This window comes from Callorhinus ursinus, unplaced genomic scaffold (assembly GCF_003265705.2).
Source record: "Callorhinus ursinus isolate GAN/ISIS: 27379988/994484 unplaced genomic scaffold, GSC_fseal_2.0 scaffold1, whole genome shotgun sequence".
Lineage (NCBI taxonomy): Eukaryota > Metazoa > Chordata > Mammalia > Carnivora > Otariidae > Callorhinus > Callorhinus ursinus.
The window spans coordinates 6,070,997-6,202,857 of NW_027397063.1; the positions used below are offsets into that span (position 1 = coordinate 6,070,997).

A 131,861-nucleotide genomic window follows, 5' to 3' on the forward strand; every position below is an offset into this window, starting at 1 on the left:
GGAGGGGCAGAGAGAGAGAGAGAGAATCCTAAGCAGGATCCACACCCAGCATGGAGCCTGATGCAGGACTTGATCTCATAACCCTGAGTTCATGACCTGAGCCAAAATCAAGAGTTGGACACTTAACCGACTGAGCCACCCAGGTGCCCCTGTAGGTGGCATGTTTAATAAGCAAGGAAGCTGACATATGAGGCTTGTCTTGGGGGGCTGCAAGATGAGTAGATGTCAGTACCTGCCTGCCAGATCTTAAATTTATATAGAAGCTTTAATGGGGTTCATTCATGTACACTGTTCAGATGGACTCAACAACACATTATTCTCTCAAGGCTTCATCTTTGAAAAATGGCTCCATCTGTGGGGATGGTGGGCAGAATAAACATTCCAGGACGGGGTGGGGAGGGTGGTGAGGAGCACCTGATTGCCTGTGTCCAGCTCTTGGGTCAACCAGAGGTCATATCCTCTTGATGTCCTCCTTCAATACCTGCTTTGGGAACTTCATAGTTTTGTAATAAGGCTTGAATGTGATGTTAAAGAGTTTAGTCAGCTTTTAGTATGGAGGCTTTGGGCTTTCCAGACCTGGTTTCCAGCAGAGATTGCTGAGAACATTGGAGAGAGGGCAGAGCTGCTAGATGCTTGGTTGATAATGGTTGGGATGGAGGTTCCTGACCTCATGGAACTTACAGACAGACGTGAATCAGAGAATTATTAAAGAAACACAAACACAATTTAAGGTGCCAGGAGAGTATGTGCTGGGAGTGATTGACCTCCCAATACAGGGAGGTCAGACTGATGTTCTCCAGGCCAGAGCTAAGCACTTAGAGTTACATAAAGTCTCACTTAATCAGAAAGGTGGGCTGGGTGGGATGGGGCCCATCTGGTAGAAGGGTGGTATGAGGAGCCTAGGAACATGGCCAAAACTGAGAGGTGAGGGGGGCCCACAAAGCATGAGGCCAGGCAGGTGAGAGGGGAGGGGGAATTTGAGGGACATAAGTGGCCACCTTTTGGCCTGTAGTGTGAATCCTAATGGGCTAAGTTTTCCAGACTGCCTGCTGAGATGCCCTGGGGTGTTGTGATGGATTCACAGGGGTGTTATGTTTTAAAATTTTGAGGGAAACCAGCAACATCTGTTGGACACCATGTGAACTATTCCTCTAACTTATCTGCACTAATTACTTAATAAATGGAACAACTAGGTATTCATTTTGGCCTAGAGGCTCTGGAAAAAAAAATGCTGAGACACAAAGTCACTGTGAGCTGAGCAATTTGGGAATCTGTCCTAAGGGTGATGTGAAGCCATAGAGGGTGACTTGTGTCCTGAAGAGGGTGCCAATCAGATTTGCATATGGAAAAGAGGACTCCGACAAAAGGTGGGGAGTGGCTTAGGGAGAGCTGGTGGGCAGACAGATGTGGAAGCACAAGACAATGAGAGCGGAGAAAGAATGAGGCTGGCCTGGGAGGCCCCGAAAGCCAGGTCAAGGGTACCTGCGGCTCCTCCTCTATGGCCCAACATAGGCCCTAATTGTTATTAGACCTGCACAGAGCACGTGTCCTAATGTTTTTGGTTTTTTAAATGGAAAACTTATCTTGGGCATTTTTTCCCAGATATAATCTGGAGTTGGGTCTAATTTGCCTGAAATATGCTTGCAGGAAGTTCTAACTGAGCTGGTGCAAGTTCTACACCCTACTCACAGTCTTCTTTTACCCACAGGAAGAGGACACGAGGAATACGACATATTTCAGACCAGATCACGTGAACTGAAATTCCAGCTCTGCTACTTACAAACTCTGTCACCCTTGGGATGTCATTATCCTCTCCTGGCCTTATGCACTTCACGGGGCTGTTGCAAAGATTAGAAGACGGCCACACAAATTGCTGAGACCAGAGTCTGGCACACTGTTAGGATTTTGTGAACATTAGCTATTGTCATTGTTATGATCATGCTTACCTCCCCTGCCTCCTTAGGTCTCATAAAAATTCCAGGGACATATAAGGGCGCCTGGGTGGCTCAGTCGGTTAAGCGTCTGACTCTTGATTTCAGCTCAGGTCATGATCTCAGGGTCATGGGATCAAGCTCCACATTGGTCTCCATGCTGGGCATGGAGCCTGATTGGGATTCTCTCTCTCCCTCTCCTTCTACCCCTCCCCACCCCACTCTCTCTCTCTCTTAAAAATTCCAGAGGCATATAATACCATGTACAACCTTATCCGCAAATGAGAAATAAGAGTTGGGATGGGTGTAACAGGTAGGGTTACTGTGTTACGGGTTTTGATGCCAATGGTCTGGGATGCCTTCCTTCTGGTCCAGGTTGGGGCAGATTCTTCCATGGGTTTGTGGTGTCCACAGACCACACTGTGGTAGAGGTGGCCATCAAGATTCCATGTTCACTGCATTGTGGGCTACGGATTTGGGCATTTTCATTTGGGCAGTCAGTTTGTTCAGCTCTGTAAGTATGAGACCATGAAAAATAACATCTGCTGTTGTTTTTTTTTTTTGGAACAAACATATTATTGCTTTGCTTTTGATCTGTGAGATTACAAAGAGTGCTGTAATGTGTTCATGTGGTTAAATTAGGTAATTATGATGAGTGGAAAACACCAGGTTCCTCACATTCCCTATAAGGATGAATGGGGATTCATTTGGATTTTACCCGAGCATCTTTACCTCCATCAATCCTTCCCCCAAACCTCTTTAAATAAAAGAGAAATAACATAAGGTTCCTGATACAAAAAGGAGAGTAAATACACTTTAAGAATAAATCCCTACAATTGTTCCTAATATTTAGATGCGTAAGAGATGTCAGATAAGATGGTCTCAATATATTCCGGTCACAACTGGTGGGTTGAAGACTTGCTTTTCATTGTTTGTTCTTTGTTCATGACCTTGTGGCCAAGATTAAATAGTGTAAGAGTCAGCAAATGCCAAGGGTGACATTTTGAGAGGGTTGGTCTGCCAGTGAAGTGCTGTAGCGCGTCTCTTCACACTGTGCAGCTTCTCTCGGCCCCAGCCAGCTGCTTGGCTGTTAGACGTTTTTCTTGTGAAAAAACCAAACAAACAAGCCTGACCCTTGGAATTGTAAATAGGAACAGGCAATCATTGAAATTGCAGCTAAAAAGAGAAACCATTTGAAAAAATTCCAAAAGAACAAATGGCCTTGGACATATTCTCCTCACATATGGAATGAAGAGAATTATGCTTTTAGAGTAATGGTTCTTAACCCCTGGGGTGCAGGTTAGAATCATCTAGGACTCTTCCAGAGCGCCATAGTGCTATGAAGTCAGGGCTGGGGGTGGGGGAGCAGGAAGAGAACAGGGGCATCAGCCTTTTGTAAAATCTCCCTGGGCCATTTAATGTAACCAGGGTTGGGTGCCTTTCCTAGTACAGGAATATTTATGGAAGTAAGGAAGACATGGTAACAGAGTGTTGAGAATCCCAGGATCTCCAAAATAGAGGAGGAGGAGGCATTGTTTAGCATCCTGGAGTCTAAATCCTTATTCAGCTGATTATTAGCTGAGTTACTTTGGGAAATCACCAACATCTGTTAGCCTCAATTTCCTCCTCCATAGAATGATAATAATTGGCATAAAAATGCCTATTCCAACAGGTTTTTGGAGATTTCCATGAGATGTGGCCAGGGGAGTCTCTGTTCTCCCCTTCATATTCGCCACAAAGCAGGACTCTTGGCATTTTCTGTACTTTGTTGCACACCCCAGAACAAATCTAAAGTCACACATCATTAGCAAGGGGGAAAGATTTTGCTGACAGCTTCACAGGGGGTAAGAATAATGTGGGAAACAAAAGCAAAAGAAAAATTAAATCTCCTTACTACCTACAGCCCACTGACAAGTCCTTGAAATGCAGAGTGACCTTCCTCTAGAAACTCAGCTGCCTCCATGTTAATACTTTGCTAAGGGCAAAAGGCAAGCTTAGCCCAACCCCCAGGATCCTGCAAGTCTACTTTAACATATAAAAATTCCTTTGGAAACATCCTTCCCCAGGATACATGTTGGCAATCATCCCCCAAGCATATGGCCCACCTATATACATCTGAAGGGTCTCATGACTAAGGTTTTATTAGGTGGTAATAAATGACCTTTCCTCAACAATAGCTAGCCCCTCAGGATCCTAGGAACCTTGCTTCCAAATTCCTAGAGACTTACACTATCCCTAACCCCCTCCCAACTTGAAAGTATATAATGGGTCACTCCTCATGACCCCAGTGTAGCTCTTTCTGCCCACTGGTCCTGTCTCCCTCTGCTTTAATAAAACCACTTTTTTTACACCAAAGCCATCTCAAGAATTCTTTCTTGGCCGTCAGCTTCGAACCCTCATGTCTTTCCTACATCAAGAAGATGTGGCTTTCATCTACCTTATGCAGCAAAACTTAATATTAACGCCCATCTGACCTCTCTGACCTCCTCCAAATCTCACAGCAGCCCCACCTCCTTGACTGTCTCTCCTCCAGGTGCTCCCAGTCTGCTTCTGAAGCCTCTCAGTTGTCTGCTCTCTGCCCCGCTCCCCACACTCTGCGTACCTGGGGCTATGTGGGTTTTCAGCCTAGAATAAAAGAAATGTGAGGTACAACACGAGAAAATGGAAGGCTTGGAAGTTTCCTCCTTCTAGTCCTTAAAAATTTGGGAGACAGAGAGGCATGGAGAACACATTTTTCCTATAGGGCGTGGACTCTCAGCAGTGGCACTGTTGACATTTCGGAGTAGATAATTCTTTGTTTTGAGGGGGGGAATGTCCTGTGTATTTGTGTTGGTTTTCTACTGCTCTAGAAAGAGTTACTACAAACCTAGTGGCTTAAAACCAAATCCATTTATTATCTCACAGTTTCTGTGAGTCAGAAGGGCATGTAGCTGGGTGCTCTGCTCAGGGTCTCACAAGGCTGAAATCAAGGTGCTGCTCAGGACGATTCTCATCTGAGTCTCTGTGGCCTCACGGTTGTGGGACGGTGGCCTCCACTTCTTCCTGGCTGTTGGATGGGACTCACTCTCAGCTCCTCAAGGCCACCTGCACTTCCTGCCTCATGGTTTCCTCTGTGGGGAGTTCTCAGTGCGGCTATCGGCTTCTTCAAGACCAGTAAAACCCACGTCCGCTGCTTCTTGTCTCTTAAGCCTCACCTGGTTCGGTGAGGCCCACACAGGATATTTTCCCCTTTGCTTAAGTCAAAGTCAGTTGATTAGGGATCTTAATTATAGATGTAAAAATTCCTTTTGCCATATCAAGAGACACAATCACAGGAGCCATACCCCATCATATTTGCAGGTTTTGCCCCTAGTTAGGTGGAGGGGCTGATGCAGGGCATGTGTACCAGCAGATGGAAGTCTTGGGTGCTGTCCACCACTGCGTTCTAGGATGGTTATCAGCATCCTTAGCCTCTGCTCCCCAGATGTCAGGAGCAACCCTCTCCCCTTTCCAAGCTGTGACAACAAAAGTGTCTCCAGACATTGTCAAATGTCCCCTGGGAAACAAAATCACCCTAGGTTGAGGGCCACTGTCCCAGGATTTTAACCTGTTACATAAGTAAAGGATTCTAAAAATTCTAAAATGAAATTACCTCAAAGATTTCCCCTTCACCAACCCAGGGACAGACTAGCAAGATGACGGCTATGGCTAAGAACGAGATGCAAAGGGATTGAGTTTTTCTGAAGCATTCATAGCAGGTGCAGCACTCAGGATCCCTTGTATGCCCCCACAGGCGATGCTACCAGTCAGCCCGGTGGGGGGGTGGGCGGTGCCACACGACACCTGAGGCCAGACCCTGCCTGGAGGGCGTGGCAGAGACTCAAAGGTCTCATGAGTCTGACAGTTCAAAAGTCCCATAAAGCAGTGGCCAAAGCAAGAGGAATGAGACCTTGGGTCACACCCGCCACCAAATCCAGCCACAGATGTCAGCAGGAGGACAAAGGACATTGGCCCAGAGACCATAGGAGCCAGAAGACTCCTTCACCCCATTGCCAAAAAGTCATATGAGCCACCTATCTTCAGGAAAGCAATGCTGAGAGACAGCGCTATAGTTAAAGACGCCGAGAAATCCAAAAGATGTCATTTAAACCAGCTTTGACAAGGATTGGACCCTGAACAGAAGTAACTGAAAAGAGACAATTTCAACCAGAAAAGACCAAAATGTTGACTGCTGTTTGATCTGTGCCTATGCACACAAACACCATTTAGGAGCATAGGGAATAAAAAGGAATGGGGGCTTTGGGGGAAGAAATACAGATATGCATTTTTTTCTGAAGTTTTATGTGCTCTGTGAGTAACTTGTGACCCTGTAACAGTGTGATAAGTATTGTTAGAAGAAAAGTTCTGTGTAATAAATAATAGAGAGATAACTCTCACTGAGATTTGATAGCATTGCTTGTATTCATCAGGCATCCTTCCAGCTGAAAATAACAGAAAACCCACTAGCAATGGCTTAAATGAGTGGCTTCTAACTTTACTTGCATCAGAATCACCTGGAGGACTTGGTAAAGCATGGATTTCTGGGCCCTATCCTCAGGGTCTCTCATTCAGTAGGACTGGGGTGGTATCCAGAGATTTGCATGCCTAACAAGTTGCTGGTCCAGGTACTCGACTTTCAGAACCATTGGCTTAACTCACAGAATATTTATGGTCTAATTAGCAAGAAGTCTGTAGACAAGTGGTTCTCAGAGTTGGCTTATCAGCTCAGTGACGCATCAGGGACCCAGTTTCTTTCTATGCTTTGAGTCCACCAGGCTTCATGTACTATCTTTTCATGTCACGCATATCCTGTGATGGTTACAAAATAGCTGCTGCTGCACTGGTCATCACACCCCCACCCAGCTTTCAAAGGTAGAAAGAGCGGAAAGGAAATGAGAAAAACCCATAGATATTTTTCAGCCAAGTTCCCTGGATACTGTGTAATTGGAGATGACTAATGAGGCCATTTTGGGACTGGCAAATTATCACACACTGGGCACATTTTCCTTGGCAGAGAGGGTAAAATTGGGTTATTAGCTGATCTATGGTCACGTTGCTTTCACGGAAGCCGCGTTTACCTCCCCTGCTATTGTCTTGGATTTATGAGCTATTGATATCCCTGAAGGGACTGACCCTGTCAATGGCTTCCCATAAGTTGGAGTCTTTGGATCTTTTTAATATAGCCCTGAGAACATCCTTGAAATGTTATTTCTGTCCTTATCTTGAACAGACATTGATTGAATTGGGAAAATAAAACCTCTTTGAGAAAACCTCTTGATACATGTACTAAATTTTATCATCTGCCACATCTTAATATCTCATGTTTTTTAAATCAGAAATAGTCTCTGGCTTGTTTGGTTTTGCTTCTGATTTTTCTTATCAAAACACTGTAAACATTTTTCTCTTAATCTGATCAAAACAGGCTAAGTCTGAAATTATAAATAATTCTTGTTTTTGTATTTTTGGAATGTCATAAAATTGTGCTGTAGGCAGAATGCTGTGGACTGAGAAGATAAATCTGCTTGAGAGGGAAGGGAATATAGGGTCTCTAGACTCTGTCACTTTATGAAAAGACAAACCGACCTGTGCCTTTAAGATTCGGATTAATTCATAGGCTTCTGTTAAAAAATTCCAAGGGGGAAATGTGTCTTTGGGTCTGGTGTTTTGCTTCCTGGTTTGGATTACTGCCAGCTGGAGAAAATGCAGTTCTAGCAGTTTATAGCCACATTGGAAGAGCAGGATCTGTGCACTCTTCTGGGAAAGTGTTATCTTGAAACTTGCGGTAGTTGGTTGTGCATTAAAGCTAAGAGAGGGACAGGAACGAATGGCTGGAACTGGTGTGTGTTTCACTGCTGGTAGAGCCTAGCTAAGCTGGAGCCAAGTAGTGGGTGCTCCTTAGGTGCTTCTGTGGGACCCCTGAGGAATTGGCGGTGGTCTTGTCTGGGGGCCACAGAGGCAGGGACCATGCTTAATCCCAGTGAGATTTCTTTCTGTCCTCACAGGAACCTTGTGGGCAACGTTTCTTTGAAGGACCCACAGCATCTCCGATCTTGGGAGAGGGGAGGCCGCTTCTGAAGACAGACTGGGAACAGGGCTTCTCATTTCTGGTTGAAGTCTTCCTCACTTGGATTCTGCTTCTCAGCTCAGAGATGCAGACTCACAGACAAGTTGTGTCTTCTCTTTTGAGGAAATATGGGTTTATTAGCTCCTGGGGTTAAAGACACTGGATATCGATTGAAACTATAGGGAGGAGGACAAAACCCCCAAACTTACAGACTGGTGGAGAAACAGGAAGGGCAGTGGGGAGACCTCTCTGGGGGAAATCAGGAGGAATGAGCCTAGAGTAGTATCCCTTCTAAACTGTATTTGTGGAATTAGAATCACAGGGGTGCTCCTTTAAAACAAAACAAAACAAAAAGAAACCCACAAAAGATCTTTGACTTCCATCTCAGATTTACTGGATCAAAATGTCGGGGGGGGGTGGAGAGGAGTGTGTTATGGGCTGAATTGTGTCCTCCCACAATTCATATGTTGATACCTTGAGCGCCAGGACCTCAGAATCTGACTGTATTTGGAAATAGGGTCTTCAGAGAGAGCATTAAGTTAAAATGAAACCATTAGGGTGGGCCCTATTCAAAGCAGTCTGGCTTTTGTCCTTACAAGAAGTGATAAGACCGCCTGGGTGGCTCAGTTGGTTGGGCGGCTGCCTTCCGCTCAGGTCATGATCCTGGAGTCCCGGGATCGAGTCCCGCGTCGGGCTCCCCGCTCAGCGGGGAGTCTGCTTCTCCCTCTGGCCCTCCCCCCTCTCATGTGCGCTCTCTCTCTCTCTCTCTCTCTCTCGTTCTCTCTCTCAAATGAATAAATAAAGAATCTTAAAAAAAAAAAAAGAAGTGGTAAGACCACTTGAGGACACCTAGAGAAGGTGGCCATTCACAAGCCAAGGGGAGGGGCCTCAGGAGAGACCAAATCTGCCAATCCTGTGATCTTGGACTTCTAGCCTCAGAACTGGGAGAAAATAAATTTCTATTGTTTAAGCTATCCAGTCTGTGGTGCTTTTTATGATAGCCCTCACAAACTATTACAGGTGGAAATGCATTTTTAAAATGTTACGCAAGTGATTTTTATGCAAACTAAATTTAAAGAATTAGGGGCGCCTGGGTGGCTCAGATGGTTAAGTGTCTGCCTTGGGCTCAGGTCATCATCTCGGGGTCCTGGGATCAAGCCCAGCATCAGGCTCCCTGCTCAGCGGGGAGTCTCCTCCCTCCCTACTCTCGCCCTGTTTGTGCTTTCTCTCTCAGTCCAATAAATAAATCAAATCTTTAAAATAAATAAATAAATAATTTAAAGAATGAACATTTTAGGGTTTAGAAAATGGATTTGAGTTGAGCCCCGTTTGTTTTTTAAATTCACTTGGGCACCTGATTAAAATGATCCAGAAGAATAGAAGGTGAGGAGGAGTGAGGACATTCAAGCCCACAAATCCCTACTGAGTAAGGGCAAAACTGATCCAGGATTGTGTGGGTTTTGTTTGGCCTTCAGTACCAAGAAGAACCAGGAATTCAGCAGACACGAGGCCCTGGCTGAACAGCTTATGAGAGGGAGACTCTGCCACCCTCCTAGACTCGACTGGATACACCTAGCACTACTTCCTTTCTCAGCAGAAATAAACAATTGACAGTGTCATTAAAGGTAAATGGGTGGTTTCATGTCACACCGACCACATCAGGTCCTGGACCAGGATGGGACAACAGGTGACAAGGGCACAAAATTTCAGAGGCAAAGTCGTGCAAATCCCGACCACCTGTGTATACAGCAGAGAGCTTGGGGCATAGAGTATAAGAAGGCATTCTCTTCCAGGGTCCTGCAAGTGCAGGGTGAGCTCTAGTATGACTTTGCCTCCTTAAATTGCAGACTTAGTCACCTGCTTGTCTTATCCTGGTCCAGGCCCTGGCCCTCTGTGACGCAAACTAGTCCACTTCCCTCCAAAGATATTGCCGGCAGTATGTTTATTTTCACAGATCAGGAAGACAATGTGTGGATCTGGTTGAGTGAGTCTCAGAGGGTGGCAGGGACACTGTGTCCCTGGAAGCTGAACCCCCTCAGTGCTGGGTCAGAGCCTGGTGCCTGCTTAATCCCTGGTTCTTCTTGGAACTAAAGACCAAACAAAACTCAGCTTGCTTGTTGACTGTGGTCAGGCTAAGCGAGGGCTTGGGGACAGGTGGGGACAGTCCCTCAGCCATCCTTTCTGCTTTGTCCTGGCAGCATCCTTGCCATCTCTCCTGCTACGTTTAAGAGGGTGCAAATAAATGCTGGCAATGGTTTTGTTGAGTTTCCTGTTGGCGGGGGTGTGTTTCTCCTGCATTCCGTCCAAGGGCCAACCCCAAGGAGACTTCCAAGTTCATCTCGTCGGTTCTCAATACCAGATCTAATAATACGTGATCATGGAAGTTTAAGGGACCTTAAGGATCATTGAGCTGCACCCTTCATTTGGCAGATGAGAAACCTGAGACCTACAGAATAGAATCAAGATACCAGGGCCACATACTGGAAAAAGAGGGGCTAGCAACTACATTTAGACAATTAGGCCAATATTTCCTACACTAGGCTGAGTCAGACCATGCAGACAGCCAGGTGGTTTCTTAAGGGATCTAACTGACTTCTCTACATGTTAAGGCCCAAACAGAAGGGCATACTCAGTCCCTCCTTCCTAGGCCTCAGATCCACACGTCTTTTCACGGGAGGTGCTTCTGAAACACAGTTGAATAAGTTAATATGCTGCTTTCCCTCTCAGTTGTCACCAAATAGGTGATTTCTTCTAAGAATAAGCAAATGTATTATTTCATTAAAAAAGAGTGAAAGAATTGCCCTTGAGTATTGCCCTAAAGTACTGCACCTAGAGATTCACAATTGTCCTAGAGCCAAGGGCTTGTATCCTGCTGGAGGCAAGGAGTCTCTGAGCCTGCTGAGACCTTATGGAGAGTGTTGTGTGTTTTATAGGTTGGGGTTCTGTTGGTAAATCTTAAGCATCAACTTGACTGGACTAAAGAGTGCCCAGACAGCTAGTAAAACATTATTTCTGAGTGTGTTTGCCAGGAAATCTCTGGAAGAGATGAGCATTAGAATCTGCAGACTGATAAAGATGAGGCCTCACCAGTGTGGCAGGGCTCCCCAGTCCATCAAGGGCATGAATAGAATAAAAAGGCAGATGGTGGGATTCTAAGCCTCCATAACTGCATGACTTAATTCCACATAAAGCAAAACAAAACAAAACAAAAAACCCAACCAAACAAAACTTTTGTCCATCTCTCTCTCTCTGTATATATCCTATTAGTTCTGTTTCTCTGGAGAACCCTGATTAATCTAAGTTGTTTCTTCCCATTTCCGTTCTCTTCATCAGCACTGAGCATGCCTTCACAAGACAACACTTCAAAATCATGCCCCAAGTGGTAATTAACAGAAGCAGAGTAGAGGTTTATTTGTCTTGTGGATCCTTCACTCAGGAAGGGGAGTTCCCCCGCTCCCTGCCCATGTGGGGGCTCAAGTAAGTATCCCTGGAGGTGAAATGAGGTGCAAGCAGCCTCCTGTGCCTCAGCCAGGAAGAATGGTACAAGTGGTGCAGCGGAGTAGAAAAAGAAGAAAATTTGACCAGGGGATGAGGGCTTCCTGATGCCCATCCAAGGTGACTTTGCCTCTGATTGTGAAAGACAACCAGTTGGGAAGAGTAAGGAAACTTTTGCACCATTTTCTGAAAGCTGACTGTGTTTGCGACCATCTCTGTCACCAGGGAAAATAGTATGTTATAGTGGTTTCAGAGTGTGGAGCACAGAACTAGATCGATCGGGTCTGAATCCAATTCTGCCACTCACTAGAGAGGTAACTGGGGCAACTTATCTAGCATCTGTGTACCTTTAATTTCTTATCTGTGAAATGATAATAACTCTAATACCCAGATCTCATTTGATTGTTGTGAAGCTTAAGTCAGTGACAACACATAGCCTGGCACATGAGAAGCAAACAAATACCAGCTATTAAATTGCAAGGGACAAAGACATATATGCATCGGTGCTGAGAAGGAAGAACCATCATTAGCTCTATAAAAATACATAGTCTCATTAAGGTTTGCACCTCAAGTTTTTTTTTAAAGATTTTATTTTTAAGTAATCTCTATACCCAACATGGGGCTTGAATTTACAGCCCAGAAATCAAGAGGCGCATGTTACACCGACTGAGCCAGCCCAGTACCCCCCCATGTCACGTTTTCAAGTTAAATTATGTTACTTTGTGCCTCAGTAAGGCAGCTTAGTTTAATGTATTAAAAAATTCTTGTTCTGAGTAGCAAAAAGCATTAGAAAAGAGGCCTGTTGTATTAACCAAATGCATTAGTTTGTCCTCATAACCTGGATTCTCCGAAAAGAGGAAAGTCCGGCGGCAAATTTAAGTGCTTATTTCTAAGATTGCTGAAGGGTTATTTTTCACTCAAGTTCTGGCAGCATTGCCGAAACCACTGAACTCTCCGGGGCAATTCTCTTCATCCTGCTTTTGGCCAGTGGAATGCCCTGTGGGCAGCTGACACAGTAGCTGCCTCCTTAATCCTCCAGAGAACTCCCTTCCTGTCTTCTCTCCCACCTGCAAGCACCAACTGGGATGCAGTTAATTAAGTTTGCCCTTTGGAAAACTCCAGAGGTCAGGGAATTTAACCTGCTCTCTCCCCCTTTTGTTCAGGTATGGGACCCAAGCTGCCAGGTTTTAGAACAATGAAGCATTTCACACCATACCACCTGCTCCTTAAATGTCAAAACCAGCAGCAGTGTTTACAGTTTTATACAACAGATACTTTCTAGCAACCCCGAAAGCAAATTTCAGGGCGTTATGTATCCACTACCAGGTGAGAAGGTTAAAAGACTAAGAACACCGAAAATAAATATTTGGCTCTTTATGTACATAGAACACGAAAATCCTCTTTTCTTCACAGTAGCAGTTTTAAACTAAATTGTTTTCTTAATGCTGATAAAATTAAATGATATATTTCTTCGGTGTTTAGTTTTAAGACCTAGAGAAAGAAAGCTAGCGTTCTGTATGTTGTTTTTATATAACGGTCTTGTTCATTTTCGCCCTTCACTTTAGGCCTGGGCAGAGTCAAGATGGTGCTGAAATTTGAGGAAAAGAATGTCTTTCCCATGCTGCCCCTGGTTTACTGATAACATTTATGTAATGAATAAATTCTCATGCTATTTTGTGTATCTTCCTCTGACCCAGGGAGAACATTCCAATCTTACGTAGTAAGTCTGTACATCATGGGTGCTGCCGAGAAGGAGAACACTTGGGGACAGAAACAGGCCAGATATTCATGCTGCCATCCTTCTGCATGGGTTTTGGGAGCCTGCAGGGAGTTGCCTAGGTCTTCGGCAGCAGGTCTGGTCCTGGGGGTCCAAGGTGAGGTCAGGCACTTACTTTACTTTCTTTCTCCCATGGGGAGGGTGTCTCTGTTCTGGGTTGCCTGGGCGTGGGGTAGGGTGATGATGGGGGATTGTGAATCCATTAGTGAGTCCTTTCTTGTTTCTGTTCTTCATCCTTCACCTGGAAACCTTGGCTCTTGTAAAGGTATTTTTCTTCATGGCTAATTGTTCAAGTTGATATTTCTGGGGCTTGCGGGGGAGTGGGAGGGTGAACACTGGAAATTCCTATGCTGCCATTTTGCTCACATCACCCTCGTACAATAGATTTTTGAGAGAATGTTGGAAGCAGCAGGAACTGATGTAGTCACAGAGGGTTTCATGGCAAAGGTGGGGCTTGAACCAAACCTAGAAGAATAATTAAGACGATTAAGGGAAGGGAGAAAACATTTTGGACTTGAGATCAGCATGAAGAACAATCTGGAAGCAGGAAAGAAGATGAAGTATTTTTGAGGAAGGCTATTGATTAGAGAAGAAATTGTATCATGGGAAACAATGGCTGATGACAGATTATAAATAGCCTTGAACAATCAGGCAGTTGTTGGAGTTGGTACAGATGACAAAAGGTGACATTTTGGGGTTCTTAATGTTTGGAGAGATGTGAGAAATCTTGTATTTTAGAAAGAATACTATGAAAGCACTACTGAGAATATATTTCTAATGGAGGTGGTGGGGGGCGATCTGGGATAGTAGGTAGGGAGATAGGTAACAAGAAAATGAGCATAACACCTGTCTCCCCCGAGCAGCGTTCTCCCCAGCCAACTAATTTGTGTCAGATGGAGGTACTTTGACATCTTATAGGCAAGAAAACTCGGAATCATATTTGCTTCTTCTCTAATCTCTATTTTCTGAGTCACCAAACAGTTTAATGTGGCACCTTGGCACATACATCTCTTTTTGCTCTTTCTTTCCCTTCCCAGTGTCCTGGACCACTTCAAAGTAGTTTAGTTAGGATGAGAAGTTCATTTGAAAGGGAGATGACATCAAGACTGGATATTTAAATGGAGGGGGCCTCCGAACCACGAGAGACGATGGACTCTGAGAAACAAACTGAGGGTTCTAGAGGGGAGGGGGGGAGGGGGACGGGTTAGCCCGGTGATGGGTATTAAAGAGGGCACGTTCTGCGTGGAGCCCTGGGTGTTATGCACAAACAATGAATCATGGAACACTACATCCAAAACTAATGATGTCATGTATGGTGACTAACATAACATAATAAAAATAAATAAATAAATGGAGGGGTCCTCTAAGGAGTTAGAAATGTGAGGTGGAATCGTAAATGGTATTTTCAGACACGAGATGAAGACGTGGAAATCTTCCACACAGCTGCTGCTGGAGGAGTCTATCCATTTACTGGAGGGTGGGTATGAAGGGGTATTTGTGCTGACAGACACCTATACAAAAACCAAACAGAGTCCTGGCAGAAAAGAGAGAAAGGAATATAGAAGAGTTAGAGGAATAGAAGGACCATACAGAGCAAAAAGAAAGGGAAAAATAAATTGGAAATGCATTTGATGCAAATGAAAAGGAAATCTCGAGTAAGAAATTAAGCAAGAGTTGGATGCTTCAGAGAATTGAGGAAAGTGATGATGTGGGAAAGAATACTGGGTTTTAAAACAAATTCGTTTTTGTTCTCCAGCAATGAACAAGGTAATTTGAATTAGACCTCACACTAAGAACAACTAGAAAACCTGGACAAAATGTTTTAAAAAATGGTTTATCTATTTAAAGTCATCACAGAAACAACTGGGTTGACTCATGCTGAAAGGTGAATCTGACATTTAGGGCTATTTTCCCTTAGACACATTTGCTAAATCCGGAAGGGATAATTGAGAAGCTGAGATACTGGGCAGAAATTTTGAAACCATTTGTGATGAGGGACAAGAAAATTAAAGTTTAGGTTGAGAACCCAAATAATTATACCCTGGGAGTCAAGGTGAATTGGAGGTACATCAGTCCGGGAACGGACTGAAGTCATTCTTTGAATGATCTCAGTTCTTGAAATCAAATCAAAGGCAATTCCATATGGAAATTAACTACATGGGAAATCTACAGCTGCAAAATGCGAAGTGAAATATGAAGAGTTAAAATTAGAAACAGGAGAAGAGAGTGTAAACAATACTGCAAAAAAAGAATGAGTTGGAGCCCCTAGAGCAGTGAAGGCAGATAATGGGCCAGAAGCACTCTGCAATATGATCAAATCTGAGGATTTTCTAAAGTTAGCAAAAGATGTTGTCACATATTCAATCATCTTTACAGACCCCAAGCAGGAGAACAACCAACAAACCAACCAACTTAGGTTCCTTAAAATATAACATCTGAAACCACAAATGAAGAAGAAATCACAAAAGCATCCAGAGGCTGGAAAAAGCCAAAGCACTCTCAAGGAAGCAACTATTAGAATGACAAGCTGCCTTCAGTATAGAAACAATCAAGCTCGGAGGTAATGAAATGTTATCTTTAAAATGTTCATGGTAAATAAGTGCTGCTAAGAATTCTGTAGCCAGTGAAAATACCTTCCAAAAATAGATAAATAGGATCTTCAAGACAAGTAAATACTAGGAGAATTTATCACCTGTAATCTACACCAAAGACAGAAAGAACGTTATTCAGGCTCCAAATTTAGGATACAGGAAGAAATAAAATACAGTGAAAATGAGAAACAGATGAACAGATTTAAATGAATAATGATTATGTTAAAAATAATAGTGGAGCCTTATGAGAAAATATGACAATATCATAGAAGAATAAGGGGAATGAATATAATTAAAATCTTGCAAGTTTTTTGCACTGGTCTGGAAGAGAGAAAAAGTACCAAGGAACATCGGACTTTGATAACTCAAGGATGAATATTGTCGTCTTTAGGGAAATCACCAAAAGAAGGGCAGATATTACTACTAAAATAATAGTGAGAAAGAAATGGAATAATAAAAATACTTAATCCAAAAGGAAGAAAGAGAAAAAAAACCATGAGGAACAGGTGAGGCAAATGGAAGGGGCCAAGTCTGACAGCACATGGAAACCCTCAGATGTCACTAATTATATCTACTGTACATGAACTAATGCTCCCCTTCAAACACAAAATTTGTCAAATGAGATAAAACATTAACCAAAAACAGCTTACAAGAGATGCATCAAAAATATAAAACTAAGGTAAAAAGAATGAAGAGAGAGGTTATACCATGCAAACTCCAACCAAAAGAAAGCTTGTGTGTGTGTGTGTGTGTGTGTGTGTGTGTGTGTGTGTACACCCACACATCCACCTGACCATATACATTTTAGAGCAAAAGTATAAATAAAAGATAGAGTGTTCAAAATAATAAAATATTCACTTCGCTAAGAAGATATAAAAATTCTATTTCTGTGTATACCTAATAACAGAGACATATAAAGCAAAAATTGGCAGAAGTGGAAAAATCCCCAGTCATAACAGAGAATTTTATTATTTATTTATTTGGGGGGCTAGGGCTGGGGGGAGAAGCAGAGGGAGAGGGACAAGCAGACTCCATACCGACCACAGAGCCTGACATAGGGCTCAATCTCATGATATCATGACCTGAGCCCAAATCAAGAGTCAGATGCTTAACCGATTGAGCCACCTAGGCACCCCATAACAGAGAATTTTAAAATGCCTCACTCAAAAAGTGTTTGAGAAAGCAGACCAAAAAAAGTAAGTAAATGGAATATTTGAAAAACACGAATAACTACTATACTACCTAATTAGAGATGTAGAAACTATAACCAACAACAACGAAATATACATTATTTTTAAGCACACATGGAAAACTTACATAAATTGATCATCTGTAAAGCCGTAAAGCAAGTTTCAACAAATTTCAAAGGATTGAAATCATATGGAATATGTCATTGCATACAGAGCAATTAAACTATAAAAATCAGTAACACAAAGTTAACTAGAACTTCTCCACTTTTACAAATAAATACACTCCAAATGACCTATGGGTCAAAGAAGATGTCATAATGGAAGATAGTAAATATTTTGAAATGAATAATAATAAAAACACTTATCAAAATTTGTGCAATGCCATTAAAGCTGTGTTTAAAGGATAATATAGAACCTTAAACACACATATGAGATAAAAAGAAAGTTTGAAAGTCAATGACATAACTATTTCCAAAACATGTATCTGACAAAGGGTTTGCATCTAGAATGTACAGTGACTTCTCACAACCCAATAATTAGAAAACAACTTAATGTAAAATGTACAAAAGGCATAAGCAGATACCTCACAAATAAAAATAGCCAATAAGCACATGAACAAAACAATGCTTAATGCTCCTAGTTATCAGGGAAGTGCAAAATGAGATAGTATCACACGTTAGTGGAATGGCTGAAGTTAAAAAGACTGACAATACCAAGTATTGGTGAGGATGAGGGACAATGTAGTAGGCAGGAATGCAAAATTGGTACAAGTACTTGGGAAAACAATATGGCAACATCTTACAAAGTGAAATTTACAATTAATATATGACCGAGTAATCCTATTTCTAGTTAACCAAGAGAAATGGAACATATGTATAAATATTATGTACAAGAATGCCCATAGCAATTATTCATAGAGACCAAAATGTGGAAACAACTCAAATGGCCAAGTGGTGAATGATTAAACAAATAATAAACAAACTGTGGTATTTCTATACTATGGAATACCAGTCAGAAGTAAAAAGTACTAAAATATTAATGCAGAAGAAAAAGTAGTAAAATATTAATGCTTGCAACATGGATAGATCTCAAAAATATTATGTGAATTGAAAGAAGTCAAACACAACTGACTACCTAATCTAGTTATTTCATTTGCTTGAAGCTCTGGGAAAGGCAAGACCCTGGTGATATCAAAATTAAGATATTTAATAACCTAAGAAAACTAGAGTGGCATTAAGAAACTGAAAAACAAGAGTGACAGAAGACATTCGTATGAAAAAAACTGACAAAGGGCTTGTGTCCAGATTACATAAAGAACCACCACAAATCCATAAGGAAAAGAAGATAGCCAATGGCCAATAAACATATAGAAAAGTGCTCTGCTTTATTATTTACCAGGACATTGCAAATTAAAGGAACGATGAGATACAATGTGCACCACAAAATGGCTGAAGCTACAATAACTGACGATACCAAACACTGGAGAGTCCCTGGAACAACAGGAACTTCTGCATGGAAGTAGAAATTCGCACAATTGCTAATTATCTATTAGTGTTAACAGAAGGTCTTGAAATTTTGCTCTTAGTTATCCAACAGTGATGTGTGCACATGTGCATTTTGAATACAAAAAAGAAAGACTGTATAAGAAGGTTCATAGCAACATTATCTATTATAGTCCAAATTAGAAACAACCTGAAAGTACATCCACAGAAATACGGGTAAAAAAAATTGTGGAATAGTCAGTCGTACAGTGCAAATACCTGCACAACTTCTTCTTTACGTGCAGTGCATACAATGGCATGGGTGCATCTCACCGTCAGAATGACATGGACGCATCTCATCATCAGAATGTTGAATGATATGTGCCAGACACAATTCCACAATAAGGCAGACACATGATTCCATTCTTAAAAAGTTGAGAAGCAGGAAAAAATAAGTGCCGTGTTAGCATGGGATAGATATATTTGGGGGGAGAAGGAAGGGATTAGTGACTGAGAGGAGGCATGAAGGAACGCTTTTGGGTTGTTGCACAGCTGTTTTTTTTTTTGTGATAATTATTGATGTTTTTGTTCTATGCATTTTTCTGTTTGTGTTATACTTTACAATAAATAAGGAAAAACTATAAGGCAGTCATTGGTGATCTTCAAGAGAATGATTTCAGCAATATTGTTGGAGACAGGTTCGTGTAAGGGGAAGGCTGGGCAGGACGTAGAAACAACAGTTAAGAGATCACTGGTGTTTGGCTGTGGAAGCAAAGGACAGAAAATAAGATTTGCTGTTTGGCTGTGGAAGCAAAGGACAGAAAATAAGATTTGCTCTCTTCATTATTGTAGAATGTTTTAGTTCTCAGTTAAATCTTTTTTTGTCCGAAAGTGGGAAGACATAAATCTGCCTTTTTTACTTCCTGATACTTTTCCACGAAATCCTAATGGTGTTGCTTCCTTATCTTTTATTTGAATGCTTATTCAAACTGCACTAATATTAGATTTTGGAAGAAACAGATCTTCTGTTATAAAGAGCTATTTTGTGTAATTTTGCTCATTCTATATAACAGCGAGGACTGGTAATTGAGGGAAGGCAGGGGATATCTCAGCTGTACAAAAGAAAGATACTTGGTCAATTTTTTCCATTTTTCCTTTGAGGATTCCTGAAAGGACTCCATGTTCCTAGCATTGCATAAGATTCTCTCTGGGTGAGGAGACTTTGCTATATCCGATGGCCCCTGAAAGCATCTCAACCTAACCAGCTGTCTAGAACAATTCATGTGCTGATAACAAGGGAAATTGAATAGAAGGGTGCCTACTGCCATTAGGGCTCTTATCACAGTGTATTATGTGAATCGCTTCCATATTTAAGTCTCAAAAAAGAAAGGTAACATGAGTGTTAAAATTGGTCACGCAGCAGTTTCTTAGAAAAAGACTTCTCTCCTGGCTTGGAGATAAAAACAAAGTGGATCGAGAAGGAGAAGAGAAACTTCACAGATCACCAGCCAGAACAGAACTGGGCCAGAAATCGGGTAGAATTCTGAGACCTCAATAGAAGAATTGTTTTCTTCAAAGTCCCTTTGGTTGGAAGGAACATCATTACCATGACTTCACTGTTTTGATCGGAGTCAGGAAATATCAGGAGATATGCAAAATCTAATCAACTGTCATTTATTTGTCTCTATGCATCGTGGCTCGACCAGCCAGAACGTCATCTAACCAAACATCCAAATCAGGTGATTAAATTAAGAATTGTGTCAATGATCAAGAAAAGTTATTACTGATTTTATTACAAGAACATCAATATTAAGAATTTGATTTATTCCATCATTTCCTACGATGGAAACACTGATACCATCCCAAGCAATTTGGGCTTCCTATCTCAGCAGATGAAAGTAGGAAATTCACTCTAAATTATAACTCAAAAATTTATTTAACCCCAGATATTTGAGTCATATTCAACTTTTCAGAGATAAAGTTTGATCTTAAATGAATCCATACAACAACTAAGGACCTATAACTAAGTATTCCATGTCAAACATCAAGCACCTGCAAAGAAGGGACAGAATTTGCTTCAAAAGCACTCAGTGCAAATCGAACTATGAGAATCCTTAATGCACTGATCTTCAATCAGTGATGCATTCCTAATCATTATAGTGGGGAAATACATCTTTGATTTCTAATTTACTTTTGCATGACATTATTTAGAATACTGATGACTTTTGCGCTGTACTTTGAAGGGTTGATTTTATGTTATCATTTCAGGGGACCTCACTTTGTTGCTTCCATGTAACTTGTATGTGTCTGCCTCAAAGCACAATCGTGATTTTACTCTCACTCTTGTCTAGGACTGCTGTTTTGTGAGAGAATAATCTTGCATTGCATCAGATTAGGACAAAGATGGATTTATCACAGTCTCATGTGTTGCTGGACTATGAGCTAATTTTGTTTACCTATTGGTAATTCAGTTTCATCTATTTATAATCATAATTATTCAGTGACTCAATTTCAACTGTCTTGGGGGTGAGTTGACCAGATATTTTTGTTTGAGTGGGTAGTTCTAGATTTTGGGCCCTCAATCAGGGATCAGGTGTGTTAAAAATAATCAGCCTACTCAGGATCATGGCTCATACAGTAGAAGAACTGGCATTAAAGGAGTACGATAGACTGATTGCATCAATGGCCCCCATTCTCCATCTCTCTGTGTACTACTCCTTTTGCCTTCTAACTCTCCAGTGCTCTCTGGATTGGGCATTCTATCCCACCCCTTGACTCTGGGCTCGGCATGTGTCTTGCCTTGGACAATGGCATGTTAGCAAATGTGACCCCCCATATGGAGGTCTGAACAAGCACTTGCATACTTTTGCTTGTTCTCTTGCTCCTCTGTAATTGCAGTGACCAGGTGCCTGGCTGGCCTGCTGTAAGATGAGGCATGTGGACCAGAGCCACGTTGTTCCAGACATCCCAGCTTGAGGCCATCCTAGATCAGCCAATAGCCCGCTACCCTGAGACTCGAGAGTCAGCCCAGCTGAGGCCAGAACTGCTCAGTGGAACCCAGCCTCAATCAACAACCCACACACTCTTCAACAAAATAAGTGCCTATTATTTTAAGCCACTGGGAAGTTTGTTATATACCATTATTGTAGGTAGCTGACAAAAGGTAGTACTGTCAACATTTACTTGTTGGTTCCATTGGTGATGTAGCACTTCCTAGACTCATTCATTCTGCTTACCCGATGGCCAGAGAGGGCAAGTAGGGACCTTCAACACAGTGGAAACTCAGTCACTTGGAAGGGCAGGAATGGAAGGCAGAGATTGTTTTGACCCTTCTCAACCTCAGCTTAGTCCTGGGTTTGCAGGAAGGTGGGTGTCAAGTCAGGTGATGAGGGACTCCTCCCCAAAGCTGTAGGCTCTTTTATCAGCCCAGGGGCAAGTCCAGGTTGAAAGTGGTTTTTCTTCCTTTGTGCTCCATGTGCTCCATTCTTCCATTGAGGGCTCAGATACCTCCTCACTTCACAGGAAAAGAAAACCACCAGGAAGCATTTGAAACATGTTCATGTCTTTCCAGTTGCTAAGTAATGATTTCAGCTTGCTCAGCACCTTATGGAGACCCTAGGACCTCATATGTTTTAAGATTTCTGACTTTAAGAAAGATGTTTAATTCCATCTCGATGTTTTTACAGTGTAGTGTGGAACATGGTGCAAATGCATTTCTATAAGTGGATTTTTATTTAATGATAATACTAATACTTATCTTTTTTTTTTAATCTATTAGCACCATAAAGCTCCACATACTCATCTGAGTTAAAGTTATCAGAGAGAAAGGAAAAGCAAAAGCTCAAAATAACCCTGAGAATTGTTGTTTGGGTGATTCTGCTCACAAATCATCTTATTTCACAAGATTTTGGAAAGCATCATCACTCCCTGCTGCAACTGGGCCATTTTGCAGCTTGAAGTTTTGAGGTGACTCACCTGCAAATGGAGCTAACAATAGACTGAATGAGAAGGCTCAGCAAAATGATAGATGTGATGATGTGTGAGACTTACCAAGAGAGAGGCTACGCAAAGTGTTCTTTGTACCTTTCTGTCACTGCTTATCTGTCTACAGGGCTGGTCCACTTGGAGAACTTTGGAATTTCTAGCTCATTAGGTGGTTTAAAATTGTTTATGTTATGACTTTCAGGTAATGACGGCTGTGATCATTTGTACACTATGCCACTTCTATCTTGACTGACAGAGTAACGGAAAAAATATAAAAATATTAGGGATCAGACATCACCGCCAGAAATTATAAAAAGGAAATGCTAAAAAGCTGGGAACATTTCTTTCTATTTAATGCAGATTTTTCAAAAAAATGAAGCAAGGCAAGGAGGATACAGGGTTGAATGAAACTTTCAGAAATATGCCACTGGTGGCCATTTTGGGGGGTGAGCCCTACAGACCATGGGGACATTAGGGAAAGTCAGGTAAGCTCACTGGATTCCTGGTCATGGATGTGGATCCACAGCAGTTGAAAGCACTATAAGAGGGAGACTTTAGAATTCATGCAAGAGTCACATCAAGCAGAAAGCTTCTAGTGAGGTGAAATTTCTTCTGGACACATTTTGTTTTCTTGAAACACAGACTGAAAGAAGAAATAAATGAATCAAGACTTTCAGAATTTTAAGGAAAAAATGTTTGTCCTGATAATTTTATACTTAACTGTGTTTTCATCAAAATGAGAATGCAAAGTACATTTTCAGATATTAATCAGCTAAAAAAATGTATACCGCTAATAATGCACTCATTCTAAGCCACAAGAGAGTTTAAGAAGATAGAAAAAGGAAGGCAAACTCAAATTTAGAATGGGACTATTTTTATAAAAATATAATTAATGGTAAATATTGAAAAAATGGGAAACAGAATGAAATCTAAAGGATTATTGTGCTTATAGGGTAAAATCAATTGAATAGGTCATGAATAGTTATTGAAAGGTGATAAAAATTTTTTAAAGTTAGAAACGAGGTCATACTAACAAAAATAGAAAGTAGGAGATGAGGATGGGGTATAGGTAGAAATAGAAATGTTTTCAAGCTACATGTAGGAGAATACATAGGTCTGTATTTTCTGATATAATTTTTAAAGATAACAGTTATATGTGAGATTTTGTTCATTGTGAGTATAACATTCTATACAGAATTGTGCACACAGTAGATGTGTAGGGTTTGGTGCATAATTATAAAGCAAATACCGGTGTAACCACCAGTCACCGAAGAAAGGGCTTTATCCCAGCCCCCCAGAAACCAGCTTTGTTCTCTGATCACACTTCCATTCCTCCCCACTAACTTCTCCTCATCCAAACTTCTCTTGCTTTCAGATAAAATAGCGTTGCCATCTGAACAACGTGGTGTCCTTTTCCTCCTTTTTAGCCTTATAGAAATAGAATATAAGCATTATATTATATTTGGCTTTTTTGGTTCAACAATTTGTGTCATCCATATTGTTGACCTAGCTCAGTTTGTTTGCTTTTATACTTTAAAGGATTTTATTGTCTATTCAGAAAATTTATTTTTTAAATTTTATTTTATTATGTTATGTTAATCACCATACATTGCATCATTTGTTTTTGATGTAGTGTTCCATGATTCATTGTTTGCGTATAACACCCAGGGCTCCATGCAGAACGTGCCCTCTTTAATACCCACCACCAGGCTAACTCATCCCCCCACCCCTCTACCCTCTAGAACCCGCAGTTTGTTTCACAGAGTCCATAGTCTCTCATGGTTCATCTCCCCCTCCAATTTCCCCCCCTTCATTTTTCCCTTCCTACTATCTTCTTCTTCTTCTACTTCTTCTTCTTTTTTTTAACATACAATGTATTATTTGTTTCAGAGGTACAGGTCTGTGATTCATCAGTCTTACACAATTCACAGTGCTCACCATAGCACATACCCTCCCCAATGGCTATCACCCAGCCACCCCATCCCTCCCACCCCCCACCACTCCAGCAACCCTCAGTTTGTTTCCTAGATTAAGAATTCCTCATATCAGTGAGATCATATGATACATGTCTTTCTCTGATTGACTTATTTTGCTTAGCATAATACCCTCTAGTTCCATCCACGTCATTGCAAATGGCAAGATTTCGTTTTTTTTTTTTGATGGCTGCATAATATTCCATTGTATATACATACCACATCTTCTTTATCCATTCATCTGTTGATGGACATCTTGGCTCTTTCCATACTTTGGCTATTGTGGACACTGCTGCTATAAACCCTGGGGTGCACGTACCCCTTTGGGTCACTACATTTGTATCCTTGGGGTACATAGCCAGTAGTGCAATTGCTGGGTCATACAGTAGCTCTATTTTCAACTTTTTGAGGAACCTCCATACTATTTTCCAGAGTGGCTGCACCAGCTTGCATTCCCACCGACAGTGTAGGAGGGTTCCCCTTTCTCAGCATCCCCGCCAACATCTGTCATTTCCTGACTTGTTAATTTTAGCCATTCTGACTGGTGTGAGATGGTATCTCATTGAGGTTTTGATTTGGATTTCCCTGATGCCGAACGATGTTGAGCACTTTTTCATGTGTCTGTTGGCCATTTGGATGTCTTCTTTGGAAAAATGTCTGTTCGTGTCTTCTGCCCATTTCTTGATTGGATGATTTGTTTTTTGGGGGTTGAGTTTGCTAAGTTCTTTATAGATTTGTGGATACTAGCCCTTTATCTGATATGTCATTTGCAAATATCTTCTCCCATTCTGTCGGTTGTCTTTTGGTTTTGTTGACTGTTTCTTTTGCTGTGCAAAAGCTTTTTATCTTGATGAAGTCCCAATAGTTCATTTTTGGCCTTGCTTCCTTTGCCTTTGGTGATGTTTCTAGGAAGTTGTTGCTACTGAGGTCGAAGAGGTTGCTGCCAGTGTTCTCCTCTAGAATTTTGAGGGACTCCTGTCTCACATTTAGGTCTTTCATCCATTTTGAGTCTATTTTTGTGTGTGGTGTAAGGAAATGGCCTAGTTTCATTCTTCTGCATGTGGCTGTCCAATTTTCCCAACACCATTTGTTGAAGAGACTGTCTTTTTTCCATGGACATTCTTTCCTGCTTTGTTGAAGATTAGTTGACCATAGAGTTGAGAGTCCATTTCTGGGCTCTCTATTCTGTTCCATTGATCTATGTGTCTGTTTTTGTGCCAGTACCATACTGTCTTGATGATGACAGCTTTGTAATAGAGCTGGAAGTCCGGAATTGTGATGCTACCAGCTTTGCTTTTCCTTTTCAACACTCCTCTGGCTAGTCTGGGTCTTTTCTGGTTCCATACAAATTTTAGGATTATTTGTTCCATTTCTTTGAAAATAGTTGTCGGTGTTTTGATAGGGATTGCATTAAATGTGTAGATTGCTCTAGGTGGCACTGACATCTTCACAATATTTGTTCTTCCAATCCATGAGCCTGGAACGTTTTTCCATTTCTTTGTGTCTTCCTCAATTTCTTTCATGAGTGTTTTATAGTTTTCTGAGTACAGATTCTTTGCCTCTTTGGTTAGATTTATTCCTAGGTATCTTATGGTTTTGGGTGCAATTGTAAATGGGATCAACTCCTTAATTTCTCTTTCTTCTGTTTTGTTGTTGTTGTACAGAAATGCAACTGATTTCTGTGCATTGATTTTATATCTTGCCACTTTACTGAATTCCTGTATGAGTTCTAGCAATTTTGGGGTGGAGTCTTTTGGGTTTTCCACATAAAGTATCGTATCATCTGCAAAGAATGAGAGTTTGACTTCTTTGCCGATTCGGATGCCTTTTATTTCTTTTTGCTGTCTGATTGCTATGGCTAGGACTTCTAGTACTATGTTGAATAGTGTGGTGATAGTGGACATCCCTGCCGTGTTCCTGACCTTAGGGGAAAAGCTCTGTTTTTCCCAATTGAGAATGATATTCGCTGTGGGTTTTTCATAGATGGCTTTTATGATATTGAGGTATGTACCCTCTATCCCTACACTCTGAAGAGTTTTAATCAAGAATGGATGCTGTACTTTGTCAAATGCTTTTTCTGCATCTATTGAGAGGATCATATGGTTCTTGTTCTTTCTTTTATTAATGTATTGTATCATGTTGATTGGTTTGCAGATGTTGAACCAACCTTGCAGCCCAGAAATAAATCCCACTTGGTCGTCGTGAATAATCCTTTTAATGTACTGTTGGATCCTATTGGCTAGTATTTTGGTGAGAATTTTTGAATCCATGTTCATCAGCGATATTGGTCTATAATTCTCCTTTTTTATGGGGTCTTTGATTTTTGGGATCAAGGTAATGCTGGCCTCATAAAATGAGTTTGGAAGTTTTCCTTCCATTTCTAGTTTTTGGAACAGTTTTAGAAGAATAGGTATTAATTCTTCTTTAAATGTTTGGTAGAATTCCCCTGGGAAGCCATCTGGCCCTGGGCTCTTGTTTTTTGGGAGATTTTTGATGACTGCTTCAATTTCCTTAGTGGTTATGGGTCTGTTCAGGTTTTCTATTTCTTCCTGGTTTAGTTTTGATAGTTTATACATCTCTAGCAATGCATCCATTTCTTCCAGATTATCAAATGTGCTGGCATATAGTTGCTCATAATATGTTCTTATAATTGTTTGTATTTCTTTGGTGTTGGTTGTGATCTCTCCTCTTTCATTCATGATTTTATTTATTTGGGTCCTTTCTCTTTTCTTTTCGATAAGTCTGGCCAGGGGTTTCTCAATCTTATTAATTCTTTCAAAGAACTAGCTCCTAGTTTCGTTGATCTGTTCTACTGTTCTTTTGGTTTCTATTTCATTGATTTCTGCTCTGATCTTTATTATTTCTCTTCTCCTACTGGGTTTAGGCTTTATTTGCTGTTCTTTCTCCAGCTCCTTTAGGTGTAGGGTTAGGTTGTGTATTTGAGACCTTTTCTTGTTTCTTGAGAAAGGCTTGTATTGCTATATACTTTCCTCTTAGGACACCTTTGCTGCATCCCAAAGATTCTGAACAGTTGTGTTTTCATTTTCATTTGTTTCCATGAATTTTTTAAATTCTTCTTTAATTTCCTGGTTGACCCATTCATTCTTTAGTAGGATGCTCTTTAGCCTCCACATATTTGAGTTCTTTCCAAATTTCCTCTTGTGATTGAGTTCTAGTTTCAAAGCATTGTGGTCCAAAAATATGCAGGGAATGATCCCAATCTTTGGTACTGGTTGAGATCTGATTTGTGACCTAGGATGTGATCTATTCTGGAGAATGTTCCATGGGCACTAGAGAAGAATGTGTATTCTGTTGCTTTGGGATGGAATGTTCTGAAGATATCTGTGAAGTCCATTTGGTCCAGTGTATTATTTAAAGTCTTTATTTCCTTGTTGATCTTTTGCTTAGATGATCTGTCCATTTCAGTGAGGGGGGTGTTTAAATCCCCTACTATTACTGTATTGTTATCAATGTGTTTCTTTGCTTTTGTTATTAATTGGCTTATATAATTAGCTGCTCCCATGTTAGGGGCATAGGTATTTACAATTGTTAGATCTTCTTGTTGTATAGACCCTTTAAGTAGGATATAGTGCCCTTCCTCATCTCTTATTATAGTCTTTGGTTTAAAATCTAATTTGTCTGACATAAGGATTGCCACCTCAGCTTTCTTTTGACATCCATTAGCATGGTAAATGGTTTTTCACCCCCTCATTTTCAATCTGGAGGTGTCTTTGGGTCTAAAATGAGTCTCTTGCCGACAGCATATCGATGGGTCTTGCTTTTTTTATCCAATCTGATACCCTGTGTCTTTTGATTGGGGCATTTAGTCCATTGACATTCAGGGTAATTATTGAAAAATATGAATTTAGTGCCGTTGTATTGCCTGTAAGGTGGCTTTTATTGTATGTTGTCTCTGTTCCATTCTGGTCTATGTTACTTTTAGGCTCTCTCCTTGCTTAGAGGACCCCTTTCAATATTTCTTGTAGGGCTGGTTTTGTGTTTGCAGATTCTTTTAGTTTTTGTTAGTCCTGGGAGTTTTTATCTCTTCTTCTATTTTCAGTGACGGCCTAGCTGGATATAGTATTCTTGGCTGCATATTTTTCTCGTTTAGTGCTCTGAATATATCATGCCCCTCCTTTCTGGCCTGCCAGGTCTCTGTGGATAGGTTTGCTCCCAATCTAATGTTTCTACCATTGTAGGTTACAGATCTTTTGTCCCAAGCTGCTTTCAGGATTTTCTCTTTGTCTCTGAGACTTGTAAGTTTTACTATTAGATGTTGGGGTGTTGACCTATTTTTGTTGATTTTGACGGGGATTCTCTGTGCCTCCTGGATCTTGATGCCTGTTTCCTTTCCCAAATTAGGGAAGTTCTCTGCTATAATTTGCTCCTATATACCTTCTGCCCCTCTCTCTCTTTCTTCTTCTTCTGGGATCCCAAATATCCTAATATTGTTTCATCTTATGGTATCACTTATCTCTCGAATTCTGCCCTTGTGATCCAGTAGTTGTTTATCTCTCTTTTTCTCAGCTTCTTTATTTCCATCATTTGGTCTTCTATATCGTAATTCTCTCTTCTGCCTCATTTATCCTCACAGTTAGAGCCTCCAGTTTTGATTGCACCTCATTAATAGCCTTTTTGATTTCGATTTGGTTAGATTTTAGCTCTTTTATTTCTCCTGAAGGGGTTTCTCTAGTATCTTCCATGGTTTTTTCAAGCCCAGCGAGTATCTTTATAATCGTCATTCTGAACTCTAGTTCCAACATCTACTAATGTCCATATTGATTAGGTCCCTGGCAGTCGGTACTGCCTGTTGTTCTTTTTTTGAGGTGAGTTTTTCTGTCTTGTCATTTTGTCCAGAGGAGAATAGATGCATGAGAGAACAAAATGCTAACAGGGTAACAACGACCCCAGAAAAATATACACTAAACAAATCAGAAGAGATCTGAAACCGGGGGAAAAGAAAGGGAAAGAAAGAAAAAAGAAAAAGAAAAAAAAAAGAAAATGATCAAATATGATCAGGCGGGTGAACAGATCAGTGCCACACACTAGATTTTGGGTGTATTTTCGTCTGTTAGAAGAAACTGTGTCCCAAAATTTTAAAGAAAGAAAAACATATATGCACAAAAATAAGGGTAAATATGATGAAGGGATGGAATATGACTGTAAAGATGAAAATTATAAAAGATTTTAAAAGAGGAATTGATAAGATAAGAAGCTAGTTGAGAAAAGAAAGAAGAGAAACTTAAAAAAAAAAACCAAAAAAAAAAAAAAAAGGAGAGAATGTGATCAGGCAGGAGACTAGAACAAAACCATACACTAGAGATTTAGGGTAAATTTTGGCCTGTTAGAAGAAACTGTATCCCAAAATTTTAAAGAGAGAACAATTTACATACATACCAAAAATGAGGTCAACTACAATGAAGGGCTGACTATGACTCTAAAAATGAAAATAAAAAAGATTTTTAAAAAAGGGATTGATTGATAAGGTGTTGGTTGAAAAAGGGAAAAAGAAAAATTCAAAAAAAAATAGAAAAAGAAAAAAGATAATTAAAAAAATTAACTTTGAAAGTCTAAAGAATCATGGGAAAAAAAGCCATGAATTCTATGTGCATTATTCCCCTAGTGCTGGCGTTCTGTGGTTCTCACTGATGGGTAAACTTGGTCTTGGCTGGCTGTTTTTGCTGATCTTCTGGGGGAGGGGCCTGTTGTAGTGGTCCTCAAATGTCTTTGCCAGAGGCAGAATTTCCCTGCCCTTGCGAGGGGCCAAGCTAAGTAATCTGCTTGGGTTTGCTCTTGGGAGCTTTTGTTTCCTGCAAGCTTTCCGTACAGCTTCAGAGGATGAGAGAGAAAATGGCAGCCTCCCAATCTCCACCCCAGAGGAGCAGAGAGCTTGGGGCCCCACTCCTCAGTGCACCCCCAGAGAAAAGCAGTCAATCACTCCCATCTCCCCGGTCTCTGGCCGCATTCCATGCTCACCTGGCCTGTGACCAAGTATTTCCAACTCTGGCATATGACCCCTTGTGGAGTCTCCAAACCTAGCTGATTCCTGCAGTGCTCTCCCGTGCCACTCCTACTGGGGAAAGAAGGGGAGTCTCCCCAGATCTGCTGCTTGTTGGGTCCCTGCTGGAAGAGCAGTGGCCTGACTGTGCCTCAGATCACAGTTTATGGCAACCCCAAGCTGAGAGCCCACTCCTCGGCTCTGTCTTTGCAGCCTGCTTCCTAGCTCTGATACCTGGGAGCTCTGCTGCCCTCAGGCACCCCTGGTCTTCCTATGACCCCCGAGGGTCCTGAGACCACAGTGTCCCAGTGAGGATTCCACCCCCCACTTAGCCACTGGAGCAACGTCCCTCAGCGGAGCAGACTTCTTAAAAGTTCCGATTTTGTGCTCCGCTGCTCTATCACTTGCCGGTAGCCAGCTGATGCAGGCTCCCTCCCCCTGTGGTCTATCTTCCCATATATCGCCTCAGATTCACATCTCCACATGTCCTACCTTCCAGAAAGTGGTCGCTTTTCTGTTCAGAGAGTTGCTGCTCTTCTTTTCTTCAATCTCCTGTTGAGTTCGTAGGTGTTCAGAATGGTTTGATACCTATCCAGCTGAATTCCTGGGCCCAGATGAAATTTAGTCTCCTACTCTTCCACCATCTTGCTCCCCTCCCTATTCAGACGATTTATTCATTCCTTCTAATGTTGGTGAACTTTTGGCTTATTTTCAGTTCTTGGCTTTTATGAGAGGTAGGCCTTTAAATATTTTAAAAGGTGATGACATAGAGAATTGAAAACAAGATGAATAGTTGAAAAAATGAAACATAATTTATACATCAAAATAATGATGAAGAGAAAACAGCAAGAAAACTTAAAATAGGAGCTATAATATGGGATGACCAAAGTAAATCCAAACACATGGAATAACAGAAAATGTTACCCTTTATTAAAAGGTAAATCCTGGGATTGGGTCAAAACAGTATCTGAATGAGAGCCTCTGATCACAGGTACTCATAAAATGAAACAATTTAGAAAGGCTGAGTGAAAGGTTAGGAAAATCTACATAAGCAAAAAAGCAAAAAAAAAAAACAAAAAAACAAATGGAGTTACTGTAATAATATTAAACAATTAGGATTCACTGTGAAATAATTAAATCGGACAAAGAAGTCCATAACTTTTTAAAAGAGTATAATAAAATTGTATGCTTTGAATTAAAAAAATGCCAAATTACATAAAAACCAAGTTGTTAGAAATTCAAGAATAATTTAAAAATACAATAGAAGTAGAAGATGTTCATATTTTTTCTCAGTACTTGACAGATGAAGTAGGAAATAAATGCCAAAGACATATCTGAATAATAAAATAAATTCAGATAATTTATTAGATATATATTGAGTTATTTTTTCTATAACAAAGGGTAAAAAGAAAAGATACTCAGTATATAACTAAAAAAATTAGGTAAAGAATAACAAAATATAACTTACAAAGGAGAATGGAGAAATTATGCAGATAGCAAAAATTAATGAGGTTAGAAAACATAAAAATAAAATAACTGATGCCTCATTACAAAAGAGAAGGACAGATACTGAGAGATAAAAAATTATAAGCAGACAGTCTCTTCAACAAACAGTGCTGAGAAAATTGGACAGCCACATGCAGAAGAATGAAACTGGACCATTTTCTTACACCATACATAAAAATAAACTCAAAATGGATGAAAGACCTAAATGTGAGACAGGAATCCATCAAAATCCTAGAAGAGAACACAGGCAGCAACCTCTTTGACCTCAGCTGCAGCAACTTCTTGCTAGACACGTCTCCAAAGGCAAGGGAAACAAAAGCAAAAATGAACTTTTGGGACTTCAACAAAATAAAAAGCTCAACATCACTCATCATCAGGGAAATACAAATTAAAACCACAATGAGATACCACCTCATACTGTTCAGAATGGCTAAAATTAACAAGTCAGCAAACAACAAATGTTGGCAAGGATGTGGAGAAAGGGGAACCCTTCTACACTGTTGGTGGGAATGTGAGCTGAGCCACTCTGGAAAACAGTATGGAGGTTCCTCAAGAAGTTAAAAACAGAGCTACCTTACGACCCAGCAATTGCACTACTAAGTATTTACCCCAAAGATACTATCCAAAGGCGCAACTGCACCTCAATGTTTATAGCAGCAATGTCCACAATAGCCAAACTATGGAAAGAGCTCAGATGTCCATCGACAGATAAATGGATAAAGAAGATGTGGTAGATATATATAATGGAATAGTACTCAGCCATAAAAAAAATGAAATCTTGCCATTTGCAACAATGTGGAAGGAACTAGAGGGTATTACGCTAAGTGAAATAAATCAATCAGGGGAGACAATTATCATATGATCTCACTCATATGTGGAATTTAAGAAACAAAACAGAGGATCATAGGGAAGGGAGGGAAAAATAAAACAAGATGAAGCCAGAGAGGAAGACAAACCATAAGAGACTCTTAACAATAGGAAACAAACTGAGGGTTGCTGGAGGGGAGATGGGGTGGGGGGATGGGGTAATTGGGTGATGGGCATTAAGGAGGGCACGTGATGTAATGAGCACTGGGTATTATTGTATGCAACTGATGAATCATTGACCTCTACCTCTGAAACTAATAATACACTATATGTTAATTAATTGAATTTAAATTAAAAATATTAGAAGAAAAAATAAAATAAATAAAAAGCAATAAAAAATTATAAGCAAATATTATTTGCGATTCTGCCCTAAATAATTTTCAAAACTCAAAAAAATGAATGAATAGGAGGAAATATAGAAGGGGATCCAATAAGAAGAAAAAATAGAGAATCTGAGCATATAAACAAATACTTGAGCTACATATTGAAGATGTTTGCCAAAATTGACTTTCTGAAGGGGTGCCTGGTTAGCTCAGTCGGTTAAACATCAGAGTCTTGATCTCAGGGTTTGTGAGTTCAAGACTCACATTGGGCTTCCCACAGGATGTGGATCCTACTTAAAAAAATAAATAAATAAAAAGTAACTGTGTGAAAATGCTTTGGGCCAGAATGCTGGAGCTCTGTTACTCTGCAAAGGACAGGTAAGAACATTCATCAGTCCTGTGCTCTATGAGCTCTGCTATGGCCCAAGGATAACTCACACACTAGTAATTTTACAAATGAATACTATGCAAATTGGGTCATGAAAGTACAAAAGAGAAAGCAAAGCAACCAATCTTCATTTATAAATATAGTAACATTCTAAATAAATTTATGGTAAGTTAAATTCCAGAAAAAATCATAGAGTTACATGTTAAAAATAAATTTATTACAAATCTAGTAAAAAGTGTGGATGAACCTTTTGGAGTGGGCAAGGTCTGGGTCTGTCCAAACATAACAACAAAGGTAGAAACTATTAAAAATAGTTCATAAATGTGTATCAGCAACAGAATGATCCAAATTAAAATATAAGAGCCAAAGAGGAAAATAAATCGCAAAGCTCTGTCAAAGCACTCATATGCTGAATATATAAAGAGCTCTTACAAATTAAAAAAAAAAATGCCTCAATAGAAAATTGGGCAGATGCAAGCAGACAATTCACCAAAGAATTAATGAACATTATCAATAAACAAATCACTCAGTTTCTCTAGTCATTGAAGCATTAGAAATTCAAACTCCTTGGTATTGAGCTGTGGTCAGTGCATTTTTGACCTTGTGAAAAGTTCAAAGCTACTTAAGAGATTTTGACGTATTCCTAAGGTTTATATTCTCAAATCATCCCTGATTCTGGGCTCCCATTTCCAAGAGTTGTTTTGGGAATCTATCTCATGCCCAATGGCATGATAATTTTGTCAACATAGGGAAAATTAGGACTTTTTCAATAGTCAGCCAGCCAGCTAGCCAGCCAGACACAGACATACACCTTCCTCCATCTTTTGGTGGCCTTTTTTAGGGAGATGCCTCAGCATTACAATACTGGATTATCTTATTTCTTTCTCCCCCACCCGCACTCTCTCGTTTTTCTCTACCCCATTCCCTTTTTCTCCCCAGCAATTCCTCCTTGTGCCGGTGGCAGAGAAGGTTAACAGTCCCCTGCCTTGGCTTCTTTTGACAACTGTCCTGTGAGAGTCTCATCTTCTACCCCAAGGAGTTTATCAAAGCAGTGTCCTAACAAGACAGTTCTTTAAGAAGAATCCACTGTTGGCTGTTGGGATAATAATGCTTCTGCCACTGTATTAAGACCAAATGCAAGACTTCAAAGAAAATGTTTGCCTTTGCCATGGGCTGCTTTAGATTCCCTCCCATGGATCTCTACCAATATTTCCTGGGGACATTTGTTTGCTCTCTGCTGTCATTAGAATTACTCGGGACAACTTTGAAAATCCCCAAGTGAGGTATTACTGACCACTTCAGGAATCTTCTTTCAGAACGTTCGTTTCTAAAGTTTAGGAGGACCACCCTTAACCCTGTCCCCCTGGTGGCTAGTGACAACCTAGTGAGCTGCTCTTGGCCACAGCTATGAAGATTATCAAGGGATCTAATGCTCTTTAATTACTGCTTGTATGGAATTAGAGGATTTGTGTTGGAATCTTGTTCTAACAGCACGGAACTGTAACTATTAAGCATTCCAAATCATTTGAGCTCTATATTCATTAATTGCATGCTATGTATATATAGCCAAAAAGTTATATGTGATTAAGAATCTACTACAAATTTAAATAAATTGAAATTTTTATTTGGGAGAAATTAGACCCCTACAAAGCCTTGACTTTTGGAAGGAGAATGGAGAACGATTATTTCTTGGGTATCTAAATGTCCCAGGTATTACACTCACACAAACTCTATGTGGAAGCTCCTATTATCATTTCCATTGACAGATAAGGAAAGAAGTTTGGGGAGGTTACTGCCTTGCTCAAGGTCACACAGCTAGTTAAGTCAGACAGCCTAGTTTTCCTATGTAATCCTCACAGAAAACTATGAGATAATTTAGACAGACAATGGTTTTTGCTTGCTTCATCTAAATTACAGAAATTACCTGGATGATTGGTTTTTCTGTAATGGAAATCTAGCAAGGCTGCTGAAAACCTGGAATTTTCCCCATTTTTCCAGAAGGCCCTTGGTCATCCTGAGTCTTATTGACTACCTTTGCTTTAAGGTGTGTGTGTGTGTGTGTGTGTGTGTGTGTGTGTGTGTGTGTGTGTTTATCATTGTATGGTTGCTTTTTCAAAAATTTTTCCTTTTTTTTTGTCCTTTACTTATTGTTAATTTCTAGTCCCACTCTGTCTATTACAGCCAAAACACCGACATTCACCAGTAGATCACTGCAGTTAAGACACCCTCTTAATTGCAAGAGGTGAAAGTTAATCATTTGAATCATTATTTGATATTTTCCAGACCAAGAGTGCCCAGGAGGCTTTTTAATATGGAAATCCACCAAATGATAATAGGAAAAAATTTACTTCTTCCCTGTGCAGTTATAATTTAAAGGTGAAAATAAGTACAATTCAGCTAAATGGAATTATTAGTTGGTGTTAAACATTATAACTTTACAAGCTATGAATAATAAATTTCCCCACAGCCTCCTCCTAAACTGTTTGTAGGAAATTGAAAGCACAGAACAGATACCTCACCATCACTTTATATAATTCAGAATTTAGTTTTTTTTAGATTTAATGTCCTCGAGTATAAGAACAAACTTACTAGGATTAACTTTTAATTTAGTTACCTGTAAGACATGAAAATCATGTCTCCAACTTCAGGAAGTATAAAGTCAACATCAGATTTAGGTAGGTGGCTGATGACTAGGAAGACTTCTCATCTATAGTTCTCTTGGATTGTATTCCAGTGGCTCATTTGAAAGTGGCAAACTTTCTTATTGCCAGATCACAGAGCCCAGAGTTTACTTTATGTCCCCCTCAGTTTTACCTCTTCTTGTACTTATCTGTAAGTGACATCTCCCATTCCTAGAAACAAACAAAACCAACAACCATGCATCAGCAATTGCCCACCTTAGTTTTGAAAATTCTCTGGCTCATCAGGCTACTTTCATATCTTTTGGAAGCTTAGGATATTCATCTCTCCTTACTTGAAAATAATTGGGGGGAAAATTGTTTGTAATGCTCAATGACAGCTTACTCTCTTATTGTGCCTTTTATGTATGAATCACAAAGCTTTTTATAAACCATAACTCGGGTCTTGCAGCTCCCCAGAGAGGCAGGTCCCATTAACACTGTTTTACAGATGGTCATGAAACAGGCCCAGGGAGTTTCAATGAGCAGCCTAAGGTCAGGCAGTGAGTCAGTGGGAAAGTTGGGGGACAAACATGTGGAACTTCTGACATGTGCCTCGAATCTGATGCCTTAAGAAGGGTGAAGAATTAATAAATGAGCAAGATAAATGGACATCCACTTGAAGAAACTGTTTTGCAATAAGCAATAATCATTCTGATGAATCATTCAAATTGGGTCTTAGCTTAAGTGAATCTGCAATTGCAGAATATTTTTCCTGGTAACTCACCATGGCATACAATTTTTTGGTAAATTGACCTTTTGACTTTTGCATTTAAGTTTATAAGTATATAAATGGGAGGTCACAGCATTACTGCTAGGGTGATATTTGGTTGTTTCTGTTATGTTATGTAGACAACTAAGGGGGAAGATCTTTAAAATATGCAACAGTAGAAAATGCAGTGGGAGACACAAGATAATTTCAAGTGATACAGTATAATATTTGGAGAGGCAGCAATGAACAATTAAAAAACTGGAAGCTACTTTTTTATAGCCATCATTTGGTCAGTCCAACCTCTGCTACACTTAAACCATTTTACTTGAAGGAGGATTCTATTTGGTAAGAGCACTTGGAGAAGGAGGACTTGATAATGCTAGAAAATGGTCTGTTAGTGAAATGTGTAGCTCTATCTGGTGCAAGTAAAATGATTTGGTCATTGAGGGTGGTTGATCGACTATCTAGATTGGGCTTGATGTTTACACTCTGTTTAGAGTCACCAGAGGGCCAAGGTCTGCTCCTCAACTTTGCATGCTGAGCCTTTTGGTTTTGTTAGTTTACCCAGTGTTAGCAGGCTCTGGAGGACTGAGTCAAGTTAGCCAAACCTTCAAGAGACTGATGTATAAACTACAGGGGCCATTTAATTCACATGAAGATCAGATTAGTTCATTTGTGCTGGATACTTGGTGCATTCTATTTTTAATAGGCCAATAGGAAAACCAAACTAATATCAGAATTCTACTTCAAGAGTCCAGTTCGAGAGTTGAATGATCTGAATGACAGACATGTTTATTATGTCTGAAAATGGTGTATTTGCCTAGTGGACAATGAGAACACCTGCTTGGCTCTCAGATGCCCTGCAGGTCTCTATCCTTCTACAAAGATTACATTATCTTTGATATGTTTGCATTAGTTGAAGTGCAGTTTCTCTAATGATAATTATCATTTTTGCCTCAGTGTAGAAGATATAAAAGACAATTTAGTAAAAAAAAAAAAAACCACAAAACCCATTTGGAAGCTATCTCTTCAAAAATTGATTAATTCTGAAGATGTCTACACATTTCATTTCATTCATTTTATCTCTCATTTTTGATGGATTCTGATTAAGTTCTTTTTCCATGCCCATCTTCTGAATTATAGCTCCAGATTCTGGGGCAGCACTAAACTGGGGACTACTGTTATTCTTGAATTATATATTATACAAATCTAATCCCTCATATTGAAACTTAATCATTCCTTTTAGCTCTTCCTAGTTATTTTTTAGTTTTTTTCTCCTGTGCCCATTTATCCTCCAACACATTAGCTATTTTTGTATCCCTTTTTAGAATAATATCTCAATCTGAAAGCTATAGACTGAAAAGTTGTTTTGGCTGTGGAGCCCCCAGTGGGTTTCCAGGCAAAGAAAGAAAAGTTGGTGGCTGTATTAATATCAATAGGGGGAAAGGGTGCTAAAGTTAAGGGATGATGGGAAAGATGAAAATGGCTATCTCAAGTCCAGTTGATTCTTTTCCTGTAGGGTCATTTTTAATCAACCTTTAGTTCTTTTTTTATTTAGCAAAAGCAATTGCTGACTCTAGGTTCACTTCATAGTTCAGTATCAGAGATAACTGTGGTCAGAAAAGCAAGGACTGAGCAATAGTCCATGATTAGTCTAAGAAGACTGAGCCTTGACCTTGAGCTGAGATCTTGACCGTGGCTAAGTTACATGTGGGAAAAGGCACATGATCTTAAAACACGAAAGATATTTGTGTTGTTTCACCCTTGCCGTAAATAATGGCAATTCAATAACAGTAAAAGCCATCCTGAGGACCCCAACTCTTAGAATAGAAAATTGAAGCAAAAAATAGAAGGCAGGGGGCGCCTGGGTGGCTCAGTTGGTTAAGCGACTGCCTTCGGCTCAGGTCATGATCCTGGAGTCCCGGGATCGAGTCCCGCATCGGGCTCCCTGCTCGGCAGGGAGTCTGCTTCTCCCTCTGACCCTCCTCCCTCTCATGCGCTCTGTCTCTCATTCTCTCTCTCAAATAAATAAAATCTTTAAAAAAAAAAAAAATAGAAGGCAGTCCAGTAGCTGGGAACAATTCACTCTTTCCAACAATACTGCTGGTTTTGGATATTTCCAGTGTTAATTCCACCTTCATAATTTTCAATCCATGACAAATTGTAAAACAATTTCATTTAAAATATAACACTGCATAGTCTTCCAAGAGCTGACCTGGACAGGTAGAGTTCCCATGGTTTCGAGTAACTCCCGGGCTCCCATGTGTCTCACTACTTCATCTGTTGTAGAAGGCCCCCAGTACACATTTTCTCCATAGATTCTGGAGTTTCCTGAGAAATAAAGACAGAAGAAAAGATTATTACTTAGGAGCTGAAGTTTCTTGAAGAACTGAGGAATGCTTTTAGCCAGACTTACTGCATTTGGGGCATACACCTCCAGCTAAGTGGCTGGCATCCCAAGTCAAAGGCTTTCAAACTGGAGAGTCAGAGCAAGCTATTGACTGACTGTATTGGTAATAATTCTTACAGCAGTCCCCTTCACAGGAGATTCACAGGGGCAATGAGCCATCTAGTCACTTCAAACATTCTAATAATAAAGAATGTGAAATTCAGATTTCCTGAGAGTAAACAAAGTCCATCACAGGGATTTCTAGTTCTGGTGTCCTGGCAACTCTGGGAATACAGTAATTTCAATTTCACGGCCAAAACGATGTTTTAAGCCCCATCTACTCAGCCAGAATTTTGTTCCTCCCTCACCGACAAGTGGAGTCTATTTCACCTTCCCCCAGACATGAGCTTTTAGGACACCTTGTGACAGAGCATGTGGAGAAAGGGATGACCCATGACCGTGGGGCCCAGGCCAGAAGAAACACTAAAGCTTCATCCTAACTCTCTCCTCTGGGTTTCTCGATTTTGAAACCAACCAGCATGTTGGAGAAGTCCTGGCCACACGAAGAGGCCACACGTGGGCATCCCAGCTACCAGTGATAGTGAGTGAATGAGCCTTCAGACAATTGCCATCCCCACATGCCCCATCTCCTCCGTATGTGGGCAGCAGAGGCAACCCAGCCTTGCTGTGCTTTGTCCAAAGTCTCGAGCCACAGAACCCCATGGCACAATGATAGTTGTTTTAGCCACTAAGTTTTGGGGTAATTTGTCACAAAGTAATTAATAAGCAGAAGAGAGAGCAGGTCTTTTGGAATATATGGGCATGTGTGAATGGGTCTCGTAAAGTGGTCACATTTTCTGAATATAGAATGAGCTGAATTTTAAAAAATATTTATGAAGCCACTTAAAATATTTATTATTTAGATGTTTACTAAACCATCTTAGTACACCATTAAACCATTTAAATACTTTTTAAACCACCACCATGATTTTTATTCTGACACTTTTGCCATATTTTTAATATCAAGCTCATCATTATTCAATTAATACTCTTATCTATAATAACTCACTTTCTAAACAAAAAAGCTTGCTTTAGCCTCAACCTATGTAATGATACCCATGAAATTATGGATTAGATAATCCAGCCATATTTTATTAATATATTTAAAAATAAATATGTGGCCATGAAAAGTGAAAAGTATTTATCCATTTATTACCTAAAATGATCTCTCATTTCATAGTTAGCTCACATCTTGCCTTGGAAAAATGGGTCCTCCATTTTGGAAAACAACTGTGATATCAAACTGATGATAATAATGTCTTTGGGGTGTCAATTCTTAGGGTCAAGCCTATGTTAAGGAAACAACACAGTGTGATTGACATTACTTGGAGGAAATTTTTATAATCTGCATACAATCTAGCTGTGTTTAAGAACTCTCACCGTTTTTTATTTGGTCTTTACAGAAACTCCTCTAAAAATCCAACCATTATTTGTTTGATGCTCAGTTTGTATCAAGGTTTCTCCTAGAGCTTGAGACAGTTAGTTTGTTTGGAAATTTTATTCCAGAGAATGCAGCACAGGGGGAGTGACATGGAGGATTGGGAAGCCACCACAAGAAAGTGTTAGCAAGTTGGCCATAATCGTGAACAACTCATGTGCAATTCTGTGGGACTTTCTGGAATAATTTCACACCTGTCTACCTGGAATTCAAAAGGTGGGAGCATTTGCCCATTGGTTTGCATTCGCCATTGCTTAAGCATGGGCCCACTTCTGGGTGGTACATACATGAGCGTAGAGTAAGTCGGCATAGGCTTCCCTTGCCATGACATCAGAGAAGACCCAGGACAAGAAGCAAGAGTAGGTGAGTGGCCCCAAAGTGAAGAAGCACTGTCTGGGTGCACCCCCACGGAGCTGGCTTAGTCCGTGCAAGCAGAATACAATGGAATGCCGTGAATTTGAGCTAGTGCACAAGAATGTCTGATGCACTTGCCAAAGATACGCCCTCTCTGGGACTTACTCTCTCCTCAATCAGAGGACAGAATTGGACCAGAGGACTTTAAGACCCAGTTCTGACATAGTGAGATAGCCTGAGATAGCGCTGGCCTACCACAACGCTCCTCATCAGGCAGATGGGACCAGGGAGGGAGGATTGTGTTGAAAGCACATAAGCAGGGGTGCTGGGTAAGGTCATCAAAACAATGTGACCACCCACTGACCCGGGAGCTAGACTCGGGCACTTGGAGGCTCCTTACCCCTTCCCCTGTCCTTTGATGTGGGTTCCGCTCTCCTTTCCTGCTCCCAGAGTCTTCTTCAAGGACACAGCCTTGAGATAATGATATGGTGTTGAGAACACCTACACGACACATGTGACTGAACCCAGCTAAGGCCTCTTTATCAACTTTTAAAATTTGGTGAGCAGATGTGGAGATCCATTGGTCTTGCGGCCGCCCGAGGGAAGCCTTGTTTATAAGTTCCTTTTGCTCATTAAAACTTGCCATGGACCAGCCTGGAGTGGCCTGCCTCATTCTTTCCTCTCTCCCTGCCTTCTGCATTGGAGGGCCAATTTGGGAAGCTCTGAGGGAGCTGCCAATCAACAACAGGTCAGCTAGGAGATGCTGAGAGCAGACCTACCTTATACCTCTGTCTCCTAGGTCACTGCTAGCATCCTTACCCTGCTGGGTAACCAGTAGGCCCTGAGCAATTCTGAATCAGGGAAGGATAACACATCTTGAATGATTTGGAGTCTTCTCTCTCAGGCCCTGTACATAAACATTACTCATGTCTGGTCACAACTGGGTTTACCTCTTATATTGAAAGACGGGGACCAGAGCAACGCCAGCCGCATACACATGGATTTTCCCACATGATGGTTTGTTGTGGCCCCAAACTTGGGATTCTGCTCATTTTTATTGACAACACCCTGATTTTGATCCCAAGTGGAAGCACGTATGAAAAATTACAGGAATTTGCAATGAGGCATCAAGAGAAAGAGAAGGGTGGTTTAATTTAGGATTTCTCAGCCTTGACACTATCCTCGGAAGGTTTATTTTTATAGACGTTGTGAGGCTGGTGACTGGTATTTTCAAGTTCTAAAAGCAACCTTTGCTGGTTTTTGTTTGTGTCTTTCACCTTCCGCTTTCTGCCCTCCAGGTGCCTTCTGCCCCAAAGATTCCAACCTTCTAGGATTCATGCTTTTTGAAGAGTTTGGAAAATAAATTTCAGTTCAGTTTTGTGTTGCAAATTACTCAGCCTTTGGGGGTTTATAATGTCTTGGTTAGTAAGGATTCTGGAGATTCAACCCAGAGGTTTGTGTGAAGTGGAAAAAAAAAAGACAGAACAATTCAGGCAGGATGTATTTAATTTTTAAAACAGCCATTATGTTCTGTGCTTAAATTTTGAGTTCCTTTTTTATATTTCTTAAGAGATAATGAATAGCTTCAATTTGAGAGTATGAACATCCTGGAAAAATTCAGAATGACAAAATCTCATTTTATGTTTATTAATTTTTCAGCAAGTCCACTCTTCTTCCATTTGATGAGACTAAGTGGGTTTTTTGAACTGGCATTGGTCAACATTATTACCAACTTTGTGATGAATAATATCCTCCTCCATATCAAACGTTCAGCCTCCCACACATGCTTAATTCATTTTATTCTCAAACGCTTGGCCGTGTCTAAGTGATTGCTGTGATTCAGTTTTGAATGAAAGAATTGCTCACTTGCAGCCTGTGATAATTATTGTATAAGGCTTAGATTGTTCTTTACAAATGAGAGCAAATTTTCCATCAGTGATGAAGATAATGGGTAGCAGGTCTTTAATCTCTCCTCGCCAGCTCTCACCACACCTCCCTCACTTCACACTCTGCAGACATGAGGATAAACTTCATAAGGCTTTTCTTGGAGTTAAAGCTTCATGTTGCATGTAACTACATGGTGATACCTGCTGGCCAGATCCATCTTTACATTCCAATGAAGGAATGATTTGTTGATTTCATTTAATAGGGTTGTAGAATTGTGTGGAGTTTCTTCAAGCTTCCCTGTGGTTGTCAGTGTGAGTTTCTTCATTGTTGCAACTTACAGTCAATCAAAATGATGCCTCTAAATGCTGGCACTTAAAAATAGAATGCACGAGGGTATTAGCAGCTTTCCTCATGCTAGGATGGATAGTGTAAGACACCAGTCTTAGCTGTTTCCCAGAGAGCCTGCCTGCCGTTTTGCTGGTGTCAAATAGAAAGCAATCTGTTGAATGAAATAATTGGTTTGGGGGTACTTTGCGACTGGAAGAAGACTACTCGTGAAATATCATTTTAAAGTGATTTCAGAATTTGTGAATTCTGTTTTTTTCAGAAAGGTCTTGCAACTTAGACTTGCAAACTCAATTCACTTCTCTGCTGTTGTTGAACAATTAGTTGTATATCTTCACTGTTATAGATAATTGTAATTTCAAATTATAGCTTCAAGCTATTGATGGCTCTCTGTCTCTTCCTGCTTTGTTTGTAGTGACCTTGCATTACATTCTAATGAAGTAAAAATTGTCAAATTATGTAAATGAAGCAACACATGAAGTACAAGGACAGCAGTGCTTGTAACTTACTATTTAAAAGCTTTATTTTTTTGTTATTTAGAAACTGGAAGAGAAATGAAGACTACATTCTTTGTAGTACCATTAATGGAACATTAATCGATTGATTCTTTTTAGAACTTACTGCTGGAGCTTTAATGAAGAAGGCATCTCATCATGTTTTTTTAAATATACCCAGGTCAGGTTGATAGTTCATGGCTCTGTCTTATTTGAATCGCAACTTAGTCAAATATAAACTGCATGATCTTGGTGAGCCATTCAACCTCCCTGAACTTTAGCTCCTTTGTGTGACATGACACGTACTCCATAGGGTTGCTGGAAGCATTTAAATATGGAGAATGGAAAGCCTCTAACTCAATGCCTGGAAGAGGGTCATGTGCACACACACAAAAAAAAGTTCATTTCTTTTTCTCCTGAAGCTAATGGAAGATATTTTCTAAGATCCTTTTATTTGCAATTTTCACCTTGCAGTGGAAAAGAATCAAGACAGAGTAATGATATATAAAAATCTCTACCATCTCAGAAATGTGGCAATGGGCACTGCAAACTTAGGTGTAACTTTACTACTGACTCTACTTTTTGCTTCTGTCACTTGATTAATTTGCATGATTAAGTACTTTTCCATAGCAGGCAATGAATTCATAGCTGGTAGAAGCCTGTAAACTACTCACCCATTTGAAACAAGCAAGCCAGCCCCTGTGACCAGGGACTCCAACCTTCAAACACTAACTGGGACATTCCTCGTGGTGGGAAGAGCATAGTTATAACATTGTGGAAAGCAGTCATCTTGTTAATTTCTCCCTCTACCTGAGAACACGCTGCGAGTCACTGAGGGAGAGACGGTCTGATCCCTGGGAATTCTAATACAGCCCACAGCACAGCACCGTCTTTTTCGGGTGTGTTACTGGCTTCCAATTAGAAACTTGGGGAGCTTCCAATATGGCTTTAGTGTAATGAATAGAGATGGATGAAGCATTTTGCAAAGGGACTTTCAAAGAGTTCTAACAATGCTGTTTGCTTTGTGAATGTTTAAAACATAGTCTATCTGTCGCCCTCAAAGATATGGAAATCCATGATTGTCCCTCTCTCCTACCCCAGGTAAGCCAGTTTATGACACGAGTCAGATCTTACAGCTATTTTGGTACAGAAATATCACTGACCACTTATGCTCTGGTAAAGTGACTTATTTTGCCAGAGGTAAAATGGTTGTGAACAGGTGGGTGGAGAGGATTGGTCATATAGGTGTTCAGAATTGACTGTCTTGTAGTGAGATGAGATAAAGGAGAAGGATATCTGTATATGGTTTCCCCAGGAATAAAAAAGAATAATTAAATATTATGGTACATTGTTCACACATTCATTCATTACCAAATATTAAGTGCCCACTTCCTCATGTGTTCCTTCCCCTACCCCTGATGTAGACAATCCCTTCAAGAGCCTTTGGTTTGTCTGTGATAAAAATGCATGCTATCTGTAAGTGTCTGTGTGAAAAAAATAGCTTTTGAATATATTGAGCATCTTGGGAGAAAGATACTGTACCCTTTTAAATTAACATTATAATAATTTTAAAATTTAAGCCCATTTCACTGGCATATTAATGAATCTTATCAGTCACTCTTACCTATTGTTATTGGATTAAAAATTTTAGGAATAAAGCTCATCCGATTTATTTAGAAAGGGACTTGGCTACAAACACAGTACCACTAAATTAGCTTCTAATTTGTTTTGCTGCTTGAACATAAAGGGTGAGTCCCACTGCCCTCTACCCTTCCTGAATGTGTCTTGCTCCGGTCCCTTGGTTAATTTTCTGAGCCAGCTCATACCCTAAATATAAGTCCTTGTGTGTTGTTTCCTGACAGGTGTTGTCATTGTCATCCTGAAGCATATTCAAGGAGGTTCCTTGTCTGTGAGAAGCCCCGTTAGCTATGGAAGACTGGCTGGTTAAGTTATGCTTAAAACATATTCAGTGCCAACAACAAACCAAACAGGGTGTGGGTTTGTAATGAGTCCTGGTCAGAAGGGAGAGAGTACGTGATGGCAGGACGGTGGCATGTTTGGTGTTACCGTCAGACTGACATTCATTGTATCCAAGCAAGATGAATAAGGGACAAAGTGTGGGCTGGGATGACCGATAGCTTTGAAGCTGTCAAGTAACCTTCTTAATCCTGGGACTAAGTACAGTACAGAAGCCTCGTGATTTAGTTACCAAACTACTAAACTGTCTTTATGAGGATGAAGGCTTCTCAAGAGACAATTAACCTAGAGATTCACAAGATGTTCTAAGGCATGCTGGTCTGAGCCAAAGAAGCCAGGCGGACCAGGGCGGGAGCCCCACCCACCAGCAGGGATATATAAAAGCTCAGGGACCTGAAGGGACATTCACAATTCAGGAGCTAGCTTCAGCAAGTTACCCGCAGCTCTCTGTCTGGCACCATGTCCTACAACTGTTCTACAAGGAACTGCTCTTCCAGGCCGATTGGAGGACCCTGCACTGTCCCCGTGGCTCCAGCTGCCACAGCTTCTTCCCATGATGCCGACTGCCTGAGTGGCATCTATTTGCCCAGTTCCTTCCAAACTGGCTCCTGGCTCCTGGACCACTGCCAGGGGTCCACCTGTGAGTCCACTGCTTGCCAGCCAACCTGTTACCAGTCAAATTCCTGTGTCTCCAGCCCTGGACAGGTGACCTGCTCTCGGCAAACCACCTGTGTCTCCAATCCCTGCTCAACCACCTACAGCCGGCCAGTCACCTTTGTCTCTAGTGGCTGTCAGCCCCTGGGTGGCATCTCTACTGTGTGCCGACCGGTGGGAGGAATCTCCACTGGGTGCCAACCGGTGGGGGGAATCTCCACTGTCTGCCAACCATCCTGCGGGGTCTCCAGGACGTACCAGCGGTCCTGCATGTCCAGCATGTCCAGCTGTAGAAGAACTTGCTAAGTGTGTAGGAGCCAGTGAGCGAATCAAGACTCCAGGACCTGCCAGCGGTGTTTCCAGGCTCGTCCAGCATGCTGCCTGTCCCCGAACAACTCTTCGTTGCTGACCACTGTTCTGACGGCCTTACTGCTTGGCTGCTAGCTCTGAATAAGCTGCCTTTGGCAATCAATGATTGTTCTGGCTAGCACCAAGCTTATTTTAAGGGTTGATCACTGGTGGCGCATATGCCTCTGGATGTTTCCAGAAACTTTACTTCCCATACCCCAGTCTCCGGTGGTTTTGACATGTTTTGACCTTGCTGCTGTGTCTTCTGGCTTCTGCTTTTGTGCCTCTGAGGAAGGGAACTTGTCTCGCTCTGTATTTTCTCAATAAACCTGCTTACTTGGCATTGCAAATGTCTGTCTCAATAGAGTTCTTTATTTGCAAGGGTTTTTGCTGTCTATGAGCCATCCTTGCTGATCAGAGCCTGACATTCTTCTCTGAGCACAGAGTATGGGTTCAGTCATCGTGTTTCATGACAAGCAAGGGAATATCCGATATTTTACTTGCCTAGAAGTCTTTGGACATGTAGTGATCTAGAGTGACATGTCCTCTATATTTACTCCAATTTGTATGGGTGCACGGAATAATTGCCATGTAGGAAAAAAAGAAAAGTTACCCCAAGAAACCAAGTCGTTTGGGAAATTATACAGTGAAGGAGGCAGCGGAGTCTGTTAGAGTCTCAGAGTCTTACTTTACCAGAGGACCGCAGTGGAAAACTTTGCAGAAGATCCCTCCGTGATCAGACCAGATGGGGGAGAAGGAGGAAGGGTGGGGAAGTGGGTTTCCAAGGCCTGAGATTCATGGCATCAAAGGGTGGCTCCAGCTTTATATTCCCCTCACTTGCTGCAGAAGTTTGGTAGATCCTCCACACCCTTCCCCCCCACCCCCCTCCCCACCCAGGGCCAAATGCTCAGAGTAAATCAAAGCTCCAGGTTTCAGTAAATCTGGGCAGGAGAAACTTGAAAGCAAAGTTCAGAAACACATGGTGGTTTATTTTATTAAGAGCCTTATTCATGCTTGCTCTCCCCTGGATCCTGTGTATTGATAAAACAAATCATCTGGACTGGTGGTCCACATGCTAACTCCTTTTGCTTTTTTTTTTTTTAAGTGAGAACTGGCCGCCTATTGGTTTGCTTTTGTCCTTCCTTTTCCTCTGTTACATCCAGAAACACATCTCTGTGTTTCCTTTACAGAGTTGCTCTAGGAGAAACAGAAGAGGAAGATTTTTTACAGAGAACGGCGGCATACAAGGTGTGTGCACCATGAGCAATGGGCGCTTTTTCTCCTACCTGAGGAGCTCAGTGCCTGGTGCAGACCCAGATCAGCAACCTCTATTAACAAAATCGTTTTCTTATTTCACTAATGGTTTTTCAGAGATGTATAGATGATTTCTGGATAGACGGCATATTTTCAAATTTTTCCTACTGCTCACTCTACTCTTAGAATTAAGGATCCCTCTAATCAAACACATGTTAGGATGAATGACTCAGCAGTAATATTTCATTAAAGTAAGACATGGTTTTTATTATATATTATTCCAGACCCATTTTACTTTAAAAGTAAAACTCTGGGTTTCAGATATGTTCTGGTTTATTCTAAAATAGAAGTCACCGGGGGAACCCTCCATGGCTCCTTCAAAGGTGTTGCTTCCAAGACTCTTACTGATTGCATATCTCAGTCATTTCACATATGATCTGGAAAATTCAAAGTTTTTCAGAGGTTGAAAATTATTTAATTTTTTTTTTATTCTTTAGCTTTCTAGAGTTCAATAAAAAGTTATAAGGATGGAGATGCCTTCCTTTTCTTTTTTATTTAGATGGCTAATCATCTTAGTAGATTCATATATTAGTAATTTATAATAATAGGTTTTATGGGCTGCTATGAATAAACTTTTGCTTGGGCTATTTATTATAATGGTGTGAACATCTAAGGATGATGTAGCTATCCTGCGAAGCTACTTCCTTGCCTTTATTTCTGATGGGGGAATTATTCTATTTGTACTTGAACTTTGAAAGTTCTCTCCATTCTTTGCTTTATTTCACAATAAATGATAAAGTTTTTGGTTCACCTTTGAGGACTGTCTTTTAAAAGATAGGGCAATGATTTCTTTCTCTTCTTGGTCTGGGGCCCAGAGAAGGGTCTTATATGTATGTAATATCCTGGAGCTGTGGGGAAGCAGTTCGAGGGACTTTGGTTCAAATCCTGGTTCTGCCGCTTCGTTACAGGTTTGTGAAGCTCCCTAAACCTTAGCCCAGCTGTCAAATGGACAAGATGGTAGCATCTCATGCCCCCCATTTGCAGGAATAAACTGAGGTAACATGTGTGTCTCCCAGGTATCAGCTGAGGTGTCCTGCTGTTTGGTATTAAAGTGAACCAGTGTTCTTGGGACACCTGGGTGACTCAGTCGGTTAGGCATCTGCCTTTGGCTCAGGTCATGGTCTCAAGGTCCTGGGATTGAGTCCTGTGTTGGGCTCCCTGCTCAGCGGGGAGCCTGTTTGTCCCTCTGCCCCCCATCCTGCTTGTGTTCTCTCTCTCTCAAATAAATAAATAAATAAAATCCTAAAAAAAAAAAAAAATAAAGTGAACCTGGCATTCTCAACTCCTTTCCCTCTTCAGTGGAAGTCTTGGCTACTCCTGGCATCTCTGAAGGGTCTGAGTTGAAAGGCTGGGAGGAGGTGCCTTACTGTTATCTTTCCTCATCCCTCTGGCTCTGAACTTGCACTTTAGAAAAATGAGTTCATTTTATGGATCTTCTTCCTGTTCCATAGTCTGTTTCTGTTCAGACTGTAATGATTCAGACACCTTAGCACTACTCCTTCCTTGATGTCCATAAAACCCACTTACACAAGGCATCTGTGCGTCTAACAGACTTTACAGAAATTTTGGGACCTAGATGGTATTTATATTCTAGTGAGGGAAACAACTTAAAATTGAATTTAGGCATTAAGAAGTTCTTGGACCATTGTCTCTGGAACATTATCATATTCAGTTCAGAACGAAACCTCTCCTTCCTTCCCTCCCTCCTCCGCTCCCTCCCTCCCTCCCTTCTATCCTCAAATACTAGACCTCTACTGTTCCAGCTTCTGTGCTAGGTGCTGGTTATGTAGCAGTAAATAAAACCGCCATGATTCTTGCCCTCATGAAGCTCATAGCTTAGTTAATTAGAGTAATTTCTGTAGAATTTTTTTACTTTCTTCCATATCTTCCCCTACAAATGCTTATGAGTGCTTACCAAGGTGCTACCTCACATATGTTCTCTGAAAAGGGTAGGTTTTTCTACCTTTTTTCATATATGATGCTTATTTATATTACAACTATGATACAAGCTGAAAATACAACCAACCTCTGGGATATTTGGCTTTAAATCTAGGAGACATAAAGCTTGTAAAAGTCAAGGGAATGAGCTGATAATCGGTTGAATGGCAAGAATGAATGGTTGACAAATTAGGGGGCAGACCCAGACTGGTTCCCTCTAAAAGGGCACTCTACCTTCAGAGAAGGCAGGCTGTGCAATTTGACCCCAGCCTTGGCAAATATCTACTTGGTCTCTTTATACTTTTTGGAAACTACAATTTCCACTGAGGAATTTATAAATGCCTTCATATTTGAAGGGTCTTGTGTTAGCTTTCATGGGGTCAAGATCCTTATTTATTAGGGTCACTGGCTCCAACTTCTTTTATATGCTCTACTTTCCTACATTTAACTGCCTGCTAGGCCTTTCCAGAAATATGTCTTATAATAAAATTCAAAGAAATTTTCAAAACTCAAATTGCTCATAATGAAACTTATTAATTAGGGATATGATTTGTGTTGCTTGTTTCAGATTATATAACAGCTGTGGTAAGGAACTAGCTCCCATTAACACAGACAAAGAGCTATTACAAGCAAATATGAAGGCTTTATGGAAGTTATTCTGTGCATTATTATGGAAATGGATGATAAAAGGGACAACACGGTGTAAGAATTGTGCTAATGGTAGTTCTAGTACCTGTGAGAAAGGCAGGTGATCATTCTGAGCAAGAACTGAGTGTGGTCAGGGTAGGATTTTTTTAGCGGTGTGTTGGTCTCATAACCACAGACTTTCTACCATAAAATAGTTTACCACTGAAATTCCTTCAGAAAAAGTGACTTTATCAGCTTGGATCTGAAAGTCCAGCTCCCCTAAACCACCTTTTCCCTCCATTAACCATTTTAACACAAGTTTTCTTGGGAACACATCAATTGCATCATGGCAGAGAAGACTTATATCACTCAAATGAAATATTCTTTTACAAAACCTTCTCATTATACTGATTCTTGCCTTTTGGTTAATGCTGCCACTCTCTTCTAAGTCACCTGGGATGGAATCCTGTCACTGTGTTTTACTTCTCTTTCCCCTAACATCACACACTTAATTCCTTAGAGATGTAACAATTCTTTGTTTTTTTCTTAGCATTTTCTCTGGCCCAGCCTACTGTGGGCAGGCATACCTCACACTACAGTAGTGTAATAAGCTCCTAAGTGATTCTAGCATTTCTATGTCCTTTTTGGACAGCTTTATCAAATCTGCCTGTATTAGCTCTCCAGGGCAGCTATAACAAAATATCACAAACTGGGGAGCTTCAACAACAGAAATTGATTGTCTCACAGTCTGGAGACTAGGAGTCTGAGATCATGTCTCAACAGGGTTTGTTTCTCCTGAGGTTATAAGGGAGAATCTGTTCCATTCCTCTCCCTGAGCCTCTGGTGGTTTGCTGGCAAATCTTTGGCACTCCTGGGCTTTTAGAAACACCCTGATATCTGTCTTCATCTTCACATGATATTCTCCCTGTGTGTCGATGGGTGTAGGCTGTGTCCAAATTTCCCCTTTTCATAAGGACATTAGTTATACTGAACTAGGGGCCCACCCTACTCAAGTATGACCTCATCTTAACTAATTAGCTCTGCAATGATCCTATTTCCAAGCAAGTCACACTCTGAAGTACTGGAGGTGAGGACTTCAGTAGAGAAATGCTTGGAGGCACAGGTCAACTCATAACACTATCAAGGCACAACTCTGGTAATGTCACTTTTTGGCTCAAAAATATCAAAACATGCTTATTGCCTAATGAACGCTGTTCAGACTTGCTGGCCTAGCATTCGTAATTCCCAGCAGACTACTTAATAAATGCTCAGTAAGCATAAGAAGAATATAACGTTTAAATTTTGGGGTTCTTATTCATTTCTATACTTGAAAGTCTAATTAATAGTTGATGTGTTATATTCGTCATGGTTCTCCAAAGAAACAGAACCAATAGGAATATATGTATATACATATATATACACACACACACATGCATATTTATATTTATATATTTATTTATATATATTTCTTGTATATAAAGAATAGTGTATATAAAAGACTCTCTATATAAGAATACTTATACAAATAAATATTATAAATATAAACATATATGTATATATATTCCTTTCTTATTGATTCTGTTTCTCTGGAGAACCATGATGAATATAGTATATATAGAGAGAGAGTTCTTTCTCTTTGGAGAACATGATTAATATAGTTCATTATATATATGATGTACTTTTTACAAGCCAGCCTGGAGAGTGGCTTCTGCTTACATTCCACTGGCAAGTTCCCAGTCCTATGACCACACTTAAGCACAAGGAATTTGTTCATAAGGCCCAGATATGGGTGAAGAAAGAAGAGAAAATGGGTTTGGTGAACAGAGAGCCTGTGTATGCAACATTTTATCATGTGGTTATAAGAATGAAGAGTGTTATGTGAAAGTCTGACTCCCGGTAGGTACCCAGAAAGTGGTGAATGAATCTGAATTAGACTTCTATTTCCATCTGTCTATTGAAAGAGACCTGTTTTAAGAAAACATCCCTTTATGGAAAGGGATGCATTATGGAAAGGGATGCACTAATCTAATATATTCAGGGGTTGCTTGTAGCATTTAAGGATCTATCTGTCTTTCTAGGAGATGTTATTTTTTAAATCCAAGGAAAATGCTTCTAGACAAAAATTGAGATGTAAATAGTAGTGCTCATTTAAAAAGCCTGGGTGGCTCAGTCGTTAAGCATCTGCCTTTGGCTCAGGTCATGATCCCAGGGTCCTGGAATCAAGCCCCGCATCGGGCTCCCTGCTCGGCAGGAAGCCTGCTTCTCCCTCTCCCGCTCCCCCTGCTTGTATTCCCTCTCTTGCTGTGTCTCTCTGTCAAATAAACAAATAAAATCTTAAAAAAAAATAAAATAAATAAAAGGACCTAATTTTGGTAATGGCTACAATGACTGGGAATAACTGAGATATTTCTAACTCGAAATAAAATAGGAATTGACCAGACAACAGTTCCATAAATGAAACAATGTTCTGTTTCCCTCTAATTAGCATAAACTACATAACATCATCTGGAATCATCTAGTCCTCCATTCTGGTCCCTCTTTTCATTGTGTAACTATCTTCCGAAAGATGTCAGTGCTGGAAGAGAGAGACTGCCGGAGTAACATACAACTCCCTCATTTAACAATGAGGAAATAGAAAGGAAAGGTCTTGCTTGTCCAATAAACATAGTCAGTGATAGACCCACTAAATGACTTCTGACTGAGTGTTTTTTATATAAATATGAAGATTCTGTGGTTCCTTATTCATTCTCCTTTCTTGATGAGTTATCCTACAAGTAGTCTATCCAGGAGTATCATATGCTATGTCATCACTGTTTATCTAAAATTCAAATGTAACTGGGAGTTGTGTATATATATATATATTTAAGATATTATTTATTTATTTATTTATTTATTTATTTATAGAGCATGTGAGTGGGGAGGAGGGGCAGAGGGAGAGAGAGAGAGAGGATCTCAAGCAAACTCGGAGTTGAGTGCAGAGCCCGACATGGGGTTCAATCCCACTACCCTGAGAACATGACCTGAGCTGAAATCAAGAGTTGGCCTCTCAATCGACCCAGCCACCCAAGCACCCTAGGAGTTGTATATTTTTATTTGGTAAACCAGGCAGCCCAGATGTGGCATCCACATCTAGTGGCAGAGTACACTTAGTGAACTACTCTACTCTAGAAGACTTAGCCTGCTATCCAACCACAGAGGCTGACCGACTCCTCCTGATGTTTGGTCTGTCTTGTCTGATATGACCCTCAATAGTCCTCGGGGACATATGATGGTGCAGTAAGGCTTAACTGGCATACAACTGACCAGTGGCAAGCTGGTCTAGCTGAAGGTTCTGTTGTAGTTTGTTCTCCTTATCAACTCAGGACATCTTCCCTACGCTCTTCATCCTCTGCTGTGATTATCTGTACAGCTAACCTTATATTTTTTTAAGATTTTATTTATTTGACAGAGACAGAGAGAGAGAGAGAGAGAGGGAACACAAGCAGGGGGAGAGGGAGAGGGAGAAGCAGCCTTCCCACGGAGCAGGGAGCCCAGTGGGGCTCGATCCCAGGACCCTGGGATCATGACCTGAGCCGAAGGCAGAGGCTTAACGACTGAGCCACCCAGGCGCCCCAAGCCTTAGTCTTTTTTATTTTAGTTTATTTTTTTTAAGATTTATTTACTTATTTATTTTTTAATTTATTTGACAGAGAGAGACAGTGAGGAAGGGAACACAAGCAGGGGGAGTAGGTAGGAGGGGAGAAGCAGGCCTCTTGCCGAGGAGGAAGCCCGATGCGGGACTTGCTCTTAGAACCTTGGGATCATGACCTAAGCCAAAGGCAGATGCTTAACAACTGAGCCACCCAGGCGCCCCTAGCCTTAGTCTTTTTTAAATAATTTTTTTAGTATTGGCATGCCCCATTTGGGACGCGTTTTGGGATGTACTTACACTAACATTTTGTTGCTTATCTGAAATTTGAATATAAATGGGATCCTGTATATTATCTATAAAATTCAGTGGAGGTCTTTTCTGATATTGCATTAATTTTGGAATGGAAAAAAGGAGTTCTGTAGGGCAAGTGCTTGAGAAGTTCAGATCCAATTAATTTTACATGATTTATTTCCTCATTCTTTTCAGAGTTTTAGTATTGCTATGATGCACCGTGAATCTCTGCTAGAGAGACATATGATGCAGATGTTCTATCTATCTATCTATCATCTATCTATATCTATATATCATCTATCTAGTCTTTTTCTTTTCTTTATTATTTTTTAAAAAGATTTTATTTATTTTTTAGACAGAGAGAGAGAGGGAGGGAGAGGGAGCACCAGTAGGGGGTGGGGACAGAGCGAGAAGCAGATTCCTCACTAAGTGCAGAGCCTGATGCAGGGGTTTGATCCCAGGGCCCCAGGATCATGACCTGAGCTGAAGGCAGACACTTAACTGACTGAGCCACCCAGGTGCCCCTTGTTTGTTTGTTTGTTTCTTTATTTTAATGAAACCCTTTTATTTCAGAACATCCGATGGACTAACATTTTGTGAAAGATATTTTGGAAAACACTGACGAAGAGCAACACTGGGTGACTCAGAGAAGCCAACCTACAAGGTGGATTCCGCTCTTTCTGTGATGTAAGATAAGGATGAAAAGACCAGGACAGTTACACAAATCTTAAGAAGAAAAATAGAAATATCCAGATGACCTGCACAACAGCCAGTACAGCATAATTCTGATGGATCATTAAATTGTTCCATCCTCTGCCCTGTGTAATACAAAGGGTCAAAGACAGGCTGGTTGATCACATTCTTCTCAGATTCAAAGTGAATGCTGTTCCACAGGTATTGCTAAAGTAGCATGTCTAGACCATGTTCTATATGAATGGCTCTCAGTGAAGTTATTCGAAGCTGCCTATACCTCTGGTGCAATGGTAATTGGAAAGGCAAACTGCATTTATGAGGGAATAGTGCTGACTGAGGGGTGTAATATTTTGGTGGGTAGTTTTGGGCCTTTCAAAGTGAGATGTGACATTCAAATGCCAGATAAACCCATTGTCAAACAACCCCAAACCTTTGGCATTTGAGAATAGTTTCTTGATTCTTTTTCTTCAGAGAACTTATTTCTGTGTAGAGTCTATCAAGTGAGTGATTTTTCAAAGCTGCTGACTGGTCTCTTCAAGGTCGAGGGAAAAATTGATGGTTTAGAATTATGATTAGATTCTCCGTCTATTCCTTCCCTTCTTTTATTTCTTATTTGATGTCTTTATTTTCTCATTTTATCTCCTAAATTTGCAAATTTCCCTGAGATAGAAGGTGGCCTCAGAGACTTACTGAACAGAGAGTTTCCAGTAACTTTGAGGTGTTATTTACACATTTAAAATCAGGGGACACTAGAATGATTTTATAGTTTAAAGCAATTGTTCAGTTAATCATTCATTCATCCAGCTAATATTTTTGAATATATGGTAGTACTTTGACAGTCTTTCTTGCTTATGAAGATTCAAATAGAGTGAGGAAGCAGATATATAAATAACCAACTAACATGAAGTAAGTGCTGTAATAGGGAAGCATATAGAAAGTGAAATAAATTTGAAAAATGCTGGGCGAATGAAAGTTAAGCCGATTTCTTTACAGCAGATTTTACCTGAGCTTTTAATATGGTGATATCCACATATATATATATGGACTATAACTTGGAATGTATCCTAAACATTTTCCCCCTGGAATATCTGGAAGGACCAGGGTCCTGTTAAACACACCCTGTAAAGCCATATATTTTGGTGTATATACTCAATTGGACATGGATGATTTTTGTTAAAATGTCGCTTTCTATGTTTGCTATCATTTTTTTTTTGAGTTTTCAAGATGTATCCAATCTCAATACTTTAAATAATTACTGTATAAAAAAGTAGGTTTTTCAAATTTCGGGGTTTAATCTTAGCTTACTCTCTCTCTCTCACTCTGCCAGACCAGTATGGTTTCTTTTAGTCTCTTTCCGTATGTGTGGTCTGTGTCACCAGGGAAGGTTTTTTGCTTATATAGGTACAATATGTTTAGGTGATTGACCCACATACATACGCGCCTGTGTGTGTATGTGTGTCTGTGGGAAACAGAACGCCACAAACGACCAGTGGTGCATGTTTGCTCAGACTCTGAGATCTTTGAGAAAACTCGAGATGGCAGGGTTAAGAATAACCCGAAAGGATCAGAGTGAAATGCCCTTGGAACGTGTGTGGTCAGTTCTAAAGTCCGCAGCAGAAGATGTTTAGTAGATAGGAAGCCAGCTGTAAGCAGCACACCGTGCGCTCCCCTCTTTGTTCCCTTGCCCTGTAAATAGCGCACTGGGCACTCCCGTCTGTTCCTTTATTTTGTTTTAAAGATACTTACGTGCTTGACTAATCCTGCATACGTGGAGGAATGTGCCTTACTGCGTCCCTGCTGTAAATCACTATAGATCTATATCACTGTAGAAGGTATACAAGAGGATGGAAAACAAACCTCGGCGCCTCGGGCTGTGAGCTCGGGGTCCCCTGTGCCTCGCTCTACTGTCGTCTCTTTTTCTCAGTTCCTTCGCCGCCCCAGGTCCCCGACTCTCGGAGGTCGACATGTGTCCAACCAATTTTTATCCTAGGATTTTCACATAGGCTAAATCCTACCTGATACAAAAGTGAGGATAAGAGTTGTTGCTAGTCCTTTTGGGAGAAAAAGGAATGTGTACCAAATTGCCTGGAAGACCATGCTAAATGGATAAACAGGAAGAAACATACTATATTTCAGTAGAAATGAATGCAAATAATCTTTATATAAAATTTAAAATGGGAAAAGGATTTAAGAGAATATGACAAAATTTGGGAAGACAGGAGACACACTTTTTAAAATATGATGGCTCTTTCTCAACATTTCCCGCATGCGTACTTGTTTATTGGCATTAACACCACCTTGACTTAAGCCCCTTATTATCTCATACCTGGCCGTTATAATAGCTAGCTAATAAGTTTCCCTAATTATAACCTCTTATCCAAATTAATTTTCTTACTGCACCGTTGTGATCTCATAATCAAACTTTATTAGCTCCTAATAATGTATTAAAATCATCAAGCCATAATGGATAGGACATTGAACTTGGAGTGAAAAAGTTATGATTTTGAGAGCTACTCCTGAGCTGTATAACCTTGAGCAGGTTTCCCAACATCTAGAGGCAAAACTATTTCTGGCTATAAAATTCATATAATAATACCCTTGCTGCCTAATTAATAAGTTTGCTATAGAATTTAAATACAATGTGAAGGGTATTTATAAACTTTGAAGCAAAACACACATATGAACTACTGTTTTTGCTCCACAAAGTCTATATTTCTCAGGCTGACAATCAGTGCCTTACCAGACCACGATTACTTTTCCATTTTATGTTGACCCTTTGCTTGCATGAATAGGGCAATTAATTCAAACCAGAATGCCCTGGGCTTTCACAGCTAAACATCTACGCTAGTTCCTGTCCTTCTTCCTGCTGACTATTCTCTCATCCTTGTTATAGCTCCATGATGCCTTCTATAGTTTCCTCTGGCTGCTGGAACAAATTACTATACACTGGATGATTTAAGACAACAGAAATTTATTCTCTCACAACTCTGGAAACCACAAGTCCAAAGTCAAGGTGCTGCAGGGTCATGTGTCCTTGGAAGACTCTAGGGAAGAATCTTCCCTTGTCTTTGTTTAGCCTCTGGTGGCTCCTGGAATTCCTTAGGTTGTAGACACATCTCCAGTCTCTGTTTCCATCTCACTTGGGTTTTTCCTGTGTCTCTGTGTCCTCTCCTTTGCTGTCTTGTACGAGGATAGTAGTTTTGGAGTTAGGGTCGACCTTAAATCTAAGATGATCTCATCTCAAGATCCTTAATTACATCTTCAAAGACCCTACAGCCAAATAAGGCCACCTTTATGAGTGCTGGGGGTCAGGACTTGGACATATAATTTTGGGGCCACTATTCAAATGACTACACCTTCTTTGGTCATTCCAATCTGATTTTTTTGGCTTGCATATACTTTATATGCAATCTTGAAATAGCTGAGAGGAAACCATTGATGATGAGCCAATTAAATGGGCAAATTGTGAGAACTATTTATGAAGAGTTTAGCATTTGGTTCATCTAACTTAATTGTTTTTCAGCCATAACTACATCCCTTACAAAGAAGCAGCACTATTTAACTTTCTATCAAAAAAGTTGAATTGTGTAAGTGCTTTTTACAGCCTTAAAAACTGGAAAGAAATTTTCTCATTTTTAACACATAATTGGTCAAGTGGAACTATTTTTAATTGTAAGATATAAACCATTTAAAGCACTATGGCTCAGCAATTTAGAAAAAAGTAGATTATTATTATATTAGTATTAGGAAAACTAATGCTGTAACACTCACAAAAGTTCTCTGAACCAGGTAGAGATGAAAAGCCCAACATTGACATTGGCTTTTCATTGAGATAGCATGGAAGGCATTAGCTCAACACACTAGGGATTCATGCGATAGTCATTGTGAGCTCAAACCCATTGCAGTGGTGGCTAGAACCCCTCGCTTCTGTATATTCTTGTCCCTATGGTGGGTTTGTTCCTCTTTGGTGGCATTAAAGACCACAGAGTATATCTATGGCAACAAGCCACCAAATTATTCATAGCCCAAGCCAATTTACAAAGTTCATCTGGGTTTTGCCATACAAAGCTTTTTCCCAGGTAGAGAAGGGGGCAATGTGTGTTCCTGATTATTTTGTTTATTTACACAGAGTATTCCAAAATTCTAGAACTTGCTGATGCAGCACAATCCTTTTTATTTGTAATAGATTCATGATCTCACCCTTTGCTACATTGAAAACCTGTCCCCAACTTCTTTTCACTCACTTTCCCAAGGTAGAGCGAGCTAGGCAACAAGGCTCAAGAGAATCATGTAGTTTTTCTTATTATGGTAAGTACAATATAGAATGTTGCTTTTACTGCCCTTCATCAAAAATTAACATCTTCTTCACTCACAAGAGTGAAAATACACAGCAGCTTCATCTTGTCTCTTTCCTTAGGTCTTGCTAAATGATGGAGAGAGAATCTTCGGATTTACTTAGCTAACATTATATTTCTACTAATATATTTCCAAGAGCTTTTCCAAGCGTGCATAAACATATAATTATTAACTTGACAAACCCTCTGGTTAAACACATTTTATTGCTTTAGTTACTCTAATTAAATAAGTTTCCCTTTGGTTCAATACTAACAGTTCTTTTTGACCTCTTTCCTTTCCCCTGCTGAAATGTAGGGAGGTGTTGGCCAGAGGTGGTGGAGTGATGAAGAATGGTGTCTGGCCATTCATGATGATGGCCTTCATGATGATATTTCAAACATTACCCTCTTGCTAGTGAGGAGTGGGTGACTGGAGAAAAGAAGCCAGGGAACAGGCCCAAGTATATCTTCTTCTGTTCCAGCCACAAGAATACCATGTCAAATCCCTAACGGGAATGAAGTGTAGAATTCTTATTCACACCCCTTGAGAATAAGACATGTTAGCCTAACTTTGATTTTCTCATTTGAACATTTATTTACATATATCATTGTGTTTTATTTAATTTATTTTATTTTTAATTTAAATTCAATTATCCAACATATAATGCATCATTAGTTTTTGATGTAGTATTCAAGGATTCATTAGTTGCATATAACACCCAGAGCTCATCACATCACGTGACCTCCTTAATGCCCATCACCCAGCTCCCCATTGTGTTTTAAGATGTAATAGGAGGGAAAAATTAAGTGCAAGTATGCTAGCCAAGGGATTAAAAAACCAGCTTCTGAGGAAGGGCAGAGAAAATCATTGTGCCTCTTCTCCCTGGAGAGACTAAGGTTGGTAGACATTTTGTCCTTTTAAATGTTGTATATTTGATTTATAGAAGTTAAAAAATTGTAAGTAAAGTCCAACTTTGTTCTTGAGATTTTTCAATTGATTTTATACATAAAAAGTATTTCAAAAGTTATTCTCCTTATTTTTAAAATTTTTTGGTGGCTTGATATTTTTTATTTTACTTCAAATCGATTTATAATTTAATATGGTTTATCGTGTAAAGTTATTTTTTCCCCTTCAAATGCTGACCAGTTATTTCAGCAGCATTATATGAGTAATAGCCTCCTTTTCTTACTGATTTATGATTCTCCATTTGCAATATATTAGAATTTAAATCTATGTGAGTATATTTGTGTGTTTTGAGGCTCATAATCTTAATAATATAAAAATAAATCTTTTCTATGTCTTCTCCTGATCTTTAACTAACATTAAAATATGATAATCAGCATTTTAAAAAAACATTCAAAAATTTAATCTAAGCAATCATGCAAATTAAGCAATTAAATAGCACAGGGTGACTTTTTATTTATTTATTTATTTTTTTAAAAGATTTTATTTGAGAGAGCGAGAATGAGAGAGAGAGAGAGAGCACATGAGAGGGGGGAGGGTCCGAGGGAGAAGCAGACTCCCTGCTGAGCAGGGAGCCCGATGCGGGACTCAATCCCAGGACTCCAGGATCATGACCTGAGCCGAAGGCAGTCGCTTAACCAACTGAGCCACCCAGGCGCCCAGGGTGACCTTTAATATAAAGCAAAAATTCTATTCCCTACTCTTCCCCAGTCTTGTTCCTTAGAAGCAGCCACCTTATATTTAGATAATTTCTTTAGTAGTTATTGCTATATCCTTAATTAATATAGTGCGCTATTATTTTTTATTTTTCAGATGTACGATTATCTATTGACTTCCTATATGATGACTGAAAATTTAGCTCTCTTACATTGCCCATTCCCTGAAAACTCCCCATTAACAGGTTCTTCCTATTTTGCTATTATTTGGTGAGTCAATAATCATTTTTATAGATATTTTATAGAGCCAAGTGCATACTATGATTATATTGCCTTTCTTAAATAGCTTTTTATTTTTCCTGTACATTCTAATGATCTTATTTTTTCTTGCACTATTTCCTTTATTATATCTTAATTATTTTTAGTGTCTCTTTTTCATTGTATTGCCTGGTTTTCCTTTCCTTCCAGTAAACTCCCTATTTTCTTCTATTTGTCTGCTTAAGCTTAACTGCTGTCCTTTCTGATGCTCTGCTGTCATCCTAGGATTCCACTCTTTGGTTAAATCCTTTGGTTTGTTGGAGCACGTTCTCAAGCCAGTCTCAAAGGGTGTGTAGAGAATAACTTTCTGAACCACTGGGTGCATCTGACAGTGACTTATTATATTTCATACTTGAATGATAGACTAGCTATCAAATAAGAGGTTGAAAATCATTTTCTATCCCATCATAGACAATTTTCCTTCTCTGCCTTTAGCTCCCTGTGTTTTTGATGTGCTATCTGTTGTCAGACTGCCTCTCTTTCCTTTGTACTCACAAAGTACACAGTCATTGAAAAAACATTTTTTCTCTGGAAGCACTTAGAGCTTCCTTTTTTTTGCCTTGGCATTCTGAAATTTCACAGTGATGCATGTAGGAGTTCTTATTTTAAAACATGGCCTCCAAATTCTTTGACATTTTTCTTCTCAAGAGATGGGGTCCTTATCTCCTCTTGAATCTGTATAGGATTGGGACTGCCTCCACAAGTAAAGTCCACAGGAAGTGACACAGGATGGCTTCTGAGGCTAGATTATAAAGGATCTTGCCCTTTTACCCTGGTTCTCTGGAATGCTTGCTCCCTGGAAACTCCAACTTGGGATTCTCTGTCTTGGAACCTTAACTGCCTTATTGTAAAAAGCCAAGACCACGAGGAGAAGTCTTGTGTTCTATTGATAGCCTGAGCTGAGATCAGTCATTGAGTTATCCCAGCCCAAGTGCCAGACACAATGAATGGAGAAGGCTTCAGATGATCGTACCCTCCAGCTGTTTGGGTCACTCTCAGCCATTCAAGTCTTCCCAGCGGAGGCTCCAGGCATCGTGTGGCAGAGTAAAGCCATCCCTGCTGTGCTCTGTCTGAATTCCTGACCTGCAAAACCATGGGCATAATAAAGTGACTCTGGTTTTAAGCCACTGACTTTTGTGGGGGTAGAGGGGGGAGGTTAGTAATAGATAACCAAAACACTAGGTATGGGTCGTTCTTCATCTGAAAGCTCCTCTACCCATGTATCTGGCACTTGGGGTGTTATTCAAAATATTTGCAATTAAATACTCAGCTTTAATGTTCTACAAAACAGAGCAGTGTCCTCCTTGATTTTATTCTGCTTGTGAACTTAATATTACTCCTCTTCTCCATCAGTTATGCCATCTTCCAGAAATGTGTTGAAACATTATGTCCTTTGATGGGCCCTAAGAATCTGTTCTGCATTATTGCAGACCCGTTATTGCAGCCTATTATTGTGGATCAATGGCTGTTTTATTCCTTTACTACCATTTTAATGGACTCTCAGAAGGGGAAGAATATAAATTTGTATGATACATCTATTATCTTGGATCTTCTGAAGATTACATAACAGAGAGCAGTGTGTTGGGAATTATGGCAGACTTCTAGTTGGTTATCAATATCCACTCTCCATATTTTCTATGACAACAGGGTTTACCTGCATGTGGCTGCCCAGCTAAAGCCTACATTTTCCAGTTTCCTTTGCAACTAAATATGGCCATGTGACCAGGTATTGACCAATAGGATGTGAGGAGAAGTGATGTGCCCTCTTTCTCTAATTCTTAAATGAGCTGGGTGTGTGTTCCTCTGACAAGCTTCTTGTTTGCTGAGATGTGGCAAAAGTTAGGAGCAGCTGACTTGGGCCTCCATGTGGAATCTATCTTTTGAGGATGGTACAACTGTCTACCAACCTTGCCTACCTTTGTACTGTTATATAAGAGAAGAATAAACTTCTAACCTTTGAAGTCATACTTATATGACCTTAGTAAAAAATAACTTATATCATGCAAGTATAAACCTCAGTAACATACTGTTTTGTGACCAGAATTTAGAGGCAAAATTTAGGATCATAATTATAATAATACTCATAGTAGTGATGATAGCTAGTGCTTATTTAGAACTTACCATGAGCCAACACTGTTCTAAGAGCTTTAATGGATCAACTAACTTAATTTTCAAAACCCTACCCTATAAAGTAACACTGTAATTGTTCCTATTGTGCAGATTTTAAAAATTGCAAAGGTGGTTAAACGATGTGCTCAAACCTCCGTAGCTAGTATTGGGAGAGTTAGGTTCAACAGGTAATCTGGTTCTGGACACCAAACTGTCAATCACCTTGATAGAGTGTTTGTTCTTTGTGGTATCTGGCCTTTGTAGATTGGAAATAGATGTAGTCAGGAGCCATTTTACCAAATGTTGTAGTCACATGTTAATTTGAAACCATTAGTGATAAGGAAGAACTTAAGTACAAGGAGATATTGCTAAACATATTAAATAAGGGCTAATAGAAGTTAGTGAATAAGAACATACTTGATCTACTAAAATTACTCCAGTGAGGAGTGAACTGCAAGTTTATACCTGTCCATTGACTTTTTTTTCAAAGACTTTATTTATTTATTTATTTGAGAGAGAGAAAGAGAGAGAGAGTGAGACACAGCATGAGAGGGGAGTGTCAGAGGGAGAAGCAGCCTCCCCGCTGAGCCAGGAGCCCAATGTGGGACTCGATCCCAGGACTCTGGGATCATGACCTGAGCCGAAGGCAGTCGCTTACCCAACTGAGCCACCCAGGCGCCCCATTGTCCATTGACTTTTTTAAATGTAAATTGCATTGAAATATAACATGATAGCAAAAAGGTACACATAAGTTTGGCAACACAATCAATTTTCCCTAAGTGGACACCCTCAAGTTATCTGTACCCAGACAAAGAAACAGGGCATGACCAGCCCCCAAAGGATCCCCATGGCCCTTCCCAGGCAATACACATCTTTTTTTGGAAGGGACATTCCTAATTTATTTTGTCAGTAGTTGGAATTCTATCTTGTTGTGCATTTGTATAGACTGTATATGTATTTTTGCCTCTTTAAATAGATAGATCTTCCAAATAAATTAGATATGGATATTGAGAAAGAATGGCTTCGGGTGAAGCCACATCTCCAGTGCCTGAGAGAAGAGCTCGGGTAACTCCTGGTTCCACAGACCTCATCCCCAGCTCTTGACACAGAGAGCCAAACCTCATCTTCTGGGAATTCCATGCTTTTATGATACTGTTTTCCCTCTACTTCTTCCATCTTGGGTTTTCTCTGTGCTGTTGCTTATCGGCCTGGCTATGTCAACTTTGCAGGTTTTTGCTTTTTCTTGGGCTGTTGTTTTGAGTTTGGCCGCGTTAGCTCCAGTTTTTGTGGCCTTGGATCTGGTTGTAGAAAAAAATAGAAATGATGGCGGTGCTGTGTCAATGGGGTCTAGCTCCGGCTGAGGATGTGGCAGTGACAGAAAATTGAAGATTCAGCTGAATTGGAGCCGGGGGCAGCTACCAAGCCCCACGCTTCAGATTCCAGGGATTTCGGATATATATAAATTTATCCTACTGTTTTATGCTTTACAAGCTTCAAAAATCATTTCTTATCTTAGGACAGACTATCATCTTGGTCTCTCCATTGCAATAAGTACAATCTGTAGCTGTCAAAATTCTGGATTTTATTGACTTACAACTGAACTGCATGTATGTTGATGAATAGGGTCACTTTTCTTTCTTTTTCTTTTCTTTTTTTTTTTTTTTTTAGAGAGCTAAAGAGTGAGAGTGTGGGGTGGGGAGGGGCAGAGGGAGAGGGAGAGAGAATCTCAGGCAGGCTCTACACCCAGTGCAGAGCCCAACCTGGGGCTTGATTCCAGGACCTGAGATCATAACCTGAGCCAAAATCAAGAGTCTGACACTTAACCGACCAAGCCACCTAAGCGCCCCAATAAGGTCACTTTTCTAGAAGGAAATTTGGAACATGTCACCATCTTCATGGCTACTCTACTTTTTAAATAAATACATTGACTTCATCATACTCAAAAAGATAATCATTTTTATCTTTATTTACTTAGTTTCATTAGCAGATTTTGTGTTTTCCTTGTGTTTTTCCTTGTGATAAGGAATGCTGACTAGAACCTTGAAGGAGGGCTTTCTAATTGTGACCACGGACACTTGTTCCAGCTCCCTCTGACATTTCAGACATTTCAGAGGGTGTGTATATGGTGCAGGCTCTTGGCATGGCCCAACTGGGCCTGGGAGGGGGGGTTGCAGGAGGTCTGGTCCTGCCCAAAACTGTCATGGTAAGGAAAAGAAGTAACTGTGAATTCAGCCTGAAGCCTAGGAACTTCAAAAGGAGCCATGAATTATCTTCTTTTTCTGGGCTGGGTTATTAGCCAGACCTCAGTTTTTGTATCAGAATGCAAAGGTTGACATTCCCAAAAGAGACACATAAAATAAATGGTTTCCCTTTTAATTAACAATGTCCTTGACTTACATATCAAGATTACTAGAGATTTTGCTGTAGAAAGTTTCTATTCTGTTCCTGCCAAAATCCTAACAACGAATTTCATGGTCGATGGGTCTGAGTGTAAGAGATCAGCTAATCCCTTATTCCTTTAGGTCTGGAGCTAGTTTTGAAACCAACATTGTATTCAGTGTTGATCACATAGTACATGTTTTTTCTTTTGCTTGGGTTTCTGAGCCCTGCCTTTTTGGTTTAGCACTTGATTAGATACAACCAATTTGTTCAGTGTGAGACTGTGAATTCTCTTCATATTCTTCCTTTTGGTCAAATCACAACTGATAGATCATAAAGTGTAATCTGATTGGATTCCACACATCTTTTCAGACTTTGTCTCTCTGACTCCAAAGCTAAAGCCCAGTTAAAGAGAGAGAGAGCCTGCCAGGAGCTCAAATTCTGTGCTCATTATCAGTTAATAGGGCTTCAAGAGGCTGCCTTCACCCCATTGTGTCACATGGCTCTTGTTTACAAACTATATTTTAGCAGCCCTATTATATTATATATGCATGCTTCTTTTAGAATTAGTTCATTAATTCACGCTGTTTTAGAGGTAGGTATGGTCATATATTTATAGGAAATAAATATGTGAGGTATGTATATATGGGCTTATAGCTATACATAGCTTTATACTATTGTTTTATGTTTTCTAAGCTTCAGTAATCATTTCTTGGCTAATGACAAACTGTTGTCTTGGTTTTGCTCATATGTATATAGGATATATATAGGATATCTATATATTTATAGGTTGTATATATATAATAGGAAAGAGAGAAAGATAAGGGATTTAACATAAAAGAAATTAAGTTTTGGCCAGGGGTTAACAACTGGCAGACAGTAGGCCCCATGTAGCTACTCTGCATGCTTTTTGGTGTACATGTTTGTGGTAGTTTGACTTTTGAGGCTGTTTAGTTAGAGCACGTGTTCTCCCGTTTGCTGGGGTCCCCAAAGCCTTGATCGTCTTTCATTTACCACAGTTCAGGTGTTCCTATTCTTGTATAACTCTTACAGGTGTTTGAGTTTACCATCACTGTTCCAGGTTTTTTAATACAAAAGCAAGCATTTTTGTTCTTTTTTTTTTTTAAATATTGAGGGTGGGATTGCAGAATTCAGTGTTTTATTACATCTCTTTTCCATTAGGTTGTGGTCAGTTCATTTCCAGGCAGAATTAGGAACCAACTGCTATTAATTTTTTCATCCTTAAAAAACAAAGCAAAAGAACTGGAGCAGACTTCTCAAGTTCATCCTTCATTATCCAGATTTACTTTTCTATGCTGTTAATTCAATGTGATAAAGATGTAAATGCTACTACTCCATTTTGGGGGCTAATATTTTATTATATTTTTGGCAAACTTTTTATCACAACTTACATCTCAAAAAAGTTCCCCACATTTTGTCTTTTTATCTTACTTCCATCTTTTACTTCCTATTTTATTTATTAAATTTTATGGTGAGCACAACATTTGCGTTCTTTAAAATCTTCTTCTCTTTCATACAATAAATCATTTGAAAAAGTCTTGGCTTTCTTTCTTTGAGCGCAAGAATGTTTTTTCTCATTTGTTGCAGAATTCTTTCATAGGCAATAAAACAGCTTCATTTTGTGAGATTTTAGCAAAGTTTCTAAGACCAGCTGCGTTTCATCTGTCCATTTATAGTAAATCTGCAATTAACTTTTTGCCCTAAGTTTAGGCAACAGCTACCATATATAACATTTCATAATCCAAATTGTATCCATCTAAGGAACAAAATTAACTGTAGAATAAGGATTTGTTTTTTTCTTTTCAGATTTAGCACATGTCTATTTCTTTCCTGCCGTTTTGGGTTTTGGGAATGTTTCTGTTTCCCAAATAAACATGCTAACTCCAACAATGCCACCCTGGGTTTGCATATAATGTGCTATATCCCTATCATTTGGCAAAACTTGTGTGGGTTTTGGAAGCAAATGATCAATCATTTCTCTTCCCCTCACCACCTTATACACAGCCAATTTCAGAAGATAAACATAGGTTGCTGACAGATCGTGATTCAAGCAAAAGTCACGGCTTTATTACTTGTAAGTGAAATTAGAAAGCGCAGCCTAGCCACACCTGGACTCTAATGCTTCTCGGCTACCACCTGCAAATAATGCTCCCGGCTTGGACAGCCGCAAGTCACTGCATCTCGCAACTGGAAAGCCACATGGCAAAGGAGAAGGATGTATGTATGTTCTAAGACAGAGCTCAGAAGGAACCGATTCTCAGGGCGCCTGGGTGGTTCAGATGGTTAAGCAGTGGACTCTTGATTTTGGCTCAGGTCACGATCTCAGTGTCCTGGGATCGAGCCCCACGTCAGGCTCCATTCTCAGCAAGGAGTCTGCTTGACGATTCTGTCCCTCCCTCTCTCTCTGTCCCTCCCTCCACTCTCTCTCTCAAATAAATACATCAATCTTAAAAAAAAAAAAAAAAAAAAAGAAGGAACTGATTCTTCCCTGCGATTCCAGCCTCATTAATAAGATAATCAAAGGGAATGAATGGGGCTAGAAGTGTTATTCCTATACCTGTCCCTCCCAAGAAGGGAAAGTTTTATTATTGTTAAGGAAACAGGAGGATTAGGAGATAATTGCTCTCCCTGAGAGCACAATGGCTCATTTATTTTTAATTAGCAGTAGGGCTGCTGAGTGACACTCTGCAGCAGGGAAAGTCTGACAGGGTCCTTTGAGTGTATCTCATGGAGGGACATTTAGCATGCAGCACCTTTGTGTGTTTGTGTGCTTGTGTGTCAGAGTGAGAGAGAGAGAGAGAGAGATTTATAATTTCTTTTTCATATTTTAAGTTTGTGAGAGGACAGATTGTTTCCTTCTAGCTCCAAAGCACAATTTCATCTCTAAGTTGTAGAGCTATGCTAGTAAAAAATGCAAACAAGGACCATGTAAATTGTTGCCACACTTCAACGGAATATACTGTATTTGTTTTACATTGAGTTGTAAAAGAAAAAAGTTACAGAATCATAAAATCTGAATTGAGAGGGACCTTGGATGTGATGTAGCATGACTTTTTCCTCCTCATCTCATTTAATATTTAAATTCCTTCAACAACATTCATGTTGTCACACATATTCTTCCTCAATATCATTCATTACTCTCAAAACAGGTGAGATCAATGTGCCTGTAGCTACCTGCAATTATTTCTGTCTTGTCTGGGAGTAAATATAATGGCTATATAACTATTTGGAAGTAACCGTTATTTCTTCCTTGTTTTTAAAACCTAGACTCAACAGCCCAGTTCCTTTCATCTATCTGCATATAATGTGTTTTCAAGCCCTCTGTCCTTCTGCACCACATTAGTGTTTATTAATTTTCCTCTTAAAGTGTAATTCCAAGAACTCACTGTAGTGCTACAGCCCTTTTCTGGCAAGAACACAGTATAATTTTGTACATTATGATTGTATAAATAAAATCTAAGGGAGAGAAATAACTAAATCTTAAAGATAATTTTTATTTTTATTCTCTTCGTATCATAAAATCTGTTATTAAAGTCTACCTAAATAAAAATTTCATTTATTTTCCTTGTGGTGTTTGTCTTATATTATTATAGTATTATTATATTTAATAAGAATATTATTAAAATTTTACCCACTAACCAAACTTTACTAGATTTTATGGTTATAAAATTTGAATTCTTAACTTTGGGTAACATGTCTAATTTAATATGATGAAAATTTATCAGACTGTGACTCTTTAGGTTATGCCCTATCTCATTTTCTAGAACCTTGAATATGAGATTCTAAGACTCATTTTTTTTGTCCTTGAGGCTTAAATATGTAACACAAATGAAATTTTGTTCACCGGGTTATAGAACTCACTCATAATTGTAGGAGTACTGCATTAATTATGAGTAGTTGACAACAACAAATTATGCTTAACTACTTGTGAGACATAGTTAATTCCCATCATCTCATTTGACCATTAACATTTTCACATTAGAGATGAGCAAAGAGTGGCCAGTTAGTGTCTGATTGAGGGAGACTGACCCTTGCATATCCAGTTCAGACCCTGTTATCTCTCTGCCACTGTGACCCTTCTGAAACATGGATTTGAATTCATCAATCCATCACTAATGTCATCAGTGGGATGTCCGTGGTAGCTGCTGTTCATTGGGCCCGGGTTTTGCAGGGCTGCCGTCGGTTCTGATGACCTTTAGTCCCAGGTCATGCACAAGGTGCTTCTTTGACTAGCTAGCACATTTGGCTATGTGTTCTCTGCAATAGCATTTTCCTAACCGGCTCAGGTTCAGAGATCAATTTTTAGTTAATGGTTGGTGTCAGTACATTAGCTACACTCATAGTTCTTAAGAATCCAGCTTGTCTTTATCCAGATATTATCTCCTTTAATATTGAGTGACTAAGGACAAACTTCTCGAAATTTTCAGAGGTGCCTCTTTATCTGTTTTCTCTGTTTAAAGGAGGTAAGGATTTCCTGTTTCTGTTTTCTAATAAATAGTCACAGATGGTAAGGCAACTGTGGTGTTCACATCTTTTCACTTAAATTGACTCAAGTGGTGTACCTTGGGCCTGCCGATTGCATACAACTCAAGGAATCATTTTCATATCTATTTTCTTCAAAGCATTTACTCTTAGATGACAATAATGAGAAGTATGTTGAAAGTGTATACTTTATATAATGATCAAGCCTTTGCTAAAATGTGATGGTGCATATTAATTCTCAACTCTATCTGGTGAGATCTTGGATTTATTATCTCAGTCTCAAGATTTTTAATCTTGAAAGTGTAGAAGCAAGTATGCTATTTTAAATGTCAGCATTCCTCATTAGCCAAGTTTTTGACCAGGCTAATTCAGTTTCTGCTGCAAGTCGGGCACGGAAGAGAATGAAGAATATTGCAGGTTTCTCTCCCACAAGACCATGCCCAGAGTCAGCTCGACTGTGGAAGGAATAGTACCTAGGAAATGATTTACAGCACTTTTAAAGGTCCTTTGAAATGAAATTTTCACCCAAATTCTTCCCTTCCTCTATGACTGAAATTTAACCAATTAAAGTTTGATGGTCATATAAATTAATTCAATATAATTGACTTATTTAGAGTCCTCTGCTAATTCCCCAAATCCCACATCTTGCTGTTCATACATAACTGGCCCTGAGAGAATGGAAATCTTATTGAGGAAGGAGAGATGCAATTTTAGATTAAAGTGGTAAGTATTAAGAGTTGGCTATGGGGGACCTATAGTGTCTTGGGGTTTTCTTAGAAGACAAAACATAAATTTATTAATAGAGTAATGAAAAAAACCTCACTGACTTAAACTTCTGTTAAGCTCAGTTGTGATTATTACTCAAGACAGACCAGTTTGCTTTATTCATTTATTTATTCCTTAGTGAGTCAAAAAATAATGACCTTTGCTAGGGTATAAAGTACAGCCCACCCAAATAGAACTAGACCCTGTCCAAACCCAATTCTGCTTCTTAGGATTCTGAATGTTAGATGGAACATGATGGCAGATATTAATTCATTCCTGTAGTTAAGAGACTGTTTTTCTTTGATGATACCCAATGAGTTTCATTTTCTACAGGAATCTTATAAAGATAATGACATTAATAGTAATGAATGAGTGAGACAATATCTAAAACCTAGTTTTAGCAGAGATGAATTTATAGAGTCTTCCAGGAAGCAGAGTCAGGTGGGGAGAAGTTCTGATGGGGCTTAGCCGCTAACGAGAATGTATACCCAAACCAACCAATGATACACCAATGTAGACACAGTGTGATTCTGATTGAACAGGAACACATTGTAACTGGACTCCTTTATATCTGCTATGTTCTCACCAGTGCTGACCTAATGCCAAAGTTTTGCAAGATGTCACTTTATCACAAATTTCAATGTCAAGGCATTTGATGGAGAATGAAGAGGAGGGGATTGTATTGCACATCTTGCAATTCCCCAAATCCCTCTTTTCATCATTCTCTCCTTCTCCAAGTTTCGGTTGCCCTTACAGTTGTCACTTGATGTCTTCTCATCGCCAGTGTTTTCGTCTTTTCACCCCTTACTCTGCATTCTTCTCCTCCACTTCCTTCTTGCTTTCTTCTTCAGCCATAATTGCTCCAGGCTTCTTCCTTTCCTCTGACCACTCTCTTCCATGACACCTCCTGTCCTCCCCATTGTGAGGTAAGTTAATTCACAATTCTCTCATTTTCCCAAAGTTTCACCACATGCCTCAGCCAGCCAACAAAGCAGCAATCATTCAGAGGTATCTATTTTTAGAGAGTTCAGCTAGAGAGGGTGGGTGGGTCTGTTTTTCATTTTAATTATTTTTTCCTGTTATATAATCCCCTTTCATTGGAACATTGGCAAACCCACAACTGGGTGGGTCTAAGCAAAAAGTCTGCAATCCTTCCTCTAAGGAGCTCATAGTTAATTCAGGTAAAGAAAAACCAGAAGAGGAGTGCGTGGGTGGCTCAGTAGGTTAAGCGTCCAACACCTGATCTCAGGGTCATGACTTCAAGCCCTGCGTTGGGCTCCACACTGGGCATGGAGCCTCTTAAAATGAAAAACAAAAAACCAGAAGAAGTATATTTGTTCTAACAGTGGTCCAAAGAGCCTGGCAAAATCAATTCTGATGGGTTGGTCAGGTTACTTTCTTAGAAGTGATAATTAAGTGAATCACAATTTAAGTGGGGATATCTCAAAGGCAGAGATGAGTTTAGAGAAGGGGCCTTCCAGCAAGCAGAGTCGGTGGGAACTAAATTTTTAGAGCAGGAATCAGTAATGCACATAGGGAAATGGTAATAATTCTGGTTGCCTGGTGCAAAGGAAGGAAGAGGGATAGCACATGATTTGCTTGGAAAGTCTGGCTGGGGAGGAATTCTGTTGGGGCTTAGCAGCTAACAAGAAATTTGAACTTTAGTAGCAATGAGGAAACAATGATGGCTGTTGAACCTGCAAATAACATAATAATGTGGGGCTCTATGAAGACCTATTTGAATAAATGAAAGGTGGGTAGGAAGAGGAGAGTCTGGAGGCAGAGATTTTGGAAGCCATTGTGAAATTGCAGGAAATACATAAAATTTTCAGTCATTTCTCACCTTGGTATTTGATATTTCTTCACCAAATGTGAAGAAGAAAGATTTTCTTTTTTTTCTTACAAACTGATTTAGAGCTTACCAATTTTGGCTTCCTGTTTGAACAGATGTGATGGTTCATTTGTTAATATCTCCTTGAAGTTCAATCATTTACTTGGAAAGATGTTTTAGAAGTTTCATATTCCTTTGAAAGGAAATAAAAGGATAAGACTACAGTATTCTTAGAATAGTATTTCAAAAGTGAATAAATGGGGGCGCCTAAGTGGCTCAGTTGGTTAAGCGACTGCCTTCGGCTCAGGTCATGATCCCAGGGTTCTGGGATCAAGCCCCGCATCAGGCTCCCTGCTCAGTGGGGAGCCTGCTTCTCCCTCCCCCACTCACCCTGCTTGTGTTCCCTCTCACACTGTCTCTCTCTCTCTCTCTCTCTCTCTCTCTCTGTCAATTGAATAAAAAAAAAAATCTTTAAAAAGTGAATAAATGACTTGAACAGTACATGACAAATATATAAAAAGTATAACCTATTAACTGTTGTCAAACTGCTTAATCAGTTTTTCTACTAAGAGATAACATCCAGAAGAGTGTTTCTGGGAATATTAGAAAGTTAAATGAAAGATCTTTCCCCTTTATTTAAATGTTAAAACATACCATGTCACACTATTATGCCTATCTAAGTTCCTGCTGAATTTTTCACTAAGGGTAGTGAAAATTTTAATGAGCAAGGCAGGTTTTTACAACTCAGGAGCTGTGATAACTGACTCTGGAGGGACTATTCATTAAATTAACTTTTATTCACTAATTTGTGAAATAAAGCCATTGTAAAATATTTTGTTAAACTTTTAAATTTCTCAGAGGGTTCATCACTCATCGGTAGAAGCCAACATATTTTAAGGAAATGTAATCTTCCATTTAATGGTAAGCTACTGATTTTAATTTCTCACACTCCATACAAAATACCCCTCAGAAAGGATCCCTAGTCATTGACACAAGGGTCCAAGTGCTCTTATAGCACGTGATGCCATTTTGCCTCAATTTTTCAAAGAGAACCTAAGGATATTAAAAATTATTAATGCATTACAGAGTTCTCCTTTCGGTGCCTGATATTCTAAATTTCTTTCTGAAATGTTTTGTTATTTTCCTCTCCTACATTATAAACATAAATAAATGTACCTCTCTCTCTCTCTCTCTCTTTTTTTTTTAGTACACTCTCTTCATCTATATTTCTCTTAGCCTAAATATTTTAATAGGAGTTATATATTTGGGTTGAGTCAGAATAAAAGTACTTGTTTAAATCAGATTCAAATCCTGTGTGTAGCATAAAAATGTAGAATTATGTAATTTTCATCTGTTACTTTATTAATGGTGAGGGGAACAAGCTAATGAATATTTGTGGAGTCTCAACACTTAAGGCAAATGAAAGAGAAGAGATGGAATTCTCAGAAGTCAACAGGTTCTTGTAATAATAAATAAAATATAACAGTGGGTAGTGCTATTATTTGTATTAAATTTTATTATGAAAAATTTCAAACTTACACAAAACTAGAGAGACTAATACAATCTTGACCTCTTGTACCCATCATAGCTTCAACAATGATTAACACTTTCCTATATTCTGTTGCTCATCTTCCCTCACTTTTTCTTTGCTTAAGTATTTTAAAACAAAATTCAAGAATCATTTTACTTTAAATAACAGATGTTCTCATATCTCTCTCCAGCATGTTGCCAACTGCCAGTGTCTCTAATCTCTGTGCCTGAGTGCTTTCTCCTGGAGCTGTGGGGGAGCTGTTCAACTCTTGCAGGGAGCTGGTTGGGAGCTCCAAGGAACCAACATGGCAGCACAGTCCTTAATCAATGATGCAAGGAAGCTGGTGCGTAACACCCCCAGCTTTCTCAGCTCTCTGACAGTTAATTCTTAAGATTGTGTTTTGCACTGTTTCTTGAGTGGCTTACCAGTGTTCCATTTACTGGTTTGCTTCCTTCCCTTCTCTGTATCCCTTCCCTGCTTCCTACCAACATTAGCTGCATTTCCCGAATGAACAACGTGTACTCAAATTTTTCTCATCTATTGCTTCCAGAGTAACACTAGGAAACAGATCCTCAAGTTCAGATCCCGGATCACTAACCAGTCAGATGGCAAAAGAGATCTATTGTTGATGGGAAGTAGTATGGTGACAACCCATTTTGGATTTGGCTGATTGCTTCCTTGTGTTTCATTTAATTTGGTCCTTTGTGTCCTGTATTTACTCAAACATGGTAGTTAGATCTAAAGTAGTGGTTCTAAACTGGGATAATTTAGACTTTTCTGAAACTTTAGGCCATGTTTGGAGACAGTTTGGATCATCACAACTTGGATAAAGAGGTGCTACTGGCATCTAATAAGTAGGGGCCAAGAATACTGCTAAGTAAACATCCTGCAAAACACAACACAGCCCCCACACAAAGAATAATTGGCCCCCAAATGTCAATAGTGCCAAAGGTGAAAAACCTGATTTAGAGGCTTGGTTAGATTATTCCTTTTTTTCTTTCCCCTCCACTCTCCTTTCCTTCCCACCCCTTCCCTGTGGGACTGATGTCTCAGGCTCATTTTGTACATTTGCTGCTCTGGACCTGGAATGTCATTTCCCTTAGAATTTCTTTCTTTTTGATACAAAATGGTGCTAAGAGCACACAATTTGGATGCTATGGGTCCTCACTGCTATTGAGTTGTCATTGTAGACATTTTTAGTAGACAGAACCAGGAAATATTTTTTAAAGAGAAAAATAAGTAATGATTTCTTTCTGATATTTCTAATCCAAATTTAAGGGGTTTATTTAATTTCTTTAGTTTTTTTTTAAAGATTTTTTATTTATTTATTTGTCAGAGAGAGAAAGAGAGAGCACAAGCAGGGGGAGTGGCAGGCAGAGGGAGAGGGAGAAGAAGGCTCCCTGCCAAGCAAGGAGCCCCATGCAGGGCTCAATCCCAGGACAATGGGATCATGACCTGAGCTGAAGGCAGCCGCCCAACCGACTGAGCCACCCAGGTGTCCCATTTCTTTGGTTTTTAAGTTTTTCTCCTCCTCTTAGGCTGAAAATCTTAGTTTTTAAGTTTATATTCTTTTTTTTTTTTAAAGATTTATTTATTTATTTGAAGGGGGAGAAGGAGAGGGGCAGAAGGAGAGAGAGAATCTTAAGTAGGCTCCATACTCAGTGTGGAGTCTGATGTGGGGCTTGATCTCACAACCCTGAGTTTATGACCTCACCTGAAATCAGGAATTGAATGCTTAACAGACTGAGCCACGCAGGCGCCCCGTTATAGTCTTATAGTATACTTATAATAGTTTCAAAATAACAAAACAAATATTGGTACTAACACTAAGATTGTTGAATACAATTTAAGGGCTCTTGATATTTCTTCCCACTTTAAGATATTATACTTCTAGGGATGCACGGCCCAAATTCTGTATGTTAGCTTCACTTGAAACAATTCTGTTATACCACCCACCTGACATTTAGTTGGATTCATTTCTTTCACATTGTTTTCAATTTTCAGATTGCTTTTTTCTTTTGATTTAATTTTTAAAATTTATTAAAATTGTTACCTGATTTGAAAGTCAACACTATAAAATTAGGTATATCCTGTCTCCTGTCTCCTGTTCTCCTTGTCCTATTGGTAATTTTTTATGTTCTCTCTTTGTTTCCACTGTTTCTTTAAAAAAAAAAATTGTAAGCAAATATGGATAAAGCCTTGTAAGTCCCCGTTTGTTACCCAAAATGTAGCATAATGCTAATAGTCTGCACTGATCTTCTTCTGCTTAGTGAATTTTGGATATAACTCCCTATGAGAACATAGAGATCTTACTCTGTCCACTTTAGAGCTGCCTACTACCCAATTAGATGGATGAAGCATAATTTATCAAGCAGTGTATTATTGGTAAGTATGCAGGTTGTTTCCAATATTTTACCTTCACAAATAATGATGCAATGAATAGCTTTGTGCATATGTCATTTCTAATTTTTGTCATTACATCATTGGGATGGATGCTTAAAAAGAAATCTCTGAGTCAAAAAATTAATGCATGTAAAATTTTGCTAAAAAGTGCGAAATCATCCTCCATGAGAGTTGTGCCATTTTGCTTTCCCAATGATGACATTATTAGTCACTCACAAGTACTTCTATGAAAGTTGCACCTTGAAAGAAGGCTATTTTCTTCTTCCCTACGTATTTACCTGTCGAATCAGTTTTATCTAGGTTCCATTGTTACCCAATTTAATTAGCCTTTTTTTTATTAGTTTCAGAGGTAGAATTTAGTGACTCATCAATTGCATATAACACCCAATGCTCCTTATATCAAGTGCCCTCCTTAATGCCCATCACCCAATTATTCCCTTCTCCCCACCCACCTCCCCTCCACCAACCCTCAGTTTATTTCCTAGAGTTTAGCATCTCTTACGGTTTGCCTCACTCTCAATTTTCATGTTATTTTATTTTTCCTTCCCTTCCCCTATGTTCATCTGTTTTGTTTTGATTTAATAAGGCTTTCTGAGGTAGCCCAGCCTCTCTTGCCATCCTTAACTCCTTTGTCACTAGAATTCAGACTTAGGGGATCCACAAATCCCTACTACCTTCTATCCCTTCTTTCTAAACCACTGTTTACTGCTAAAAAGTGCAATAAAGTCATAATACAAAATACAGATTCACGTGACCCAACTCAAATTTTAACCTTGATTTTGTTCTAAAATACAATTTTTTTAGACTCTTGCTTATGCCACCACTTCTTTTTGTCATTCCCTCAGACTGCTTGGGTTCAACTTCGGGCTCTGATGCGTAAGAGCTATGGAACCCTGCGCAAATTATTTTACCTCTGTGTTCCTTCATGTCCTCACCTGCACTGTGGGAATAATAATAGTACGTACCTCCCAGGGATTTTGTGAAGGTCAGAAGAAATAATGCGTGCCAACCACTGAGAAGAGTGCCAGACATATTGTGTTCAATAAATCACCATTTTTTGTTATTATTATTGGTGCCCATTTTAATATTAGTAATAATGAGTCTGTCAGAACAGACTTCTCGAGTCTATGTGAACTCTACTGCTGCTCCAAATACACCAGCAGGTTGTTTGTGTTCAGAAGGAAAAGGCATAATTATTAGAAATTAGAAAATCCAGGTGGCTCAGTCAGTTAAGCATCCGACTCTTGGTTTCGGCTCAGGTCATGATCTTGGGGTTGTGAGATCGAGCCCAGTGTCAGGCTCCATGCTCAGCAGGGATTCTGCTTCAGATTCTCTCTCCTTCTTCCTGCCCCTCCTCTGCTCTCTCTCTCTCTCAAACAAATACGTAAATTAAAAAAAAAAAAAAGAAATTAGAAAATCCAGGCCTTCATCCTGACAAATACAATTTTAGCTTTTTTTTTTTTTAACTTCTATCTCTACCTTTCTTCCTGACCAATGAAATAGTGATATGAAGCATTTCCGCTTCCTTGCTTAAGGGAATAATCTGAATTTTATAGGTTTTTGAAGATGTCTCCAAAGGTTTTAATATATTAATCCAGTGCTCAGACTCTGGGTAGGAATAGTTCTATTTTCCGTCTATGTCATGAGATAGTGCTCAGCAAAGAAAAGACGAAAACAGCCTATATCTCAAAAACATTTGGGCAACTTGCCTGGGACTAGTTAAAAGTAAGTATGGTTTTATTGGTGAGGAGATGTCTCAGTTCTCTGTTAGACCCAGGAAGGCAGCTTGGTTCTTCAGGCTTCATATTAATACTTTGTTCCTCTGTGGGTTCATTAATCCAACTATTAGTGTCATTTCAAAGATAGAGTTTTTCATTGTTCATGACTAGAGTTGCTACTTGTGAGTCTCTATCTTACAGAAGTGATATTTTATTTTATTTTATTTTTATTTATATCACGGTTGTCATCATGTCTTCCTTCACTGCCCCTTCTGCAAACTATTTTCATGAATCTCAAGTATCTAATCTGACTTTTATCCAACCCACTTTCAACCCAGACCAGTGAATTTTCTCCCTAATGGCACTTGGTGCTCTTATATAATAACACAATTTTGATCTATCTCCTTCATTTCCCCCCCCCTGCCCCCACTCACAAATTTCTTTGAAACTGTGACTGTACCTTTTAATCTTGATATTCTCAACAGTGACTAGGAAAGTACTTTGTACACAAAGAATGCTGAGTCAATATTTGTTTACTGTATCAATAAATACATTTAATGATTATTTTTCTTTTGAATCATAGGACCAAAACTTATTTTTTAATCTTTTAATGATTCTTTAGAATAGGCCTTTACTTATTCACTGCTGATTGTGAAGTTGTCTCCAAATTTTTCTGTCAAACTTCAATTTTATGGAGGGCGTCAAGCCTGGTGTAAGAAAATTCTTACGGGTTTGATAGAGTTGTGTGCCCTGACAAGAGTGTTCTATTGATTCCTGTATGAAAGAATGCAGAGTCAGAAGACCAGTCCCTGCAAGGTAGTCTAGAGCCCACTGTTTGTGACATTTAGGAACTCTGATAATTTGTTGCCTTTTTTTAATTTTCATTTTTAAAGTAATCTCTATACCCAAAGTGAGGCTCAAACTCACAACCCCGAGATCGAGTGACATGCTCTACTGACTGAGCCAGCCAGACACCCTTTTGTTGTTGTTGTTGTTGTTGTTGTTGTTTTTAAATATTTTCTTTATTTGACAGAGAGAGAGCGAGAGCAAGTGAACACAAGCGGGGTGAGCGACAGGCAGACGAGAGGGAGAAGCTGGCTTCCGCTGAGCAGGGAGCCTGATGTGGGGCCCGATCCCAGGACTCTGGGATCACGACCTGAGCCAAAGACAGCCGCTTAACCAACTGAGCCACCCAGGCGCCTCTGTTGTTTTTTTAAATTAGTTTGTTTCTCCTCTTGGGGAAATTGGATATTCTCAGACTAAATGAGCCAACAGGTATCTTTCAGTTCCTGTCTAAAGCCCATGCTATGTTGTTCACTAACTGAGGAAGGGAGAAAAACAGGAGGAGGGATAGCGAGAGGCAACACCAGGATAACTGTACTCAGACAATCTCTGCTCTCACAGGTAGAATAGGGACTCAGAAACCTAGCTGAGTTAAATTAAAGGTATTTGGTAAGGATTTATGGATTGCTTTTGGGGAGCTAACATTTCCTGGTACTACAGTCTATATGATGCCTCCAGAGATACTGGGACACGGAGATCAGGGCTGGTTCAGTGTTAGGTGACTCATGCGTGCAGCATGTTGCCTGGAGGCTGCCTGATGCCTTGGTTCCTCTGAGTGGGGTCTGTGATGATGGCTCTGTCTGAAGAGGGCAGTGGGCTTTAGGACAGTCTCCTAGAAAGTTCAGCATCGGCATCACCTGTTTGGCTGCTATCAAAATGTTACAATATTGATTATATTCAGAGCCATTTTTCTTTACTAGTCAATTAGCACCAGCTTGTTAATATATTTTAAAAATTGCTATCGGGCCCTTGTGTGGGTCAGGCTCTGTGATACCAGTGTCTCAACGCTTAACATTTGCATCACTTTTCTTATGTTCCTTTTTCCTCCATTGATCCCTTGATCTCTTGTTCCTTTGCACAATTCTCTTAGGTCCTTTCTCTTCAGGCTCCCTTCTAGTTCTTTTAAGAATCAGCTCCCTTGTATCCTACTCCAGGAAGCCTTCCAAGATTTCCAGTCTTATTTAGTGCCCCTCCCCCCACCTTTTCGCATCAGCTTTCCCTCTCTCTACTTCTCCTCTCAGTCTCCTAGGGCTTTCCCAAGGTCCCATTCCCAGCGGCCCCCCTTTTCTATTTTCTTGTGGATATTCTTGTGGACATCATATGGCTTAAAATTGTGTTTCAAGGAGGAGGAAAACTCAATATACAGTTTTCATACTGTCTTATTACTTATCATTGCAGTGTGAGATTGACAGTGCCATTAAATATTCATCATAAATATAATTTGCAGTGGTTGCATAGCACTTGCCGGAACCATTATGAAAAATCCCTGCCAGAATTTAGTTCTAAGAAAAATATCTATAAACGGATTGTGGGGGAGGCAGCATAATATAGTAAAAATTCTTCTGGAAGGGGTTTTGAAACAAAACGACAGACTACACACAGATGCCTACCTCCTACTCCTCCACATCCCTAGAAATGACAGAAAAGATTTTTTTTTTTAGAGAGAGAGAGTGAAAAAGAGAGAGAGAGAGAGAGAGAGAGTGTGTGTGTGTGTGTGTGTGTGTGTGAGCTGGGGAAGGGCAGAGGGAAAGGGAGAGGGAGAGAATCTTAAGTGGACTCCATGCTCAGCACAGAGCCTGACACGGGGCTCGATCTCATGACCCTGAGATCACGATCTGAGCCAAAATCAAGAGTCAGATGCTTAACTGACTGAGCCACCCAGGTGCCCTGAAAAGCTATTTTTTTTTTTTTTAAGAAAAGGACAAATCAGAACAATCCTGAAAAAATAAAAAGATTGCCATCAGAGGAGAGGAGAAATATGGAATTCTACAAAGGGAGAAAGTGGTCAGGGCTGGCTGTGTGCTGGACTGCTGAGACAGGTGGGAGCAATTTTGATAACCTGGTGCAAGGGTGAGGAGGACAGTTATCTAGGAGCAAATGGGTGAGCTGGCCTATGCCCTTTCTTCCTTGTGCCAAGCAGGGTGCTGAAAAGTAACTCACCTCAAGCGCGAAGCAGTGAGTAAAGAGCAGAAAGATAATGCCTGTTGGTGGCTGGTTATGGTGGAGGTGGAGAAATGTGAACTGATTTGCATACATTTCAGAGGCTGTTGGGTCAGTGACAGACTGGATCTGTGTGTGTGTGTGTGGAAGAAGTGCGGATTAGTGTGCTCTTGCTGTGTAACAGCACCACCACCACAACACACTGTTATTATCCCAGGTTCCCTGGGTCAGGATTGTGGGCATAGCTTTGCTGGTTCTGTGTTTCAGGGTCCCATCTGAAAGCTGCAACCAGGGTGTCTGCTGGGGTCGCATTCTCATCCCAAGGCTTGGTTAGAGAAGGACCCACTTCCAAGCTCACGTGGTTGTTGGTCGAATTCAATTCCTGGCAGCCATTGGACTGAGGGCCTTAGATTCTTTTGTTGGCTGCTGGCTGGACACTGACTCCAGTTTCCTGCCCTGTGGGTCTCAGCAACAGCAACCTCGTTTTCACCAAAGCAACAAGGGAGAGAGTCTCTCAGCAAGACAGATGTTACAGTCTTTTGTCATAAAACCACAGAAGTGATGTCCTGTCACCATCATTACATGACATCATATTCTATCCATTCTATTCGTCGTATTCTACACATTTGTCATATTTTATTCATTCTATTCTACACAAGTCCCAGGCCCCACACACACTCAGAAGTATTTCTCAAAAGCGTGAATATCAAGAGCCAGTGGTCATGGCAGCCACCTGAAGTTTGCCCACCACAGGAGGTCAGGTGCAGAAAAGGAACGAATTATTTTTCCGAGAAATTGGTTGGATTCAAGTCTGCAATGGACAAGGACAAAGACTTTTTGATTTTAGGCTCAAATCAACACTGACAATGCAACATGCATACATTGCTTTCTTTCCCGAATCTCGCTTTCCTTGTGTATAAAATGCAGGAGTTGGACTAATGTTTCTAACATTCAGATTTCTTACATTATATATATAAAAAACCCAACAAATAGCAGAAATACTGCTTGATCCTTCTACCGTCTGGGCTATCTTTTCTCGTTATTTTTCTTCCCTGCCTTGAGAATCATTTGTGAAGGATAGTCTACATTTATTAGTTCTTTTTAAAATTAGTGCTGCCGGGCAGCACCTGGGTGGCTCAGTCGGTTAAACGTCCAACTTTTGATTTCAGCTTAGGTCATGATCTCAGGGTCATGGGATTGAGCCCGCTCCGGATGGGGCTCTGCGCTGAGCACGGAGTCTGCCTAAGAGTCTCTCTCTCTCCCTCTGCTCCTCCCCACCCTCACATGCGTGTTCTCTCTCTAGAAAATATATACACTTGATCTTAGCCAAAAGGCCGAGAAGCAATCTCTCTAGAGAATATATAAAGTAAAAAAAAATAAGATTAGTGCTGCCATTCTTTTTTTTTTTTTAAAGAGATGCATCTTTTTTTTTTAAAGATTTTATTTATTTATTCGACAGATAGAGAGACAGCACAAACAGGCAGAGCGGCAGGCAGAGGGAGAGGGAGAAGCAGGCTCTCCGCCGAGCAGGGAGCCAGACGTGGGGCTCCATCCCAGGACCCTGGGATCATGACCTGAGCCGAAGCCAGCCGCTTAACCGACTGAGCCACCCAGGCGCCCCAGTCCTGCCGTTCTTAATCACTTGCAGTGCAGATTCTCCCCCTCTCTTTTACTGCATGTTTTTCCTCATAGGTCATTAATAACTTTTTTTTGCCAAATTCAGTGAAGTGGTCTCAATCCTCATCCTCCTTGACTCTTGTGATGTCAGGTGCCATTGACTTTTCCGACCACAAACTTTCCCACTTGTTACAGTGCCTTTGTGAATGTCCCTCCCCTGCTATTCTCTGGGTTTTGTTTACTGACATCTCTGAGTCCCCTTGGTCCACATCCCACTGGGGATGTGTTCCCAACGTTCTATTCTCAGTCTTTCTCTTTTATCCGGTGGATCGGATTCACCAACCATGTTTGAACTATGACCTTCAGGAAGATGAAGGCCCAATTGTTCCATCTAGCTTTTTTTCTTCTAAGCGGTTCCTGTTTATTTTCAACGTTTAATTACAGGCCCGCCTCACTTTATTGCGGTCCACAGACATTGTATTTTTTTATACATTGAAGGTTGGTGGCAGCCTTGTGTTGAGTGAATCTATCAGCTCCAATTTTCTACCAGCATTTTCTCACTTTGTGTCCCTGTGCCACATTTTGTTAATTCTCACAATATTTCAAACTTGTTCATTATCGTTATATTTATGATGATCTGTGATCAGGGATTACAACTTGCAGAAAGCTCAGATGATGGGTAGCATTTTTTTTAAAGATTTTATTTATTTATTTGATAGAGATAGAGAGAGGGAGAGCACAAGCAGGTGGAGTGGCAGGCAGAGGGAGAGGGAGAAGCAGGCTTCCCGCAGAGCAGGGAGCCCGACTCGGGGCTCCATCCCAGGACCCTGGGATAATGACTTGAGCTGAAGGCAGCTGCTTAACCGACTGAGCCACCCACGTGCCCCTGATGGTTAGCATTCTTTAGCAATAAAATATTTTTTAATTAAGGTGCGTACATTGTTTTTGTAGGCAAAATGCTATTTAACACTTAATGGACTGCAGTATAGTATAAACATAATTTTTATATGCACTGGGAAACCAAAAAATTCATTGGACTCACTGGAATATTCTCTGTACTGCGGTGGTCTGGAACTGAACCTGCACTATCTCTGAGATATGCCTCTATAACTTCCTTGGCACAAGTGACTCCTCAGAATTAGCACCTTCCTCCTGATTTTCCTATTGCCATTACTCGAAGTGTACTTGTCCTGTGCCAGGAGTGAGGCTCTGGTTTCCTTTCTTTCCTTCACGGTGACGTCTTATTCATTGCTAATTAAGTCCTATATGGTTCTCCTCTACAATGTCACTCAAGTCTGTCTTCTTATCCCCATTTTTATTGTCACCAGCTTAATTCAGATTCTCAATTATTTTTTGAATTAAACAATTCAAGAGAATACTAGTAGATGTCCCTCGCTCCGTAGCTCTCTCCTGCAACCTATCATTCACAAGAAGGCAGCCCTAATCACATCATTTTCTCACTTAAATCCTTTAGTAACTGCTCTTTATCTATCCCCACGCCTGTCATGCACGTAAGGCTATCCCTTCTCTAACTCTGGCACTCATTTGTCAGAATTTTCTCCTTAACTTCCCTACATAGTGCAGTCCTCCATCTGAATGGATCAGCTCACCGATCCCCAAACAAACCCAGACACTCCTGCTCTGCCTTTGCCTATGATATCCCTTCTTCCTAAATACCTTTAAGCCTCCACCTCTTGATATCAGACTCATCTTTGATGGCACACTCCAACAACCATCTCACTGATTCCTTCATTCAAGAAATTAACATAGACTAATGAGTTTCAACTATGTGTCAGTTAGGCACACGTAAGACAAAGTGCCTACCATCAGGGCATTCTAGTGAGGAAGAAGTGAGGAAGGAGACCATTGTGGCTGGGTCACAGGACGGGAGGAGAGTAATATGAAGTGAGGTCGGAAGGTTGAAAGAAGCGGACCACGTAAGAAGTTTGAATTTTGTTTCCCTAAGAGCAACGGGAAATCACTGACGGGTTTTGAACAAGGGTAAAACACACCTTAGTTTGAAAATGTCCCACTGCTGATGTTTAAGGAAAAATCCTGTGGCAGGAGAGTGAACGTGGGAGAATGGGACCCAGCGAGGATGCAAGAGTCCTGGGTAGAGGTGGCAGCTCGGCTAGGTGACAGCAGGTGAGAAAGGAGAAGTGGGAATGAATTTGGGATGTATTTTGGAGACAGAGCTGACAGGTTGGATGAAAGAATTATAATGAAGAAAGGAATTAAGTTTTTATTCTGAGCAATCAGATGACAATGTTATTTTCTGAGATAGGAAAGACCATGAAAGGAATAAGTGTGTCGGAGAAAATTAAGAGCTCGAGTTTTGACATGTTAAAATCATTTGTACATGAATGTTCATGGCAGCATTTTTCAGAGTAGCCCAAAACTGGAAACAACCTAAATGTCTGTCAACTGATGAATGAATAAACAAAATGTGGACTACCCCTACAGTGGAATGCTATTTAGCCATAAAAGGAAATGAAATACCTATTCATGCTGTAACATGGAAACTTGAAAACATGCGAAGAGAAAGAAGTCAGACACAGAAGGCTACATATTATATGACTAAATTTATGTGACATGCCCAAAATAGGTAAATCATAGAGACAGAACTTGGTGTGAATGGGGAGTGACTTTTAATGGTTCTGAGATTTCTTTTTGTCATGATGGGATGAGGAAAATGTCCTGAAATTGGATAGTTGTGAAATGGAAAGGTTGCACAACTCTGTGAATATAAAAGTCACTGACTTGCACACTTTTAGATAATGAAGCCTCTGTCAGCTCACGTCTGTGAATGAGAATCATGTCTGTCCCAGACACCCACCCACCAGATGTGTACCGTGGGCATGAAATAAATGCCTCTGATCTTGGGGCGCCTCGGTGGCTCAGATGGTTGAGCATCTACCTTTGGCTCAGGTCATGATCCCAGGGTTCTGGGATCGAGCCCCGCATCGGGCTCCTTGCTCAGAGGAAGCCTCCTTCTCCCTCTCCTTCTACTGCTCCCCCTGCTTGTGCTCTCTCACTCTCTCTGTCAAATAAATAAATAAATAAATAAATAAATAAATAAATAAATAAATAAAATCTTTAAAAAAAATGCCTCTGATCTTAACAAGCATTGACATTTGGGGTGGTTTGTTACAGCAGCAAAACTAGCCTTTCTTCATTGATGTGTTCTTCAAGAAAATAACAAAGTGATCTCAGGCACTTTATAAGCTGAAGCCCTTTCAAGTATTAATGACATATCAAAGGCAGTTCAGCAAAGCAGTTAAGAGCCTGGCTTTGTCGCTTGATTCTGCTTATTAGCCATGTGACAGTGAACAATTTATTTAAGCTCTCTGTCCTCAGTGTTCTTATGAAATATCACAATACCCACATCATAAGATCACTGTAAAAATGAAATGAATTAACATTTGCTAAGTGCTTAGAAAAGTGCATAGTAAATCCTGTCACTATTTACAGTGATAAAACATAAATAAATAGTACATGTGAAGTGTTCAGGAAAGAACCTAGCACAGAGTAAGACTTCCATGAATATTGATTATTACTAATATTTAGAATAAAAACAAATAACGATCAAATACTTGGCTGGGAATTTTTCTCTGGGGAAAACAAACAAAAGGAGGAGGGGGTGGGGAACAAATTCATGGCTCAGCTCTGGTGGGTTTACTTCCCTTTCTATTCAGGTACGTCCTGAGAAAAGAAACAGAACACAGGGGAATGGAAAAGACAAACGAAGGTTTTTTTCTTTAATTATCTCTGTCACCCAGAGCAAAAGGAAACAGGCCACCTGTGACTGGCACCGAACACGCCTGTCCACGGGAGATAAGCAGCTCGGGGCGATTTCACAGAGCCAAGTAAAGACAAATTCCTTGAAATCTCATGAAAAGTTGGCTCGGAATTTATCAGGATGATTTATTCATGAGAATCACCTGAGATTCTCATTAAAAATACTGATTTCCAGAATCTCATCATAGTAGTGGGAGAGGATTGCTCTGGAAATCCAAATTTCAAACAAGTTCTTGAGAACGTTTATTCTGCCCCTTGGTTATTTGAGAACCCGGGCAAGTCTGGTCCTGCAGCTCAGACGGAGTAGCTGAAGTACCACTGCCACCAGGTGGCAGTAGATCCAAATTACAGGTTCCAAAGGCATTGGATGGGAGAATCAGCAGTTCGATTTTTCCAGCAACCCCTCAACTGTCGCGTTAAAATGAGGGCAGTCACCTCACAGACATAGTTCACGTTTTCTGGATTGGCTGATGTAGAGTTTACATAATTTGGACCCTTGAAGACACAGCTTCTCATCACTTTAAATCATTCCTTTTGTTAAAAACTGAATTTGGAAATAGACGTTATCTTTTGAGTCTCTCCAACTATACACTTTCACAACGTGTAATCAGTTTGTAGAATAAAAGAAACCATACTTACTTATGGAAAATGATCTGTAAAAAGTTCTTCTTTTTTTAAGTGTTAAATTCCAGTTCGTGACCATACAGTGTAATATTAGTTTCAGATGTATAACACAGTGATTCAACACTTCCATGCAACCCCCGTGCTCATCACAAGAGCACTCCTTAATCCCCATCATGTATTTCCCCCATCCCGCATCCTCCTCCCCACGGGTAGCCATCAGTTTGTTCTCTATAGTTAGGAGGCTGTTTCTTGGTTTGCCCCTCTCTTTTTTTTCCTCCCCCTTTTTTCAGTTGTTTTGTTTCTTAAATTCCACAAATGAGTGAGATCATATGGTATTTGTCTTTGATGACTTATTTAGCTTAGCATTGTATCCTCTAGCTCTATCCATGTCGTTGCATGTAAAAAGTTCTTCTCTCAAAGAAACTGAGAGAGTGACATCTTAATAGAGAGAGGGAGATGTCTGACTGAAATAATTAGTTTTGCCTGTTGGACTCTATGATTGTCTATTAAGGAGAGAATAAGCAAAAAGAGTTGATATTGATGACATTTTCTTTTTCTACTTTCAGAGAATCTAGACCCTTATTCACCCATAAAACAAGGCTATTTCCTAAACAGTTGAACTGGAACGGAATAGACTTAGCTTTGCTGAGCTCAGATTCTTTCTGGTTTACCTTCGTCACGAGAAATGGTCACACAAGGCAAAATGTGAGCAGAAACAAGTGTTGCATCCTTAAATATAACTGGCATTTCATAATGGATCACAGCATCCAAGCTTGTTTTACTAGGAGTCAGTAAGAAGCAAGCACGGTACAATGTGACTTTGAAATTGAGCATCATTCCACTCAGCCCCGGTGTGGCAACTCCACAAATCAGCTTGGCAGTGTTCAAGATGATTTACAACAAAGATTGTATGTTATCCATAGGGGGAAAAAAATGCATTAACAAGGAAGATGCTCATAAATAAAATACATGAAATTACCAGTAGAGGATCCACAACCATCCTATTATTTGGTGTCCCTGCAGCCTCTGTAAAAAGACTTGCTCTGATGGTTACATGTATCAATGTTTTAAAAACTAAAAACTAAAAACTAAAAAAGAAAACAAAATTCTTGAAGTGAAATTCACATAAAATAAAACGAACCATCTTAAAGTGAACAACGTTGCGGCATTTAGTACATTACATTTGCGGTGTTTTGCAATCGCCACCTCTAGTTCCAAATATTTTTCTTCGCTCCAAAAGAAACTTCACACCCATTGAGCCGTGGGTATACCCGTGTTTTTGAACGGCATAGGGAGAGAATTTTAAGACTCTGGAGAGGTGTTCACATTGTTGCCAAAGCTTTTTTAGTCTAGCTCTGTCTTGGGAGGAGTTTATAAACAGAGGATTTAAAGAGTCTCACATGATGCAATCAGAAGGGTAGTTAAATGATGGGGCACTGATGAAAAGAATTCAATTGCCTGTCAGGGATGGCCCCTGGCTTTGAAGATACCGCACATTCCTTTGCCAATAGAAAAGCCAACAAAAATGTGGGCCATGAGTCTGTGGGTTCCTTTATGTGCATTTTATTACCAAATAAGAGACTTATTTATGCAAATTAATGGAAAGATGTTTAGACAACTGTGTCATGCCCACCAGCTGGGGGTATAAAAAGCCTTCTGCAGGAGGAGACCTGCATTCACACTCGGGTAACTTGCTCTTCCCCATCTATCCTATTCCACCTCAACTCCTGCCACCATGACTCGTTTCTTCTGCTGTGGAAGCTACTTCCCTGGCTATCCTTGCTATGGAACCAACTTCCACAGGACCTTCAGGGCTACCCCCCTGAACTGCGTCGTGCCCCTGGGCTCTCCCCTGAACTATGGTTATGGATGCAATGGCTACAGCTCCCTGGGCTACAGCTTTGGTGGTAGCAACATGTACAACAGGGGCTGTTGCTATGGCGGCAGCTGTTTCAGGCCATGGGGCTCCAACTCTGGCTTCGGCTACAGCACTTACTGATGGACCCAAGTCTCCAGGCAACTGCAGAACTCTCCAGCGATTCTCTGTGTGCGAACCAACCTGAAGAGCAATGACTGTCTTCCTGCCTCCAGGTGTGCGTGGGAGATACAGCCTCTGTCTTCTTGCTGACTTCTTACTGAGCTCCTGGTCTTTGATGATGCTGAACAAGCCACCCAGGCATCCAATGCTGAACTGATGCTCACCTACAGCCAAGGAGAGCAAGATGTGGTTCTCCCACATAACCTGAATTTTAGGCGTGAAGCAAGTAGTTTGCCTCTTCTAGTTGCTCTGCTCCTGTATTATTAAATTCTACATTGACATCAATGTATCACAATTGGGTGTGGGTAGGGTAGAAGGGGGTTTTGCTGTCAGTCTCTTAATAAAATAAATAAATAAATAAATAAATTTCATTCAGCACACATATTTTTGCTCCTGTTATTTATTTTACTCTGCTTTTATGCTTTTGAATTCCTCAGCCAGTTTCAACCTCTAATGGCTGACTTGAACCAAATCTTATTTTGAGTTCAGTCTGTACACCAGGATAGGGTGATGCCTAATTATTTTGTCCCTTAATGTTAAGATTTCAGTTTCTAAAAAGGCCTTAAAAGTGTCCTAAATTAAATCCAAAATACACTGCCATTGTCAGTGTTTCTCTGTGCCGATTATAAGCAGGAACGTTGCTTAGCTGTTGAATGCTCAAAAATTTCTTTCCTTCTTTCATTAGGGACACAATCCCATTTTGATTCTTTCCCCTTTTCCCTGCTCTTTATGGAACTCAGCTCCAGAGGGATTTGAACCCCACAGCCTGTTGGAAGAATTTCAACTAAATGGACTTAGTTACGAATCTTTGTTTTTAGGAGTTTCTAAGATTTGTTCAATAAAGGGAAGCCAACAGCTAAAATCACATAATATTTTTTTTTCCTTTTTGATAGATGAGTCTTATTTTTCCCATCCTCTTCACTTTTGATTATACATATAGCTGTATTAAAAATGAAGCATTCGTTCTTTGGAATGATAGTTGCCATCAAAAGCACTTGAAATGATAAGTGGTTTGTACTTAGAAAATGCTTCTGGTCTTGCCTCCTGAAAAATCTCTGCTTTACTGAAGCACAATACTTTGTTTGAATGAAAGCTTACTCATTCACATATCAAGTATTTATTACACCCCTGCCTCTCTCAGAGAAGGTGCTCCATAATTGCTCATTGACTTGTTAAATCTCTTCTCTCTGGGTGCAAAATATAGTATAATCCAATATAAAGTTCATTCATGTATGCATGAAATAATACCGGACTCTGGCCACTGTGTTAAGAATTTGGGGACTATAAAAACCACCTAAATAGAGACTGGCCCGAGAAGCTGTTTTCAAGAGATGCTCACTCAATAGACACTCACCAAGTAGACACAAGGCCAAAGATTGTCCTAAGATTTGGGGGACGTAGGGACAAATAAAACATAATCCTTGCCCTGAAGATTTAAATATACTTTATTCAATATATAAAGAGCACTTAATAGTCTCCTATTTTATACCAACTAATGTGCTATAAATGATTATACAAAGATAAATAGATATTCTTTACTCAGTTCTTCCCAAGGACTTAAAATAGGAGACAGCCTATGGTCATTTAGCCTTAGGCATTTAGCCTAAAATCAAGGACAGTATAATTATTAAAATGAGAAAATTAATATTGATATATTATTATCTAAGTACAGTACATACTCCAATTTTTTTCAATTGCTCCAGTAATGTCCTTTGGAGTTATTATTTGCCTTTGTCCATATGAACATAGCATAAACAGTGTGGTAAACTTGCATAGAAGGGAAGTTTGGGTATTTAAACATGACCATGAGAGAGGTGAGTTAAGAGTTACATATGGAGACAGACATGTGTGTGCAAAAGGGAAAAAGAATTGGGCTATCTGGAGGTGAAGTGGGCTTTCACTGGCAACATTCCAACAAATAGGTAGACAGACCTACTGGTGGGGAGATTCCAGGGGCATCAAGTACTAAATGGATGATTTGGGATCTCTACCAACCATAAGATTCTAGATTCTATCATCATGGCTAACATTTACATAAAGTGTCATTGTTCTAAAACCATAATCATTTTTGTGTTTTGTCAATTAGATATTTTTTTATTTTGATGTAATTTCAGATTCACAGAAAAGTTGCCATGACAGTGCAAGGAAATTCTGCATGCCTGGATTTATTAAATGTTTACACTTTGCCCCACTTACTTTATCACTATATATAATATGATATACATACAGTACTGTGTGTGTATAATATATATAATATTTAGGGTAACAAATCTACTTCAGAATATATTTCAGGTATCATGACCATTTGTCCTTAGAACAAAAGCAGAATAATCATGAAAATTAGAAAATTTAATATTAATACTGTTATCTAATCCACAGTACATACTCAAACTTAGTTAATTGTTCCAATTTGTCCCTAGGAGTTATTTTTCCCCTGTCCCTGCAGGATCTGAGCCAGTATCATGTGTGTCTCCTTAAGTTCTTTAATCTGCATCAGTTCCTCAGCTTTTCTCTGTCTTTCTTAACCTCAGCCAATTTCAAGGATGCAGGTTGATTATTTTATAAAATGTCCCTTGGTTTTGGTTTGTCTGACTTTCCTCATGATTAGGTTCGTGTTTTAAACATCTTTGTTAGGAATGTCATAGAAGCAATGCTGTGTTCTTCTTGGTGCGTCCTATCAGGAGTCGCATGATGTTGGTTTATGCAAATTTGATTGGTATGAATTTTGATCACTTGGTAAAAGTAGCATCTTTCATGCTTCTTCATTTCTTTTGTCATTGATAACTAGTGTGTTGATACTCTGACGCTATGTAAACATCCTATTGCTTATCAAGTTTGTACCCACTAATTTTAGGATTTATTTGCAACTTTTTGATTTTATATATCCTTCTACTATTTATTAGTTGGCATTCTACCATAAGAAGGAACTTTCTTTTCCCTATTTAGTTTTTTGTGTGCTTATTTGTATCAATATTTATATCAACATAAGCTTGTGGATTCTTATTTTGCTCAATATGTTATAATCTGTTAATGTTATTTTTACTTTTGATGCTCAGATTGCCCCAGATTTGGACAGTGGGAAAACCTTCACACAGGCTCCTAAGTTCCTTAGAAATGGCCCCATCACCATTTGATCAATTCTTTAATTTCTGGCTCAACAGAATGTTCCAGGCTCATCTTGAACTTCTCTGCAGCAGTCATAGAATCAGTGATTACTCCAGGTCTCTAGATCCCGTAAGTGAAGACTGCAATTTAGAAACTTGTTGCTATATATGCTCATTTATACCTTATCATATGCTATAACAATCATTGCTATGACTATCAATCATCCTTTCAGATTTAATGATACACTAAAAAGCTGTGCTGGAGCTCTGCATATGGGGGAGAGTTCAAAAATGATTCATTTAAGGTAAAAGAGGGGCTGGCTGGCCCTTAGGTTGGCAGCGAGGTGGGGGGCCCCCAAATGCCAGAGTGCAAAGGTCATTTGTTCTAAAGTTCAAGTGACCATACTGGTTGCCCACAGGTTGAACACTTCTGTTCTTTAACTAGATTTGCATTTAACCACCCTATCTCTGTTTTAGCCCCAATCCTTATATTTTCCTGTGTGTTGCAATCCTGATTCTCTCTGCGGATTTGAAGGGGAAGATCAGCTTGCTCTTTGCTTATAGCCCCCTTTCATGGTCTGTGCTATGGTTTCCTCTTTCTTTCTGTTTTCTTTCCATCTCCTTCGCATCATCCAGACACTTAGTTAATCCCTCTTATCAGTATTGTTCCTACAATTCTGTCACTGTTGGCTTCTACCTTTTATTATAATTGAATGGGTTCTGGGGAGGGGAAAGGACAAAGTCTGTTTGGTCTGTCTGCCATCTTTTCTTTTTTTTTAAAGATTTATTTATTTTAAGGGGGTGGGAGGGGCAGAGGGAGAGGGAGAGAGAAATTCAAGCAGACTCTGCTGGACATGGAGCCCCACTCAGGGCTTGATCTCACGACCCTCAGATCATACCTGAGCCTAAACCACCAAGAGTTGAATGCTTAACCAGCTGTGCCACTCAGGTAGCCCTGTCTGCCATCTTGAAGCTAAAAAGTATAAATACCTTAAAAAGCACAAGAAGGGATTAAGTACAACAATTTGTCTCCTTTCCTCCTGCAGTAATGATGTGACAGGCACAAGGATGGTTTAATTTCCCTATTTATTTGCATGACAGTAGTTTTTTTTTTTTTTTTGAGGTTGGCTTCATTACCTATCCATGTTACTGAAGAGAAAACTGATATTAAAAAGTTAAATAATTTGTTTGAGCTGTATCATCCATTTGTAAAGAAAAAAAATGCCAAGATATAGCCAAGGAGTGTCTGACTCCAAATCCAACCCTCCACTCTAAAATGAGTTATATAGCGCTTTTAGAGTTATAACACTCTTTTTCAGAACTATTCCTGCTTAATGTCACTTCTTATGCCATTGATAATTATGCCTTATATTTACATAGTGATTTACAGTTCACAAAATACTTCCATAGAATCTTATTTAATTCTTTTTTTATTGGGATATAATTGACAACATTATATTAGTTTCAGCTGTACAACATAATGATTTGATATTTATATATATTATAATCACCACAGTGTCTAGTTAATATCCATCACCATATAGTTATAAGTATTTTTTCTTGTGATGAGAACTTTTAAGATTTACTCTCTAAGCAACTTTCAAAAATACAATACCGTATTAACTATAGTTACTATGCTGTACATTATATCCCCAGAACTTATTTGTAACTGGAGAATTTGTACCTTTTGACTACCTTCACTCATTTTGCCCACCCTCCACCCCTGGCTCTGGCAAGCACCAATCTGTTCTCTGTGTCTATGAGCTCAGTTTTTGCTTTTTCCATCTTTAAGATTCCACATATAAGCGACATCATGTGGTAGTTGTCTTTCTCTGTCTGACTTACTTCACTCAGCATAATGTACCATCCATGTTGTTGCAAATGATAACGTTTCCCTTTTTTACATGAATAAAATTCCATTATATATCATATATCTATCCTATCTATCTATCTATCTATCTATCTATCTATCTATCTATCATCTATCAATTTTCTTTATCCATTTATCCATCAATGGATATTTAGGTTACTTTCATGTCTTGGTTACTGTAAAAAATGCTGCGGTAAACATGGGGGTGCAGATAACTTTCCAAATTATTATTATTCATTTTCTTTGGATATATACCCAGACATGGGATTGCTGGATCATATGGTAATTCAATTTTTAAGTTTTTTGAGGACCCTCCATACTGTTTTCAAAAATGGCTGCACCAATTTACATTCCCACCAACAGTACAGATGGGTTCCCTTTTCTTCACATCCTTACCAATACTGAATTCTATTTAATTCTGACAATTACCTTGGGAGATCAGGTATCATGAAGAAATTGGTGTAAATTAAGCAGTTTTCCTGTGGGCAAAAATCACCAAGTGAGAAAGCTGAGACTTGAACCAACTCTCAACCTGGGGTTTCCAGATTCCTTTTGAGCCCATCCTTTTATCACTGATAAGAGAGGCAGAATGTTAACTTGGTATTTGCTGATTTGACCATAACCAAGATTATCAAGATCCTCCATTAGTTCACAAGCTTGCCAAATAAATTTTAGTGAGTATTAGGCTCCATTCTCTACCCTGATATCAAGTCCTTAGATTTCCCCTCCTCATTATGCCTAAGAAATGCTGTTAGATCTTTATTCCTAATATTTCTGTCTGCTTCACACCTTTGTCATTTTGCACCTGGATTACTACAACAGCTGCCTATCCAGTCTGCCAGTCAGTCCCCAACCCCTCTTCCATACATCAGATATAATCATCTCTCAAAATGTGAATCTAATAATATGGCTTTCTTTCACAAATTCAGGTTGTTTTTTGATTACTTACAGATTTCAGGATAAAGATCAACTAGTGGCTCACAAGACTACCGATTCCTCTAGCCCCATTTCTTATTATATGTCCCTACCATGCTTTCCTTTCTCCCACAATTGTACCTGCCGTAGTTTTTGCTCCCTTCTGTCTCCCCTTCTTCATCTAACTCCAACAGATCCTTCAAAAAGGCTTCCTGTACCCCAGGGAACTTCCCTTGTGTTAGTTTGAAAGCCCCACCTCTACTTTAATATCATACTGTTCACACTACATTGCCAAAGTCCACCGACCAAGACTCCCAGGAACACACTGCAGTCTTGCAATCAACTTGTTGCAAGAGCAGAAATGATGCAACGTGAGAAATTGCAGGATTTCTCAATAAGGGGGTTTTAAGAGGGGTTTGTTTTAAGATTTGGGCTTGAATGAGGTAATTCTGGAAAGGACTAAAGGAGGCAGTGGTCTTTTCTGTATTGGATACTATCTGTAACAAATTGCCACAGACTTAGTGGCTTAAAACAACACAAATTTATGCTCTTACAGTTTTGGATGTCAGAAGTTCCAAATGGGATTTACTGGGCTCAAATCAAGGCATTGGTAGGACTGCATTCATTCGATTTCCTAGCCTTTTCCAGATTCTAAAGGCTTGCCCCCAATCCTTTGGTTTGTGTCCTCTTCCTTCATCTTCAAAGACAGTAGCACAATATCTTCAAATCTCTCCCCCTGATTCTGACCTTCCTACCTTCCTCCTTCACTTTTGATTACACTAGGCCCACCTAGATAATCCAGGGTAATCTCCCTACCTTAAAGCCAGTGGGTTAGCAACCTTCATTCCCCTTTGCCACATAGTATAACAGATACACAGGTTCCGGAATTAGGACGACAACGTCTTTGGGGGACCATTACTCTGCCTGCCACATGTACTGTCAGGAAGCAGGCCTAATTCTATGGTTGGGTGTTTTAACAGTTTTTACCTGTTAAAACACAGGTAGTGGAGGTAGAATAAGGCTAAATGTGTTATTGGTCAAGAGGCAACAGTCACTGATGATGATGCCTAGTCATGCTGGGTTTGAATAGTGTTCCTCTTTCCATCTGTTCTTGGACATGATTACAGAGTGGCCTTGTTTTTGTCTTACTGCATCATTGTCACAGACCTACCTTGTCTGATTTGATGTTCCAAAGATTGTGTATGAATGTGGGGAATGCTCTGGTTTATTATTAATGAGGTGAGGGCTGCTGATTATCTTTCTTACCATCCTTGATTCCCTCGCTAGAGTGTGTATGCTGTAAGTTCCTCAAGGACAAGGACTGTGCTTAATTCACTGTTCTATCACCACTGCTGTCTTCTACACACTTGATAAATATTTGCTGGATTAATATAATGATTTTAAACCCTAGAGAAAAAGCTTAATCCTTTGCTCCTTGAAATATGGTCAGAGGACAAGCAACATTGGCATCACCTGGGAGCTTATTCAAAAGGCAGAACCCTGGGCTCCTTTTGTACTCTGCGCTTTGACGTTTCAGGTGATTCATGTGCCCGTAAAGTTTAAGCACCGGCCCGGTCCTGTTGATTCTTACCCTGAAGGAAGTAGAGAGGGACATACATCTCACTCTTGATCTCTAAAGTACTGATGAAACGGTATTAACATTTTCAGCAAAAAACAAAGTTTTTAAAAGTCTGATTTTTCCTATGCTTTTGTTCTATTTTTATTGCTATTTACAGAAAAACTAGTTTATGTTTTTCATTTCCACTGTGGATAGAGGAAAAGCACTTAAAACGGAAGCAGGGGAACTTTCTGTTAGATAAATGGAAATATTTCTTGCTTCTAAGGCCTGCCAGGCAGAGACCCCTTAGGATATTCTGTAAGACTCCCGAACGTGTTGAGAATCGTTGTCTCTAAAATACCCTGTTATTTCTCAGACACCAGTCCCTTTGCAGTGACGTGCCTGAGACTCCTGACATTATCTTTGACCACAGCGTTTGAAGTAGAGTGTCCTGTTCTTTCTTCCTCCCTTTCCAGTCATCCTCCCCTCTTAGTAATCTCTTTACAAGTGTGCCTCATTATCTCCATTTTGAAGCTTCTGCATCCTACGCACTTGGTCGCAACTACAGAATTTTCAAGGCTTCCCTCATGAGCAGCCTTAAATTTTAAGATAAAGAAATCTTTGGGACATAGGTTTTCACTTTCACATTTAAATTTATTTATTTGTATATTTAGTTTTGGATCAGCAAAGACTTTGAGGACATGATGCTTCCAGTAGCTCAAGTTTACTATCATTTATTGTGTAGCGGTAATATAAAATATGATTTTTAAGGTCATCAGAAGGACATCACCTAAGGCCTTCCAAAGGGCAACCAATGAGTAAATATGTTGAAGTGTCATGCTTCCAATCATCAGTGAGGCTGTTTAGCACTGAGGTAGCACAGCAGATCATAATTTCTTATCTTTTATCCTCTGGACTAAGTCAGCTTACAGGTTGGTGCTGTGCTGTTCCTTACAATTTGCACACATTCCCAGTTTCTGGCTCTAACTCTCCCTTTGTGTCCAAAAAGTGGACCTCAGCTTCTTGTTTTGCATTACTAAGAATAGAGAGTAGATGCTAAAAATGACCTTCATATCCCACCAGTGACTAAAAGCTGGCAGCAAAAACATACCTTCCTTGGAATGACTTTTCATGTTGGTTGTTAAAATACCTGTGAGGTGTTTCTGACAAGAGTCAGTGAGCTTATTATGCACCCAGGCACTACTGTGGTGTCACATTATTTCTTAAGGGCACATCATGGGCTCTACATCAAATGGCAAGCTTCAGTAATTAGGTGCTTGCTCTGATAATTAACCAAGTGGCCTCACAAATGTGGCTTAGCCCCACAAGTGCTGAGATAGCAAGGCATTGAAATTGCGTCTCAAGTTAGCCCTAAGACTTGGTCAGCAAGTTCTGGCTCTGTCATGTGACACTTTGGGGGTATATTGTCTGGTAATCATATTTGACTGCATGCGATCTTGACTTCAGTCCTGTGTTTCTTGACCTTGGCTCTATTGACATTTTGGGCTGGCTAGTTTTTTGTTGTGAGAGTTCAGGGGGTGGTGCTGCCCTGTACATTGTAGGCTGTTTGGCAACATCCTTGGCTCCTACCCATTAGATGCTAAGTAGCATCCCCCCAGTCATGACAAACAGAAATGACTCCAGACATTGCTAAATGTCTCTGGGAAGCAAAGTTTGCCATGATAATAAGTCACATTAGCTCTGGTTTATTAAACCGGGCTAAGAAGGTGTTTCCTTTTTATCCTTCACCATCTCGTGCTCATGTCATTTTGAGTTTTGTGTTTTGTTAAAGAGGACACCTTTTCAGATAGCTTACCACTGAACGCTACAAAGTACTCAAGGTGTGACCACTGCCTTTACTGGAATCACTTGGGTTGCTTATTAAAAATACAGGTTCCTTGGCCATCCCCCCAACCCAGTGAATAAGAATCTAAAGGAATGAGCTTGGAAATGTGCATTTAAAACAGGCATCCAGGGAGATTCTTGCACAGACTAAATTTTGAAAACTATTGTGGTGGAACGTTTTGCAGAGATTTCAACAATTCTCTTCTGTGATTCCATCACTGCATTTTGCTTTTTAAAGTGATGGCAGCTGGGAGCCCATTACTTTGTCTTAGCAGGGGTGTGAAATACGGTGAGCAAAAGTGCCGTATATAGTTGCATGCTTAGTTGACCAAATTCCAATGAGAGAGGGTTGCACTGTAATCTTGGGTCATCTGTGATTTTGATGTGAAAATCATACCATGGTTGAGTTCCAGGGAGTCAACTTACCTCATTTTACAGTCAAATGGCTTGGGGCTCAGAAAAGTAATTTGCCTAAATTCTCCCAGCAAGTGCGTGGCCAAATTAGGTTTAGAATATTCATTCATTCATTTACTCAGTTGATATTATTGAAAATTTACACTATGCCTAGTAGTGAGCAAGGCACTGAGGGATCAAGGCTGATTAAAGACATCATTTTTGCTGATCATTTAGCAGGTTAGTGAAGCAGATACCAGTCACACAGATGAAGTTAAAGGACAACTGTGAAACATACTGCAGATGTGGGGGAGATGGTGGTCTGCCATGATGCCATGATGCCATGATGCAGGGGAGGACAGAAAGACCTTCCAGAGGAAGTGGTTGAGCTGGTGTCTAGAGGCTGGTGGGAGAGAAGAGGGAAAAGAATTCCATCAGAATATATAGCAAGTGCCAAGGCTTGAGAGCTAGAAGGAACATGGTACCTTTGAAGCACTAAAAGACGGTGAAGGTTAGGCATTGAGTTGGAGGCTTTTAGGTCAGTTTAAAGATAAATTTAAAACATTATCCTAAAGGTGATGGGAAGCTATTGAAATATTTTTAATGTGAGTATGTTTGTGTGTTTGTGTGTGTGTGTATGTGTGTCTATCATAACCAGATCTGCCTTTTGTAAACGCTTTGGTTATTGGAAGCAGATCGTAAGGAGGGAAGCTGTCACTTGCCTAGTTCTGAGGCCACTGTAGCAGTGTAGGTACATAAATAAATAGCTTTCATTGGGTAATGTATCAGGCTGAAAAATGGGACCCCAAATTGTTCACTCTGTTAGCTTACCTTACCACTAGGCTCACTACCTCACTGCTTGTGAGGCAGAGGTGAGTAAGTTAAGGATCTTGATTTGGGGAGATAATCCTGGATTATCCAGATGGGTTCAATGTGATCCTTATAAGAGGGAGAGAAGAGGATCACAGTCTGTAGCGCAGGAGAAGCAAGACATTGGAGGGAGGCAGGGAAGGAGCCATGGGCCAAAGAATGCAGGTAGCCTCTATAGAAGCTAAAAAAAAGCTAGAAAACAAATTCTCCCCTCAGAACCTGTAGAGGGAACCAGCCATGCCTATATGTTGACTTCAGACTTCTGGCCATGGGACTTTTAAGATAATAAATTTGTGTTTTTTATTTTTAATTTTTTTTTAAAGATTTTATTTATTTGAGAGTGAGCGTGAGTGGGGGAGGGATAAAGGGAGAGGGAGAGGGAGAGGGACAAGCAGACTCCCCACTGAGCAGGGAACCTGATGCAGGGCTCAATCCCAGGACCCTGAGATTATGACCTGAACCCCAGTCAGACATTTAACCAATTGAGGGACCCAGGTGTCCCAAATTTGTGTTGTGTTAAGCTACCAAGTTTGTGGTAATTTTTAGCATTAGGAAGTAATAGGAAACAAACAAATATAGTGAAATGGAGATTGCTAGAAATTAATGGATTCAAGAGACTTTTAGAAGGTAAAATTGATAGCACTTTGCAATAGATTGTATTTGCAAATGAGGGGGTGTCAAGGGTGACTCCTGGGTATTGATTCTTATTATTCAGATAGTATCATCTCACAGCATGGGTGTAGATCTCATTTTTCATATTGAAAACCAGATACAGTTTCTGAGTATGAGGATCTAGAGAACAATAATTAAATTTTGTATGCAAGTTAGTAAATTAACTGAAGGGAAGTCATATTTTGAGGGTCATGGTATTTGATTGTCAGATAGTAGTAACTGAAAAGCAATGGTTAGGAGGATTACAATCAAGGGTCTGAGCGAGTATCTTCCCTGGGATAACTTCACATTCATTATAGAAGCATGACAGTTCTCTTTATATGCTTCCTGTAACAGTAATTAGATGTTGTCTCTACAGGCTATTTTATTATCTCTAATTGTCCCAAGTGCCTTACAGAGTTGCCTAATAGGAGGACCTCAGCACTGAATTACAGGTGTGCTGGAGGTACTGCTGGTCTCAGCCTCTGGCTGATCTGGACGGGATCTGAGGCAGCAGAGTTTGGGGGCCTGGCTATATCCTCTCAGTGAGTCTCACCTGATTATTCCACTATATCCTAAAGATGTGTAATATACTGTGTGTGCTATATGGGAAAAAGATTGGGAAGCACTTCCCTTTGGTGTTCCTTCCACAGTGTCTTCCATGGATGTCTTGCATCAGAATCCTTGGTGGGGATATTGGGTGAGAATCCTGAAAGATGATTTTTAGCCCACAGCTGTTAAATCTACCTGTCTAACAATTCTTAAATCCATCCCCTTGTTCATACTGCCACCTGAGTTTAGGCTCCCATCCTTTCTTGCCTAACTTAGTGTGATGGTTTTAATGTAACTCTATTGATTACCAAGCCAATGGCCATTCCTTTCCCTCTTGCTAGGTTGGCAGAGACCAATTTGCACTCTAGCAGCAGAAAATGCCCAGTACATCCTTTTCACAGCCCAACCATGAGATGTGATTCAGTTCTAGACTATGGGAGCCAGAGAGAATCCACTGTAAAGCAAATATGAAATGAATTCTTTGGAGATAGTAAATACAAAGGAGCTGTGGGAGAAGAGGTCCTATTTTTTGCTTCCTGGTTTTGGATGTTGATGCATTAGAATGTGAACGTGCACCTGCTGTAGTGATCCTACAGCCAATGGGAGAGCACTGAGAGGGTCCCTGCAGTAAGCCAGTGAACCCTGACATTGCCACGCCCTGATGCATGTGTTCTTGGAATGGCCTGTATTCTTGTTTCTTAGTAGTCATGAAAAATAAGCTCTTTTTGTTTAAGCAGACTTCAGCTTGGGTTTTTGTAACTTGCAGCCAAAAGCATTCCTAGTGAATACAATTTTAAACCCAGTCTTCTTCATACATACCTCCAGGATTTCCCCATTTCAGTTCATTCTCCACACTGACAGAGTAGCCATCTTTCTGACATGCCAAGCTGATTATGCCACCCACCCCTAGCTGAGTGCATTAGGGGTACCCTTTGCTTCCACGGCTCATACAGTTTCACATGCCCCCGATTACCTTTTCAGTCTCAGATTCTGTTAATTCTCCTGTCACTATGGCTATGGTCCCTTTGAATTGTCTGTGACTCCTGGAAGACACTATAGTATTTAACACCTTTGAGACTTTAAAACCCTTCTTTCTGGAATATTCCCTAAATCCACTATCCCCCTAACAAATACTCACCCATTTTCAAGACCCAGCTCAAATATTTATCCCTTCCATAAGGAGGCTTTCCATGGCCACTACCTCCTAGTTCAAGGAGACTTGTTTCACTCTCTCCATCATCCCTGAAGTCTACAGAAGGCAGTATGGACTTTCAGGGTAAAATGTATAACATTGTTTATTCATTTATTTATCATTTTCCTTTTAATTACCATTTCTCATTCATCTTCAGATCCCTAGAACCTAACAACATACCTGGAACACAGCAGATGTCTAATAAATGTCTGTAAGAATAAGTGTTTGAGAAGATAAATGGAAAGATCATGTTTGTATTACAGAGTAACCACTGACATATATTTTAAAACTCATTTAAAACATTCCCTTGTAATTTCTCTCTCATTACTAATGAATTATAATATTTTGAAGCTGGAAACTTTATCTGTGAAGCTTACAAGACAAGAACTATCTTACTGTGCATGCTGAAATTGACTCTAAGATCTCTACACAGTATGTTTCTTGCTCCTTTGTAGAAAATCAAAGAGCAAGATTTTCTCCTGTCTTTATTCATGTCAGACGTTATTTAAAATCAAAGAAATATGAAAAGAGAAATCAAGTTATTTATTAAATAATATCTTAAGATTGTTATTAAAAAAGAAAGGGTCATGAACTTTATCCAATAAGTATCCAGTAATGATTAGTCTATTTTTTTAGATTTTTTTAAAAGATTTTATTTATTTATTTGACAGAGAGAGAGAGATAGCAAGAGCAGGAACACAAGCAGGGGGAGTGGGAGAAGGAGAAGCAGGCTTCCCGCTGAGCAGGGAGCCCGATGCGGGGTTCGATCCCAGGACTCTGGGATCATGTCCTGAGTCAAAGGTAGACGCTTAACAACTGAGCCACCTAGGCACCCCAGTAATGATTAGTCTAATACTGAGTCATTTTTTATGTGACCATATAATATTTTTCTTTTTATCAAACCTCCATGTCACATGACCCTGTTTTTTTCAGACACTCACAAAAGCTAGACATTTTTACTGCAACTGGTTTAGACAGCTATTGCTTTCTACTGAGGGGTTCCCTACATCACACTTCCCCTCCTGTTGGGAGGCTCTGGAGCGCCATGGGTCTTTTTGACATTTGGCTTAAAGAGAAGTTGACTAGGAGATACATTTAATTTGGATATGGGGGGATAGATTTATGTGGTTTGCAGTCACTTCTGAGTCTCATTAGGCTATTTTGAGACATCCTTGTGTGGGAATGGCTTCCAGGAATTCTTTACCATCCACTCCCGAATTAACCCAAAGTTTTTGACTTGAAGATGTAGAACCAGAGGTCATATGTCAGTATGAATTTGCTCCATGGCATTCAGCACAGGATGAGTAGTAGAGAAAACAGTTTGAAATGATGGAGTCAGAAGCTAGTCTATGGAAAAGATATTATAGAAGTATGGCAAGCAGTTAAGTAGTAAAAATACACCTTTTGGAATTTTGTAATATTTATGATTTTTGTTAGTGTTTAATTTTTGTGATTTCTTTTAGCATTTAACACATGTTTAATTTTGTACTTAATTTTATATTTTTTATGTTCTTTTTCATAAAGAGGGTTCTCAACATTGTATAAACTGCATGCTTTACAAAACCTAGATCTTCCCTAGATATACGTATGTCGGAATATAGTTTCCATAGAACCGATGCAGGATTAAGCTAGCTATTAGTTTTGTTATTTTTAATTTTTATCTTATTTTATTATATTTCCAGTTCAGCCACTTCATAGAGGAGGAGGACACAAATAAATCCTCCCTCTTCAGATCACTGCAATTTTAATCTATACCAAATTTGTTATGTTTTTAAATGACTTGCTGATAATGTGTCTCACTAAAACTTTCTTGTGTTAGGAATTTTGTAGACTTTCTAGAGAAAATTCAGGATATTTGCTGTAAATAGGGCCTAAGTTTTTATTTTTTTTAATTTTAAAAATATTTTATTTATTTATTTGAGAGAGAGAGAAACTAGAGAAAGTGAGTGCACAAGAAGTAGGGAGGGGCAGAGAGAGGAAGAAGCAGACTCCCTGCTGAGCAGGGCTGGATTCCAGGACCCCAGGATCACGACCTAAGGCAAAGGCAGACGCAGAACTGCCTGAGCCACCCAGGTGCCTCAAGGTCCTGTTTTTAAAAAGATGGCATATTTTAATTCTTATTCACCCTTACTACTCAGATACAGAGCTGGGTATTGTGCCATGGAGGGCATAGCTAATATCTTGCCAGATTGGGTAAGCAGGTGAGGGGAGAATTCATTTCAACAGAGCATCATAATTGAACTTTGACAAATCTTTTTTTCCATCCCATTGTATAATGCTATTTTTTGTTTCATTTTTCTTTTTCTCTAAGGTTATCATTTCTTTCTTTCTTTCTTTCTTTCTTTCTTTCTTTCTTTCTTTCTTTTTTTTTCTTTTCTTTTTTTTTGGGGGGGGTTTTCTTTATGGAGTAGAGCAATATGATGAGAGTAGAAAGATAGTGTAAATCATTCTGTGACTTTCAGGGAAGGGCCTGCTCTTGAATACCTTTATATTTTGGGAGAAAAGCTAATTTTAATTCCCTGACCTTATTTAGCTGTAAGTCACATGAAGTGTTCAAATTTTAAGTGCTGAAACCTAGGTGGTCATGGCGCTTTGTTCTTGAAGAAAGATGGTAGTGCAGCACCATGGATTTTCAAAAATGCCTCTCCTGTAGTGGTTTGAATGCTGGCATAGTTTTGTATTTTTCCAGGTGTCGCACCTTGCCTTTGGATTCAACCTGTGACTTCTGTGTGCTCCTAGAAATTTAGGTCTTTGTTGCTGGTGACAGGGAGGAAAGCTACCTCTGGGATCTACAATAAAATTTTGGGGTCCAGTATGTAATACATATTCTTTCCATGGTCTTCTAAGAATGATTCGTTATAGCTCTGTGCCTTTCTGTTTCTGTGCCGTATGTGCTCTTCTGCTGTATATTCTGTAAGTTTTCTACCAAGTGCCATTATGGGCAATCTCAGTGCAAATACCTGGAATAGTTTATTAGGTCTTTCATGACCCAAAGTAGTTTTCATCAATCTTGTCCCTTCTTTCACTCCTATTTGAGAACCAAATTTCTATTTAGAGGAATGACTTTCCTTCCTGGTCCTGGGACCTGTTGACTTAATACGCCACCTAGCCTTTCACAAGATTGTCATATTTGTCAGATAATCTGCTTTTATTAGATCCAGCAAAAAAAAATATACGTTTCAGGATAAAATTTGCCATTCATTTTTCTGTTTTTTACTTCGTTATTATTTTCAATATTTATTTTAAAAATAAATCATATTTATTTAACCATTCATTTCAAGGGGCGCTTGGGTGGCATAGTTGGTTAAGTGGCTTGCTCTTGGTTTTGACTCAGGTCATGATCTCAGGGTCCTGAGGTCAAGCCCCACATCAATTTCCACATTGGGTTCTGGACTCCCTGCTCAGCATGAACTCTGCTTCAGGATTCTCTCTCTCCCTCTGTCCCTCCCCCAGCTCACTTGTGAGCTCTCTCTTTTTCCCTCTCTCTAAAATAAATACATCTTTTAAAAAATTTAACCCACAAAAACTCCATTTTTTTTTTTTACAATTATAAGATTATTAGTTCAGGCAGTGGTCTCAAAATGTGATGTTAGATATAGTTCAGGTGGGGATTATAATTAAGATTAAATTTTTAACCAGTTTTTAAGACAGAGTATCTATACATAGGGAAAAAAAATAAAAAAGGAGGTTTTCCTATGAGCCCTATGGCATTTGTTTTGCACACTACCAAAAAAAGAATTCTTTAACCAAGTGAATACTAAGAAATAACTCGAGTTTTAGTTGGACTCACTATGTATTATCACTTCATTTATTAATTTATTCCAACACAAATTTATTGAATTCTACCCTGTGTGTTGTGGAAATTCAGTGAGCAAGAGGACTGAATAAGAGTTAACAACCTCAGAACATTTCTTCGTTTTATAAAGCCTGCTTACAAAGAATTATATCTAGGGTCTATAGGAGCCAGTGTTTTGAAGTCACTGCAATACATTTTTAGTGAAGGACACACTTTGTTTGAAGGGATCCAATCCTTGTATTCTATGATGTGAGAGCTTTCTTCATCGGCTGTAAAGACATCTAACACAAGAGCAAATCAAATTAATGAGCTTTTTGTGGTCTCAAGAATGAAAATTGGTGTCAAGAATGAAAATGAGGCCCTTGTGTTTTTAACCACACCCCACAGCCAGGGTATATAAAGAAGGTTCTGAGCCTGAGGACTCATCACACAGAGAAGACACATTCCCCTGCTACCTGAGCCCTCCACTCCTGACACCATGTACTGCAACACCTTCTCCGGTGCCGTCTTCCCAGGATGCTACTGGGGCAGCTACGGCTACCCCCTGGGGTACAGCGTGGGCTGTGGCTACGGTAGCACCTACTCCCCAGTGGGCTATGGCTTTGGTTATGGCTACAATGGCTGTGGGAACTTCGGCTACAGAAGATACTGGCCATATGATCTCTACTGATTTGCTGAAATTGCTGAGGCGTAGAATCTTCTCTCCCAAGGCTGAGAGGCGCCCCTCCACGTCCCTCCTTTACTTCCTTCTTGAGTCCTCCTTTGCTCCTTCACCTCCCAGTTGCTGCTTCTCAGACCTAGCACCAGAGTCCAGAGGGAAGGAGATGAAAAAGCAGATGACGCCTCCAGCTGCCTTCCCTGGATGATGTTCTTTGAGACATTTTCGGAAACTTGATGCCCAAACATGTATTTCTTCTGAATTTTTCACCACGCTCATGACTCTTGATAAAGTTGTGGATGTGTGTGTTGAATTCTCAATAAACTTGTCTCAATCAGCATAATACTCTTACCTGAGCAGTTTCCTTTCTTGGTGTGCGCATATTTTCTGTTACATTGAGTGGGGAGGGAAGTGGATTTATTTTTCTCTTGTGGGCTTTGGGAGCAGTAAGAAAGCAAATAATCCTAGATCTGGTGTGATAAACAGGCAAGAAGGGGCTACTTGTAAAGGGAAAAAAAAGTCTCTCTTCACCTTTTACCTCTGGCATCTACCTCCAATCCTTGCGCCAATGGGGCACCACTCAGCGCTTGGTGTTTCTCATCTCACCACTCCTTCCCCTCCTCAAGGAAACCCAATATTATTTCCATATTTTTTCCAGTTATTTCCATATTAGTGCAAATGAAACCCACTGTGTTCCCTCTGCCAGGGATGAAAGAATGTAGAATAAAATACCATGTTCCCTACTAAAAGATTCTGAAGTCTCAAGTAATAGAATAGCTATAGACATATTTTAGGAGCCTGAGAGCCTTTTAGGGGAAGGGATTATTCCCTTATATCAAAACACCTATGGTATTTATTTTACAGCTTAGAAACAAGGATGGAAATCTTCTTAATCTTTGTACAATAGATACCAGGTAGTGAGTTTTACTCTTTAAAGATATGAGTAACTTTTCATAAACATGGGGAAAAAGTAACTATAAGGAAGTGTTTCTTTTTTTTTTTTTAAGATTTTATTTATTTATTCATGAGAGACAGAGAGAGAGAGAGGCAGAGGGAGAAGCAGGCTCCCCGCTGAGGAGGAAGCCCGATGCAGGACTCGATCCCAGGACCCCGAGATCATGACCTGAGCCGAAGGCAGACTCTCAACCATCTGAGCCACCCAGGCGCCCTAAGGAAGTGTTTCTGAAGATAGACTATCTCTGTGTTCCTTTAGCGAAAAGAGCTATATTCCTTTCATAAGCCAAGTCAAAAATGTCTCAGTCCTCCTGTTGAAGACATTTTATGTATAGTAAAAATATTCTTGGTGACAGCAGGATTTGGCTTACCCTTACTCTTTTACTGAATATCTGCACATGGCTATATTGCCTCTGATTCACCTTGTAGCTAAAAATGTAAAGGCTGTTTGGAGAGATTATTTTAGAAGAGAGTATTTTCTCCACCATATTTCATCCAACAGATACCTTTTTAAAAAAATTCAAAAACATCTCGTTCAAGGATTTACTTAGTGGATTCTTTCCCAGGAGATTATTGTGATAGCCAATAAAATCTCCAGTTTGAAACTTTCTAGCAGCTGCATATTAATTCATGCTGAGAATTATAATTTAATCAAACACATATGCTAGAATAGGAAAAGAAAAGAGGGGTTTTTCGGGAATTACAGGGTCAGGTTGAAACTAGAAGATGTCTATTTCATCGTTCTAGAATGATGACTGAGTTATATAAAATTTGTGTTTGAAGAGACCTCAGAGAGGTATCTTACCCCAGTATTTCTGAAACTGTGGTATGCAGGGGAATGGGGAGCTGGCCTAAAGAGTAAGTCGTTATGCCTCTCCTCTAGGAATTTTGACTTGGTACATCTGAGGTATGGTCCAGAAATACAAATTTTTTTCAACTTAATTGAGGTATAATTGACAAATAAAAATTGTATAGATTTAAGGTGTTCAACAGAATGTTTTGATGTGTGTAGACATTGTGAAATGATAACCACAGTCAAGCTAATTAACATATTATTCACCACCTCATATGGTTAGGATTTTTATTTCAGGTATATGAAAGGGAGCTCAAAATCATTAGTCATTAGGGAAATACAAACCAAAACATAATGAGTTATCACCTTACATGTGTTAGAATGGCTCTTATCAAAAAGATAAGAGATAAGTATTGGTAAGGATGTGGAGAAAAGAGAACCCTTATACAGTGTTTGTGGGATATATAAATTGGCTCAGCCACTACAGAAAACAATATGGAGGTTTCTCAAAAAATTAAAAATAGATCTACCATATGATCCAGCAATCCCTCTTCTGGGTATATATGTATCCATAGGAAATGTAATCATTATCTCAAAGAGATATCTCTACTCCCATGTTCATTGCAGCATTATTCATAGTAGCTTAGATATGGAAACAGTATCTCTTCATGGACAGATGAATGGATAAAGAAAATGTAGTATATATACAATGGAATATTATTCAGCCTTAAAAAAGAAGGAAATCTTGTCATTTGTAACAACATGGATGAACCAGAAATCTAAAGTTTTTAGAAGTACCCCAGGGCTTCTAGCTCAGGTGGTCTAAGTTCCACATTGTAAGAAGCACTGTTTCAGGGCCATTACTTACACACACACACACACACACACACTCTTATTTATTATCTATCTGTCTATCTATCTATCTATCTATCTATCTATCTATCTATCTATCTATCATCTATCATCTATCTATGATCTATCTATCCTTAGGTAGCTAAATCTTGAAAAAGGAAAATCCTTTACATCACAGGCTAAGGACAAAGGAAGAAATCCTTTACACCCAAAGATGCAGGAGATGGGCACTGAAGTACATCTATGCTTGTCACATTTCAATCACCATACTGGGGCTGAAGGTTTTGATGCCATGCTCTGCTTAAAGGAGAAAGTGTATTATTTGATGATTTTATAAATTCATATTTTCCTATATAATATGAAAATGTTCTACATTACTTGATATCATTCAGTGATTTTTAACTGTAATTCACTTCTATTACTTATAGTTTTTTAAAAAATGCATATACTCAGTCCCTCCTCTCTACCTCCCTTCTGATGGGAATATCTCCTACAGGGTATGGGAATTTGTATTTAAACAAATATCCCTGAGTAATTTAGGTTTGTACCACCAATTTGGAACAATTACAGGTCCTTTATTAAGGGTTTCATATCCCATCTTTTTCAGCTTCTTCTATTTATTTTGAAACTGGGAACTAAGATGTTTCATCTACATTTATGTTGGATTCATAAGAATGAAAACAGAATAAATAACATTTTATAGATAGAGTGAAAAAGAAGAGTGGGAAGAACATTTGATGCTACATCCAGGCTCAGCTGTGGTCTATAGGGGTGTAGTTAGCTCTTTGTTTCTTTCTTTTTTTAGAGAGAGAGAGAGAGAGGGAGTGAGCAGGGGGGAGGGGCAGAGAGTGAGTGAGAGAGAGTCTTAAGCAGGCTCCATGCTGAGCCTGGATGTGGTGTCAAGTCCCCAACGTGGGGCTTGATCTTAGGACCCATGAGATCATGACCTGAGCTGAAATCAAGAATTGGTCACTTAACTGACTGAGCCACCCAGGTACTACTAGGTATTTGTTTCTAATTGTACATCAGTTTTGGTATTGAGCTGAGCCAAGTTTAGTGCCCCGCACATAGTAGAAACTCAATAAATATGACTAGATTATCTCACAAATTTCTTCAATAAACATGAAAAAGATGTTAAACATCCATTTACTAATATCCAATAACTCTTCTTTAATTCATAGCCATTTGTGGATTGGAAGTCTAATGTCTGCACATTCGATGACTTGGATTCATCTCAGGTCACACATGAAGAAAAGTACTGTTTTTCTTTATTACCTTCCCATTAATTGTTTATTGCTCCTAATTATCTGAAAAACTAAGTTATGTATATTTAAGATTTCCCTGCTGAATAGAGCCTGTAGAACCCAGAAAGGTGATTTGAATATTAAAGGAATTTTATCTACAGAAGAAGAGAGAGGGAAACAAGGAAAGAAAGATTTGCCTTCACATTTTAGGATGGTTCAGAGTAATTCTTCCCAGAAGAAAGGCATGGTTAGAGGATATTCTGAAGTACTCCTTGAATTATTAGTCTGCAACTAAGCGGGGCACAGACAAAACTGCATGGCATCACCCTCACTTGAATGTAGAGGGCAGTGTTATTTCTACTCTGCTTACCATTTTCTTAATGACTTGTTTCCGTCTCCATAAAGGAGGGATATCAAATGCTACAAGTTTCTTAAAAATTTTATTTAGAGCATTTTTACATTCTATGTATCAAAAATATATTCTTAGGTCTTTCATTAGCACCCACCACCTGGTTTCAGGCTTCCTGTCCACTCTCCTAAGCCTTCTGTTCCAGTCATTATGCTCTCTGTTTCTTAATTACTCAGAAACAATGATTCATTAGTTGTAGCTAAATATATGAATGCTAATGTATATTTACCCATTTGGTTCACAGGAAAGGTTTAAAGTCCCAAAGAATTTTCTGGGGCTAACTTTGATAGAAAATGTGTTATGTGATATCCTGTTCAACATTTCCCAAATACTCTCTAAAGGCTATTTTGAAGGTATCTAATAGTTGCCCTCATCACATGGTCGGTAGAGAAATGCTCTCCAAATGTTACACCTTATGTGAGCACAGTATTTGATGACCTTATCCAATAAAAATGTTGGCTATGAAGTTATGACCATCAAGAATGTGAAGAGCAAGTCTAATATATGTAGGAGATCCTATGCTGTATTTACATTTTTCTTGCATATGAGAAGTGACCAGATGATTCTTCATCACTCCCATTTTTCTTTTGCCTGCATTTTCTTGCTTTTTGTTCTATACCTTTGTTCTTAAGTTTCTTACTTCTTAGAGAATCACAGGATTCTCTTTTATTTCCATAGATTATATTAAAGCAGGGGTAATTTTTAGGCAGATTTATGAGCAGATTCTCAGCAAGAAGAGAGATCAACAGAAGCACCTTCCCAGTACAGAGAAATCTGACAGTCAAAATGAATCATCATTTTCAGAGATTCACACTGGCCCTGCCTTCCAGACCCCTCCCCTGCAAGGGCTTTCAGTCATAGTAGACACCTAAGAAAGACTATCAGATACCTTACAAGTTAAAGTTTTTCTTTACTTATTGAAGATACAAAGGAAACATAAACATAAAACAATGAAGAATAAATGGATGACACTGGCATTTGATAGAAATTTTTAAAGTTAAATTCTTTTTTTCTTATTCAAAGAAAGGTTTGCCTGCTCTTTTGCCCAAAGCTTCACACATAAAAGCAAAGCAGAAACTGGAAATGCTTCATACTCACATGGATGTGATTTTTGATTTCCCGTAATTTTCCTTCAGCTACAGGGTGGTCTTTCTCAGAGCTAGCCAAGATAAAATAGCTGCTGCCCAATTGACATGTTCAACTCATGGGTTCTGATGGTAAATGTGCAAGTAAATCACACTTAAAACCAACCAACCAACCAACCAACCAACCAACCTTGTGACTCGACAACAGCATAACTACTTTTGAGCTAAATGTTTGGTAAACATATTTTTCATCCCATTGATCTTTTACAACACTGAAAATCTTCTAGAGTGGGTTTATTTGAGATTTTAGCTGAGGTCATCATTTTCAGTATGATTTTTCAGTCATTTTGATGATAAAAATAATTAGGCAAAGAGAACTAATATTTAGTATGTTCCTGGGCTTGTAGTAGATCATCACTCCTCTTTACACCCTCAGGAGGTTGGTTTTCTTTCAGGTTCTATTTCCTTCATGAGGGAGCTGAAATTCAGAAAGTTCAAGTGATGTGTTCATGTCTCAAGGCTGGAGAGAGACAGAGCAGGGTTCTAATCAGCTATGTTTGATGACTTGCTCCTACTAACCAGAGTTGACTCCAATTTTGTCCTGTAGAACTGTGTGCTCCACGAGGAGACCTTAACTGTCTGTTCACCACAGTGTCCCAAAATAAAGCACAGCATTGGGTTCATATTGAGTCTCTAATAAATACATCATGAATGAAAAGGCGAGATGTTATTTTTTTCAAATTAAACTAAAGAATCCCTAATCATGGCAATAAAGTCTTTTGAAAATCATTTGTTCAAGTCTGAAAATGGTACTATTTGGCTTGTTTTTTTGTGTTTTTGTTTTTTTGTTTTTTGTCTTTTTTTTCCCCCCTGACATCCAAGAGAGATTTCATAAGTGGGTGGACTCTGAGCCCAGAAACACTCCTGACATGGAGGAGAGGACTGTGGATGCCATTTGGTCGGGATCTACCAAAACGATAAAGCAATAACATCAGGCAGCAGCTTCACTTACCCCAGCTCTGTCAATGACATTTATTCAACTGTGTCTTTTAGAATTTTAGAGAAATCAAAGATAGTATTGTATTTTTCAGTACAATTCTTCATAAATGTAAAAATGATTTGATGTTCTGCCTAAGAATAATGAGATGAGTGAGCTCTTCAAAGTTGCACAGTCCAGAGATAGAAGGCCAATGAAGAAGGCAATAAAGGGATGGGGAAGAGGCATGTTCATCTGACAAAGATTTTCAACTTGACCAAACTAGTCAGGCTCCTCTGAACTCTCTTCTCAACTAAGCTCCGACTTTTGGTCTTCCATGTTTGTCTCTGCATTGTTAAATTTTAGTAAGAAACCTGCTAAGTGAGTTAAGTCACAAGCCCCACCCCCACCCCCCCTCAATATCTGATCACCCTCCATATCAGGTTCCTCATCCTCTACCATCTCCCAGGTGACACCTGATCACCCTGGCCTGCCTTCAGCAAGAATCCTGCTAGATTGGTTTAGCCTGAAACCAATCCCTTTCCTTCTTACCCCTGATACTTCCTCCTAGTAATTTTCTATCCACTGACTCCTGCCTTGTTCCTTGGCTATAAAAGCCCACTTTTCCTTATATGGAAATATATGGAATTGAGCCCAATCTCTCTTCACTATTATAAAACTCATACTACTATACTATAGTTGCTCCTCTTGAATAAAGTCAGGCTTCCAATCTTAATAAAGTATCATGAATAATTTTTTTAAAATACATCTCAGCTCTCTGCATTCCTTGTCTGCTTTCAAATTTTGTTTTTATAATTTATAACATCAAAAGAAACTTGACGTTGTCACCTGAGTGCTATGCTACACTCTTCCTGGTCCTTGAGGCTTAATTCATCTGTACCAATTTATATGTACACAAACTCCTACTGTAATCCCTGCCCCAGTGTGTCCACTCAACATTTTATAATTATGGTATTTAGCTGCATATGTTTATTTTGATTGTAGGCTTATTTGTCTTGTCTTTGCTTCTAGTTTGAAAGGTTTGTTAGATCAACAAGCTCTTTAATATCTGTACCTCAAATGCTGATATAGAGTTTTATAAAGCATGAAGACATTCAGTAAATTCCTGAATGGTTTGGTGTTGTAGCCAGCACGTTTTTTGTTGTTGAGAAGTCTGATAATTGGAGGCTTAAATTTGACTCTGGTTTAATCCAAGACTTTGAAAACACAGGAGTAACTTCTCATTACAGGGACAAAACCCATAAAGAAGAATTCCTTTTTGGCAGTTAGTCAAGCTCAAACTTTTTTCAAAAAATAAGGAGGATCTCTTCTTTTTCCGATGAGATCTAGGAGATTAATGAGAATTTTAATTCTCTTGATGAGGGAGGTACATTTCTTCATCATAGCCCTCCACTGAGGTTATACCAGTCACATAGGAAGGATCCCATTACATGCTGTAACCATCAGCCTCGATGCCTGATCAAATCCTTATCCCTGGACAATATATTGTGACTTCTTCCCTGACAACTTCGACTCAAATGGCTAGTGGAGAAGTTCTGGGTATTCCCTGGGCCACCTGACTCTGTATATGGTAGCACTTTCTTACCTGTGGGCTATGGCCTGGATTATGGCTGTAGTAGTTACTGACCACTTAGCTACACTGGGCAACAGGAGTCTACTGGTTGATCTGCATGTCTGAGAGCTTGGCACTTCTGGGATACTTTGTTCTTTTGTTTCCAGTCTGATTCTTTCTTTGACTCCCAAGATGCTACTTGACCAAATGCAGCTTCTTCATACACTGGATCAGGTTCACTTTAGTACACATTGCCTTCAGTCTTTACATCTTTGAACTTTTGCAGAAGTTCATCATTTAGGTTTGTGATTCTTATTTGAAGTATGTTCTGCCTTAACATATTTGTCAGTAGTTTATCTTGAGGACACTTCTGTTTTCTTCTCAAAAACTCATCTGAGTTGATATAGGACATGTGGTTTGAATATGTTTCTGGGGGTCTCATTTCAGTTACTTTGTATGAAAAAACAATGTTTTAAATCCAGTAAAATGAAGATTGATTTTTATATTTTATCAGAAGATGTTAGCACTAATATCCAGGCTAATTTAAATGGGGACTTGGTGATGTTCGGGTTAATTTGGTTTGCAGAGTAACATCCAAAGTCCAGTAACAAAATCCAACCAATTCACTTTGGATCCCAAATAATACAAAATGACTGTCTATATTGAAGTATATATCACATACCCAATCAATTTGAAATTCATTTAAAAATTAAATATATTAACATGTGTAGTTTTGAACATACATTTCTCTTTCATACTATTTAATTTTATCTCATCTCTAGAACCATGTTTCTCAAAGTGTTGGTTTTGAACCAGCAGCATCAGCATTAACTCTGGGAACGTTTTAGAAAGGCAAATTCTCAAGCCTTCTGCCTCTTTTCCTCCAAGAGCTACAGAATCAGCAATATATGTTTTAACAAACCATTTAAGAGATTCTGATGTATGCCACATCAGTAAAATACTGCTCTAGAACATTAAGTGCATTGGTTTATCAAATTAATATAGAATAAATTTAGTTAACAACTTTTAAGAGTTAGATTTGGAATAAACAAAAGAAAACAATGATTTTAATATACATATATATTGTACCTTATTATTTCACTGTATATTCATGTACATTGCCTTCTCAGAACTTCACAAAACCTCTTAAATTAGGAAAGACACTTATGTCTTCTTTACAACTTTGTGACTGAGGCACAGAATGTGCCTGTCAAAGGTTAAGCAAACAATACGCAGATTTCAGACCAGATCAGAATTCAATTCTTCCGATTCTACTACTGTGGTCCTGTCATTTTATTACATATTGACCAAATTACATTCTAGTAAGTGATAAAAACAAAATACAAGCAAGTCCATGCAAGGTTTAGATAATTCCTTGGACATTTTATACACTTTATTGAAGGAAGTAAAGAAATACATTGGAATAGTCTCAACTTTGAAGGCCAACACTTTGTTCTTCCACCTCATATCAAATATAGTCCCAACAGGATTCTTTTTCCTTTTTTAAGATTTTTTTTTTTTAATTTGAGAGAGTGAGTGAGAGAGAGAACATGAGCCAGGGAGGGACAGTGGGAGAGGGAGAAGCAGACTCCCTGCTGATCAGGAAGCCCACCACCTCAGGGGGCTTGATCCCAGGACTCTGGGATCATGACCTGAGCTGAAGGCAGAGGCTTAACCGAATGAGCCACCCAAGTGGCTCCTCTCCAATAGGATTCTTGATATGATTTGGATCCCTATACAAAGGTGGATTTAAACATGAGCAATCCAGGGTTAACTAGAATTCTGAATATACTCTTTTCATTAACTTTTTAAAAATATACACCAAGCTCCATGTGATCTTCTGCTATACTTTTCTAAAAAATGGGGTATTATAAGGAATTAAGTAAAAATTGGAGAATTATTTTTATCTTATTAAATTTGTACTTTGATACTATAATTTAGTTTTTTTCCTATTTCAGTAATCCCATGGGGCTTTTCCCAGTAATATTGATTATATTCTAGGGAATAGTTAAATAAGTGAGAGCTGGTTGGCTTAATGATTTAAATATATGTAAGATGTAGAGTCAGTTCACAAATTCTTTAAGTTTTGGTTGAAAGGCTAATATTACATTTCTGATGTGTTTTTCTCATTCTGAGTGCTGGCTTACAATTAATTAGTCATGCAAAGTCATGTTTCTTGAGGGTAGATTATTGGGAGAAACTACATGTCTTTTATCTCACATGGTTGATCCTGTGAAATATTCCATTCTTTTCATTATTTTCTCATGCTTGGTAGATCTTGGTTAGAATCAATGCTATTTAATAAACTTAGAACCTAAACATGGTTCATAATTCCATGACAGAGGAGGAACAGTGAAGAAACTGAAAATTCATTAAAAAGTTAAGGAAGGTAGTGGCCATCCTCAAAAACTGATTAAATGCTCATAAATATAAAAATATATTTCCTCATAATTGATAAATATCAAGTGATAACTAATGCAAAATATTTGCATTTACATCGTGGAATAGATTCTTAATGAGAAATAAACACTTCTGGATCTCATGAGATATATTAACAGAAGATTTGCATTAGTTTTGAAACATCTATAATGGGCTCAATCATGTATTAAAAATTTCTTAAGAGAAGAATCTCTGGGTATCTTTATTTAACCCCACAGTTTAGATAGTATTAATAATTCATTTTTGTGACCAGGAAATATCTGTAATCTCACAAGCAATGTTAGATAATACAGTAAGAATATTTCTGATTGTTTGGAAGCCTGATTTTTGCTGGTTAAACTGGGAATCTCTTTTTACCAAAGACTGATGACATTTCAGTAGCTTCCGCATTAGAAGAGCAAACTCATTACAGGCCGTTGATCAACCTCAAATCATTTTAAGGGGCAATGAAGACTCTAAGGAACAAGGGAGCTATTTGTTAGCACATTTTCTAGTGGGGGTGTATGAAAGACCTTGGGCAAATGGAACAAGTCATTCTCAGGAAACACGGTCATCTCCTAACAAAATGTCCTTTAGCTTCTTCAGTGGGAGCATCTACCCAGGATCTTACTGAGGCAGCTGCGGTTAGGGGTAGGTGTTGGCTGTGGTTATGGCCACACCTACTCCCCAGGGGGTTATAGCTTTGGATATGGATATGGTGGCTTCTGGCCACTTGACTACAGAAGATGTTGGACATTTGAGCTCTATTAAATAACCTCTGAGCATGTGAACTATTTCATAATCGGCATCCTCAGGAACTAAACCTGAAACGATGTTTTATGGACAACTTTCTTGAGGATAAAATGTGAACTTCAGATTCTCTATGTATTGAACTGTGCAAGGTAGAGTGATCATTAACTTTGTGGGTTGAACTTTAATTGAAGTCTTAATTTTCCTTGATAGAATGCTATACCTTGTTTTAAATTCCCCCAGAGTATTTGATTTTCAGTTTTCCCACTAAATTTTGGTTTCCTTTTTAAAATTGACTTCCTTATTCTAATAAATATGCTTAACTTAGCCTATAAATGTGATTTTCAATTTTGCTTCTTTCTCTTGATTCATTCTTTGTGGATGTATTTTTCAACTGCATTTTGCAATGAACACAATACTTTGCTATTCTAAGCATTCTATCTACTAAAGGGATATTGATTTAAGGAAAAAGTAGACCATCCATGGTGAGTTTGCAGGACCTCTCTTGCCTTACTTTTATTCATATTATACTCTCAAGTAAGAAATCTGGGGACTAAAATTAGCCCTAACCTCTCTAATCTCCAGATCTCCAGTGTGTTGTGTTCCTCAGTAAGGCTTTTTAGCCTTTTTTTTTTTTTTTTTTGAGAGAAAGAGAGTGAGTGTGGAGGAGAGGGGGAGAGAGAGAATCAATCCCACGACCCTGAGATCATGACCTGAGCTGAAATCAAGAATCAGATGCTCAACCAACTGAGCCACCCAGGTGTCCCAGGACTTTTAGCTTTTAAAGAATGCTTTCCAGTTTCCTATTGTCTTTATTCTGGCTCAATGCTTACAATGTCAACTAGAAGAATCAATGGATAGAAGCTATCTTGAAATTTGCATCCTTTCTATGTCCATGATATTCTGTTTTCGGTTTGCTTTTTGTGGTTAATTTCTTGAGTCTGTTATATGAGTTTAATGGTTAAAAAATTACTAACAGAAAGACAAAATTGTGAATTAAAGTAAATTCCAATGATGTTAGGGTGGCATTTGCCTCACACAGCCAGCGAAGAAAAGGTTATTCTCTTGAGTATTCTCAATTGACTACATGAAAGAAGATGAGAAATACATTTTAAACTCCTTTAAATATAAAAGGTCAAGAAAGGTGAATTTTGTTATAATGAGTTGTATTTCACATTCTGGTTTATTCCTGAATCACCAGAGTTGACATCTTAAAAATGGACATGGAAGACAAATGGCAGAAAAATTCACCGCTTTAGGGGATAAAACCTGACCAAAACCAAGTCTCCAGAATAATATTTGTATCCCCCTGGGTTCCTAGCACTGTGCATTCATGGTCTTTCATTGAATTAGCTGTTGATGCTAAATAATCTTTTTAAATTTTTAAAAAAGATTTATTTATTTATTTTTAGAAAGAGAGAGAGAAATTGAGAAAGAGCAGGAAGTCTCCTCCTTGTGCTCATGTTCTCTCTCTCTCTCCCTCTCAAATTAAATAAAATCTTTAAAAAAAAAGAAATCTGGTAGTTTCTTAAGTGTCTTATCAACTTTGGCAGATATGTAACATACACAAAATTTATTTTACAATAACCTGGATTCCACAGTTTTTGGATCTGAGCATGCATAGACATTCTAGTCAAGCTGTTAAAGGATACACATGTCAGAGTTCTACCTCCATAGATTCTGGTTCAGCAGTCTGGAGGCACAGTCTATTCACCTGTGGTTTTAACCGGCACCAAATGATCGTGAAGCAGTGGTGTCACAATTACCTTTTAAGAAACACTAATCTAGATAAAGAAATTGACGTGTTCACTACATCTTTTCAGGGTCACGCAATTAAGTGGTATTCCCGAACTCGTGAAATCAATTTCAAAGGCGACCCAAAGAAAGTGAAGAGCATAAAGGAAAGTTGTCACCAAAGGGACAAGTGCAAGGCAGACAGGGAAAGATGGAGAAATCTTGGCTCAGGAAATTACTACAGAAACCGAATAAGTCATATCAGGAATGAATCAGCAATGTAATGTGTAATTAAAAAAGAGCTTGATACAAATGTGAGTTAATAGAGGCAGGACATGTAGGAAGTGATAATTAATCCTTCTTTTATATGGCAGTGTCCAGACCCATATTAGAATATTGATTCTGTTAGCATCTGAATTTCATTAAGAATGTAGGAAATTGAGGAAGAGTCTAGAGAGAAGCATTACAAATTATAAAAGGGAAAGAAATTGAGCCCCATAGGAAAAGATTAGAAGACTATGGCTTGTGATTTGCTTTCATAGAAAAATAAAAATATTCTGTTTTTTTTTAAAGATTTTATTTATTTGAGAAAGAGAGAGAGATAGTGAGAGAGAGCACAAGCAGGGAGGAGAGGGAGAAGCGGGCTCCCTGCGACGCAGGACTCGATCCCAGGACCCTGAGATCATGACCTGAACCAAAGGCAGATGCTTAACCGACTGAGCCACCCAGGTACTCAAAAATATTCTATTTTTTAATGAATAATTAATTGTTCATTGAAAACAGTACAGAAAATAACTTAATATTATCCATTAATCAGGAGTAACTAATAGCTCCTTAGTAATTGAAAGCAAAATACATTTTATCTTTTAAAGTGTGATTATTTTGAATGCTCTGCTATGTAATTAAAAATTATTTGAAAACAATTTAAAAATGATTGCATTATATTTCTCTACATAAATACAGCATATTTAATTTATTTAATCTCAGTTTTACATAGAGTATTTTCAAATGCTCACCACTTGCAACAGTGTTTTAACTAACATCACTAAGTATCACTATTCCCATTATAATGATTTCCTTTAGAACTCCAATTAGAGCCAACACACTAAATCAAAGTTCAGAAATATTTTTAGGGTTCAGGACACATGTTATCGTCTAATGTCAGGCTATTACGTTCCTTATTCCTTACTATGGCCTATAGGACCCTGAAGAGAACTTTCCTGAAGCCCCTAACTCAATTACTCTGTTTATAGCATTTATTATTAGTTAAAGTTATCTTTTCTTTTTTTAAGATTTTATTTATTTATTTGACAGAGAGAGACACAGCGAGAGAGGGGACACAAGCAGGGGGAGTGGGAGAGGGAGAAGCAGGCTTCACGCAGAGCAGGGCACCCGATGCGGAGCTCGATCCCAGGACCCTGGGACCATGACCTGAGCCAAAGGCAGACACTTAATGACTGAGCCACCCAGGTGCCCCTAGTTAAAATTATCTTATCTAACTATTAGTTACCTATAAAAATGATCATAGTTCCGGGGGCGCCTGGGTGGCTCAAATGGTTGGTGTCTGCCTTCGGCTCAGGTCATGATCCCAAGGTCCTGGGATGGAGCCCCACATCTGGCTCCCTGCTCCACGGGAAGCCTGCTTCTCCCTCTCCCTCTACTGTTCCCTCTACTGTGCTCTCTCACTCTCTCTGTCAAATAAATAAATAAAAAACATCTTTAAAAAAAATGATCATAGTTCCATGGATGTTTCAAAAGAAACTTGTACCAAAAAAACAGGTAGCCAAAATGTCGCTTTATGTATGACCTACCCCTTCCTACCTTTTATGTCTTCTATGCATCTTCAAGCACGTCATTTTTTTCACACTTAATCATGTCTACCTAATAATTTCATTCTGTCTGCATTTTTTGTTTTCTCAATTTTGCATATAATTTATAGGCTTTCTATTATGTGAGAAGGGATTTACTTTTTTAAAGAATTTATTTTATTTATTATTATTTGAGAGAGAAAGTGCAAGCAGGGGGAGCAGCAGAGGGAGAGGGAGAAGCAAACTCCCCGTTAAGGAGGGAGTCTGACTCCGGGCTTGATCCCAGGACTCTGAGATAAGGAACTGAGCTGAAGGCAGATGCTTAACTGACTGAGCCACCCAGGCACCCTGAGAATTTACTTCTTTTATACATACTTCATCCAGGACACCCATACTTTCCCTGTCTCAACCTTCCCAGATGGTCCAGATGGTTATAGCACACTAGTATTTACACTAGCCTGACTACTTAAACAACATTTACCCTAAATCCATGGAGTGTCAGAACTGCATTTTCTCTCCAGGAATTAATGAACTGCCTAAATTTACCACAAACAAACCCTCCAATCTCTTTGACAGAACTGTAAAATTCCTTACCATAGGTTTGCACACATCAGAAACCCATCGGTTCCCTTTTCATCCTAGAAATATTCCTCCTGGAACTCTTTGTCCTTCTGCTGCCTCTGGGCTGGCAGTGCAGCTCAAATTCCCTTACCCCCTACTTTTCACATCACTTATTGCCTGGATCCATGTTTGGATCACTGGGTGTCTGGCAGAATACATCCTCCGGCAGTTTTCTGAGCTAGTGGGTCTTTAGGTAAACTTTCTGAGATCCTGCGTGTCTGAAAATATTTTATTTTACCCAGATAGTTTGTAAATTGACTGGTTTTCTAGATTAGAAATACTTTTCTTTCATTTTACTGAAAATGTTGCTTCATTTTTCTTCTGGCTTTCAATTTTGCTTTGGAGATATCTAAAGCACTCTGATCACTAGTCCTTTGCATTGTGGGGGCCAGGGGTGGTCCACCCCATAATGTGCCACTTTGGCATCTTGATTATTTTACGTAACAGATAAGACACAGCCTGTGCTGGTTCAGATCCTCTGTCCCTCTGAAAGCAGGAAATAAGTCTCCCATGTGAAAGGCACGCTCCCTATATCAGGAGGTAAAGATTTATCCTTATCACCAGATATAGGAAATTTAAAGCTGAGAAGCCTATATAAATAATGTTTGTTGCTTTTTATTAATTTACTACCCCAGTTCAAATTCTGTTTAGAATTCCTTCCTAACCGAAGATCCCAAAGTTAAGGTTTCTTCGTCCTGGCAATTCCTCACAGATGTATCATCACCTTGTCTGAAAAGTTGTATTTACACTGCCTGCCTTGATAATTTCTTTGGGTCTCAACTTTGTTACTGGACCTCTGTGGACAGGTAATTAAACTTTTTTTTCCTCCTGTTATTCTGTCTCATGTCAACTTAATTCTTAGTCCAGCCAGAACCTTGGACTGAGGAAAGTTTCTCCTTTCCCTTTGTATGTACACTTTTTTCCTCCCCCCCGTGAAAGCTTTTAAGACTCTCTTCTTATGGGTACTGGCCTGGAAATAGTTTTTAAGATAAAATTTTATTACCAGGTAGATCATGAAGGACAGATTCTTGTGATTTTTTTCTTCTAGAATATCACATTTATGAATATATTTGTGTTCTTTTTTACATGCTGGGGTTTTTTTTTTTGATACTTAAATCTTTTTTCTTTTCTTTCTTTCTTTCTTTTTTTTAAATTCTGTTTCTCTAAGATTCTTGCCACTTCTCATGACCCATGTCACAACTCCACTAAAGGGAAAAAAATAAAACCATACAATTATCAATAGGATGAAAAGAGAAAGTGATAAAATGGCAGTGATCTTTCCTGTAAATTGACTGGCTGGTTGAGCTAAGCATTGTTTGGTCAGTCAATAAAATGATGAGGCCAGCATTCAGGCCAACATGACACCCAGGTTAAACACCACTCCATGGACGTGAACAGCAATAAATCCTGGGGCAGGATTGGGCATGAAAGCAAAAAAGTGTTAGTGACAATATTGAGGATGATTACATTCTGACACTTGCCAATGTGTTGTTTCTTATAATCTTGTATTCAGATATTCTGGATAAATTCTGTCTTTAAGGTTTATCTAATCCTATTGATCTTCATAGAATTCTAAACTTTTTGACAGCCACAACTACCCTGTCATATGCCTGGGTTTCTGGCATATGATTTTTGTTAGCAGATATTATGTGAAACACTACCATTGGCTCTCATTTTGCCTTGAAAATAAAAGGAATTTCCTTTTTTACTGAATTATGTAACAGCGATTCCCGTTTACATCATTCTAAACTTCTATTTGTTTTTTTTTTAAGATTTTATTTATTCATTTCAGACACAGAGATACAGAGAGAGAGAGAGAGAGCATGAGCAGGGGGAGAGGCAGAGGTGGGCTCCATGCTGAGCCAGGAGCCTGATGTGGGGCTCCATCCCAGGACTCTGGGATCATGACCTGAGCCGAAGGCAGACGCTTAACCATCTGAGCCACCCAGGCGCCCCTTTCTAAGCTTCTATTTGTGAGAGCAAAAGAGTTTACCTTGTTTGCACAGCAATTCAGAGTATTTCTTGAATGTGCCAGCACTTTGGTGATTTTCTGTGAATATGTCATCCCTTTGTGGTTCTCAGCATAATATTGAAACAAATAGAAAAGGAGAACTCTGGAGCCAGGATGGAATTTCTGTAGGTTTTGAGGTCCCATCCAGAGACCTATTGAATAGATAAGGTATGTTTATGTTGCTTTACTGTTGTGATGACAAATCAAAATGTAGAAGAGGCTTCATTTTCAAATGTGCTTCTTGAGCGGGACCTTGGTGTCTCTATTTGGGCTTTCCCTCAATTCAGGGACCAGCAGCTCTAAAAGTTTCATATGATCCCTACTGAGCAAAAGTAGTCATTAAAACACTGTAACGTCCTGAAAAGCAAGTGAATTTGTCACCTGATGCTTATTAAGAGAAATAGCGCACATGGCGACAGGTCCATTGTGTTAGTTAATGTTGACAGTTACCTTGCCTGGGGTCTGTCAGTCTCTCTGGATAATATTTGTGGGCAATTGCTACATTTGGACGTGTCCTGTTGGTCATTCAGCTTCCTAGTGGGAGCGTAGGTGTGTGCCAGCCATAGCCAAAGCCCTATGTTGGGAGAGGCAACATCCTAATTAAGTGAGGTTTGTTCAGAGACCCCCTAGTTTCTGGGGAAGTTTCACCACGTCAAAGGTTTTGAAAGGGGATATGAGATCTTATTAGAAGATCAAGAAATTTCAGGATTTTTGAACAGAATAGAACACAGCCTGGTTTTAGAGCTTTAGATCTGGGGGCACAAATTAAAGATTGTCATTTCTTGGTGTAGATTATACATTGAGGTAGGTTTGGGCAATTATGACAACCTCAAAACATATTTAAGGGTCTTTATTTATTTATTTTTTTAAAGATTTTTATTTTTATTTATTTATTTGGGAGAGAGAGTGAGAGAGAGAGAGCACATGAGAGGGGGGAGAGTCAGAGGGAGAAGCAGGCTCCCTGCTGAGCAGGGAGCCCGATGCGGGATTCGATCCTGGGACTCCAGGATCATGACCTGAGCTGAAGGCAGTCGCTTAACCAACTGAGCCACCCAGGCGCCCCAAGGGTCTTTAAAGAATATAACGTCACATCTTGTGTAAGAGGACAACAGATTAATGAGGTTTATTATTCTCTTTAAATCCATTAATAGAACATGAGTTAGGAATTTACTTGCAGTATCCCACCCTCTGCTAGGTGGATATAAATGGACCTGAGGAACATGGAGATTGGGCTAGACTAATTTTGATTACTAGCTTCTGGATCGCAGAGGATGCCCTTAATTCTAATATGTTATATTACAGCAACTATAGTTTTGGCTGGTTCCTGCCCACCAACCCCCCCGCCTGATGTTTCTGGACCTTGTGACTCTGGATATGGTATCTTTGGAGACCTGAGTTACAACTGGAGCTCTAACTATGGGTATGGTTATGGCGGCTACTATTTCCAATGACGGGGATATAGATGTGGATGTGGCTCTGCTGTTGGCTGGGGAAATGGAAAGAGCCCAGCTTGCTGTGGAAGATACTGGTCAACTAACTGGACTCTGCCACTTTTCGACTGGGGGCTTCTACACCTCGATCACCATGACTTGTCGTCTCATCTGCCTGCTCAGCTCACACCTCCGCACCAATTCCTGTATTATTTTTGGTAACTAATTTCCCTGTCCTTTGTTGTCCTTGTGAATCCAAATGCAAGTATTGAACTGACTTTTTTGCTCCAAAGTGGATTGACTGGAATACATTTTATTGAAGTTCTTCAGATACTCTCCATTTAAAGGTTCCTTTTACTCTTAATGGAGTGTTCTGCTCGGGTCATGGAGTTTATAGTTCACTCCAGTTCAAGTTAGGGGTCATTTTTCTATGCTGATTTTTCTAAGTAGCACAATTGCCTTCTGAAAGAAAGCCAACCTCAAAGTAAGTTAGTCAGTAAATGCTTTAGTCGTTGTCTTACTGAGGACTACAGCCCAGGAGACAGGATTTCACATTGCCCTGAAGGACTGCTCCGAAGCTCAAAACTCCTTAGCTACAGGGGATTGTATATGCAAAAAGGGGTATATGTGCTTGCAAGCAATTCTCCAAATACTTGGCATTGCATAAGGTATCATTTTTTTACAGCTGTAAAAATTAAGGTTTACTGATTTCCACATAGACACACGAAAGATCCTTAGATCATCTTATACATTATGTTTCTATCATATCTGATTGTTAAGAAGTATTGCCTACATGCCTCTGCTCAATCGGTTCTGATTCTGCCCATTTTTGATTATCTCCTGAGGTTACTTGAGACAGTCACAGAAGGATGACATCAGTCACCTACTGAAGCTTTACTGCCTACTCTCTACCTAGGGTAGCAGTTGCTGATTCTTCTTTCTGATTTTGGGGAGTCGATTTTATTTTATTATTGTTGTTATGTATTTTTTTTTAAATTCTGTTTCAGTTTGGGTCCTGGATTTTATGTCTGTGTGCTAGATCCCAGAATAGTTTATCTGCCAGTTTTGCTTACTTCTTTCCTAAATTTGCCCTCTGTTTGACTTGTGCATATGATTTTTAATTTTCAGATGTTCATATATGGGTAGAATTTTTTTTTTTTTTCTGTGCTGAAGAGCTGCTCAGATCTATGGTCTAGATTTTGGGCTTTCTTTTAAAATTGTGATTCTCTCAGTGTCCTCTCTATTTGATCACTGTTAAAACAGTAAAGTATTTTGACCTGTATGGTATTAAAGGACAAAAATTCAGCTGAGTAAATTTGGGGATCTAATTGGTTTTATTAAACGATTTGTGAATCTGGCAGCATCCCATCGAGGAGTTGTACAAAAATGGAAGATTTTTATAGGAAAGAGGGTGGGGCAAGAAGGTTATTAGTAGAAGAAAAGAAAAAAGAAAGGATTATTCCAGGTAAGGTCATCTTCTCTTAGGGGGAAGGAATAGGGGATCTTATTGGCTGGATGACCTCACCTTCCTTTGGAGGATGAACAGGACCCATTGGACAAATTATCTCACTGGTGCTGATCAGAAAATTCCTGACTTACCAGTTAAGACTACATTTCCAGGAGAGGTTGAAATGGCAATTAGGTTATATCTTAAGCCCTGGATTTGGTGACTTGGCCTGAGAGATGCCATTTTGGGCTTGTGGTTTCCTGTTTAAAAGTGGTACCAAAGAGGGGTACCTGGGTGGCTTAGTCGGTTAAAAATGGTACCAAAGATATACATAAAGGAGTATTCCTGTGTCCTGAAATAATGTAACACCTCTCCTTTGGATCCAGAACTTTAATATTACCTAAGAAATTCTCCAGAGAACTGAAAATTTTGTTGTGTATACTAGAATATTCCTAATATTCAGTTAATATCAGCAGTAAAAGATTGAAGTCCTTAATTATTAGTCTTCTGGTTTTTAAATTTGTTTTAAGGGTTGAATACCCACAGGAATAAGTGAATAACAAATACTCCTAAAATGTAGCATCAATGGGCTATGAATAGCAGCCAGATAATTGATCATTTCAGACTATATTTCTTGATTTGGTCCTGAGTGTTTATAGATTACATAATTGATTAAGGGAAGAACCTTGTGCATTCAGAAGACATATATATATATGAAGGTCTTTTAGTCATTCCTGTTAATTTTAGGGGGCATGAGGACAATATTATTATTATTATTATTTAGATTTCATTTATTTTAGAGAGAGAGAGAGGGAGAGAAAGCAGGAGGAGGGGTAGAGGAGTGGGAGAGAGAGAGGATCTTAAGCAGACTCCGTGCTCAGGGCGGAGCCTGATGCTGAGATCATGACCACTGAGCTGAAATCAGGAGTTGGCTGCTTAACTGACTGATACCCCCAAGTGTCCCATGGGACAATATTATTTCTAAAACTTATGGTATTCATGTGATATTAACTCCCATGAGAAAAGCACAATACACACAACAGTCTTTATGTTATCATATTTAGTTTATCAAGTTGTTGATACAGGTTACTTTACAGAAAAGAGTATGAATGAGAGGGTAGAATTCATTCTGGCAGAAAGATGTAGTATGTTCTAGATTGTACTTTGAGAACACGTTGCCCTGCACTCACATAAGCAGATATTATGTTTTAAGATGAAAAGTAACAGAACAAGGAAGAAAATGTATATACAGAATAAATTTAACATTTGCCCTGGCTTGGCCTTCTGGAATTCTGAATGGCTCAACGTCTACTCCAACCTTACTCTTGGCATCTCTGAAATTGTCTTCTTTCCTGGTGCTGTGATGGTTCCAGTAATGTGGTGGTATTGGATATCTTGGTAAGGCTTATCACTGAGATTTGTAGTTATTGTCTAAATATTTATTTTCAGCTATTAACGGGCAGTCTAGAGGTAAGTTGAATTGCTCTTGTTTTTGTATAGTGAAACATTAACTGCTCTTTGAGGTATTCATGATCTTAAGAGAAACCTGCTGCAGTAATGAGTGATGATTGTAAAAGCTGTTGATTTTTCTATCAAAATTGTGAAGAACTGATAAGCATCTAAATAAAGAGAAATGCATTGACAACCAATCCAAATAATATTGAAGCGGGAGAGCTAGGTTCTTGTCTCACAGAGTCTGAAGAATGAATCTCCCGGACAAAGGAGAGTGAGTAAAGTGATAGTTTATTAAATGAAGATACAGAGAAAGCTCTCAAGAGTGAGAGGGGTCCCAACAGGGTTGACCATGAAGGCCTTTAGGGTTGGTCTTTTTATAGAAAGCTAAGGAGGGAACTTAAATCCTTTTAACATCTCTATTGATAACACCTTCAATGGCTTACTTCCTTTTTAGGATCTGGTTATTCTTTGTTGGTCACAGGTGATTATCATAAAAAAGACACCCACCGCATGTGCCCAGGGCCGGGTGGTCCGGTTTGTTCCCTTATCTCTGGTTTCCTTATACTTCAGCATTTTTGGGATTTGTGAGCCTGATCACATAGTCCCCATCTATCTCTCCCTACCTAGCCCCACCTGTCCCTTACTCATTATGAGAGTGTGTGCCATCGAGATCAACGTTCGTCAAAGTGTAATGTGGGTCTGCTATACGGTGATGTGTAAATGTTTAAAGAAAGAAACAGGTGGAATCACTTGTCCCCAGGACAGCAAACCAAAATTTAATTGCAATTTCAACTTCTCCCAGGAGTGGAATTTTAAACCAGTCTGGAATTTCCTGGTCAGCACGAGGGAGGTAAACTGCCTGATAAGACCTTCTGCCTCTCCCCAAGGGAAGGTAACCTAGCCTGAAATAATCCTTTCTTTTCTTTTGCTAATAACTTTCATATCCCACCCAGCTTTTGCCTATAAAATCCTCCCATTTTGTCCAGCTCCTTGGAACTACTTTCTACGTGCTAGGTGGGATGCCGTCTGATCCAAAATTAGTGAATAAAGCTAGTTAGATCTCTAAATTTACTCTGGTGAATTTTGTTTTTTAACATAAGAAATACATATTTGGTCTTCATCTTCATTTCTGGCATGGAGCTCCTAAAATCCTTGAAATCTCCTACATGAGGAGAGCAACTAAGGTATCTTTTGTTGATGAGGTGATTTTTGGATCCCCCCCTTAGGGTTGGCGCTGATTGGCGAGGGAGCCTACCATCTGATAAGGGGTTGGAACATTCAGTCCCACCCCCTGACCTCCTGGAGGGGAAAGGAGGTGGAGGTTGAATCAATTGCCAATGGCCAGTGATGTAATCAATCATGTCTACATAATAAAGTCTCCATCGAAACTCCAGAAGATGAGATGTCACTATTGTGGTGAACACACAGAGATTCAGGGAGAGTGGAGCACCAGAAAGTTCCACATCCCTTCCCTGGTCTTTGCCTGGTGCCTCCCTGCCACCTGGCTGTTCCTGAGTTACATCCTTTTGTAATAAACTGGTAAAGAATCCTTTTGAGTTGTGCAAGCTGCTCCATGATGGGGGTTGTAGGAACCTTCTAATCTATAACCAGGCATTCAGAAGTAAGGTAACAGTTTGGGCTTGAGACTGGCTTCTGAAGTGGTGGGAGAGAGCAGGCAGTCTGGTAGGGCTGAGCCCTTCACCTGTGGGATCTGACTGTCTCCAGGCATATAGTGTCAGAATTGTGTTAAATTGTGTAGGACCCCCAGGTGGTGTCCAGAGAATTGTTTGGTTGTGTGGGGGACATCACCCCCCCCCACACACACAGACACTCACACACATACACACATACATTGGAATTGGATGCAGAACCACTAAATTAGAACCCACATTGCATGAGGTTTTTGTTAAAAAATCAGATTCTGATTCAGTGGGTCTGGATTGGGGCCTGACAAACCTTTAAGTAAGCCTCCAGGGAATGCTGATGTTGGCCACACTTGCAGTAGTACCAAGCATCTAGATAACTTTAGGCTGAGTACAGTGTGCATTCTGAGCCGACAAATGTTTTTTTTTAATTTAAATATTGGTGAAAGGCAGAACAAAAGTTTGGCTTAGATATTTTAATCTTTGTAGAATTGTTTATGTTCTAGTCTAGAGTATTAAATCAGACCTTTTAATTTTTTATTATTAATTTCAATTAGATACAAGTATTTCAAAGAAAATTCTATATAGGATTTATTCTTTTTTTTAATAGTGAGAACTGAGTTTTATTTATTTATTTATTTATTTATTTATTATGTTAATCACCATACATTACATCACTAGTTTTTGATGTACTCTTCCATGATTCATTGTTTTCATATAACACCCAGTGCTCCATGCAGAATGTGCCCTCTTTAATACCCATCACCAGGCTAACCCCTCCTCCCCTCTAGAACCCTCAGTTTGTTTCTCAGAGTGCATAGTCTCTCATGGTTCGTCTCCCCCTCCGATTTCCCCCCTTCATTTTTCCCTTCCTGCTATCTTCTTTTTTTAACATATAATGTATTATTTGTTTCAGAGATACAGGTCTGTGATTCAACAGTCTTGTACAATTCACAGCGCTCACCATAGCACATACCCTCCCCAATGTCTATCACCCACCACCCCATCCCTCCCACCCCCCACCACTCCAGCAACCCTCAGTTTGTTTCCTGAGATTAAGAATTCCTCATATCAGTGAGGTCACATGATACATGTCTTTCTCTGATTGACTTATTTCGCTCAGCATAATACCCTCCAGTTCCATCCACGGCGTTGCAAATGGCAAGATTTCGGGCTTTTGATGGCTGCATAATATTCCATGGTGTGTGTGTGTGTGTGTGTGTGTGTGTGTGTGTGTGTGTGTGTGT

At 39.5% G+C, this 131,861-nt stretch overlaps 3 protein-coding genes and 1 non-coding gene across 6 annotated transcripts; 3 read left to right on the forward strand and 1 right to left on the reverse strand.

Moving 5' to 3' along the window:
• The first annotated feature begins 46,379 nt into the window (after positions 1–46,379).
• KRTAP11-1 (keratin associated protein 11-1) lies at positions 46,380–46,880 on the forward strand. The gene has a single exon (XM_025867661.2). It carries the CDS (start codon positions 46,380–46,382, stop codon positions 46,878–46,880), a length of 501 nt encoding a protein of 166 aa, XP_025723446.1.
• Positions 46,881–59,634: 12,754 nt separating this feature from the next.
• Positions 59,635–107,457, forward strand: KRTAP8-1 (keratin associated protein 8-1). 3 transcript variants are annotated; one of them, XM_073894530.1, is made up of 4 exons: positions 59,666–59,724; positions 61,528–61,640; positions 74,997–75,149; positions 107,141–107,457. In XM_073894530.1, the coding sequence occupies exon 4, from the start codon at positions 107,232–107,234 to the stop codon at positions 107,421–107,423; it is 192 nt and encodes a 63-aa protein (XP_073750631.1). In that variant the 5' UTR covers positions 59,666–59,724; positions 61,528–61,640; positions 74,997–75,149; positions 107,141–107,231; the 3' UTR covers positions 107,424–107,457. The 3 variants fall into 3 exon arrangements, 2 of the variants coding, with proteins under 2 accessions (XP_073750593.1, XP_073750631.1); XR_012378804.1 differs by lacking the exons at positions 61,528–61,640; positions 107,141–107,457 and adding an exon at positions 77,077–77,185 and having other exon boundaries at positions 59,635–59,724; XM_073894492.1 differs by lacking the exon at positions 61,528–61,640 and having other exon boundaries at positions 59,635–59,724.
• Positions 89,705–89,968, forward strand: KRTAP7-1 (keratin associated protein 7-1). Its single transcript, XM_025867670.2, has one exon. The coding sequence runs from the start codon at positions 89,705–89,707 to the stop codon at positions 89,966–89,968; it is 264 nt and encodes an 87-aa protein (XP_025723455.1).
• Positions 104,631–104,748, reverse strand: LOC112834658 (small nucleolar RNA SNORA29). The gene has a single exon (XR_003210982.1). It is a non-coding gene; the product is annotated as a small nucleolar RNA SNORA29 (small nucleolar RNA).
• Positions 107,458–131,861: the final 24,404 nt, after the last annotated feature.

What these genes read in the sequence shown, in the direction of transcription:
- KRTAP11-1 (XM_025867661.2), top strand. Translation starts at nt 46,380, where the DNA reads ATGTCCTACAACTGTTCTACAAGGAACTGCTCTTCCAGGCCGATTGGA.
- KRTAP7-1 (XM_025867670.2), top strand. Translation starts at nt 89,705, where the DNA reads ATGACTCGTTTCTTCTGCTGTGGAAGCTACTTCCCTGGCTATCCTTGC.
- KRTAP8-1 (XM_073894492.1), top strand. Translation starts at nt 107,232, where the DNA reads ATGTACTGCAACACCTTCTCCGGTGCCGTCTTCCCAGGATGCTACTGG.